The sequence below is a fragment of the Tasmannia lanceolata genome, unplaced genomic scaffold (assembly GCF_043159265.1).
Source record: "Tasmannia lanceolata isolate RefF3 unplaced genomic scaffold, GAP_Taslan_0.1 ptg000002l, whole genome shotgun sequence".
In the NCBI taxonomy this organism is placed as follows: Eukaryota; Viridiplantae; Streptophyta; class Magnoliopsida; order Canellales; family Winteraceae; genus Tasmannia; species Tasmannia lanceolata.
This window is the reverse complement of record NW_027518679.1, coordinates 49377592-49509800: the sequence shown is the minus strand read 5'-3', so window position 1 is coordinate 49509800 and position 132209 is coordinate 49377592. Positions and strand designations below refer to the sequence as shown.

At 40.4% G+C, this 132209-nt stretch overlaps 9 protein-coding genes across 11 annotated transcripts; 4 read left to right on the top strand and 5 right to left on the bottom strand.

Annotated features, from left to right (window-relative positions):
• Positions 1-19434: 19434 nt before the first annotated feature.
• On the bottom strand, positions 19435-27726 carry LOC143886386 (large ribosomal subunit protein eL24-like). The gene is made up of 5 exons (XM_077390339.1): positions 27644-27726; positions 20645-20720; positions 20402-20503; positions 20066-20214; positions 19435-19792 (listed from the first exon to the last, which is right to left on the bottom strand). Exons 1-5 carry the CDS (start codon positions 27652-27654, stop codon positions 19636-19638), a joined length of 495 nt encoding a protein of 164 aa, XP_077246454.1. The 5' UTR covers positions 27655-27726; the 3' UTR covers positions 19435-19635.
• Positions 27727-38033: 10307 nt separating this feature from the next.
• LOC143876782 (homeobox-leucine zipper protein ANTHOCYANINLESS 2-like) lies at positions 38034-44636 on the top strand. 2 transcript variants are annotated; one of them, XM_077378483.1, is made up of 9 exons: positions 38034-38648; positions 38793-38986; positions 39403-39520; positions 39629-40306; positions 40765-40866; positions 40985-41197; positions 42392-42566; positions 42661-43028; positions 43898-44636. In XM_077378483.1, the coding sequence occupies exons 1-9, from the start codon at positions 38505-38507 to the stop codon at positions 44273-44275; spliced, it is 2370 nt and encodes a 789-aa protein (XP_077234598.1). In that variant the 5' UTR covers positions 38034-38504; the 3' UTR covers positions 44276-44636. The 2 variants fall into 2 exon arrangements, with proteins under 2 accessions (XP_077234598.1, XP_077234591.1); XM_077378476.1 differs by having other exon boundaries at positions 38790-38986.
• Positions 44637-52045: 7409 nt separating this feature from the next.
• LOC143876771 (shaggy-related protein kinase epsilon-like) lies at positions 52046-65112 on the top strand. The gene is made up of 13 exons (XM_077378466.1): positions 52046-52237; positions 58368-58616; positions 58749-58841; positions 59348-59407; positions 59518-59790; positions 59930-60004; positions 60212-60268; positions 60351-60491; positions 61453-61503; positions 61593-61688; positions 61775-61858; positions 64290-64392; positions 64499-65112. Exons 1-13 carry the CDS (start codon positions 52178-52180, stop codon positions 64558-64560), a joined length of 1404 nt encoding a protein of 467 aa, XP_077234581.1. The 5' UTR covers positions 52046-52177; the 3' UTR covers positions 64561-65112.
• Positions 65113-67393: 2281 nt separating this feature from the next.
• LOC143876753 (Tetratricopeptide repeat (TPR)-like superfamily protein) lies at positions 67394-71680 on the bottom strand. 2 transcript variants are annotated; one of them, XM_077378452.1, is made up of 3 exons: positions 68744-71680; positions 68608-68659; positions 67394-68533 (listed from the first exon to the last, which is right to left on the bottom strand). In XM_077378452.1, the coding sequence occupies exon 1, from the start codon at positions 71299-71301 to the stop codon at positions 68857-68859; it is 2445 nt and encodes an 814-aa protein (XP_077234567.1). In that variant the 5' UTR covers positions 71302-71680; the 3' UTR covers positions 67394-68533; positions 68608-68659; positions 68744-68856. The 2 variants fall into 2 exon arrangements, with proteins under 2 accessions (XP_077234567.1, XP_077234573.1); XM_077378458.1 differs by having other exon boundaries at positions 67394-68515.
• A 13404-nt stretch (positions 71681-85084) lies between these two features.
• On the bottom strand, positions 85085-86425 carry LOC143886380 (CEN-like protein 1). The gene is made up of 4 exons (XM_077390329.1): positions 85924-86425; positions 85777-85838; positions 85616-85656; positions 85085-85477 (listed from the first exon to the last, which is right to left on the bottom strand). Exons 1-4 carry the CDS (start codon positions 86119-86121, stop codon positions 85260-85262), a joined length of 519 nt encoding a protein of 172 aa, XP_077246444.1. The 5' UTR covers positions 86122-86425; the 3' UTR covers positions 85085-85259.
• Positions 86426-92399: 5974 nt separating this feature from the next.
• Positions 92400-103674, top strand: LOC143876742 (E3 ubiquitin-protein ligase At4g11680-like). The gene is made up of 5 exons (XM_077378442.1): positions 92400-93327; positions 97958-98077; positions 98181-98313; positions 102117-102281; positions 103182-103674. Exons 1-5 carry the CDS (start codon positions 92780-92782, stop codon positions 103353-103355), a joined length of 1140 nt encoding a protein of 379 aa, XP_077234557.1. The 5' UTR covers positions 92400-92779; the 3' UTR covers positions 103356-103674.
• Positions 103675-111621: 7947 nt separating this feature from the next.
• On the bottom strand, positions 111622-112535 carry LOC143876722 (Sugar isomerase (SIS) family protein). Its single transcript, XM_077378419.1, has one exon. The coding sequence runs from the start codon at positions 112410-112412 to the stop codon at positions 111825-111827; it is 588 nt and encodes a 195-aa protein (XP_077234534.1). The 5' UTR covers positions 112413-112535; the 3' UTR covers positions 111622-111824.
• Positions 112536-113167: 632 nt separating this feature from the next.
• On the bottom strand, positions 113168-118145 carry LOC143876731 (Thioesterase superfamily protein). The gene is made up of 3 exons (XM_077378431.1): positions 117865-118145; positions 117598-117741; positions 113168-113424 (listed from the first exon to the last, which is right to left on the bottom strand). Exons 1-3 carry the CDS (start codon positions 118075-118077, stop codon positions 113281-113283), a joined length of 501 nt encoding a protein of 166 aa, XP_077234546.1. The 5' UTR covers positions 118078-118145; the 3' UTR covers positions 113168-113280.
• Positions 118146-120269: 2124 nt separating this feature from the next.
• On the top strand, positions 120270-128026 carry LOC143876713 (DNA-directed RNA polymerase II subunit 4-like). Its single transcript, XM_077378408.1, has 7 exons — positions 120270-120429; positions 123204-123302; positions 125779-125887; positions 126080-126157; positions 126264-126297; positions 126395-126463; positions 127771-128026. Exons 2-7 carry the CDS (start codon positions 123254-123256, stop codon positions 127846-127848), a joined length of 417 nt encoding a protein of 138 aa, XP_077234523.1. The 5' UTR covers positions 120270-120429; positions 123204-123253; the 3' UTR covers positions 127849-128026.
• The last annotated feature ends 4183 nt before the right edge of the window (positions 128027-132209 follow it).

The window sequence follows — 132209 nt, the reverse complement described above, 5'->3', positions numbered from 1 at the left end:
TAAGAGTCACTTGTGAGTTGAGACTTGAGAGAGATGAATGACAAAATACCAAAAATAAGAATGGTTTCAAATAAAAGACATATGGCTTATATTTACTAAAATACAACTGAAACAATATTTAGAGTTATAAAAACGTAGAAGGGTATTTTTGTAATATGGTATGATTTATGATTATACCACGGGCTTTTGTTAGTTGTCTAGATCAGATCAGAGAAAAAAAACTCAGATCCTACGGTAAGGATCATAAATATGTCCATTGATCCAAATAATGTGTCTAAATCCTGTCCGTTTAAGTTCGGATTTGTGGACTGTCTGGATCCATTAACACCCCTAAACTTAGGCAATAATTCAAAGTAGCACCTTCCATCAATACACAGGGGGCCAAATCAATTTGATTCGTGTTTGGATATGTTAGGCCTAAAATCGGTAACAGGTTATGGTAGGGCTGGGTGGTCCGGGCTAACGAGCCACGGCTGAATGGCTGGTTGAGTCCTGCGCTGCACAGAGTACAGACAAGAAAGAAAAGGGTCAGAGGACCAACCCGGAGTGATACTCCGGACGGGCGCTTCGACACTCAAGTCAGTATGAGCAGGAGTGTAGAGCAATGTCAGAGCAAAAAGCTTAGAGTTTTGGTTCTCAGATTTTCAGGGCCCTCACCTTAGCACAAGTGAAGGCTATTTATAGTGATTCTGAGCCACCTGTCTAGGACAGGTGGTAGTTTTGAGCCAGGTGGTGGCCTCTGTATGGACCAGGTTTCATACCTAAGGAGGGCAGATGGAGGTCCCTGATTGGTCCAGGTGTCACACCTAGTGGAGACAGGTGTTGGCCTTCCAACGGTCCTTGTGAGGGCCACGTGCCAGAAGCTAATTGGATGCTGAGTTCGGACCCCTCAGTGCTGAGTCCGGATTGCTGAGTCCGGATTCCCTCAGTGCTGAGTCCGGACCCTATCAGTCTAATTGGATGCTGAGTTCGGACCCCTCAGTGCTGAGTCCGGATTGCTGAGTCCGGATTCCCTCAGTGCTGAGTCCGGACCCTATCAGTTGCCCCCTGGTTCTTCAAGCCATGAAAGTGGCTAGAAGAAGCAAGGAGAAGGTAAAGACAGCGTCGGGCCGGCCTTAAGACCTCCAGGCAGCTAAGGCCGGGCTCAGACTCAGCTAGGAGAAATAGTGGCTGGACAGGAGACTCCTGGCGCCCTGGCCTGGCCTTGGCGCTTGGCCTGAAGGAGTACGGCCGGGCAGAAGGCATTCGACTATCCAGCACGGCTGAATTTTTGACCAGAGGCCTGGGCGGCCAGGGGTCCTGGACGTCCTTGGTTCAGGAAGTCATGTGGTCCTGCTCGGCTAAGGCTGTGAACGGCCAGCCGGGCAGGTCTTTGATGGTGAAACCTTTTGTCGCCTAGCGCTTTTGTCGCCTAGCGAACGCGCCATATCCTGTCCGGACAGCCGGACAGGTCTTTGTTTTTTGAATTATCCTGTCCGGACAGCCGGACAGGTCTTTGTCCTCTCGAATCATCCTGTCCGGACGGCCGGACAGGTCTTTTGTCGTCTTGAATCATCCTGTCCGGACAGCCGGACAGGTCTTTTGTCGTCTTGAATTATCCTGTCCGGACAGCCGGACAGGTCTTTGTCCTCTCGAATCATCCTGTCCGGACGGCCGGACAGGTCTTTTGTCGTCTTGAATCATCCTGTCCGGACAGCCGGACAGGTCTTTTGTTGTCTCGAATCATCCTGTCCGGACAGCCGGACAGGTCTTTTGTTGTCTTGAATCATCCTGTCCGGACAGCCGGACAGGTCTTTTGTCGTCTTGAATCATCCTGTCCGGACAGCCGGACAGGTCTTTTGTTGTCTCGAATCATCCTGTCCGGACAGCCGGACAGGTCTTTTGTCGTCTAGCGCTTTTGTCGTCTAGCGAACGCGCCATATCCAGTCCGGACAGCCGGACAGGTCTTTTGTCGTCTAGCGCTTTTGTCGTCTAGCGAACGCACCATATCCAGTCCGGACAGCCGGACAGGTCTTTTGTCGTCTAGCGCTTTTGTCGTCTAGCGAACGCGCCATATCCAGTCCGGACAGCCGGACAGGTCTTTTGTCGTCTAGCGCTTTTGTCGTCTAGCGAACGCGCCATATCCAGTCCGGACAGCCGGACAGGTCTTTTGTCGTCTAGCGCTTTGGGACCTGTGCCTTGTATTTAATGCAGGCGGCGCATTTAATGCGAGCGGCGCATTTAATGCGGAAGGCGACGTGGCGCACTCCGGCTGGCGGAAATGGGTCTTTTGTCGTCTTGAATCATCCTGTCCGGACAGCCGGACAGGTCTTTTGTTGTCTCGAATCATCCTGTCCGGACAGCCGGACAGGTCTTTTGTTGTCTTGAATCATCCTGTCCGGACAGCCGGACAGGTCTTTTGTCGTCTTGAATCATCCTGTCCGGACAGCCGGACAGGTCTTTTGTTGTCTCGAATCATCCTGTCCGGACAGCCGGACAGGTCTTTTGTCGTCTAGCGCTTTTGTCGTCTAGCGAACGCGCCATATCCAGTCCGGACAGCCGGACAGGTCTTTTGTCGTCTAGCGCTTTTGTCGTCTAGCGAACGCGCCATATCCAGTCCGGACAGCCGGACAGGTCTTTTGTCGTCTAGCGCTTTTGTCGTCTAGCGAACGCGCCATATCCAGTCCGGACAGCCGGACAGGTCTTTTGTCGTCTAGCGCTTTTGTCGTCTAGCGAACGCGCCATATCCAGTCCGGACAGCCGGACAGGTCTTTTGTCGTCTAGCGCTTTGGGACCTGTGCCTTGTATTTAATGCAGGCGGCGCATTTAATGCGAGCGGCGCATTTAATGCGAGCGGCGCATTTAATGCGGAAGGCGACGTGGCGCACTCCGGCTGGCGGAAATGGGCGGGATTTTTCCCGCTCTTCCCAGCTTCTCTATAAATACAGGAGTTTACTCTTCATTTCTTACTTTTCATCTTTTACTCTCCTCCTCTTCTGCTCGGCTGCTCAAGTTTTCTGCCCGCTTCGGATCAGTGAGCCCGGAGGTCCTCGTCCAATCACTCCAGTTCGGTAATCTTTTTTAGCTTTTAGCCTTTCTTTCTTTTTTTTTGCTTTTTATGTCTAGCACTAGTTCGGAGACGGACTCCAGTTCAAGGGAGTCCGGTTCGACCAGTACCGCATCGGGGTCCGAGGCATCAGAGAGAGCGGTTCCGGCCTCACCTATAGTGGAGGCCGGTGTTGAGGGCGAAGAGCTAGTGATCATAATAGACGAGGAGAGCGGTGAGGAAATGAGTGTGGACTTAGACACAATCCCGGCCTGTGGGGACGGACCGGACCGGGTAGAAACCAGCGACGATGATGAGGACGTCGAAGCGGCAGTCCCTCAATCGTCGCGCGTGCCAGTCGAGGTGATAGCGGAGGCACAGATGGAAGCCAACCCGCAGTATAACATCGGGGCCCTATACGAGGTGAACCATCTGTGGCCGAACAGGCTTCAGATCGTCAGGGACAAATACTGTATTCCTAGCCGGTACATTCTGAGGGCGGCTGTCGAAGGGGATCGGGCCAGCAACGATAGCGCAGACCTCTGCGTGTATGAGGAGGCCTTCCGGGCCGGGCTTAGGCTCCCCTTCCACCCCTTCTTTGCGGATGCACTGAATTACTACGGGCTGGCAGTTACACAGGTCGTCCCGAACTCTTGGAGGACACTGATCGGCTTCTTGTACCTTCTTGAAGTCCGGCTCCGTAGGAACCCCACCGTGCCCGTCTTCAGGATGTGTGCGCACCTGAAGAGGCATAAGGACGGCGGCTGGATCTACATTAGCCAGAGGCCCGAAATGAAAATGATCACTGGGATACCTTCTTCCATTCACACATGGAAGAACAGGTTCTTCTATGTAAAGGACACCGCGCCGGGCTCGCAGTGGCCGTTCTCATTACAATGGAGAACGCCAGACACTCGCCGCCTTAGTAAAAAACCAGCTCTCGAAGACTATGACCATATGACCTTCGCTCTGATCAAAGAAGAGCTCAAGCGAGGTCCAGTTCACTGCTCAGAGTTCGAAGAGGAGGCCGAGCTGGTCGCACTCGGGGTCAGCCGTGCGACGCCGGCACGTACGTAGACACTATAGGATAGCATTTATTTTTCTGAAGTATTTTTTAACTTTCATATTGCTGACTGCGCTCCGTTCTCTTTTGCAGAAATGGTGAAGCAGATGTCCCTTTTGGACAGAATCAAGCAGTCTTCGGGCGCGTCTCCGGCGCAGGAGCAGCCCCAACCAAAGGGCAAGAAGAGGAAGGTGCCGGAGTCGACCCCGCCGATGGTCGCGCTGGCTAAGCCTCTTAAAAGCAGCCGGGCGACGCATAAGCTTGCCCTATCTAGCCGGGCAGACACCGCGGGTCAGAGCTCCAAGTCCGGAGCGGCGACGGGGTCAAAGCACGGCGGGGCAGTACTGGGTATGCCGGCTACGGCAACGGTTGGAGGCGACAACGTCTTCCGCCCGAACTGGGCCGTGCAGAAAACGGACACCGGCCTGGGGGATACCCGGGTGGCCGCGGAGTTGATGTACAAGGGTGTCCTCGCCCGCGACCGGCTAGCAGTAGAAAAAGAGGTGCCGGAGACCTGCGAAGCGGCAATCAGCTCCGCCCTCTATCAACTCCAGGTGTACTCAAGGGATATGGCCAAGAAGCGATATCTCTTCTCTGAGACGATCACAAGGATCGAGTCCGAAAAGGCCCAGCTCCAGAAGGAGAACGGCGAGCTCAATGAAGCCGTCCAGATCAAAGAGGCCGAGCTCAACAGCTTACAGGACGAGCTGCAGAGGGTCAAAAACCAGGCCGTGCAGGATCTCCTGAGTGCGACTGAGAGGGCCGGAAGGAAGGAAAAGGCGGCCGTGGAGAAGGCCGTGAAGGAAACTGAGGAGAGGAAGGAGGCCCAGCACTTCGACTTAGGCCTCCAGGCCTACAGGGCGGGTTTCCTTCTCTGCTCCGAGCAGGTGAAGAAGATTCACCCCGACATCTCCTTAGACGGGCTAACCGTCCCGTATGCACCTCCAGAGGATGAGGAAGATGAGGAGGAAGACGAACCGGACTCCTCCCGGCCTATTGAGGTGGATGCGGGGGTGACTGTGGCCGCCGTCTCCTCGGCGGAGGGTGGCGAGCTCGCAGCCCTCACTCCCGAAGGGGTCGTCACCGAGGTGGTGGCCGACGAGGAGGCCTGAGCAGCAGCCTTCTTTCTTTTTTGTTTGCACAGTTGGTAACGCCTATTCTTTGTAAGCCAGCTCGGCGAAGAGAGCAATTTTGTAATGCAAATATGAATACTGAATACAAATACATTTTTTGTTAAACTGTCTGTACAGCATCCTTATTTTTTTGTACGCGTATTATTTCTGTGCTTCATCGAGAACCGTGCTGGGAATATTTGAAGTTGGTTTCCACCACGGGCATCCTGGCTGGAACTGATCTCCAAGCCACTAGGACGAGCCGGAGTGCACTACTGCTGCTCGTCCTAAGTCTGCGAGAGCCGAGCTGGAAGCTTGGTGCTCAAACACTTAGGAAATATTTGAAGGTGGTCTCCACTGCGGGCGTCCTGGCTGGAACTGATCTCCAAGCCGCTAGGATGAGCCGGAGTGCACCACTGCTGCTCGTCCTAAGTCTGCGAGAGCCGAGCTGGAAGCTTGGTGCTCAAACACTTAGGAAATATTTGAAGGTGGTCTCCACTGCGGGCGTCCTGGCTGGAACTGATCTCCAAGCCGCTAGGATGAGCCGGAGTGCACCACTGCTGCTCGTCCTAAGTCTGCGAGAGCCGAGCTGGAAGCTTGGTGCTCAAACACTTAGGAAATATTTGAAGGTGGTCTCCACTGCGGGCGTCCTGGCTGGAACTGATCTCCAAGCCGCTAGGATGAGCCGGAGTGCACCACTGCTGCTCGTCCTAAGTCTGCGAGAGCCGAGCTGGAAGCTTGGTGCTCAAACACTTAGGAAATATTTGAAGGTGGTCTCCACTGCGGGCGTCCTGGCTGGAACTGATCTCCAAGCCGCTAGGATGAGCCGGAGTGCACCACTGCTGCTCGTCCTAAGTCTGCGAGAGCCGAGCTGGAAGCTTGGTGCTCAAACACTTAGGAAATATTTGAAGGTGGTCTCCACTGCGGGCGTCCTGGCTGGAACTGATCTCCAAGCCGCTAGGATGAGCTGGAGTGCACCACTGCTGCTCGTCCTAAGTCTGCGAGAGCCGAGCTGGAAGCTTGGTGCTCAAACACTTAGGAAATATTTGAAGGTGGTCTCCACTGCGGGCGTCCTGGCTGGAACTGATCTCCAAGCCGCTAGGATGAGCCGGAGTGCACCACTGCTGCTATATACTGATGGCTAAATGAGTTACTCAAAGAGAGACAATTATTTGGGAAACTTATTTTATTCATTGCAGAATGTGGATGATTACAGCAGTTCTTTACAAGCCTATGAAGGCAAACAAAATTACTGATAGTAGATCCGAAGATTTCTAGAATTCCAAGCATGTGGCAGCATCTGTTCGTCGAGGGACTCTAACCGATAGCTTCCTGGGCGGATGACTTCCTTGACTCGGTATGGTCCTTCCCAGGTCGGAGAGAGCTTGCCCACGCTTCTTGGCTGGGAAACGGAGGCTTTCCTCAGGACTAGGTGGCCAGTGCGGAATTCTCTTGGTCGGATCTTGACATCATGATATCTGGATACTTTCTGCTTATAGGCCGCCGACCTGATCTGAGATTCCTCACGGACTTCTTCAAGCAAGTCAAGGTTGGCACGGAGTCCGTCCCCGTTGAGCTGCTCACTGAAATGGACGATCCTTGGGGAGGGGACGCCGATGTCAACCGGGATCACTGCTTCTGTTCCGAAGGAGAGATTAAAAGGCGACTCGCCTGTGGCCGTACGCGGAGTAGTCCGATACGCCCAGAGCACATGATACAGTTCGTCTGCCCAACGCCCGGCCTTGCCATCCAGTCTCTTCTTTATCCCCTGCAAGAGGGTCCTGTTCGTCACCTCTGTTTGCCCATTCGTCTGAGGATGTGCCACAGATGTGAACCTTTGCTCTATGTGCAGGTCAGAACAAAACTTTCGGAAATTCCTCGAGTCGAACTGCTTGCCATTGTCCGTTATGAGGACCCGGGGGATCCCGAACCTGCACACCACCGATTTCCAGAAGAAGTTCTGTACATTCTGCTCTGTGATCTTGGCCAGAGGCTCTGCTTCCACCCACTTGGTGAAATAATCAATGGCAACAACGACGAACTCACGGCCTCCTGAGGCCGGCGGAAAGGGGCCCAGAATATCCATCCCCCATACTGCGAAGGGAAGAGGACTGATGATCGGGGCCATCGGAACGGGTGGCTGGTGGACGGCTGGAGAGAACTTCTGGCACTTCTCACACTTTTTTACAAGGCTCAGCGCGTCCTTCCTCAGCGTAGGCCAGTACAGACCTCTCAGGAGGATTTTAATGGCCAGGGCCTTGCCCCCGAGGTGCTCTCCGCAGATTCCTTCATGAGTTTCCTGCAGGGCTAACAAGGCATCACTGGGGCGAAGACACTTTAGATACGGGAGGGTATACGACCTCTTGTATAGAGTCTCGCCATCCAGTGAAAACCTTGCTGCCCTCTGCGCGACCTTACGGGCCTCCTTTCTGTCTCCCGGGAGCTCTCCGCTGCGCAGATACCTGATTATCTCATCCATCCAGCACGGCTCCTCGTCAATCTGCATCACCACGACGGACTGGGCGTCGATACTGGACCTCTTCAGAAACTCCATGCGAATTTCTCTGAGGGCGGTGTAACCCGATGCCGCGAGCTTTGATAACACATCTGCCTTTACATTCTCTGCTCGGGGGATTCTGACGACCTCAAAGCTTTTGAACTGAACGGCCAGACTGCGAACCCTTCCCAAGTACTTGATCATCCGCTCTTCACGGGCTTCATATACTCCCTGGATCTGGCAGACGACCAGCTGCGAATCGCAGTACGCCTTTAGCCTCTGCGCACGGGTCTGCACAGCGAGATTCATCCCGGCTATGAGCGCTTCATATTCTGCTTCGTTGTTGGACGCACGGAAACCGAACCTCAGGGCATAGTTCAGGACGAAGCCCTCTGGTCCAGTGAGAACTAGTCCTGCACCACACCCTGTCTTGTTCGATGACCCGTCCACATAAACTTCCCAGATCGGCTCTTCATCAAAAACTGGGTGCGCGATGACGGACTCAGTCCCGGGGGGCGGTGATGCTTCGGGAACGGCTCGAGGCTCTGGCACGGCCAGCTCTGCTTCTGGAGATGGGACTGCTACTAGCCCGGGGTCTGGGTCCGGAACTGTGCACTCGGCTATGAAGTCAGCGAGAATCTGAGCTTTGATGGCCGGCCTGGGTAGGTACTTGATATCAAACTCACTGAGCTCCACGGCCCACTTGACAAGCCGGCCCGAAGTGTCTGGCCGGTGGAGGATCTGTCTGAGAGGCTGCCCTGTCAAGACCTTGATTGTGTGCGCCTGGAAGTACGGCCTTAGCTTCCGGGCCGCCATAATGAGGGCGCACACGAGCTTCTCTACTCGCTGGTATCTGGTCTCTGCATCATGGAGGACCTTGCTCACATAGTAGATCGGCTTTTGCTGGTTAGACTCTTCTTTGATCAGTACTGCTGCAACTGCCAAGGGTCCCGCTGAGAGGTATAGAATCAGCTCTTCTCCCGGCTCCGGCGTGGATAACAAGGGAGGGGAGGACAAGTACTGCTTCAGCTCCTCGAACGCTGCTTGACATTCCGGAGTCCAGGGCGCGGTTTTTATACCTTTGATTGCATTGAAGAACGGGAGGCATCTCTCGGCGGATTTTGAAATAAACCGCCCCAGAGCTGCCACCAGTCCGGTCAGTCGCTGTACTTCTCTGATAGTGCTGGGAGGAGTTAGCTCCATTACCGCCTTGATCTTCTCCGGGTTCGCCTCTATTCCTCTCTGGCTTACCATGAAGCCCAGGAACTTGCCTGCTCCGACGCCAAACGTACATTTGGTCGGATTAAGCTTCATGTTGTGTTCCCTCAAGACTTGGAAGGCCTCTTCGAGGTCGGAGACGTGGTTGGAAGCACTTCTACTCTTCACTAGCATATCATCAACGTAGACCTCCATGTTCCGGCCGATCTGATTTCTGAACAGCTTGTTGACGAGACGCTGGTAAGTGGCTCCCGCATTCTTCAGTCCGAAAGGCATCACCCGATAGCAATAAGTCCCCTGGTCGGTAACGAATGATGTCTTCGGGATGTCTGACTCGTACATTCTGATTTGATTGTATCCCGAGAAAGCATCCATGAAACTGAGCAGCTCGTGACCTGCTGTAGCGTCAATGAGCTGGTCTATTTTTGGAAGTGGGTAGCTGTCTTTTGGGCAGGCCTTGTTCAGGTCTGTGAAGTCTATACAGGTCCTCCACTTCCCGTTGGACTTTTTTACCATTACCACATTCGCGAGCCAGTCCGGATACTGGATCTCACGAATGAAATCGGCCTTCAAAAGCCTCTCCACCTCTTCTCTGATGGCTCTCCGTCTCTCCGGTGCAAAGTGTCTACGCTTCTGCTTCACGGGCTTGCAGGTCTGATCGACACCGAGCTCGTGGGTGCTAATCGACGGGTCAATGCCGGGCATGTCTGAAGGAGTCCAGGCAAAGACATCTGCATTGGCCCTGAGGAACTGAGCGAGATCCTGCTGCGCGGCCTCTGACAGGGCAGAGCCGATCTGGACAACCCTCTGTTCATCATCGATGTTCAATTGAATAGAGATGAGGTCCTCTGCGGGCTGGTTGACTGTGACCTGCGCTTCGTCTCTCAGATCGTACAGCTCGATTGGAAGAGACTCAGACGCATTCTTCCCTCTCAGTGCTGCCGCATAGCATTGTCTTGATTGGGGCTGATCCCCTCTGACTTCACCTACGCCTCCTGGCGTAATGAACTTCATCTTCTGGTGATAAGCGGAGGGAATCGCTCGGAGGAGGTTCTGGCCGGGGCGTCCTAGAATGGCGTTATAGGCCGACTTGGCCTTAACCACCAGGAAGGTCACCATTGCGAAGGACTGGCGGGGCGGCTCCCCGATCAGAACTGGAAGATCAATCTGCCCTTCGACCTTGACAACTTCTCCTGAGAACCCGAACAGATCTGAGTTGGCCGGCTTCAGACGGTCAGCTCCGATCATCATCTGTTCGAAGGCGTGGTAGTAGAGGATGTCGGCGGAGCTCCCGTTGTCGACCAAGATCTTCTTCATTTCCCAGTTCGCCACTAGCATTGTGACGACCAGGGCATCATCGTGCGGGAGGATCAGACCGTCCAGATCTGCCTCCGAAAAGGATATCTCATTTTCTGGCTCGGCCCTCTTGCTGCAGGCATGGACGGCGTTGACCTGCCGGGCATAGGTTCTGCGGGCCGATGAAGAGGTCCCTCCCGCGGTCGGCCCTCCTGAAATGGTACCAATGACACCATGAGGTTGGAGTTGAGGTTGAGGTACCTGAGGAGGGAGAACGGCCGGGGCTGGAGCCTGGATGCGGTCGCCCAGGGGTTGGGCGTCTCGAGGACTTCTGTCTCTGGGTCTCGGGTTGTCCTGGCGCTCCCTTCTATTGTCGTTATTTTTTAAGTACCTCCCGAGGTACCCTCTGCTTATCAGCTGCTCGATTTCCTCCTTGAGATGAATGCAGGCGTTGGTGTCGTGGCCGTGGCTCTTATGGAACCGGCAATACCTGGACATGTCTTGGGTGCCTGCCTCCGACGTCTGCTTCTTCGGCCACCGGATGAAGTCTTCTTTCCGGATGGCTGCCAAAATTTGAGCCCTAGACGCGGTGAGGGGCGTGTAGCGCTCCCTCGTCGGGGGGCTACTCTCCTTTCGAGGCCGGGGGGAGCTCCTTTCCTTCCGGGACGGACTGCTCTCCTTCCTCTGAGGTCTGTCATCCCTACGCTGCTTGGCGGGGTTCTTCTCCTCTGGTCTTCTCTTGCTGACGGAATCCAGGGCAGCGAGAGTCTCCTCGACGGAGATGTATTCTTCCGCCCCGGTCATCAGATCTGCCAAGGACTGCGGATTTCGCCGGGCGACTGCTCTTCGGAAGTCGGTGGACCGGGCTCCGGCCAGAAGAGCGTTCGTTGCCGCGGAGGGATCCAGGTTGGGTACCTGAAGGGCCTCCCTGTTGAACCGGCCAACGAACGCTTTTAAGGCCTCACCGTCTTCCTGCCTCAGGGCCATCAGTGAAGCCGTCGTCTTTCGAGGCCTTCTGCTGCTCATGAAATGCCGGGCCAAGTCGTCCCCGAAGTCGTCGAAATTGTCAACGGACTTGGGCTTGAGCCGTGAGTACCAATCTCTTGCGGCTCCGGTTAATGTGGTGGGGAGTGCCCTGCAAAGGAACCCGTCCGACGCCCCGTGGAGAAGCATCGTGGTCCTGAAGGTCTGCAGATGATCCACGGGATCGGTGGTCCCATCATACTGCGGGATCTGTGGCATCTTGAAGCCCAAAGGGACTGCCGCACCGAGTACCCGATCTGTGAAAGGGGGATTGCTACTAAAGATCCTTGAAGCAGGGCGGCCATGATCTCTAGCCAGCTCCTCGATTCTGTTATCGATCTTCTGGATTCTTAGCAACATCGGATCATCCCTCTGTTCGGCCAGACGGGCAGGTCTACTCCTTACGGCTGATGGGCTCCTTGCGGATCCGGACTGGCTGAGGGGACTCCTTCGCCGGTGCCGCGATCCCTCTCCGCGCATAGGGTCTCTCTTGCTGCCCCGCTTCTGCACGGAGGGAGATCGTGACCGGTGATGCTGTCGACGAGGCTCAGGACGCACGCTCCTGTCCCGCGACTGGTGGTCTCTTCGGGTGGAGTGACGAGTTTGGTCGCGGGGTGGAGACGCGCGTTCTCTGCGGGAGCTTTCTCCCCTCTGGACAGGTCGAGAAACCTCGACGGGGTGGTGCTGGAGTGCGGGAGCCGCATTCCTAAACTGCGCAACCACCGCGGTCATTTCCTGAAAGAGAGCCCTCATTTCCCTCGGGGTCGGGGTGGGATCTGAACGGTCCGAGTGGGGCGAAGTCCGCTCCACGGCCGCCCCGACCTCCACCTGTGAGGCCAGACGCTCACTTCGTCCTTCACAGGGGGCTGTAGCCCGGGTAGCCCGAGAAGTCGGAGGTGCTCGCTTGCCGGTCTGTCCTACCATTTTTATCTGGGTGAGATTTTCGAACAGCTTTTTGTTGCGGAGTCCCACGGATGGCGCCAAATCTGTTAGGCCTAAAATCGGTAACAGGTTATGGTAGGGCTGGGTGGTCCGGGCTAACGAGCCACGGCTGAATGGCTGGTTGAGTCCTGCGCTGCACAGAGTACAGACAAGAAAGAAAAGGGTCAGAGGACCAACCCGGAGTGATACTCCGGACGGGCGCTTCGACACTCAAGTCAGTATGAGCAGGAGTGTAGAGCAATGTCAGAGCAAAAAGCTTAGAGTTTTGGTTCTCAGATTTTCAGGGCCCTCACCTTAGCACAAGTGAAGGCTATTTATAGTGATTCTGAGCCACCTGTCTAGGACAGGTGGTAGTTTTGAGCCAGGTGGTGGCCTCTGTATGGACCAGGTTTCATACCTAAGGAGGGCAGATGGAGGTCCCTGATTGGTCCAGGTGTCACACCTAGTGGAGACAGGTGTTGGCCTTCCAACGGTCCTTGTGAGGGCCACGTGCCAGAAGCTAATTGGATGCTGAGTTCGGACCCCTCAGTGCTGAGTCCGGATTGCTGAGTCCGGATTCCCTCAGTGCTGAGTCCGGACCCTATCAGTCTAATTGGATGCTGAGTTCGGACCCCTCAGTGCTGAGTCCGGATTGCTGAGTCCGGATTCCCTCAGTGCTGAGTCCGGACCCTATCAGGATAAAACACTTAACGGAATTCTGTTCTGCAAGTAAAAGCGAAAGTGAAAATACCCAAAGGGAAATGTTATCAGGACTACAGTATTTTGATGAGGGCACTCCTCACTCTATTGAAAGTAGGGTATGGCCCGCATCATAGGATCATCCAAACCGTCCATTAGATGAGCCACAGCCTAAACAGGTTGTGCCTCAAAAATCATTTCCATAGGTTGATCCTAACCCTCCGATCTGAATGTTAGAGGGTCGATCCTAACCCTCTATAGATCGGAGCGTAGGATCAACCTATGGAAATAATTTTTGGGGTACAACCAGTTTAGAATGTGGCCCATCTAATGGACGGTTTGGATCATCTTATGGTGCGGGCCATTCCTTACTTTTAATAAAGTGAGCAGTGCCATCATCAAAATACAGTAGTGCTGATAACATTTCCCTAACCAAATCACCCCATTAAATTTTGAAAAACCGATCTAGAATATTCATTAGATTTTGAATGGGTGTTTTGTGAACAATTTTTTTTGGGTGATGACGTTTTCTTGCCTGGGCCATCTCTTTATATTCTAAAAAAGTAGTCATAAATACACTAATTATCTTTTGTTCTTTTGTGATTGTGGTTCTAGCATCTGTCCTCTCTGTGAGAAAAGAACCTGTCGGCCTTTGAATGGTCGGTTGAATCTATGAAAGGGAAGTTATGGATCTTGAGAATCGATTAAGAGTCCAAAATTAATTATTGGACCCAAATTTCCGTGTTTTGGATTTTTGAGAACTGATTGTGAGTCCGAAACTGATTATTTGACTCCAGATTAAACCTAAATTTGAGTCCAATAATTAGTTTGGACTCAAAATCCAAAACAAACACTGACTTAATCAGTTTTGGACACGCGCATGTGGGTACATGCTGGGTGTTACGAAGTGAAGACTCATTTGGAGTCTTCTATTTGTATTGCTTTCTAAGTAGATCTTACCGGGACGGTTGCAACTACGGTTGCAACATGGGTTGGGTTTTAACCGACCCGCATCGACCTAACCTGAAAACACCCATGGCTGGATTTAGACATCATGTGTCTTAGGTTGGGTCAGTTTTCACGTTAAAAAAACTCATCCATCAATTTTAAAGAATAAAAAACCCGGAACCCAAACCAACCCAACTCAGGCTTCATTACATAAGAAGTCTACTCCATTTATTTGTTTAAACTAAAAAGATAAACCCCAACAGTCTTTTCTTATCCAAGCATTGCCCCTCCACCTATCCTTTCTTCAATCTCCTTGGTTCATCCAAACTCCAGAGTAAAAACTATAAGGTGTATCAAAGATCTCTTCACATTTGCATCCACCCTCTTAACGTAGACCGCTCTAGGAAATCTTGGAGTCCAGTAGAATTACCAGATCCAAAGAGTTCATCGGGCGGTAAACGCGGGAAAGGCATTTCCAAAACTAAAAGCATTAGTTGAATTCTTATTTGCACATCATTCATGTCACACTTCTCAAAGTAAAATGAATACATGTAGAAAAATCGGACCGACCCAAGAAACTATCTCAAGCTGCAGGGTCATGTTTATGAATCTTGAGTTTTCCCATAAAAATTCGACCTGACCCAATCATTCCCAAAAATGATTCTTGGTAAAATCAGGCAATTGGTTTGGTTAGCTAAGTAGAATCTATTTGGACTCTAAAATAATTCTACATCCCATTAATATTTGTATTTTTGGTGGAATTTAGAATCTATTTGTGTCCAAATCCAATTTAGAGAACGCTACCCTACATGAGAAAATATCTCATGTCGGTTGTGTCGAACTTTCTTTCTTATGAGAAAATCCAAGATTCATAGAACATCTCAGCTTTTCTGCGTAGCAAATCCCTTTGCAAATACCCCATATTTTTTTTTCAAATGGAGCATTTTCATTCTGCCAAATAAGGGAACAAAGTACAAGCCGACAGTTAAAAAGATAAGCGCGTGGGTCATGTTGGGGTGGGGTTTGCGTGGAGCGATTGGCAACTAATCTCTAATTTTGTCACCTCTCACATCAGGAGGACCCATTTGGCACTTGGGGCTTCCTCTACTCTCTGAGAGAAGACAAATTGGAAGATGCTCACAGAAAAAGTCACTTTTACACTTGTGCCTAAGAAAACTATAGTGGGGCCCACTTCATACGATGATCCAAACCGTTCATTTGTTATGTCACGACATAAATAGGAAGTATCCTGTAAACCATCCTCATAGGATGATCCTAACCCTCCGACCTGTAAAGGGAATGCACATTATAGAACCTCTATAGATCCGAGAGGGTTAGGTTTCATCCTATGGGTATGATTTATGAAGCACAGCCTATTTTCGTTGTGGCCCGACAAATGAACGGTTTGGATCATCCATGAAGTGGGCCCCATCGTACTTTCTGAAAAACACTCGACTTCACAGGCGCGCAACATATAAAATCTTTATCGTGATTTTGTGATCAGATCTGTTGATCCAAATGAGAATCATCAGACGGCCAAATTCTGAGAAGACCCTGGTTGAATGATCTTAGGCCCATGATTTTATCGAGGCTAATAGGGTTTTGTCAAGGAAAGATAAGCCTTAGATTTTTGTAGTCCTTTATCTTATGCATGAGATGTTAGTTGGGCATTGAATCAATATCACTTGGGTTGCCTGATCACTTTTTAGAACAACAATGGTCATGATCTCACGCTCATGCTGTTAACTTACCAACTTCTCCGAAAGCTTAAGCTATTGGAGAAAGGTGTTATTTATCTTTTATACTTTGACACTCCCCCGCACGTTTGGCCCACTTGGCATACACGTGGCACATGTGGTCCCACTTTGGGCCAACTATCGCATGTGAATTTTTGCTATCCGGGAGGTTTGAACTCGAGACCTTTGGCTCTGATACCATGTTAACTTACCAACTTCTCCAAAAGCTTAAGCTATTGGAGAAAGGTGTTAATCTTTTATACTTTGATACATGCTCCCATATATTCTCTTGTAGAACTCACAAATTACTTTTATCATTATCGTAAAAGGGACTTTCAGCGTAGTTGATGCGACCCCATTTTTTCTGAGGCAACAAGACATTTTTTTCATTTCGAACCCTCTTCCTGGGTCTGAGATTGTCCCATGTTTCCAGGTTTTGGAAACATCCGGGTGTAAGAGGAGGGATTTCGAAAACCTGGATTTCTTACTTAAAATCCCGGATAATAGATTGTAAAATCCAGAATTTGACACCGCTTTCAAACGAAAACCTGGATTCTAAAATCCACGTATCCAATTTTTGGTACCTTACCTTTCTACACCGTTTTTGGGTTGTTGGCCGACAATGATTGCCTTTTCATGGTTGCCGACATTCATCGTAAGAAAAAACGGAGTGTTATTTGAACACTTGGCTGCGACAGTCAAGACCAAAACGAAGTCGTTGCGACCGACCAAGTAGAAAAGAAGAAAATGGAGAAGAGGAATGAAAATCGGAGAAATTACATATTGAAGGAGGAGGAATGAACACGTACTCTTTAATTTTCCTTAGTTAAAGAGAAAATTACCTACAGTAAATAGGGAGTTTTTTTTTTTTTGTGTGTGTGGGGGGGGGGGCGGGAATGATAGGATTGGAAGATGATCAATTCGCAACCCCTGTAGGATAATTCTCACCCCTAACAATGTGAATTGTCACAGATTATAATGCTTTTTGACAACAAATCATATTAAAAGTGGGGCGAATTATCCTACAGAGGGTGCGAATTTATCAGCGCCCATAGGATCTTATTAAAAAGAAAACATGTGCCGTCAGAGAACATAGACAACAAGGAGAAATTATATGATGCCCGACCGTGAGAATGTAAAAGGCGGGTAGAGACAAAACCTGCTGCCTTGGCTTTTTAACCAAGGAAAAGTCAGAAACAAGGCTTTCTCTTGGATTAAAAATCAAGGGAGAGATGATTTTCTCTCTCCGCCCTTTATAATCTCACGGTCCGGCATCATATAAGTTCTCGACAACAAGAAGCTACAAAAACAAAGAGAGCACAAATATGAGCATGGAGCTACCAGAAATTCAAAAAATCAAGGTGGTAGGAAGCCGAATATTTCTAACGATTCACCCATCACTAAGGGTGTCAATTTTGGCTCGGGCTCGGAGGCTCGCTCGAGCTCGGCTAGAAAAAAGCTCGGCTCGAATCCTTAACGAGCCGAGCCGAGCCGGCTCTCCAGGCTCGTTAAGCTTAACGAGCCGAGCCCAATTTGGGCCAAGCTCGGCTCGGCTCGTTAACGCTCGTTAAGAATTTAATATATTTAAATATATATATATATATATATATATATATATATATATATATATATATTATATTAATTTATGCATTAAAAGGGTTGTCCAGGGAGTGAAAGGGGGGGGGGGGGGGGCAAAATATGTCACTTCATTTTTGGAACCCCATTTGTTACTTGGACCACCCCCCATAGTGTAAAAAAAGTAGTCAAATTACACTAATAGGGCTGTCCAGGGAAGATGAGGGGTGTGAACATAATATAACCCGAGCTCGGTAAGGCTCGCGAGCCTGGCCGAGCCTGACCGAGCCGAGCTGAGCCCGAGCCTGGTTCGAGCCCGAGCCGAGCTTTTGAGCTTAACGAGCCGAGCCGAGCCTGGCCAAGTTCGGCTCGGCTCGGCTCGTTTACACCCCTACCCATCACCCATCACGAGCACGAGAGTCCGCTTATATATTAGCCAATCTCTGAACATGTTGGAAGCGCGCCGGATGACCCTCCACACAAACCAAAATCCCATCTATCAACTCTGACTATCTCCAAGGGTGAGAGTGTCTCCCATCCAACCATATGACAACGTTGACGGAGTCGCCTTCCACAGTAAGGATATGCAGATCTCTTGTGGTCATTAATCTGACGCTTCAAAGAATAGCCAGCACTTCTGCTCGTTATAATTTTTGACATCAATAGGACATGAGAAAACCCATTCTGTAAAGCCAATCTCTCCTCCGAGAAGGCCTCCAATGCCAGCCGGGCCAAGGTCACCCAAACTAGAGTCATCGCATTTAAGCTTCAACTAGGTCACCCAAACTAGAGTCATCGCATTTAAGCTTCAACTAATTGGGCTTAGGAGGAATCCGGGCATTATAACCTCTCCATCCTACTCATGCAAACCTCCCTCCAACAGTGCCATATATCGATTGCAGAGTACATCTTAAAGCAAAAGAGAATCATAGCCCAAGAGATGACTAAGGTTAAGATTTTCGAGAGTGAGGATGTGGAACTTTTGATTTTATTCTTTAAGGTTGCACGCATTCGTCGACCCAAAAAGTGCCCAGTAGGACCAGTTTCCAAAGAATCATACCCTTCGTAGGCCAGAGTACAAGAATGAAGATTCAAGGAGAGTGGACAAATGGGCAGGAAATACCTACGACATACCTGTAATGAAGAACTTTAACCCACATGAAGTTATAATACCTGTAATGAAGAAACCTATGATCCACAAAGTCACCAGCTTCCACACACACACAAGTCACAATGGTCAATGATGAGGATATGGCAGCAACAGAGACGGTTGATGGTTAACGATTTGGTCCAAGAACGTTGTCCACCCAAATGCGCACACTTAGTGGGGCTTGAAAGCTCCAAACTCTGGATAGCTAGGAAGGAGTAGGACAGGAAGCTACGTGGAGGATTAGATCCTGTAACAGGGGGTCTGTGGCTGACCGATATTGCACACCATCATTTAGCTATTGCAATTCTTTTCCTGATTTCTTGGTTTTAACCCTGCGACATAGAAGGAATCAGAAAGGAACATATAGAAATATTTTAAAGTGTATCAGCCGCCGACCGCTTTTAACAAACTAATGTCACTACTCTAGTTTGCAATGTATCGGGGTCTTAGTCTTAGCTACTCGCTTTCGAACGATCTTCCGCCGCCTCCTAATTGTTCCAGAGCAACTAGAAAGAGATTCTTTAACCAGAAAGAATTCAGTTCAGATGTAGGATAGCCGATTCGGCAGCTTTTTGTTCAATTTCTCGTGGAGTCAAATTCTCATCAGTTCGAGTCAAGGGGATAGCTCAGGTCCAACTGATCTCCGCGTCTGTATTGTAAATATGCAGTTACGAATAATCCGGACAAAACAACCTCTTTTCGTCCTATGAGCTTTAAGGTGTATGAAGTACCCTATTTGACTGTTGGAGCGGAGCGATAAGATAGAATGACTTAACTATGAAACAACTAGAGAAAGCCAAGATCCAAACCCTTATACCCACTCTTCCATTATAAGGTCCCAGGCCTTCTTTTTCTTTTTGGGTGGGACCGACTGCAAAATTGAGACCCAAATAAGTGGTGGTGGGAAACTTTTCTACCGAGTGTTTCTCAGCAACGTTCGAGAACAAGGTAAAAAGGATGGATCGGAGGCAAATTAACATAATGGAATACAATATGTTGCTCAACGGGCAGCATCAAAATAGCATGCATTTTAACTTCATCTAATGCTTCCATGGCCAGGCACAAAGACATGCAGTTTTCTAGTTCTACATCAAAATGCAGGCAACTTGCAACATAGTCCCTGTCAGCAGGTCCTAATACTTCCCATCTCCACAGAATATGAAAATGAGTATGCGTCTGGAAATGCCAATAACTTTTAGTAAATCACAATGAAGAAACACATGAAATGAAAAAAACACTGTTTGGTAATAATAGGACAGTGACAAAATATAGTCTGGTTAACAAAGCTAATCCTACAAAGCTTTTTAAAAGATGCAGTTCTGTTTTACTCATTCTATTCTCTGCAAAATAGGGAATTAAGAAAGGCTACCACTCAGCGCTTTCCACCGCCACCTCCAAGTTTGGGGCCTTTCGGTGCTGCGCCCTTCTGCATGCTACCCTTGGTCTGAGTCTTCTGTGACTTGGCCATTACCTCTGCTTTCTTTGCCTTCTTCTCGTCCCTTGTTTTCTTAATCCTCTCCTTAACTTCACTGCAAAACCAACATACCCAATAAATATGGAAGTAAAATATTCTCGAATTCAAACTAAAAAGAACCTGCAAATGAACCACTGAACCTTGCCCTTCTACACTAGGATCCAAAAAACCAAAATGACAATGGAACTTGTAAGATCCCACATCGGAAAGGGAGAGAGAGTTCATGAGCTATATATGTGAACTCCCCTTCTCTCACGCTCAGTGCGGCTGGAAAACAAGAACAGGGCGGGTAGAAAACCTAGAACTAGAGTAGGGGAGAAAAACATACCGAAGAGCAGCTTCCCTGGCGGCATCTCGGACTTCTGCTTTCTCTGTTCTCTTCTTCTGGATCACCTCTAAAGTAGCACCAACAATAGACCTAGAGTAAGGCTTCTTGGTAGCACGGCGCTTCTTTTTCACAGCTTCAGCATGCATATCCTAAAACCAGCATGGAAGACAAACACATACAACGATCAACCAAACCATAAAAGAATATTGTAAAAAAATACAAATACAGTAAATATATAAATTTAAATGGGTGGCAGTGGATCCAATGATCAACCAAACAAGGAAAAAATATCGAAAAGCCTTCATCTCCAAATAAAATCACAGAAAAGAAAGGCACCTTCTTATGCTGTTTCCTATACATAGCAGTCCAGGTAAGCTTTGATGGCTTCAGTCTGTTGTGGAAGTACCTCTTACATTTTGAGTTGGCAAACAGGAAGACCTAGAATGATCAAAAGACATGTGCACCGATGCAATGAGACATGATTAAAAAACAGGAGGGATAGATTTACAGAAGCGATAAGATAGATACATTCACAGGCACTTTGCCATAAAAAATAAAGAACGAACTATCACAAGTTACCTGAGAATCAGCACGCACAAATCTGATACCCTTACCAGGGTATATCTTGGCACCACTGAAGCGACAGAGTTCAGTCCTAAAAAGCCATTGATTAAGAAAATTTAGACCATTAAAAATGCAGGCACAAATAAATCTCTTCAGTATTGACTTAGAAGTAAAATTTAGGCAATTAAAAATTCAGGCATTTAAAATTTAGAAAATTAAAAAATAGGAACAGATATCTTTTCAGTATTGATTAAGAAAATTTTATGCAGCAGACACATTCTCATATGCATAATCAACTCAACTCAACTAAGCCTTTGTCCCAAACTAGTTGGGGTCGGCTAATGAATCCCTTAGAAAATTTTCATGAAGTAGGTGAAAGAGTCCACGCAGTTCAAACTGACTAAGCCTAATCCTGACACTAGTTGGGTTCGTCTACATTGGGCTGTTCATTATTCGGGTTTAACCGAAATAACCGACCGAACCGAATTCGTTCGGTTATTTCGGTTCGGTTGGAAGATCAATCGGTTCGGTTTCGGTTTTCATGGATGCCAAATTTCGGTTTTCAGTTTCGGTTATCTCAAAAAACAATTCGGTTAACCGAAATAATGATAAAAATCATTATTTTTTCAAAAAAAAGTGTGATACGGGCACTCCAAAGGATGATCAAAACCGTCCATTTGATTGATCACAACTTAATTAGGTTGTGCTTCAAAAATTATTTTGATTGGATGATCCTAGCCCTCCGATCGAAACCAAGATTTTGCATTTTTCCCTCTTTTTTTCCCACTATTCGGTTATTCGGTTTATTCGGTTATAACCGAATTTTTAATCGGTTCGGTCTCGGTTCGGTTTTGAAAATTTTCGGTTCGGTTTCGGTTACCGAAATTTGATAACCGAAATTATTTCGGTTATTTCGGTTCGGTTATAACCGAATAACCACCCCTACGTCTACATGGATCATTTTCTTCCATTCTCTCCTATCCAATGTCATGTTCTCTGTTATCCTCAACATTCGCTTATGCATGAATCTGTATATTTAGACCTTTAAAAATGCAGTCTACACAACAGGGAAAGACAAGGCGAGACACATCCATGGAGGCATGAGTGGATGAGCCGGAACACTGGCATGGACTTGAACAACTTTTTGATGTTTAAGGCTTTGAGAGATTGAATGGGGTACAACGTTCCAATAACCAAGAAAAATGTTTTCAACTGGTATAAGTGTTTCAATGAGCACGGTGGCAAGTCAACATTGTACACCACCTTTGTCTAAGTTTTTTTTTTTCCTTTCAAGGAGACACTTTCAGAAAAGAGTGACATGGGTTCGCACAGATAGCACACATATTTTATCAGTTAAATTTCTTTTATTGCTTCTAATCAAAAGCCTACCGCATATTCCAACAATGCATTTCTTCATCTCTTAGAATATAATAAGATTAAGCTGCACATAAGATGTAGTAGGGTTCTCGAATATGTGATGCAAAGTGCTTATTGAGACAATAGGTCAAGGGAGAGGCAGAGGCTCCCAGATCCTAAATATTATGTAGCGGTGATCAAACAGATAAAAGCAAGACGCCCTCAAACCTATTCTGCAACATCTTCTTCATTTTGAAGCAAAGGAAGTACCCCACAAGGCACTTTACCAAACCAAATCCTCCTCCCAGTTTCACTACCACTTGCAAATGATTCAATGTCGTCCTCTTTTACCTCCATTCCGTGAAATTGCCACCTTTGTGCTCCAACCAGGGTTTTAAATTTCAACCGAAATCCGAAATTTCAGACAGAATTTCAGATTTCAGTGAGAACCGAAACCGAAACCGAAACGTACCGAAATTCCCGAAATTTACCAAATTTCGTTTGAAATAATTTCGTCGAAATTGATATTAAAATAATAATATTTTATTGCATTAAAGTATTTCGAAAAAAATTACCGAAATTTCGGTAATTTCAATCATAATTTCGTCCTAAAAATCAGGAATTTCGTGCGCGTGTACCAATTTTGCCCGAAATTTCGGGATTTCAGCAGAAATTTCAGTTTCGGATAAGTTAGAAATTTTAGCCGAAACCGAAATTTAAAACCATGGCTCCAACTACCATACCCCCACTTCCAGCAACCATAATCTGGACATATAAGCCGTGCCAAGGGAAATAGTTACTGAAAATGTTTATCCAAAAACTAAGGGGCCGTTTGGATACGAGGATTTTAGAATATTGGATTTCCTCCAAATCATCTTTGGGAGACGAGAGAAGGAGACAAGCTGTCGTTTTCTATTTTCTCGCCCTTCTTTCCATCAGGAAGATAGCAGGAGATCATCCCATGTTTCTAGGTTTTAGAAATCTCAAGATGTGGAAGAGATTTCTAAAACCTGGATTTCTTAATTAAAATCCAAGATTCTCAAGAGAAGTGAAGCAGGCAGTCTCCTTCTTCTCTCATTACCCAACTACGATTTTGAGGTAATCCATGATTCTAAAATCCGCATATCCAAATGGCCCCTAACTGCTTTAGGAACAGATTCTAGGAGCAGCAAGGAACTAGAATCACTTGTGTTCAAGGAAATTCGAAAAGAATGAATAGCAGGTGCAAACATTTTTATCAGTTGAATTTTTGTTTCTCCTCAAAAGACGACAAAAAATTAGAAAAGTAGCTTTCTTCTTCGTTTGGAAGATAATAAGATTAAGTAGCACAAAAAATGTGGTAGGGTTCTAGGATGTGTTGCGATGAGCTTATTGAAAGACAAGAGCCTGGCGAGTAAGAGAGGGAGCACTGAAATCACTTAATCTGATCGTCCAACAGAAAAAAAAAGCAAGACACTTAAAATATTGGGGTACACGCTTCTCATTTTAAAACATGTGAAGACAATAAAGAAAATTTAAACATTAGAAGCCAAAATTACCAAGAGGTACATGTAGCAAATCAAAATCTCCTACAAGTTCTACTACGAATGATAGGGACAATTCTAGGGCCCATGTTTGAGTTTTAAGTGTCTTTTATGTGTCTATTAAGTCTTTTTAAGCATAGGCGTAGTAGACTTTTCCCATCAAAATCACTTAAATTCTCTGAGTTATGAGTATTTTAAAAAGGCCATGCACATGTATTACGATTTTTTTTTAACTTGTATGTAAGACTCCCTGCAGTGGCGGTAGCCTCATGCACTGGGCCGCCCTTTTTCTAACTTGTATGTATTACGAAAATTTTATAAGACAGCAGTGAGGCCAGCCATGTTGGACCACCACGAAACAGCATGTGCATAAGATGAGTAGCGGAGATGCGAATGCTTAGATGGATGTGCGGCCACACAACGTTAGATCGAATTAAAAATGAAGACATCCGTAAAAAGGTGGGGGTGGCACCAACTGAGGAGAAGATGAGAGAGCACCGTGTAAGATGGTTTGGGTATATCCAACATAGGCCTTTGGATGCTCCAGTGAGAAAAAGTGACTCGTGCCAAGTTGATGGAGTAAAAAGAGGTAGGGGCAAACCGAAAACAACTTGGGTAGAAACAATGAGGAAAGACTTAAGGGCTAGGAACATAACAGAGAACATGACCTTGGATAGGCTAGAATGGAAGAAAATGATCCATGTAGACAAACCCAACTAGTGTCAGGATTAGACTTAGTCAATTTGAGCCGGGTAGATCCTTTCACCTTCTTCATGATAATTTTCTAAAGGATTCATTAGCCTACCCCAACTAGTTTGGGACAAAGGCTCAGTTGAGTTGAGTTGAGTCTTCAAGTAATTATAGAGTAATTTAGTTCAAAAGTGTTAGGTTTTTTTAGGGTTTTAGAACCTTCTAGTTTTCCTTGTTTTCTTATATATGTAGCTACGGCCCACTTTTCTTTAATGGTATGCAATGATGGAATGAATAAAGATTTGACCTTCATTTTTTAATGGAAAAAGATTTGACCTTCATATCATATCATGTTAGTTTTCATTCCCTAACCTCTTAACTTTCTTCTTTTCTCTTCTCTCTCCTCTTTCTTCAGTCACTCCTTATCTTTTCCCTTCTTTTTCTCCTTTCCTTCTTAACCCTCTTTGTCTAGTAAAAAATCCGCACCCCGTCGCTTAGCTTCATAAACCGCATCCCTTTCTACTCCTATCTCCCTTTTTTCTTGATCTTGATCTCCTTCTTATTCTTTTTCTTGATCTCGACCTCCTTCATGATCTTGATTTTGATCGCCTTCTTGATATTATTTTTCTTGATCTTGATCTTCTATTCTTCTCTCTGTTTCTCTTAGCTATCATAGATTCACATCAACTGACCATCTAGACAAGATTCAACTCTGTCTGCTTTTACCTCTATTTAGATGGCACTGAGAACCTTATCCTCTACTACCATACACACTTCTATCAACTATAACTTTTTTTAAATAGTATCTAACTCTAACAACTATAATCTGGAGAGGATAAGTAGTGCTAAGAGCAATCATACTTTTTATTTTGAATGGTACCGAATCACTAATGAAGAAAAATAAAAGAACAACACTGACCAAGGGGTCAGCAAAAGGGCAGAAAAAAAACGACGCAAGGAATTCAAAAACAGAAACAAATACAAACACTCCTCTCACGGGGGAATAAAGCCGAAAATTTCTAACTCCCTTCTCGCCGGTCCTACTCTAGCCAATCTATCTGTGTCCGAATTGGCTGACCTTTTCACATGATGAAACGAAATTCCTGAATCTCCAATCCTCTCCAAGATCTCGGCGATCCAACTCGAAAATCTCCAAGGGTGATTGCTACTTCCTCCTAACCATCTAATAACATTACGGAAGTCGCCCTCCACTAACACCATTGCCATAGCCAAAGGATCAATCGACTTGATGCCCTCTAGGACAGCCCTAACTTTCGTTAGAGTCTGTAATCCCTAGAGGACCTGAAAAAGCCCATATAGTAACTCCCTCATTTCTAAGAAGGCCTCCTATCCAAGAAGGGCCGGGGTTTCCCAAGCTAGATCCATCAAAATTTAACTTGAGGAAGCCCGGGGGAGGAGGGGACCAATAGTACTTATTTGGGCCATTTTTTATGTACAAGAAAAAGTTTCCAAGCACCAACTATTATAGCTTTTGTGCTTATGTGAAACAAAAGAGGTGGCAACAGACGGAGTGCCAACTAACTTCTCTATCTAAGTCAACTGAGACTGGGTCAGCTGACTAATTTACTTAATCAGGCCTATCAGATTTCTGTGTTTGTGCTTAAAAAAAAAAAACTATATGCAAAGACACAGTGCCGCAACAATAAGTACATACATGTAGAAATAACAAAGCATCAAACACTAATAACAGCTGAGAATAACATCTTAGCTTATGAGCTAGCTTTACATATTTTATTAATTCATTATTAGAAGTTTAGTTAGCAGCACAAGCCAAAACTTAAGAGAGGAAAAACGAATGAATCTTGGAATATCTAGACACTGGAAAGAGTGAAAAAAAAAAACAATTTATACGAAGTTTTGAAATGGAGTTCAGTTTGAGTCTGCTCGTCCCAACCCTAAGACTCAGAAAAGTTGAAGTTGAAACCCCTGTATTCATATTCTCCTCAATTTTTTGTGTTAAAAATATATATATATATATATATGAGGAAAAGGATTGTACGCTCGACCGTACCTAAAGTTAGGTACGGTAGAGTGCCAAATCACATGGGTCCTACATTTTTGGTGAGCATCTAAACTATTCATTTGCAAGGCCCCATCATAGATAGGGTGCATACCAAAAATCAGCTCCATAGGATGATCCTAACCCATCCATTTGTGGAGGCCAAAATGGACAGACAGTGTTTGTCCACAAATCTGCCCATTTTGGCCTCTAGTTTTGGAGGGGTTAGGATGATTCAATGGTGCTGATTTTTGGTATGCACCCTATTTATGATGGGGCCTTGCAAATGAATGGTTTAGATGCCCACCAAAAATGGGGGACCCATGTGATTTGGCACTCTACCGTACCTAACTTTAGGTACGGTCGAGCGTACAATCTTATTCCTCTATATATATATATATATATATATATATATAAACTTAATTCTGGAGAGAAGAACTGTTACATCCAATTAAACACAATGACTTTTCCGTTGCCTTCTTCTTGAGATTTAAAAATAGAAAGTTTTACCAGAGAATCTTGCCCGTCCCAACCTAATACTCAGAAAAGTTGAACTGAACTTGAAAATGTTGTACCCAAGTTCTGATCAAGTTTTTTTTTTCTGTGAAAAATATGATTACAAAAAAAAAAAAAAAGCTTGATCCAGTCGAGAACACTTAGACCCAATAAAATCCAATGAGTGTTCAGTTTCCATCTTGAGTTTTAAAAATAGAAAGTTCTACCTGAAACTACAACCGAATCTATTGAGTCATTTGGGTCTCCCAGTGGAGATGAGGGTGAAGTGGATAAAAATCATGAAAAAAAAAAAAAAAGCGGAAACTAGTGGCTCCGGTAATGAGAAGTGGCAAAAAATCAAGAAACAAAAAACTCTACTCAAAATCTGAACGAGTTTTTTCTGATTTTTAGCCGCTTCTCATACTCCTCTCAATCATGCCCTCTCAAATCTCTCTCCTTCTCCACTGCCCTACCCCTCTCTCACCACTTGGATACACCGATTTATCATGAAAAACAATTCCTAGCAGCCAGATATGGCCTTAATTCAATAATTTTCCCTTGTTTTTTCAAAGAGTAGGATAGATCGAACCCACGACCTCACACCATGATTATAGAGAGAGAAAAAAAGATCCAGGATTTCAAGACATCACATACATAGAAAATGATACATCAAATTAAAGACAAACAAAGGCGTCCATATAAGTAATTACAAAAAAGTTTAGATCTCTTTTAATTACAGAAAAATAAACCCTAATTTAGCTAAGCATTTTCTAGATTTTCTTACAAACAACAAACATCCACCGTAACCCTAATCCAATGACAAATCTAATCAGTTTCTACATCTAATCTAAATCACAAAAAACGGAATGCATGAAGAATAATAAATTGAGAAATTAAAATGTAAAATTTCAGATAGGGGAAAAGACGTACTTGAGAACCATGGCTGCTGCTGTTCCTGCGTTTCCTTTACGAAAACCCTAACCCTATTATCCCAAGCCCTAACACCCACTGCCGATAGAAATATATAAATTTATAAGAGTGAAATGTCAGAGGAGTCCATCTACTTTTGCCAAAACTACCATAACACCCTTCCGCTTACGAGTTGGCACAAATTCGTCCTTGAATCGTCGTAAATAACGAAAATGCCATTGGTTCTGGAGGTATGCTGAATGTACGGTTGGGATCAATCCTGATGATCAGATTTTGGGTCTGCGGTGACATTGCGTGATCGAGACCGTTAATTTTGTACACATCAGATGGTAACCCATTTGTCCTATTGCCATACCGGACAGAGATCATATCCGTAAGATTAAGACCTACAAAATTCACCAGTTTTGATTTCCTTCGCGGAAGTCAAAATTAGGCTTGGTTGATCCAAGGGCTATGATCATCCAATCAAGGAACATAGGTCAGATAAACGATCCTGATCACGTCCACATCACTCGAGGATTGAACCCAGTCATACAATCACCATGCTGGTGGTCTGGCCCATCTGCAAGGTGTCTGGCCCACTATCTATCTGAGTCTGCCATGTGGATGTGATGAATCTGCTGATCCAACAGTTGCCAATCAAGTTTGGATTGCTATCATTGATTCCACCTTGATTGGATGATCTAGCACCTAATCCAATAAGCCTTTGTTTTTCTTAACGGGGGTTAATCATGTGGGATTTTCAAGACTGTAGAGCCACTGTAGGTAAGTCTAGCGGATTGTGAGTCACTCAGATAATGTCAGGACTCTTTAAGCAGGGATAGGGATTTTAGAGTGATGGTGGCTTTGAAGTCTTCAGTGGTTAAGAATAGGCACTGTAAAATCGTAAAAAAATTACACTCTAATTTTTCACTCCCTTTGTTCTATTTGGTTGCTTGTAGATGGCTGGGAATTAGGAACAGAAGAAGTCAAAGAGAGTTAGACAGGCATGGAAGATGAAGAGAAGATTAGGAGGAAGATTTGCGAGTAGTATTTGAATGCGTGAGCAGATTAATAGAAGATGTAGGGTGTCGTTATCAAACTATAGGGTCAAAGAGAAAGAAAGGAAAGAGACACACACACACACACAGAGAGAGAGAGAGAGAGAGAGAGAGATAATAAGATAAGAATCTTCTCCTAATTCCCCACACAAATTTCACCATTTGGGTGAAAAAATGGGAGAACATTATGGGAGGAACACATCTGTGCCACGTAGGCGCCACCAAGGATAAAAAGCAATAATAATGTCTAGAAGTTGTCTAGTGGTCAAAGGCCTAAATGACAACCAAACATGCTTTGGGGAGATCTTTGGAAGATCTCAAGCATTTTGAAACTCCTACAATCCCCCCAAAATGAGCAACCAAACAGAGCATTTATAGTGTCTTTGGCTACAAAAAAACATGCTTTTTTTAGGGTAAAATCAAAGTTAAAGGAGATATTTTCATTTACAATTCATTTGAATGGCTTGCGATCTATTTTTTTCGCCGTTTGACTTATCTCTCAAAATGAAAATTTAATTTTCTTTTCTTCTATTTCTATATAACATGTACATACAAATGGACCATAAATTTCTCTGAATAATTTAAAATTTCTTAAAAATTATGAAAATTTACACCTCTTTACTTTAGAAATTCTAAATAATTCAAAATTTCACCATTTTTAATTAAATGTAATTTTATTAAAATAAAATAGGATATAATGAGTAAATCGTCAACAAAGTGAAATATCAAAGCAAAAACCAGTTATTGTCCATGGCTAGTTGCAACAATACCAAAAGATGTATCTCTAAGTGACATATGGTATTGGAGGAGAGTTTGATCGACGAAATGTGGTCGCACACCGTCAGAAAACCGATTCAAAAGTGAATTTTGGATTAGTTTTCTGTCGGCCGACAAACCTTCTTTCGTCAGCCGAACACTCCACAAACACCACATTGTGTTGGCGATCGAAGATATTTCAGTTGTTGTTTGTCACAACGAGTCACGTCACCGCTGAAGACTTTAACAGTCATATCATTTGCTTGAATATTTTGGGCAGTGATAAATCGACTCTCTAATATCTTAAATCGACCCCATCTCTCTCTCTCTCACACACACATCATTGCCCTATATGTGGTCGATTTATCTGCCCAAAATTTAACCTTAAACAAAGTTATTTTAGTCATTTTCTCTTCTGTTTTTTTTCATTTTCAGAATGGGATCAATTTGAAAGCGTTTTCCTTTATTATTTGTAAATCTCATGATGAATTTAACATTATTGAAAATGGCATTGTAGTGAAAGCTAAAATTACATCTTAATCTATCATGCATGTAAAAGCCTATGTGGCTGTTCACTTATGCCAAATCGAGCCACAAAATGGCTATTTGTGAAAATGCCAAGGAAATCCCTGTTTAAAAATAAATTGCATTTGACGTGAATTCAAGGTAAATTGGGATACCTAATATTTGAAAATTTCACCAATACACACCCACATTTTTTTTTTTACTATGTCCCGCTTAACAATCTTAATCTACAAGAGACCGAAAAGTTGACCTCGAATTCAAGGTAAATTGGGATACCTAATATTTGAAAATTTCACCAATACACACCCACATTTTTTTTTACTATGTCCGGCTTAGTAATCTTAATCTACAAGAGACCGAAAAGTTTGTCACTTCCCATTACCTCAAGAGAGTAAAATCTCGAAATAAAGAAGGGCACACAAGGCCATTTACTCAGACAGAAATTCCGAAATTGGTAGTTGGGAGGAACTATTGAAATACAAACACTACCCCAGTTCCACCAATTGTGTGAAACTACCAATTACTCCAAAAGCTTAAGCTGTCGGAGAAGGCGTTATTTAATCTTTTATACTTCAACACTCCCCCTCACGTGTGGCCCCTCTTTCTTTGGGTTGGCCTACACATGGCACATGTGTCCCACTTTTGACTTTTGCCATTGCATGTGGATTTTGCTATCAAGGAGGTTTGGGTTAACCTAGGCATTTGCTCTAATACCATATGAAACTACCAATTACTCCAAAAGCTAAGGCGTTATTTAATCTTTTGTACTTTAACAAATTGGAACACACCAAAACATCCAATAGTGAATGAGGGCACGAGATGGGATCAACAACCTATTTATGGGAACAAATCGAATCAGCATAGCTCCACTCTCCATCAAGCACCTGGAAAGCGCTTACCAGAATGAAAAATCAAGGGGTGGGATTGCCCAGACAGATATAAAAACATTACATCAAGGTGATTTGGAGCCCGAGGCTTGACTGAAACAGTGGGTCCCCGCCAAGATAAACACAATTAGCTCCTTAAATAACCAATGAGGACTCTAGATATAAAGGGATTTGCTAGGGTCCATCGCAAAAGGCATTTCGCGGATGGGTTGTTGCATGTGAGAGCAGCCGCCACACATGCTCAATTTTCGACAGATTTTGTCTTCATTCACGAGGTGGCTGCTCTCACATGCAACATGCTATCCGCAAAATGCCTTCTGCGATGGACGCTAGCAAATCCCAGATATAAAATTGTGGTTGTTAGTGTTTTTCGGGGTTGGGCTTGTAGCTCAATGGTTGAGGCTTTGTTTCTCAACCTCGAGGTCGCAGGTTCGTTCCCAGCTCAGCTACCAAAAAATTGGCCAAAATGAATCAGAAAAGGGGAATGAGACCCACAAATGTCGGCTATAATCAAGCTACACACACGATCTATGAACTTCAGGCACGAAGATTAAAGACTAACCATCATAATTTTATATGGATGACTCCGAGGTTAATAAACTTAACATATGGTAACAGCTTTCTAAGTATCCAATTTTGATCGGAGACAGTTAATCAAAGAAGAATCAAGTATTGTCAAAGGCTTATATGCACAAACGATCAAGAAGTTGTGAAGCTTGCTCCAATTAGCCCAAACAGGCCACATGCATTGGTCTCGAGATGGTGGTCCTGATCAGCAAAACGGCCTTAAAAGCATCTTGACCGAAGATTGCAAACCACGAACAACCCCAATTTAGTCTATGATTTTTGCCCATAAGCAAAAAACGCACCTCAACCTTAATCAAAGCACTGCTAGAAAATCTCCCAAAAGACACTTAAATCACTACAACTCACTTACACTCTCCTCATTAATGGGAATGTGATGCTAGGGTCTTTCCTCTAGGATCACTCTTACATCTCCACTTACCTTATTGGTCCTAATACAACAGGAAGGACCAATCTAAGCCACTCTTTTTAATTTTTATTATGTTCTAGAGCTGGGATTGATCCTCCCAAAAGACAAAAATGCCCAAGCTTTTAACCAATAAGAGTAACCCCAAACAAGGAGACTTGCACCTAACAATATATTTAATAGCAATACCAAAAATCAGTTATAAGTTATTGAATATCAAAAGGTATCATTACAAAGACTTTAAATAACCTCAGGGCCAACCAAGAAACTTCACATTATTTATTTGGTTTTAAATAACCTTAAGGGCCACCCAACTTTCACATCATCAATAGCATAGGTCACATGCATTCAATAGCTAGAAAAAATTTACATTTACAAGATATCTAATAGCTGTAAGGAAATTGTCATTTGCAAGGTATTAATATGTAATGCGAAATTCACATTTATAAGGTTTTAAATAACTTTGGAGTCACTCAAATTTTTCCCATTATGTATTAGTATAGGGAACATTTTGTAATTTACTTGTAGTGGGTTCAAATTACGAAAAAAAATTAACCTCTAAATTACATTTTTTGCTACCATGTAAGGTTATATTGCATCCAATATAATTTTGTGAAAAGGATTCACTTCGGATTCGTATCCACCTATGTTTCAGTCATGTTTCAGTCATGATCGATCCATTCCAATCCCTTGTCACTTGTCGGTCTGATCATAATCAGAGTTTTCTTTGAATCCTACTTCTCGTGTCTCTGTCACGTTCCATTTCAAATTGGATCGTCAAAGTGTCCTAGTAGGTCCTACTTACACGACTAAAATTCTTAGAAGAAGGTGATGGCTAGGGGGAGGAGGAGGAGCCACATTGGGGTAGGGACGTAGGATCAATAGTTAGATAAGGAGAGAAGAAGGTGACTCGAGACTTGAGAGGGATGAATAATAGGAATAGTTAGAAAGATATATGTATATGACTTATTTTTACTAAAATACCCTTGCAATTATAAAAAAATAAAATAAAATCGGATCTAGGACTACCCAACAGACTTTTGTTAGATGTCTGGATCCGATCAGAAATAATTTTGAATCCTATGATTAGGATCCAAAAAGCGTCCATAGATCCTGGTAATGTGTCTGGATCGTGTTCTCATTTAAGTTTGGATTCGTATGGTCCATTGACACCCCTATTTATGAACTTGCTAACCTCCACTGCACATGTTTTAGGGTAGAAGCCCTATTTGATCCCATGCAACTCGCACACTACACATTATAATGCCTCCTAGTTATTTCTACCTTACATATAAGGCTTACCCCATGATTTTCATGGCCACAATGGCAATGAAAACAATGTTAGGATGATTCAGCTTTGGGATATGGGAAATCAAAGGCTGAGGACACCATGTGAATGCCTCATAACATTTCAAGGTGGGCCTCATCTCCATGTGATTCTTCCCTTTTGTCCGTATCTGAACAACCCATGACGTTGCAGTGAAATTTGGCATCCAAAGGCAATCTGGTTTCTTATTTTAAAAAGTAAAATATGGCCCATAGTGCATACTCTATAGTATTTTGTCACACTCACTCTCATTCCAAACTGTATTTATGTTGACTATTTATCACTACAGTCAACATAAACGTTGGCAATAAGACCATATATAGGAGATATTATATGGGGTCTTCACGTGCTTGCACTTATTTTTCAAAAGGTACGATGGGGCAATCCAAACCATTCATTTCTTGTTTCCTTGATTAAATAGGTCTGTGCTCCAAAAATTATCTCCACGGGTTGATCTTAACACTCCGATTTGAAAAGGTTTCTATAACAGGACCACTCTTCTTTCTCTTTTAGGCAGGCACATCTCCATCCCCACTATAAATACCCCACCCTCCACCACCCTAGCACCCATTAAAACCGCCTCTCAATTAATAAGTTCTAACAAGCATATGAAAATAAGAATTCGTGACAAGCACTCCTCAAATCTGCTACTTAAATAATCATACAATGAAAAAAACCTCTAAGATAACCATTTCGAAACTAATACGACCGACCCCCTTGGCATCAATATTTGTTGACTGCCTAATATCACATTTATTTTTAGCTTAGTCATAATGAAAATAAGAATATGTTACAAGTACTCCTCATGAGAACCACAGCACAAGAGGAAGGCGGGGTAAAGGGTGAAGGCGTGAGTGAAATTTTATTTAATACTAAGTGAAGCGCTAAGAGGTATTATTTATAGATGTAGGACTGCAAACTCAACTCAACTCAACTAAGCCTTTGTCCCAAACTAGTTGGGGTCGGCTACACTTGACCTTTATGGTGGATGACAGGTTGGGCTTATATTATTTCGAAATAAATTTTGTAGGTATTTTGTTGTTGATTGTACGCTCGCAAATTTAATTGTTGTAAGGATAACTTATTGTGATATTTTTCTTTTATGCATCGAACTATCAGCAATCATATGAATACTTTGGTTTGTTGGGCTATTTGCGAAGGGAGGGGGAGAGCAGGGAGAACTACTTCATCTGGTAATTCACTGGGAGAGACTTGACGAATAAATAGACTCAGCGATGTCGGTTTGCTCTTGGTTTATCAATTTTTAGCAAAGTGGAATGCGGCTGGACTCTTGCCTGTGTAGCCTCCCACAACCACGTTCAGGGCGAGTGGTTGTTGGCCAGTAACAAGCTCGAATGGACTTTGGCAACTTTACATAAGGCAAAGTTTGGTATTTTGGGGATGATAGTGGAAAAGTAAAAAAGATAAGTCACTAGTCAACTGTACATAACCATTAAGGTCGGGTTTTTGCAAGGATGCCCTTCACTTTAGCATTCCACACACATTGTTAGCGGAAAACATTTGTTGGAAAATGGGCTCTTTCTAAATGCAATTTTTAAGCTTGCGATCTAATACATGGGGGCATTTATCGTCACTACCTATTTTATTGTCGGTGATATATTTCTGCCCAACAAACTTTAATCTAATGGGCATCTAATTTTTAGAATAAGTAGTTTAGAGATGAATAGAACTATTAATAATCCTTTGAAAATGCACCCTTAGATTTTGAATTTGTACCTTTGTTTACTTATTTATATCATTTGCAAATAAATTGTTCCTATGTCTATAATTTACTCTTGAAACACTCTCATTTGGCTCCAATTTGATTACTCTAATTTGAATGTCTATGTTATTTATTGACATTGCCCGTCCACTATTAGATTACAAACATGAAACCTTACTTATTCCTTTGGTTATTCTGTTAGAAAAGTGAGCTTCTGATCTCGTCAAAGAAAATGGCAGCTCTATTCAGGCCACATGTTTTGAAGAATAAGAGAAACAACTTCAAGACTCACTAGGCCAATAACCAAACCTTGATATTTCTATAAAATTAACTCATGAAATACCCTTATTTCATGAGTTAATTTTCAAATAGATGGCATCATCTACATCTAGGGGTGCAACTTGCAACTCGGGTTGGGTTGAGGCCAACCCGAGCAACCATTTGGTCAACCTGAACCCGACCCGAGTTCCAACCCGACCCACCCGAGGAACCCTTTTTGCCCAACCCAACCCGAGCCAACCCGAGATTTTTAGCTCAAAAAGTTAAAAAAATTACTAAAAAAGTCGGGTTCACTCGGCTCAGGTTGCCCAAGCCCTCAACCCGATCCCGAACCCGAACTCAACCCAACCCGACTTTTTCCAGGGTTGAGCCCGCCCAAGTTGCACCCCTAGACTACATCAAACCTTTGGTCCATCAGACTCGCCTCCAGGGCCATATTTATTGAGTGGTAAGACTCCAGTTGGCACTGCTTCATATAGCAGCCGGAGATCATGCTATGATTGCTATCTAGTCATAGCATTAATTAAAAAATTCATCCATGAAAAAAGACATTTTAGTCATTTTATAAGGCTTACCGCTTACCTACTATACTACTATGTCGACAAATCTTTTCCCTTGTTGCTTATCTTCACCTAGAAACATAGAAAGTATGAAGGTATCGTGTTCTTACCTAAACCAAAAGCATAATTTTTTTATTTTTTTTTATGACGTAGGGTGTCCCCACCCCACCTTGTAGAGTGGGACTAATTCCCTCCGGATGCCCGCAATCACCCGTAAACCACGCGCATCGGGAAAGCCCAGGCGCATTCGAACTCTCGTCTCTGGGGAGCATACCCAAGACTTAATCCAAAGAGCCAAACCCGAACGGGTTACAAAAGCATAATATGTTCATATCATTTGTGTCATTCGTTTATTATCTTACAGGAGGAATGTTAAGTATATCACATGCATCCTGTATGATATGACCTTTGTATTCCTTGAGCTATGATTAGGAATTTGATTAGTTTAGGCAACTTAGTTGACAAGATAGAACTAGCTAGAATCATTCGCAACATCTGAGAATGTAAGCACAAAGGACGATACTGGGTCTGGGTCCCTCATGGATCATCTCATCAGGCTTCAGAATTGAATTGATGATTCTAACCACTATATCTGCTTCCTTCAACTAAATGATCCGGGCCGAAAAAAAAAAAAAACTTTCAATATCACCATTGGTTGTTTGTGGATCGTGGATCAGATCATTATAATCGTCCGACGACATATATGTTACACAATGATCAATCCATGAACGGATTAAGCCTCTAGCTCAATGGTCAAGGCTTTGCGCTCTGACCCAGAGGCCGGGGTTCAATCCCAGATTGTCTACAAAAGAAAAAGATCAGTCCATGGGGGACCTACCCTATAGACGGTTCATATTAAGTGTCCCCTAACCCGTGTTTTTGTAAAATTTGAAACCCTAATTTTAACCTTTTTGCTTCCCAAAATATCCCCATCAATTTTCTTTCTTAGCAAGTAAACTCACCATTTATTCTTCAAATAAATACCTTCACCCATCACAAGACAACTTCCTCCCCTTCTCCTCTACCCCTTCCCTTCCCGAGTGTTTAAACTCTTCAAACTATTAGAAAGATTAGGATAGTGATTCTGCATGCCAATTTAGGAAAAGACTTCAATAATAGGGGTGGAAAAAGAAAAGGAAAATGAACACAGTTGTCTATACGTTGCACAAAATTACAAATACATCCCTGGATGTTTCAAAATAGCAAAATGTATTTATTAATCACGAGGTTGACACCGAAACCTTAGATGGCGCCTCTCTCTCTCTCTCTCTCTCTCAAATTCAGTAATTGGGAAATGATATATTCGCCCCTCTTTCTTGCTTGGGCCACCCCTTTGTAGTGTAAAAGCTGAGTCATGATTTAAATACACAACCCAAAAAAAAAAAATGATTTAAATACACTAAATGGGGCTGGCCCGGGGAAATAAAGGGGGTGACTTCATCACTTCCCTCTGTAACTTTGCATGGAATAGGCCGATTTTTTCAGAGTCTCAAATCTTCATTTCCAGACTGTACAAAGGACAGCTATATACGGCAACTTTTTCCCCTGAAAATTTGTCAGGAAATTTCTTGTTTGCACCTCTCGAAGAGAAATAGCCGATATTATTCAACGAGAAACTGCCGAGATGGAGATTTTAACCGTGGCCAAGCAAACGAGATTAACTATATCTTCTTGAAAAATCCTCGTCGCTAAAAAAGAAAATGAAAAGAAACGCCAAACTCGAGACATTTATTGATATTATAAGGGTAGAATAGTCATTTCCTCCGAGCACAGTTTCAAATCCCTTTCGCCGGTGATAACTGAAAACGGAAATTAAAAAAAAAAGAGTATAAAGCAAAACCCAAACCAATTTTGAGCCCCGTAACGGACGCCATGAGAGGTGATTGAGTTGACCGGGAGAGGTGACCGGGAAACGCCGTATCTCCGGTAAAACTGTTTCTGACAGAAGAGAAGTAAATAAATAAAAAGGGTGGAAAAGGGAAAAAGAGGGGGTTGGGTTTTATTTTCTCGTCGGAGATTTTTCGTGCCATTGACTAACGAGCTTTCGTCTTTCAAGTCTTCGTAAGTCAGCAATTTTTTCTTTCTTTCCTTATTTTCTTTGATTTTTGAAATCTTTTTTTTTTTCTCTGGTAAAAACAAAAGGAGGAAGAAGTCACTTGGTCAACCGAGGCCCATTTTTCTTTGTTTTTATGTAGTTGTAAGGCTTCGAAAGAGTCCACACATGAGTTTATCTTCACCTTTTCTATCTGCCATTTTTAAGCCTTCTTCTTTTTCTCCCTATGGAAGAAAGGTAGAGGTATTATTGTCTTGGGCTTTGGGTTTTTTTGGTTGTGTTAGAGAGAGAGAGGTGTTGAGTAGTATTCTGGGTTTTTGCTTGCCTTTTTTTCTCTTTCTTTCACTCTAGAGAGAAAGAGAGTGAGTTGGAGGCATTTATTTATTTACAATTTGGGTTTATCCTTTTGCTTTCTCTCCATTTCTGTCATTTTCTTTCTACTTTTCCTCCTTCGCTTTTAGGGTTTCGTTCCAGCTCCTGTTTCTTCACTTTCTTTCTGTTTTTTTTCTCTTTTTCTGCTGTTTTTTATGTTGGTTTTTTTTTTTTTTCGGTGAATTGAAATTATGTTGCATGGTTAGAAGGGTTGAGATTTGGAGAAGATGACTTTCAAAATTTTGTTTTACAGATGGCTTTTGAGATGAGAGAGAAGAAGGAAAGAAACTAAGAGATCCGAGAGAGGTCTATACAAGAAAAAATATCTTAATAAAAGTAGGATTTTTGATGAGTTTGGGGGGTTTTCTAGACAGCAGTTCTGGTCCTAGGGTTGTGGCCAACATGCCAGTGGGTGCAATCTCTCAGCCACGATTAGTCGGACCCAACCTCTCTAAGCCCATGTTCAGCTCTCCAGCTCTCTCTCTAGCCCTTGTACTCTCTCTCTCTCTCTCTCTCTCTCTCTCTCTCTCTCTCTCTCTCTCTCTCTCTCTCATTTTTGTTCTTTTTTTGGTTTTGTGTTTGAGCTAAGTTGAGAAGTGGGTTTCTGTTTTTTTCACTTTCTATTTGGTGCAGCAGGCTGGCATAGAAGGACAAGGCAAGATGGCTTCGATTGGGGGAGATTTTGATACGCCTGGTGGGAGGAGTAAGGATGAGGAGTATGAGAGCAGATCAGGAAGCGACGGCGGATCTGGTGATGATCAAGAAGATAATCCACCAAGGAAAAAGAGATATCATCGACACACACCTCAGCAAATCCAAGAGCTTGAATCGTAAGATTCCGAATCCTCTTCTAATCATCATTTATATTTATTTGTTTTCTTTGATGAAGATAACAATTTTATTAAATAATAATGGATTACATGTGCACTTCAGGGGTAAGGATTGCCCCATATGAAACAATTTGCTAGAAGCTCTTGGCTAAGCAATCAGCCAAATTATTTTAACTTTCAAGGAATAAGAGAAAACTAGTAGACTCCAAACAGACACATATCTTTTATTTCATCCGTAAGATTAGCAACTCTCAATTGCCCGTCACTAGTCCTTTTAGCCCACAAGATAATGTTAGAGGTGTCAATCCTTGGTGAATTGTGCGAACCTCAGCTTCTATAGAGTCTGTGTCACACGCTCATTTCTTCTTTCAATCTTACTTCTTAAATGAGATTAATTTGTTTTTTTTCGGTTTCAGTCTCTTTAAGGAATGCCCTCATCCGGACGAAAAGCAAAGGAATGAATTGAGTAAGAGACTTTGCTTGGAGAGCAGGCAAGTCAAGTTTTGGTTTCAGAATCGGCGTACCCAGATGAAGGTAAATTCATTTCACAATTTCTATTGTGGGTTTATGTTTCTTTACTGTCATTTGGTAATTAAGATCTATTTGGGAAGTATGGAACTCAAAATTCTTCTCGTTTAACAGACCCAGCTCGAACGACATGAGAACTCAATCCTTAGACAAGAGAACGATAAGCTCAGAGCAGAAAACATGACAATTAGGGATGCTATGAGGAACCCAATTTGTAGCAGTTGTGAGGGGATGGCTATTCTTGGCGAGGTTTCTCTGGAAGAGCAACATCTAAGAATAGAGAATGCTCATCTGAAAGAGGAGCTAGATCGAGTTTCCGCCCTCGCTGGAAATTTTTTTCGTAGGCCAGTCTCTTCCATTGCCAATTCCATCCCTCCCCATATGCCGAACTCTTCATTGGAGCTCGCAGTTGGTAGCAATGTATTTGGCAATTTAAGTACCACATTGCCCTTGGCAACTGATTTTGGAGGTGTGGTTTCGAGCGCATTGCCTGTAGTCCCAACTGCGAGGCCAACAGGTGTGATGGGGCTGGAGAGATCAATTGAAAGAACGATGTTTTTGGAGCTTGCATTGGCGGCCATGGATGAACTGGTTAAGATGGTGCAGACCGATGAGCCTCTTTGGCTTCCAAGCTTGGAAGGGGGAAAGGAAACATTGAACTATGAAGAGTATCTGCGTGTGTTTCCTCGATGTATTGGAGCAAAACCAGTAGGGTTTGTGGCTGAGGCGACGAGGGAGGTGGGAATGGTCATAATCAACAGCTTGGCTCTGGTGGAAACCCTGATGGATTCAGTAAGATATATCCACCCCTCATACAGCTGTTTTTCTCTGATTTTTCTGGGTTCTGAAACACTTTAATGTTAATGTAGTATTGTTTTGCTGTTTTCTGGACTGCTAAATGACTTTCTAATTCAAAAATAAAAGCATTAGGGTATTTAGTGTCCTAATTGCAATCATATTTAGCATAGCAAAATGCTTCGTAGTTATGTGCAAAGAATTTTCGGAGAAATCTCTGAATGTGTTGTTTACGGAGAACTGTTAATCTCGGATTTGAAATGTAGCCTATATTTTGGGCCTTGTATCTTCTTCTTTTGCAAGCCATTTTGGTGAAATTTAATGTCTATTGGCTAGTGTGACAACTCGGGCTTCATTCTTTGTGTGTTTGGCATGAAGAGAACAAATTTTCTTCTCTTGAATGTCATCTTCTCCCTTCTCCTAATTGGTTTCATTCTAACACTTGTTTATTCCAGAATCGATGGGCGGAAATGTTTCCTTGTATGATTGCGAGAACCTCCACTACAGATGTAATATCCAGTGGCATGGGAGGGACAAGAAATGGCGCACTCGAGCTTGTAAGTTTTCCTTTCTGCACTTTACATCTTAAACTGCAGTGTGAGTTGTTCTAGGCAGGCATTGATTCAGAGAATTCGTTACAGATTGAAGGTCTAACTAAACCTTTTGCATGTACAGATGAATGCAGAATTGCAGGTTCTCTCGCCGCTGGTTCCCGTCCGGGAAGTCAACTTCCTAAGGTTTTGCAAGCAGCACGGCGACGGAGTTTGGGCAGTTGTCGATGTCTCAATTGACAGTATTAGAGGAAACCCAACTGGAACAGCATATTTGAACTGTAGGAGGCTTCCTTCTGGTTGTGTAGTGCAAGATATGCCCAATGGGTACTCAAAAGTAAGCTTCTCATTGCAACTCTTTGAACAATGTAGTTCTTTTTTATTCAGGTACATCTAATCTATGTTCTTTTCTCAAATGGGTACAAATGAATAAGCATCTTGGAGCTTTGTTACATATTTATTGTGTATCTCAGCCTCTCACCCAAGTCAATATTTTTTGGGTTCAGCTCACTTGAGCTCATGCTTTCAAGAATTCTGCTGGGCAATCAATTTTAGTATGAGGAACAGATTTCGTATCTGGGGTAGTTCCAAAGCTAATTAACTGTCAAATCTCTTTAAAAATATAGACCTGATCTCCCAAGTCAAAGATTTTTGGGGGTTTAGTTCACTTGAGCTCTCATGCTTTCAAGAACTTTGCTGGGGAACAGATTTCTGTATCTGGGGTCTCTCATAAACAATTTGACTCTCAAACCTCTCCAAAAATCAAGACCTTCTGCCAGTGTTTTATTATGCCTTGGATGTTTCTTATGCTTAATACATATAATCCCTTCTCGACGTCAATGCCGCAGCTTCTTACTGTCTGTCTATATTCAGTTAGTCTTGTTTAGTACACATTGTAAATCGAGTCAGTGTTCAGTTTTTTAATTCATGGAAGTCTCTACTCCTGTTTTTCTGTAGTTCAAACACATTAATTTGATTACTTTTTGTGTAGTCTTTGTTATCTACTGATTATAATATCCTCCACAATTAGTTTACTTCCTAAAAGTTCTTATCTATGATTCTTTCTTCATTTCCTCTTTATAATTATTTACTTATTTAGTCTTCACTGAAATCGAGCGTAGAAAACTATTCATGATCTGGATACAGCCTTACCTCCTGGATATTATTAGGCTATTGATATTGGCACTGCACATATTTTCATAACTGCATTAACTCACCCTCGTCTTTTATTATTTAACCCATTGTCATGGTTGTAACAATCCCCCCCCCCCCCAAAAAAAAACAAACACAAACACAAAAGCCAATTAAAAGAGTAAAGACAAAGTGAGTTAGTGCAGTTATAAAAACATGTCAGTGCCAATATCAGTAGCCTATTATTATTCTCTTTCTTTCTCTCTCTTCAAGCGACGTTAGGAGACTTGGGAGGCAATGCAATTAATTATTATTTCGAGACTAAAAGGAAACGTTGACCGTTGAGGCGCACGTTAGACTAATGATGAGGGTGAATATTAACGTGTTACTGTGGGCGCAGGTTACGTGGGTGGAACACGCTGAGTACGCCGAGTGCGCAGTACACCAACTCTACCGACACCTCCTCAACTCCGGGATGGCTTTCGGCGCCCAAAGATGGATCGCCACTCTCCAAAGGCAGTGTGAATGCCTCGCAATCCTCATGTCTTCCACCGTCCCCACCAGAGACCCCACCCGTAAGAAAACAATATCAGCCGTTCAATTTCATAAAACTTAATCCAACGATCATGATACACTGATAGGTTTTATTTTTTATTTTTTTTGTTACAGCTATAACGCCTAGTGGTAGACGTAGCATGCTGAAACTGGCACAACGTATGACGGGGAATTTTTGTGCGGGGGTGTGTGCGTCTACGGTGCACAAGTGGAATAAACTGTGTGCGGGTAATGTGGACGAGGATGTTCGGGTGATGACCAGGAAGAGTGTGGATGAGCCAGGCGAGCCACCTGGGGTTGTGCTGAGTGCTGCCACGTCTGTCTGGCTCCCGGTCTCCCCACAGCGGCTCTTTGATTTTCTTAGGGATGAGAGGCTACGTAGCGAGTGGGATATACTTTCTAATGGTGGGCCCATGCAGGAGATGGCCCACATTGCTAAAGGACGGGACCATGGCAATTGCGTTTCTTTGCTCAGAGCTAGTGTAAGTACTGCTAAATATTTCTTCTTTATTTCAATTTGTAGGAACCCTACTTTGCCATCTTTTTGTCAAACTCTATCTTTTTCTCCTGTTTCATGTATGACTTTCACAAAAAGATGTTCATGGCTCTTTGCTGGTGAGGGAGAAAATTTCCCAGGCGGTCTATTTTTGTCACTAATATTTGCACTACCAAGCTTTAATATTTGCACAAAATCAGCTTGTCTTTTCTGTCTCAATTGGTTTCTGAGGTCTTTCTGTCAACTATGATAACCTTTGACAGCTTTTTAGATAATTAAAGACGAGATGTGTTTGTGCAATTGTTAAAACTTGGCAGTGCCAATATCAATATCCATTTTATATGGTGTAAACCTTGCATAGTCTAGTATTTATGAAGGTACTGTGCGGCTTACACAGTATGGTGAAAGCCTTGTATCGTCTAGTATTTTACAAAAGTACTGTCCGGGTTACGCAATAGGATGATCCAGACCGTCCATTTGATGGACACATTTCTTTATGATGATTCCAACTCTCCGATCTATATAGAAAAGCTGCAATTTGATGGAACCTCCAAAGATAAGATCCGAGGGTTGAGCTTTTTTCTGGCAAAACTACATTATTACCCACCAAGTGGACGGTTTGGATCCTCCTGTCGTATAAGCTCGTACGGTACTTACTAGACTATACCGGCTTTATAAATGGAAGTAAGGCTGAATGGGGAGGCCTTTCTGAGTTTGATTATGACGTCAGCGCAGGGTTTTACAGTTCGAGGATTTGCTGTTCTGGTTTTTAGCTTCTATGTATTTTCTTAACTTATTACAAGCTCCATATTGAGGATATCATTTCTCATGTAAATTTTCTGCCTAATGGTGCAGGCCATGAACGCAAACCAGAGCAGCATGCTAATTCTACAAGAGACCTGCATAGACGCGTCCGGATCCCTCGTAGTCTACGCCCCAGTCGATATCCCAGCCATGCACGTCGTCATGAACGGCGGAGATTCCGCCTACGTGGCACTCCTCCCATCGGGCTTCGCCATAGTGCCCGATGGGCCCGGATCCCGTGCCGGGTCCCACACCACTACAACAAACGGATCCCCCAGAGTCGGTGGGTCCCTCCTCACCGTCGCGTTCCAAATTCTGGTCAACAGCCTGCCGACAGCTAAACTCACGGTTGAGTCCGTTGAAACAGTCAACAACCTCATTTCATGCACTGTTCAGAAGATCAAGGCCGCACTTCACTGCGAAAGCTGAAGCTACACTAAAAAGAAGAATAGTAAGAGTGTTGGGTTTTTTTTGCAATGGGGTTGAGTCAAGAACGAACCGCGCGTAGAATCCTTGCTAGGTGGTAAGGAGAAAGTCGTGTGTTTACTCTCTCTTTCTCTGGGGTTTTCTTCAACTTTTTCTTAGCACTGAGCAAGGGTGGTGGTTCGGGTATTGACTCGTCGACTCAGCGAGATTATTCCAAGAAAAATCTAGACTCTTTAATATAGTATAAACACTATGATTAATTTAAAGTTGGTAGAAGTTGCGGATGTTTCCATTGTTTTTTATAGACTGTGATTGATATTCTGTCTCTTTAATCCAGTTATTCAATCTCTATACATGATGTTTATCGGGTCTTCTCCTTTTCTGTTAAAAAGGGAAATGAGCACAACCCCATATTTTATGATTGCGCAAACCCTGATTGTATTTTCTATCTGCTCTATCTTTAATAAAAGACAAGTTGAGTTAGTGCAAATATAAAAATATGTTTGTGCAGATAGCACGGGTACTGATTTAGTATCGGTTGTGGCGTTGGAAGGGGTTTCAGGCATTAAATGCTGTCGCTGTTGTGATGCAGAGCGTATTTAATGCGAGTGTGGCCTTTGTCCTTTATATGGCCTTTTTTTTACTGCCACGTTATTAGTATCTACACCCACGTTATGCATGTACCTTTTAGAGGTTCAGATCTAGGTTCGTTTAAATATAAAAAGTAGAGAAAGAGAAATGATGATGGAAGAGTAGGTTCGTATAAATGTAGAAAGTAAGGAAAGGGTAATGATAATGGAAGAAGGAAGGTAGAACGGCGGTCGTTGTGCGTGTATTTTATGTTAGGCCCGCCGATTTTGCAGAATCTCATTTCGTGTGGTTTTCAGGCTTTTTGAAAACGGGACGTTTCACATGCGTGAGGTGTTTCGTTGCAAAACCCTAATACCCTTTGTTTATTTTTATTTTTTTTGCATTTTTTTCATCTTCTTTTTTAACTTGGTTTTACGAAGGAATAACTTTGAAGCTCCCATGTTACGAATTTGATATAATCGCCCTCTTCTCCTCCCTGGGCCACCCCACTCTGGTGTGTTTCTGACTCCTCTTTTTGCCGGCTTAGTGCTTTCTGTACTTCTTATGAGTTTATCACTAAACCTACTCGTAATAAAAACATCAGAGCGATAATATGTGTCCAGTGTACCAAATTTCAGGAGTCCTATTATCAGTTGTCACCATCGTCAACATGTTCAAGGTCAGTCCATACTATCTGTACCAAAGGATAATTTATCATTATTCAAGGGTCCAATTATTGGTTGTACCTATCGTCAACATGTGCCATCTAGGTCTAAGTATAATTCACCACCATGGGTGTGATGCCAAAGTGTGGCGCCAGTTCAAAAGATGTTCTATTATTACAGAGTGGAAGAACATTGAAAGTGGTTTAGTGTTAATTTTGAAATGTTTCTGGGTATCTTCTTTGTTGAGCTTTTGTGATCGGCTGTTAATAACTTGTTGGGAGTTATAACAGCTAATTTAAAAGAAGGCCAGGTGCAAACATCGGCTTGGCCCTCGGACAATAATGGGGTTTATGAGTTTCTTAACTCATTATCCTCTTCTGTTTTCGTATAAATGATTACTCAGACAGCTTAAGCTTTTGGAGTAGTTGGCAAATGTCTTAGGCCCTGTTCGTTTTAGAATTTGACAACCGATCATGAGCCCCACACCTATTATTGGACTCAACTTTACGTTTAGTTTTGAGTCCAATAATATGTTTGGGGCTCACTCGCAATCTGTTGTCGTAAACGAACATGGCCTTAGCTTCCCACCTTGACTGGCATCCAATTATTGCAAGAAGAGTCAATTCAACAGATTCAATTACGTAAGTGTGACATGCATGGCTTTAAGCTACCTTTGAAATGTTGTAGTGCTAGGCCTTAATTTGGATTATGCCGATATATTTAAATTGCATTGTATTATAGTAAAGGTAATTAACTAAAATTATTTAAATGTTACATTTAATAGGTATAGCCGTACAGGGAAATTTGCATTAGTAAGAGTTTATAGCCACTTCAGTTTTTATACGGTGTCCCCGCATATGCATGCAAGTACAGTAAAAAAAAATACACATTGTTGGCCATGACTTAGGTTGGTCGTGCCCTTAAACTCATCTTCATTGGATGAACTTACCCTTTGATTCGTAGATGTTTTTATTTCCATACCCTCCGTTTTTAAACCTCTACAAAAGGGACGGCTAGGATCATCCTATTGGTATGATTCTTGGTGCACAATTTATCAAAGTCTAGCCCGGTCATACAGCAATTTTTATCCATTATAGCAAGCTCAAGGTGTCAAACGGGCACGCACGGCATGAGAAAACTCGGCCCACGGGCCAGGCACAGAACAGCAAGGCACAAATAGATCATGGCCGTGCCGGCAGCACGGCACGAGTAAGCTAGGGGTTAGGCACCGTACGGCCCACGGCCCATGGCCCACTTGAGTCGTTCTGTGCCGGCCCACTTTTTCCACCTTTTCCAGTTCTTCCTTGGGACAGCCCCTTCAAGCGTAAATGAGTCATGCAACCGTACCATGCTGTGCCGCCGCAACCTGCCGTGCCATGCCACCTACTGTGGCAATTCGTGCCAGGCCGGGCGTGCCGCGGGCTGGCATGGCATGTTTGACACCTTGGTAGCAAAGCTATCCACAGCGTGGCAAATATCTATTTAGTGAGTTTTTATATGGTGGGTGGCTGTATAGTCCAGTATTTTTCAAAAAGTACAATGGAGCAACCTTACCGTTACGCCAACGCTCGGCCTCTAGTGGTCTGTACAGTACTTTTGAAAAATACTGGATGTAGGACCACACAACATGTAAAATCTTGTACCTTTGCTCTATTTTGTAATTGGTTCTCCCAGCAGAAATCTTTTTTTAATGAGGACACAGCTGGGTGTAAACATCTAAATTAGTTTTTTATGTTATCTCAATAACACTAAATTAAAAAGAAAAATCCAAACCTTCAATCTTACCTTTTTTTGGGGGCAAACAACTAACTAAGCCCTATATAAATTGTCCATTTGCAAGCCATTGACAAGATAAGTTCTATCATTTGATGAATGGGATTTTGGGGTGCTATCTATACAACAAAACCTAGCAAATGAAGGCTCCTTATTACGCTATTGCCATGCGGATGGGCTTGTTGATAGAGTGGTTGAGATGTCCCAATAAGTATAATTTTTTGGTCATGTCGGTCCAGATCATGCTAATCATGTGGTTGATTTCATTGACCATCCATTTTTAAGAAGATAATCAGCTCGTCGGAACATCTAATCTAATTGATTTTATGGTCGGGATGTGTCCTTGATAGGGCCCACCAAAAAACTATCCTAATCGGGCTGTTGGGATAATCAATAAGTAAGATTTTATGATGAAATTGCTTAATGATAAGCCCTACCAAATGATGGATCTTCATCACATTAATGTAATGTGGGCCACACTGTTGCTCTCTTAATCACTGTCCATTTGCAAGAGTTCATTGAACGGTCGGATCAAATGATAAGTTCAAATTTATTATTATATGTCATCCCCACAATAGTGCCTCAGGAACGAACGGTCGAGATCACACTGATGTCATACGGCTTGGCCCACTATTCATTTCTTCATAACTGCCCATTCGCAAGCTGCTGATCAGATAATTAAGATAAGCTAATAAATTAATAATACATATGCTTTTATGCTTTCGTAGCTTGTTTACGCTGAGGCCTTGTTAGTTTTGGATTTTTAGAATTGATTGTATGTTCAAATGTGATTGTGGGGCTCAAAAGTAAATGCAATTTTAAGTCGACTCAAAATCAATTCTAAATGTCCAAAACAAACGGGGCCGGATGATTTTGAGGAGGTTTAATTAAGAAGAAAAATGCTAAAAATGCAATCACTATTACCATCATTCTGCCAATCGCTACTGGCCCCACATGTGTTGTGTGAACTTAATTGGATACATTGATCCAACAGTTGAACACAAGTCCAAGCCATGGCCAAAAGCTCCTTCGATTTGAAACTTGGCCCAAACGAGTGTGTGCGACAAATCAAGAGTGTAGTGAAATAAATGAAGAAAACAAGAGAGCAAGAGACAGAGATACAAGTGATTCACATGGTCGGCACCTGGCTAACTTCATGGGTAATCCAGCAAGTAGAAATTCACTATTAATAATAGAAAATTACGAACAAGGGTTAAAACCCTTACCTCTCAAGCAATGGTGAAAACCCCATCAGCACCTCTTCTTGCAACCCAAGCAAAAAACTCAACTCCCTCTTACAATGTTTTCACAACCCAAAATCATCATAAAAGAACCCAACAACCTTGGATCATAGCCCTATAATGAGAAGAAGAAGAAACCCTATGAGAGAGAACACCCCTTTTATTGTAGAGAAAAAGCAATTAACCTCACTATTGAGAATAAATCCACTATTAAAGATAAAACCCTCTTTAGTCAGTTATAATAAACACATTCCAAGAATGCCCGTTCTCAAGAATATTAACCCAAGTGATTTATATCACTCATCCATAAAAACCTCTTATGAGGAAACAAAAAAAGTTGTTTCCCACCTAAACGAAGCAACAAATCGTTTTATCGGGAATCTCCTCTATCATCGCTAACCATCTCCTCTCGATACACGCATCTCATCTCTCGCCAACCCACCGACCAGATCAACTGTCAAATTGTCGGCCACAGACCATCAGTTATCTCTCTCTCTCTCTCTCTCTCTCTCTCTCTCTCTCTCTCTCTCTCATCGCCCTTACAACAGAACGGGAGGCCATGTGAAGTAAAAATCAGACTACAAGGGTATTGGTGGGATGAGCTCAATCACAGGTTTGGCAAATAAAAAAGGAATAAATCACAATCTATATTCGATTCAAATGGGATAAAACTGGGGTGTGAGTAGCTGTCACCCCTATCTCATATGATGCACTGGGATAAAAATGGGTTCAAATATACTATATGTGTTGGGGTTCCACGTGAAAGCAAAGATCCCACGACGAAAAAAGTGAATGTATGTGAAGAGGCTTATAAGGACTTTGGCACCCTCCACTTTCCGTTTGGATGCAGATAGTTCCTTGTAGATTAGTGGTATAAGTTGTCAATAGGGAGGAGACAAACATTTATAGTGTTTGATCTACCTAGGGTTTACCTAGTAGAATAGCGATAAGTAGTGTTTGGTTGCCAATCCACTAAAAGTAATGGGAAGGGGTGTCATTACCAATATATATATATATATATAGAGAGAGAGAGAGAGAGAGAGCAAATTTATACTCGAGGATTTTTTTTCTTTTTTGAGGATGGCACGAAAGGTATAAAAAGGGAACATGGGTGCCACGTCACTAGACAAGCATTAATTAGCTTTGAATCTTCTAGTAATATGTAAGAATTGTGTAACTAAATTGGCCACCGAGCACCATTAAAGTTGCCAAAAAAACATTTTTCTACTTGGGTTGGGACATCCTTGAGGTTGCCAAGCATGTGATAATGAAACAGAGCTTTAACGGCTAGCTTTAAAAAGGATGAGTTGTACCTGAGTCCCATCAATATTCTTTGTTACTTCATGTGAGAAAGAATGTGATGCCATGGCTAGGGTCAACTCGAGGAAGGATATTAGCATAAGTCAAAATTAGTGAGGTAGGGGGCTCCTCTATAGTCACCAATCGCTTTATGTGGGGTCTATGATTCGGGTTTACTCACGGGATATTACCCCAAGTCTAGATTAGTGATGCAGTGGGCTCCTTTGTAGTCACCATACAAGAAGCCCCTTGATCATGCCAATTTGCACCTCCCCCTCCTACTCAATCAATCGCGGTATCACTTGGCTCTGGGCTCCAATGATTGTGGATCATACTCAAACAAAACCGGAACAACATATGAAACTGACGGTGAACAATGAAGTCCTCACCTCATGAAGAAAAGGAAATTGAAACTGGAATCAAATGGAGATAGGGGTCATTGATTAATAGTTTCAGACATGAGATATGCTAAACTCAAGGGCACTCCTTGTAAAAATCAGCAGAAAGGGCACCCCATTGGCTGCACATTACCATAGTGCATTTAATACTCTTTGACTTGCAGCCCATATAAATGCAATACTTTGGCGCTTTGTAGTCGATGGGGGTGTCTTTGAGCCGATTTTTTCAAGGGTGCCCCTGAATTTAGCATTCCTCTGGGGACATTTGTTCAATTTTGAGACTAACAGGAATGGGTTGGATTTTCCGTGGTCTAGTGAAAACAATTTCGCTTACCAAAAACTAGGGGTGCAGCTCGGGACGAGCGGTTCGGGTTTTCCAAAACCCTACCCTACTCGAGAATTATCTCGGGTCGGGTCTGGTCTGGTCTAATCTTTTACTGGAAAACTCGAGATTCGTAAACCCGACCCTACCCAAGATCGTTTCTCGGGTCGGGCCGGGTTTTCATTTTTTAGCTTGGGAGTGACTAATTTAAAGATTGTAGAAAAAAGAAAAAGCAAATCTTCCCACCAAAAATCTCTACATTTATGTCATCAAGTGTACAGATATAAGATAGACACTTTATTTTCACATAAGAGACATAATCACCTCAATGAAAACAATTGTATCAATATATTGGTAAATAGTTTTCCATGTTATCCAAGAGAAATTTAAGAAAGTCACAGTACAATCATATGAGTCAGGTCGGGATTCAGGTTTCGGGTTTTTTTTCTTTAAACCCTACCCTACCTAAGATTGAGTCCAGTTTTGGACCCTACTCAAGACCCATGATTTCTAAACCCGACCCATGTTATTTTCGGGTTGGGTCGAAAAAAACATGTGATTGGGTCGAAAAAAACATGTGATGGGCTAATATTCTTTGTTCTGATCCCACAAAAAGTAGTTCCAGGGGGGCTCTTTGGATGTAAGGGATTTTTCTTCCATGTAAAATGAACTTTCCAGTGTTTGGCAATCTCATTTTTCCATGGATTTTTTCCAAAATAAAATAATTTCCTTATTTTTCAAGATAAAGCAAACTTACTCGACTATGAAATTTCATTTTTCCATGGAAATATTTTTTTTCTCTAAAAACTTATGTTCAATGGAAAATATTATTTACTATAATTTTCTAAGAGTGAATTTTTGACCTTACCATACTCTGTTTGATGATTTTCAAGTGACCCACCAATTCAATGGCTCAGATCACTACATAAGTGTCACGTGTACGGTCGGATCAAAAAAGGGCAAAGAAAGCCGATATCATCATTAGCACTGCTCTTAAAATAAACATGTTCAAGAAAAGAGAGACCAATTCCAACGCTCCTAAATCCTTATCCACCCAAAATTAACCTCAAAACAAACTCACCAAGACAGGATTTACTAGGGTCAATCGCAAAAGGCTTTTCGCGGCTGGTCTGTCGCATGTCAGACCAGCCACCTCGTAAATGAAGACAACAGCTTTTGTCTCCATTAACAAGGTGGCTGGTCTAACATGCGACAGACCATCCACAAAATTCATTATGCGATGGACACTAGCAATTCCTAACCAAAGACAGATCGCGGATATTCCGCTTCTGTTCAAATTTCGGCATTCCATTATCGCAATTCACCCCTAAATTGAGGGTATTTTCGTAAGTCCACCCGACACCACGGTCAAAGTAGGCCCTACAAATACCGTGCGATGACTCACAATGAATAAATCAACGGCTGAGCGTCTCCTTTTGACTGACATACGGACAGGATTGGAATGATTGAGGTACCAACAAACGAAAGCAAAGAAAAGATGGGTAGTCGTAGCTTTCCATTTGAGAGAAGAGTGCGGAGGAAGAAGAAGAAGAAGAAGGGTTTTTTCTCTCTCTCATTTTCCCCTCTTCTCTTCCTTCTACACACAAGGAGAAATATTAGGGTTTTCAGGAAGAACAATGCATGTGATGCGGCGTCTCAAGAGCATTGCTTCTGGTCGTTCCTCCGTTTCAGATCCCGTGAGTTTTTTAATCTTCTCGTCCATGCGATTGATTTTTCTTATTGAGATTGTGTAATGTGATGGAGTTTTTATTTAATCAGTTTCTAGGGTTTGGATTTTTCTTCTTATCTCTTTAGCGTGTTCTCCTTATTTATGGCATCGATTTGTAATGTTTTTTTTTTTTTTTTTTTGATTTAATAGGTTTTTAGGGTTTGGATTTTTTTTTGTTTTCTTTGAATGATGATCTGACGATTCTTCTTGTATTTGAGATAGATTTCATATATTGAATTGTCTATTTATCCATTTTTATTGGTGTATTGTTTTGTGTTGGAATGTGATTGATTTTGGATTGCAAGAATTTTCTGGAAAAGTTTGGAAATGAAATTATTTCTAAAATTTCCTACTTTGTTTTTTTTTTTTTCACTTGAAAGGCGATAACTTGTACCAATCCTATTCAAATTGGGATCTTCAATTTATGATAATATCCCTCAAAATTAACCATAATCATATCGGTTTCTTCTAAAATCTTGGGAAGAAATTTTTTTTTTTTAGTATAAAAAATTTCTGTTAGAAATGTTTATTCTTGCAATCAAAAGAGGTCCTCTAGGGTTTTGTCATTTGGAATTTGATAATGACATGCAGCCTTCATAGTCACTTTCAGGAATATATTGTTTACTTTTCTTCGGGAAATTCCTTTTCATTCACCTAGGTTTGATCACCATATTTAAGACATTTTTGTGAATTATATCAATTTTATTAATCTCTCATCAATTTAGAAATTGATAATGACAAGCGGCCATCAATGTTGCTTTCAGGGATATTTTATTTGAAATTCTTTGTGGACTTTTTTTTTATCTAGCCATAAACGGCGTCCAGGTTTAGGATTTCATTTGGTTTTAATTGTGGCTCCGTCTTTCACTGCAATATGCCTGGTTACTAATTGGAATACTAATAAATATGTATGGTTTAAAGAGGTTTTTATTTTTGTTGATTTAAGTGTGGAGTTGTTTCAGAAAATGTAGATTTGATCTAATGTTTTACGGTTAGAATCTGATGGAGTGACATTGTTAATAATAGGGGTGAAACTCGGGTCGGGCTTCCAAAACCCTATCCTACCCAACAATTATCTTGGGTCGGGTCGGGTGTAATTTTTGGAAAACCTGAGATTTGTAAACCCGACCCTACCCAAGATAGTTTCTCGGGGCAGGTTGGGGTGGGCCGGGTTTTCCTTTTTTAGCATAGGATCTAATTTTAAATATTGTAGAAGGAAAACAACAAATTTTACACAAAAAATCTCTAAATTTATGTCATCATGTGCATAAATTTAAGGAGGACACTATTTTCACATAACAGACATGATCACCTCAATGAAAACAATTGTATCAATATGTTGGAAAATAATTTCCTACATTATTCAAGGGATATTTAAGAAAGTCACAGTACACCCATATGAGTCGGGTTGGGTTTCGGGTATTTTTTCTTTAAGCCTAGCCCTACCCAAGATTGAGTTGGGTTTTCCAGTTTAAAACCCGACCCTACCCAAGACCATGATTTCTAAACCTTACCCATGTTATTTTCAGGTCGGGTCGGGTTTTAGTTGCAGCCCTAGTTAATAATTACTAACTTGCAGAACATAGGTGCTTGAAAGAAAGCAGCTAGCAATTTTTAATTTTTTTATTGTCGATAACAAAGATGATGTGATTTTTATAGAATACAATGTTTTTTGAATGATACAGAAAATGTAGATGCTATAGAAAATCAAACAAAAAATGCAGAACTTATTAAAAAATATGTAGAGTTTAATCAAGTAGAATACAATGTTATAGAATTTGAATATATTATAGGGACATTCGATTCTTATCCAATCTATTATTTGTTATTGCATAGAGGTACTTGTGCACAGAGACAAATGAAGAATGTATATATTTTTAATGACTAATTTATTAAAAAAGGGGCAAAGTCCATCAACTGACATGGTGCGAGACAAGCCAAACATAGAGAAGAAAAACAACAACAAAAAATCAACGGGGAAGATAATCTTAGGTCTGTAGCACTGATCTAGCCACCCTTGAACGAGCAAAATGATCGGCTTCATCATCAGCAAAATGCCAAACATGCTGAAAGTTCCCTTCAACCCTGTCCATCGCCTCCTCAATGGCATTAACAAATCTTCAAGGGCAGTGTACCCCCCATTCATCCAACGAATAACGTTGAGTCACCTTTAACTATAATAAAATCAAGTATGTCTTGGTCCGCGATCCGCTTTTTAGACAACAAAACTTGAACCTCCATCTCGTTAGAATATGTTGTGCATATGTTTTGTACTCGGGCAGTGATAGAGCACCCTGATGAATTAATGCGTGTGATGCACATGCGGGTTGAGCTGTGCGATCAGCTCGCTATGGTTGCAGAGGGCGGCAACGCTTCGGAAGGGAAATTCAATTTTCGATTTTGCTCTAACGGGTATTTCGGTAATTTCTTGATGTAGTGGCATTAATATATAAACCGTGTACTTTTGTTATGGGTTGTGTGGTTTTGTGAGTTTTCTTGGCTGAGAAGAAAGGAGAGTTTTGTAACCCTAAACCGAACCTTAAACTGAAATAGTAAAACTCTTCTCCTGTGGAAGCATGGTTTTAAATTTCGGCCGAAATATTTCGGTTTTGGCACAAACCGAAACGAAATTTGCATGAAGTCGTTTCTTTACAAGTTTTCGCCGAAATTTTACCGAAATTCCAAATTTTGGGCGGAATGTCTGAAATTTCATTTTTGAACTTTTTTACAAAATTTCCACCGAAATAGCTGAAATTTCAACCGAAATTGATACCGAAATTTTAAACATTTCGGTCGAAATTAAAAAAATAAGCGAAATCATAATCATATTTTTACATGATTTCAGCCGAAATTTCAGCTCGAAGTGGTGGCCGAAAATGACACCAAAACCGAAATTTAAAACCTTGCGCGGAAGTAGGCACACTGTTGGACCATGTAAATCTTGTGTTCTTGCTTTCTATAATTGTGTTTGTTTCATCTCTTATTGACATTTGCTGCATATCATGTTTGATCCTATTTGGAGAGATTAGAGATCTCTCGGCTTTCTACTCTCAACACTACGGAGAATGACCCTCAATGCTAGTAGAGCCTATGTTCTCCAAACTCGAACCATCATAGTTCAACTTAAAGAACCCATGCGGAGTGGGGGATCACCTAGGGGAAGATTTATCAAGCCTACTCGATGGGATCTCATCCTAGAAGTCCTGAAAAGATGAATCCGAAAGGCTCTGAAATTTAGGCATCCAAAGGAAGATATCCTAGACCCTACTTGGCCCAAACAGCATCCTAACTCCTAGATATTGACATCCTTTGCCATCACATGGCATCACTGATTTTTTATACCTTACCTTGCTAGATGATCATGATGGATATAGGAGAAACATTGTTGTTTTTAATTTACTTAACAAAGACAGGCTGTTCTAAAGAATTGCGAGAACCTCTATTGTGAATCCATGACAGCCAAGAGAACGACAGAGAAAGGATAACCAAGATTCTGAGCAGTCAATTTGGGGGGGGGGGGGGGTTTGGAGGGAGGGGGTTATAGGAGTAGAAAATGGGAGTGATTTACCCAATCAGGAAGGGTGAAGAAGAAAATGGGAAAAAGAAGAGAAAATACAGATGAGACTAGAGAGAAAGAGATATGGGAAGAAAGAGGGGAGATGGTTAAAATGATGTAAGAAGTGAGAAGAATATGGGGGCATCGGCGTATAATCCCAACCAAAAGGGGATGAGAGAGGAAGGGGGGGGGGGGGGGGGGAAGGTGGCGGTGATGAAAGAAGCATAAGAGTTTATGGGTAAAAATTGACTTAATATGAAGCATCATACTTCAAAAAATGCATCACATCCGCACAAGAGACAGAGATAGAAAAACTTCAAATCTTTATTCGTTCCATCATTGAGTAGCATAAAAAAAAAGTGCCCAAGGCTACATATATAAAAGAAAAGAAAGAGAACTAGAAATTTCTAAAACCATAAGGGTTTGTTTGGATGTCGGGAAAGGATCAGAAGGTAAAAGAAATGACCTGTCTGATGGGGAAGAGGAAGGAATGGGAACCTGCTACTTTTCGATTTGAGAGGCTATTTGGTTTTCATTGGAAAAGGAAAAAGAGCACAACCCATCGAAAATCTCTGGTTCTCGGTGATGTTTCCGTTGGACTAGCGGTGATGTTTTCAAAGGTGAGGTTGGCATAGTGACTAACTGATGTGGTGGGCGAGAGGGTTTGGGGGAGAGGATTTTAGAAGAGAGAGATGGAGAGTATTTCAGGAAGAGGTTTTCGGGGACAGAGTTGGAGAGAGAGAGGAGGCGATTTTTGCCCCCTGTTGCTTTCTCCGCTCTAGGATGTTGACGAGAAGGAGGGGCTGTTTGTAAATTGGCCAGCAACCAACCAACACCGATTAAATTGCGATTGCTGCAACCTGCCATCTTTGTCACCCTCATCGCCATTGACCAGAACTGGATTTTGTCAAATCTGATCCAATCTTGTTTGTAAAGCTGATGACGACTAAAACAAGAAGACAACTGACGATATTTGGGTGGGATTTCTGGGTCAATGTAGGGTTTGATGAAGCTTGATTCTGAGGCGACGATGCTGCATCTGGTTCTTTCATTCTGTGGGAAATCAACCATCATATAGCTTTGTTTCGCATCTTGTTCTGTGGGGACGAGTGCTAGGCAAATCGTTGGGTTTGTTAAATGGTGTTTTTGGTTGGCTATGGTCCTGATACCTGGGTCTTGAGGGGATCTTGGCCTCCTCTGAAGTCCAGCGAGAGAGAGAGAGAGAGAGAGAGAGAGAGAGAGAGAGAGAGAGAGAGAGAGAGAGAGAGAGAGAGATTTTCCTCCTAAACCTGCCCGATTTAGGCGGAAAATGTTGGATTTCGCTTTAGGTGCCAATTTAGTTGATAAGTGTTCGACAATAAGAATGCCAAAATTGAAATTTTGCTTTCCCTACCAGAATGACCTTCAACGATGTGACTGGAAAAGGCTGGTTCTTTCCGCATACTTTATTACTTTCAGCCTTGTTGTGCATCCAAACGGGCCAAAAAAAAAATCTAACACTTTTGGACTAAAATATCATCTAAAGACTTAAAGACTATGTCCCCACTCAATATTTTCGTAATACACGTGTGAGGCTTTTTTAAGAAGCCACGACACGAAGAAATGATTTTGATGGGAAAAGACTCTACTACCCCCTATGTCTTAAAAATGACTTAAATAACAGTCTAAAAACTAAATTAAACTCTTTTTACAGTAATGATGTGCCCCATATTCTTAACTCTTTGATTTTCCATGGTGGCCCATCTTCTCAACTCCTTGATTCTCCATAGCATCTTGGATGGTCTCCCATCAACCTCTGATGAGGATCGGAGTAATTTTTAAGCCAATTCATAATAATAAAGAATATCATTCAATCTATATTTTTTTGCTTCTTAAGGTCCTGAAGAACTTGATGCCATCCGAAGTTTTTTTTTTTTTTTTGCATATAAAGGATATCATTCAATCTATATTCTTAACCATTAACACCACCAAAAAAAGAGAGAAAAAAAAACTGGATTCATCATGGATGTTTTTTCAATTCGGCCATTTTTTTCTCCTCTATAATTTTTGCACAGCCCTGTCCAGTTATGAATTAATAAGTTGTAACCTATTCCTTTAAACCAATTCCAGCTTTAAATATCCTTTGACTATTTTGAGTTAATTAATTCATTTACACTTTGTCTTCTTGACAATATTCTTGCATTTTATTCTTTTCACATCAGCCGTTGGACCAACATTTCCAGAAATTTGCAATACCAATGAAAGTAACATTTTTTTTCAAGTGAAATTAGCCAAGTTCGTTTGGAAAGAAAAAAAAAAACCTAGCCAAACTAAATCAAGCAAAACAAAAAAGAATTATAGTGAATAGTACTATGGTTTATGCTGTTTTCTTGGTTAGCTTTTTGCCTGAAGTTTCCTGTCTGTTTAGTGTACTTGTGTCCTTTTTTCATTTGAAAATACTTTAAGCTCATTTCATGGCTCTTTTTTTTTGTGTGCAATGAGCTCATTTTTAAACTCTTTTTATTTTTTTTAATTACAAAAAGCTGTCTATATGTTGTATCAGGGTGGGGGTTCTGGTACCAAAAGGGTGAAGGTCGACGAAGAAGTAGAAGGAAAGGTTGGCACAGAACCCCATTTGGGTGGTGACACAACCATGGGTCTAGAACATCAAATGGCCTCTACTTCATTGGAAACTGATGCAAGCACCTCCAATATGGATTCTATTGCTAAAAAGACTGATCTTGATCAGCTTCCAAAGGAATTGCATGAAATGAAAATAAGAGACGATAAACCTGATAGCCCAGATGATAAGGTAAAATAATATTTGTTCATGTGTTATTCAAATATTTTCTTGACTTGTATGTAAGGTTCTTTTGAGGTCAGTACCTATCTATCACATTTATCTCTTACAATGTTATATGATTCATCAAACTGGATCGTGCAGGATTTAGAAGCCACCGTTGTGAATGGCAACGGAACAGAGGCAGGTCAGATAATTGCAACAACAATAGGCGGTCGAAATGGTCAGCCTAAGCAGGTGCCTGATTTTGAGATCAAGTTGTTGAGATGACTTTCATTTGGGTTTTCTTGCTTCTGTTCTCATAGCTCTTTTAGTGCATAAATCTTCTTTACATAATTGAATGCTTAATGGTTTGTATGAAATGTATGCCAGCCATCAAATACTTGGATTGTATAAATTGGGATTTTCTTATTCTACATCATGTCCTATGTTGGGTTTCTGTTATGTATGACCAGAAATTATAACATGGCATGATAGTCGATTCTCACCTTTATAATCTCTTTTGCTCTAGGAAGCTTCACATTGAAGCTATGATGGATTTAAGTCATTAAATACTTACTCAGGATGCATTATGTTTTGTCCATTCTATATTCCAGGATGCCTTTCATACTTGCTATTGGTCTATTTGCTCAATTTTTCTGCCATGTTAGTCTCTTGTTGCAACTCTCTTGTTGAACTTAATCATAGAAAAATATTTTTCTAATGGCGCAGCAAACTCAATTTGTTTGTTAAATGGATGACAGACAATCTCGTACATGGCTGAACGGGTGGTTGGCACTGGTTCATTTGGTGTTGTTTTTCAGGTATATACAACATTAATCTTTCTGCCTCCTAGTGGAAGTTGAAGCCTATTATATTTCACTGTATTTAGTTAGCTATGTTGCTGCAACATTTGGTAATTTGTTTGATGCAGGCAAAGTGCCTGGAATCGGGGGAAGCAGTTGCCATAAAGAAGGTGTTGCAGGATAAGAGATATAAAAACAGGGAACTCCAAATTATGCGCTTACTTGACCACCCTAATGTAGTTCACTTAAAGCATTGTTTCTTTTCAACCACTGAGAAAGATGAACTGTACCTTAACCTTGTGTTGGAGTATATCTCGGAGACGGTTTACCGAGTCTCAAAGCACTATAGCCGGATGAACCAACACATGCCCCTTATCTATGTGCAACTGTATGCCTACCAGGTCAGTTGCAGTGGCACAGTTCTAAGGCCAGATTTTCTTTTTCTTTTTCTTTTTGCATGGACTGGATTCTTAAGAATGGTATACGTTCTGTTTGGACTTCCGCTTTAATCTGACCCAGCTTCCTTTTTTTTTTGGTTAGATCTGCCGTGCACTTGCTTACATTCACAGTGTTATCGGTGTTTGTCACCGTGACATTAAACCACAGAATTTGTTGGTAAGAAATTTTTGCATGCTGATTCTCCTTTGGGTGCTATTACGAGTAATTTGTTTATTAATCTTATCGAGTGATTGGATGCTAAAAATCCTGAATTCATATTTATGTTTTTTTATGGAATATTATTTTTCATATTTTTGTTGTGAATATAATGCTGAACCCTGTTATTAATGCAGTTCTAGTTTGAAAATTAATGTATTTTTGCAGGTCAATCCACATACTCATCAGCTAAAACTCTGTGATTTTGGAAGTGCCAAAATGTTGGTATGTATTATCTATTTATCTCATTGCATGAAATATGCTTGTATGATTTGGTAAAATTTGACATGTATCTACCTGATTGCAGGTTCCTGGTGAACCTAATATATCATACATTTGTTCACGGTATTATAGAGCTCCTGAACTGATCTTTGGAGCTACAGAATACACAACAGCAATTGATATGTGGTCTGTTGGTTGTGTGTTGGCTGAACTTCTTCTAGGACGGGTAGGTATGCCAGTACAAGTTATTGTTTATTGTTGGATTTGACTGACTATGAATTTGTCTTGAAACAATTTTTTCGCCTAATCTTATTAATATTTTATAATTATACCATTTAATCTTTAGATAATGGCTACCATTGCACCAAGAACAAATTTCTCTAGAGGGCTATTATGCTGTATGTTGACTGTAATCTTGTACTATGCATTATGACTTATGTGGAATCTGTTTGGGCCGAGGTTCAAAAACTCAAATTTTGCCCTCATTTAATGTGTGCCTCATTTTGAGTAAGGAGTATTGGAAGAATACTTTAAAAAAAGAAGAAGAAAAAAAGACATCAAAGAAACTCTAGCAACACCTAAAAAATACCAATTCAGAGTTTAAGCCGGATAATTCATCTGCTTCTGAGATCATTGCCATAGTTGTTAGGTTGCATACATGGGAACCCTCTTAATTTGATGGCCATTGGGGCCGTGGAGGCCCTCGAGGGTCATCTTGGTGAAATTTTTAATCAGTGCGTGTCATGTATTGGTGACATATCCATAGAAAATTATGTTGTGTACTGTGCTTCCTCATTCCTGGATATTGAAGTAATGATCGAGGATAATTCTGTCAGCTTCATTCTTTCTATTATCTTTCGGCAACATATAATTTCTGCAGCTGTAGCCGTTTTTTTTGTTGCCTTACAATTTCTTTAACTGAATGTTGAAGTAGGCTTTATTGCAACAAATTATAAACCTTAATTTCAAAATATATTCCAGACAAATTTAACCACTCTTATTGTTATTTAGTTGGCACAGTTTCTATTTTTTATTTTACTATCCAACATTTCAGTAGTACTGGCATCATCATAAGTTACTTGTTTCTTCTACTTCTCAATGGAGGTGGACATTTACATTTTAGAAAAAAAATGGAAGTGGACATTTGAAGTAACTTATTATGTTTAGCTGGGTCTCATATTCTACAGCCTCTGTTTCCTGGAGAAAATGGTGTTGACCAACTGGTGGAAATCATCAAGGTATAATGTCAGTTGGCTGATATCATGTACTTCTACCCACACTTCATTCCATATTTGATGTTTTTGAGTCAATTTTGTTGTTATATCAGGTATTAGGGACCCCAACCAGAGAAGAAATCAAGTGCATGAATTCAAATTACACAGAATTCAAATTTCCTCACATCAAAGCTCATCCATGGCACAAGGTCTGTGAATAGTTGTCTTAATATTCATGATATAGAACTATTGATCTCATGGTCAATTCGTTGCTTTATTGAATTTAATTTTGCAGGTTTTTCACAAGCGGACGCCTCCTGAGGCAGTTGATCTTGTATCTAGGCTGCTCCAATATTCGCCAAATATACGTTGCACTGCTGTAAGTTTCATTATCAACTCAATGGAAGTTCATTTTTTGCTTAGTCTTGCTTGTTGGTAATGCCAGTTCTTTATCTTTGTAACCTGCTGTTCATTATTTGATTGACATTTGCTTGGACATGGCTTACTGTAGGTAGTTTTGGGGTAATGAAATATACCCGTTACCTAATTGCGAACCCACTGTCAGTGTGGTTTTATTCGTAATCCCGTGGCCTATATATACCTTTGGATTGTCTTCGAGTGACCGTTGTTTGACATATGATGTTTCTTTTATGTGTGCGTGTGTGCGTGTCATCTTTCCTGATGGGCACTTGTTCCTCATCCATCCTTACTTACAAAATTCAATATCCACATTTAGTCCTCGCACCCAGTAAACTCATTAAATACACCTGCCAGACTATTAATTTCCTCTGGGCAAGTCATTCATTTCGAAGGTCTTTTCGCATCTACACCTGCGAGACTATTAATTTCCTTTGGGCAAGTCATTCCTTATCAAGATCTTTTCGCGTCTTCCCAAGAGAGAATCCACCTGCTGCCATCATATCAAATCAACAAAGACGTACAGAAGGCTCCTTCCGTTACGGGGATGGTTATGACACCGCTAGAATCAACGCTAATAACAGTTATATGCAACACTTTCCACTTCCCAGAATTAACGTTGATATTCCTTTCACCAATAAGGCTAATCACTCCATTACCGAACACATCACGATAATTTCGGTCCCCGAGACCAAAAGTTTGAGTAGAAAAACATCTTTTCCCCAAGCAATTCCATTTGGCATATCCTAAATGGTGTGGGGCACCTCATCCATATGAGATGCCAGCCTTTCGTAGCGGGATGGCCCTACCAAAGCTGTCGTTCTTTATCAAGGGTACCTCCTCTCGTTCTGAAATCGGGTCAAGGGAAGGACCCACATTTTTATTTAAAGAATTCTTGGAAAGGAACCCACCCTGGAACCCCGTGGCTACCCCTCTAGGCCTGAATTCTCTTACGTATCCAGCTTTAGCGTTGCACCTTACCGAAAAAGATTTGGGAGTCCCATATCTGATGTTTCTCCAATTTTTCCTTGCATTCACAAATCTTCCTTTCCTAGACCAGGAGTGAAAACGACTGACACGACTAGAGGGACGCATGTGATGGAACCGTTCAACTTTGACCCTTTAGAGAAATCCGTATCACGGGCAAGGGCTGACGCTTCTGACACAGTAAAAGATTTGAAATTTGAATTTGATGGGATAGGCCCAGAGGGTTCAACGGATCCCCAAGCCCGGTTTTTCGGCGAGATAGTAGACTGTAGTTTCGATGCCAACGCAAGCTTTTTCTGAGTCAGAGAGTCATGATTCAGAGGGCCAAGGGCCGGAGGAGGAGGGGGCCTACTGAGGTGAGAGTGTGGAGCTAGAGGTTCCACATCAGGAACCAACAAACGCCTGTGGCTCTGAGATTCAATACCAATTGTATAACATTGACCAGCGATTTGAATTTGAATCGAGGGCGGGGGAAGTTTCCACCAAGGGGCGAGAATTTTGGCAGACACAAATGCCATACTTTGATTATGACTCCCTTCCATATTTACTTCTAACACTCGACCAAAAAGGTTACCTACAGCTTCAACTGTTGATGTGCCCATACATGAAGGGCGATGCCATAGAAACTAAACCAAACTTCCTCTAAGCCCGGGATGAAGTCTTTATTCCAAGAAAAGAGAGAATGCAGTTGATCATCCCACATCTCATTACCTTTGTCCAGAATTAACTTCAGCTTCCTCCGCCGATTCAAAGATAAATAATACTTCATCTTTTGATAAAATACATGGATATTCCAGCAACGGGAAGTTCCAAATTCTCTTAGCCCACTCCAGAGATCTTGAATAGTCCCATAGATATCCTTTCTTTTCCCGATTAAGCAACTTTTAAGTGAGTTTAACCTTGATACTACCTCCTTTCCTGAGATAGATATGGCCGGGATGTCTCTCCCAGGAGTTACAGAGACCACCTCGGAATCGGGCCATCGGTCACCTTCATTACCATTCCAATCTCCGGGTTCTTTTTCTCGCCTAGGAGTGAGATTCCGTCCTTTCTGTCCGTACGACATCTTTGGCAGCTGACTCGCCATCTAAAATTAAGATATTTACAGGAAGGACAATTCCAATTAGTTCTTTTTTTCTACTCACCTCCAAGATTGTCGAGAATTGACTCCATTCACGGGAGCCCGGTTGTGTTGTTTAACCCAACGACAAGATCGCCTCCATTTAAAGTTCCAATAAGCACAGATATCGCAGCACCAATCCTCCAAGTCTCTTTGGTGTTTTGGAATATCGTCTGTGTTTTGGAATCTGCTAACAATTCCTACTGTCCGATTCGGTATCAATTGATACTGATAATAAAGAATTATCATAATGAAATCTTGCTGTCTGGGTTTTTTTTTTTTGCAGTTGGAGGCCTGTGCTCATCCCTTATTTGATGAGTTGAGAGACCCTAACACACGCCTTCCCAACGGTCGCTCCCTTCCTCCGCTATTCGACTTCAAGCCTCAAGGTAAAAAGATTACCCTTCTTCCTCTATTTTATGTTGGCACTTCTTTTGGTTGTTTTTTCTGCCTTTGATAAAACCTCAATCCTCCTCTCATTCTAAACTTCTGTAGAGCTAGATGGTGCCTCTCCTGAGCTGCTTCAACGTCTCATTCCCGAGCACATGAAGAAATAAATTTATAAGGTGTAGGTATAATTTGGTGGTTTTAGATTTTTGGATGCAAATAGCCTTATTACTCTTTCTAGCTTGTTGGCCCAAGTGTGCATCCCAGTAGCTACTGGCCTCTTGGCCTAGAGATTGGCACAGCGGCGAGTTAGGCTGGAGATGAATGATTTATAGTCGGCAGCAAGGGTCTGTGTTGGGTTCTTTTTGGATAGATTTCCAGGCGGATTATGCGCTACATAACATGGTTTGTTGAAAATATATTGTATTCTCAAAACACAATGGTGCGAACTGGTTAGGTTCCTCTATTTTGATGTATTATCATACCAACTTTGGGAGGTAAATTGTTCCACTTCTGTGTCTTAACTGGTCCATTATGGTTAATTAGTTTCACGTGACTCGAACCCAATTCTCTATTAAGCTATTGTAATCTAAACTCCAGTGTTTATCAGTGTAGAGATAGAGATGATGGAGAATCGAGAAATGAAATCCTTGAATTGCCATATTAATCTCTGTGTACTGAACTTTCTGTATTTTCCAAATGCAACAGGTTGTTTGTTTTCATATGCTGCTATGGTTTTTGTAATGTTATCTTTTTAATAACCACTCAGGAGTTTCCCTCCATAACCTAAACTGCAACAGACATTTACTTACATGCGGCACAATGCCTGGTGCATGGCTGTCTTCCTCAAGGATATCCCATCTGTAAGAAAAATGCCTATAAAAATCAGTTGTTTACCTTTTCTTGATATTACCCTGAGAAAGGTGTGAGGGATAAGGGGCCAGGATCATACGATCAAGGTGGGGCCAAAGGAAATGGGAGGACTGATGGTTGCTGGATGGATCAACATTGACGGGCCTGATCACATTCAAGTGTCACACATGGACCCAAAAAAGTGGCTAGTCTTTTTAGCAATTTTCACACAGTACGGTGTAAAACAGTATTTATCATCTTCAGATGATAAGGGTCGGAAGAACGCTACTAATAAGCCACATACGCCAATCCTTCAGCCCTCCCAGTGCTTGGATCCGAGTAATAAGCCATATTCCATGAAATTTCTTTTCATGGATGAGGGAAGATCTCTTCTTAAAATACAGTGCTTTGGGTAATAAAGGATATAAGAAAATGATGAGGGAAGATTCTTAATAAAATTGTTCCTTGTGATGCAATGTAGCTTTCCTTGATTAATAAAATTGTTCACCTAGAATTCAAAAGGAATATAGGATCCCAGCCTAAGCACTTCAAGAAGCGCCCTAACTCTACTTCAGTAGAGATTTTTTTTTTTTTTTTTTGGAAAGTTGAAAGTGTATTACTCCAGAAAGAAAAGATTTTACAATCACATATACCAGCCAGACCTGGAGTGCATTGAGCTGCTATCAAAATTGAGCAAGCTCTTTCTAATTGATCACAATATAACCAAGCAGGATACCCTAGTCTTTTCTTGTGACAGCTGAATTGGTGATTGTAGAGAACTTGCAAAAATCACCACCTTTGCCATAGAGATCAGAAATCGTTAGATAAACTGTTCCTGGTATGGGCTACCCTGCTTTGATAATTTTGTCTTGAATAAACCCCTGGGATTGGCTACCCGGCTTGTATAGTATACCTTACTCATTGGGGCTGTTCTTCACTGGAATCGAGGATAGCAAGCTTATTCAAGGATTAAAGAAACCACTCCTTGAGCTTACTATCACCATGGAGAACAGCATCATTATTTCTTTCACTCCAAACGCAACCCACATGGTTGCAAGAGGAGTAGTTTTCTAAGAATCTTCCCTTCGTCCCCAACATACTTGAGGATATCATTCCAGACACCAGGATGCAATCTTAGAGCGTGTTTGGCGTTTGAAACACCGTTTTGCGGCCAAACAGCCGTTTGGGAGTGTTTGGGTGCGCAGCCACCGTTTGAAACGCCATTTGAAATACCGTTTTGAACCCTCAAACGGCATTTTGCAAACGGATGGGGGAGGTCCGTTTGCAAAACGCCGTTTTGAACAGAGTTTTTGGGCTGTGGGTTTTTACGTGTTTGCTCTCACCAAAACCCATTTTTACATATATGCGTGCGACTTTATGCGTTACGTCAAATACAAAAAAAGTGGGGGTATTAACATCATTCTTGAGGACACAAATTTGTTAAATTGTTAAGATTTAATTCAAAACAATGGGGCTGCTGATATCATTATATGATCTCTTAATTTTGATTTTTTAAAGACAAAAGAATTAAAAGAAACCCTAGTTTATTACTTTCTTCATCTACTTTGCAAAGTTGCAAACCCACTCGTCTGCCTCACTACCTCAGCGCCTCCACTCATCCGTCAAATCCGGCCGTTAAGAAGAAGAAGGAGAAGAACCCCAAAGGTATAGCCATTTTTTGTTTTTTGTTTTGGCAATGATGTTTAATTTTAGTAGTGTTTGAATGAGATCCTAATGACCTTTTAATATTGGGCCTAATGAGAGAGTAGTTGAGTTACATTGAGGCCAACCAAAAAATGTCCTTTTTGGTCATTTTATCACTAAAACTCCGTTTTGGGGCATTTGCAACCAAACACACAATACCTCCGTTTGCCGTTTAAAATGCCGTTTTGATCTGGCGAACCAAACATGAAAACGCCGTTTGGCAAAATGCCGTTTTGAACCGAAACACCATTTTGCAAAACGGCGTTTTAAACGCTATTTCAAACGGTACGCCAAACACACCCTTACTGTGAATGAATATATGATTAGTCTTCAGCCTTCCTATGAAGAATACACATATTGGCAGTCAATGCATGCTGTAATTGGAGCATCCTAAGGGGAAGGAGAGAGTCACTACCTGGTACAAGCGATAGGAAGAAGCCCAAAGAGTGCCAAACACAATTTCCATCATCATCCTCTAAGGGGAGAAATACAGATGCAGCCAAGAACAATCAGTGAAGTCCAAAAACATTCCATCATTATCCATTAAGTTTCGCTAAAATTTTGCTCCAAATAAGTCCTCTCAACCACCCACTTATACAATACTAACCTCACTCATGTTGACAAGCAGGTAAAGACTTGGATGCCTAGCAAAACAAAGCATCATCACCCCAAATTATCCTCCCAGTAACCAATCTTCTCCCCTAGTTCCACACACAATCGTCCAATCCGCTAAAATTTCGCTCCCAATAAGTCCTCTCAACGACCCACTTATACAATACTAACCTCACTTATGTTGACAAGTAGGTAAAGACTTGGATGCCTAGCAAAACAAAGCATCATCATCCCAAATTATCCTCCCAGTACCCAATCCACTCCCCTCGTTCCACTCACAATCGTCCAGTCCAACATCCTTTCTTCCAATATTACCATCTCATTCATATTTAGTCCCAGTCACATCACACAAAGGTGCCTCTTTATCTTCTCAAAATATATAGTCATTTCCCTAAAAGACATATTCCCAATGCCCAAGGACCTATTTCTTCCTTGGTTTAAAAGTATGTTCCTAATTATAAGCTATTTCATTCTTTTAGCTTCATCTCTACATTCCAAAAGGAATATGTCTACAGCTTTTCAACTCTTCCGGGGACTCTGCTCATACTCTTGAACAGATGAGTAATTCAGAAGGTTAGCAAGCATGCTTTTATGGGACACAACGGCCGACTCCCCAGAGCCGACTCCTTTTCACCTTGTCTGAGTTCTTGCCAGAGTCCGCATTTTTCCATACCAAGTCAATCAAAACTCATTTCACTCTCCTGAGATAAGACTGTCATCTGAGTACTCGATTGTGCTGCGCCGAGTTGACTAGGATTTGTTTTGGCCCCCGTCTGCGTTTTGAAACACTAGAAGGGAGTAAAATGGACACGAAAAGATATGGAGTTCACAACTAGTAGCAAGGAAATTCATTGATGTGGTACTTAAGCCACATCAACTCCAGTCTGGGCCCCAACAGACTTGTCTATGCTATTTTGCATCTGTATCATCACCACTCCAGTTTGGGTCGCGTTTGATCTGTTCATCTCGGGTTTCCTGCATCCAACTCCGCTTTCAATAGGAAAATGTGTATAAAACTACACAAATAGAAGGGTAACAATATCATGTACCTAAACTGCAGGCTTGTTTGTTTTTCTAGCCATGGGAGCAGCAGGCTTTGATCTACACAAAAGATAGTTTACTGTCATAAATAATAAAAGATGAAACAAAGGCCGAAATGAAGTAACAGTTTTGACTATCAAGTACCTCATCTTTGCACCAGTAGGTAGCCCATTTAAGAATATCTGGCCTCAGTTCTTTCTCATACCAGTGTCTTAAACTGCTAAATGACTCCAAGAATTAAGAGAAATGAAAACATTCTACCAATAATCTCTGCAAGAACACATTCCGTCTCTGAAGTGATGGAAGCAATTCGCATCCCTCAAAACTATATGTCGTTGGACGACTTTCGAGATGAACTTTATAGCAGTGTGGCAGTCGCCACAGATGCGGAGGTTCTTCACAATCCGTACAGGCGCCCCATGTGGCACACTAAGAAGCCCAAATGCAACAGCCAACTTCTCACTGTGATAAGCAAGACCAAGCTCCTTACCCTCTTCATCAACATCGTGAAGCGCAAAATTCATGTCCGGCACATACCCAATTTCCTTAATCAAAATCATAACCTCATCAACCTTGGAGTATATCTCAGCCATTCTTGGGTGGCTCCTATCTTCAACCATAAAGGTGTGCACCATGCCATTGACCTCTATCCAACTACACCCTGGCTCTTTACTTACCCCTTTAACCTTCATTAACTTTCGTATTTTCGCTGCCTCATCCCATATACCAGCTGCAGAGTAGATATTTGCCATGAGAACATAAGGCACTGAATTTTCAGGTTCCAATTCAAATAGGCTCTGTGCGGCCCTTTTACCAAGCTCTAAGTTCCGATGGACTCGACATGCACCAAGCAATGCTTTCCAAACTGTTGCGTCTGGCTTTACAGTCATTTGGTTTAGTAACACCTCCGCCTCATTAATCTTTCCAGCTCGTCCTAGAAGATCAATCATACACGCATAATGCTCGGGTCCCGGGCTAATACCATGAACCTTATACATGGACTCGAAATAGCAACGACCCTCCTCCACAAGACCGGCATGGCTACAAGCAAATAACAAGCCGATAAAAGTAATAAAATCAGGTCTAGTGCCACTCTCAAGCATTTGCTCGTAAAGTCGCAGAGAATCCTTTCCCTTTCCATTCTGAGCATGACCCACAATCAAAGCAGTCCAAGAAACAACATCTCGAACGGCCATCGAATCAAAGACCTGATGAGCATCCTCTATGCACCCACATTTTGCGTACATTGTCACAAGCGAATTGTCTATCGATAGAGATGATCGGAAGCCACACTTGGTAAAATTCACGTGAACTTGTCGCCCGAATTCCAAAACTGTTAATCCGGCACAGGCACTCAAAGCACTGGCAATGACAAATTCGTCCGATTCAATACCTGCAATTCTCATCTGGCAGAACAACTTGAGTGCTTCTTCATGGAATCCACGGTGAGCATAACCAGTGATCAGTGAAGTCCATGACACCACATCCCGCTCCGACATCTTGTCAAATACACCTAACGAGCATTCTAAACTCCCCACCTTTGCATACATGTCAACAAGTGCATTGCTCACGTGTTTATATGCCTCGAAACCAGATTTCACAATCAAGCAATGAACAGATTTCCCATTTTTTACATCCATAACAGATGCTAATGAATTCAGAACTGGTGGGTATGTGTAATCATCGATCTTCATATCCTTCACATACATTTTCTTGAACAAGGAGAGAGCTGATTTTTCAAACCCCTGCCTCACATACCCAACTATCAAACTGTTCCAAGAAACCACATCTTGAACTTCCATACCCTCCAACACCCCCCTAGCACTGCTCAATTCTCCACATTTTGCGTACATATCAATCAACGCACTTTCAACAAACACATTAACACCAAAACCACTCCGAATTATGCTACCGTGCACCTGCATACCAAATTCAAGTGCAGAAACTATGCCACAAGCTGTCAAAACACTTGGGAATGTGAATTGGTTACACCCCACACCCTCCCTTCGCATAGCCCGAAAACATTCTATTGCTCTAAGCCCATCACCATTCTGGGAGTAACCCGTAACCATTGCCGTCCACAAGACGTGATTATTTCTCTCAGGCATTCTATCAAACAGATACTTAGCTTCCCAAATTCTCTTGCACTTGGCGTACATGTCAATTAGACCTGTCACCACATAGACATTAGAATCAAACCGAGTTTTTACGACGTGGGCGTGGATCTCTTGGCCTCTTTGAAGCGCAGAAAAGGTCGAACATGCACGCAACACACTCCCCAATGTGTATTGGTTTGGTTTCAGTCCTTCAAATTGCATTCTCCAAAACAATTCAAGGACTTCAGTTCCACGCCCGTGGCGAGAATACCCCGAAATGAGCGAAGACCAAGTAATTGATATTCGATTCGGAGTCTCTTCGAATAGTTGTTGGGCTTCGGTTAGTCGACCTGATTTGGAATAGGCGGAAATCATCGTGTTCCAGCTGAAATCGTCTCTGTGAGACATTTCGTCGAACAGTTGGCGTGCGTCGTCAACTTTGCCGGATTTAGACAATCTATCTAGAAGAAGATTCGAGGAATAAATGGAAGGAGTTTGGCCAGTTGAACGCACAAGAGCGTGGACATGTTTTGGGGTTTCTATGTTGTTGCGTTGGAGACATGACTTAAGGGAAGGGTGCAGAGGACTTGAACTCAATTTGTTCATAGTCCTTTCACAGAGAAGATCAGTGTATACAACTGAAATTTGGTGTGCATCAGAATATTATGATGATGGATACTTGGTACTTAAATGGGCTTTATGGGCTTTTATAGTCTTGACGAATACTGTGGTGTAAGAAAGCATCTTTGCGTAGGTCATGGGCTGGGCGAATATCTATTAGCCCACCAAATGGGGGGCTAGAAAAGGCCATATTTGGGCTTTTTAGTTGAATGTTTTTACTTCTACATACAAAATTGTATTATTTTGCATCGTAAATTGACCTTTTTTTTAAAATCATACATTGGTATAGAGATCGGATAAAAAGGATAAAATTAACCACTCTTTGAGGCTCCCATTGGCAGAGAAGATGGGACCCAATAATGTCCTCTTGCAGACCTATTCAAAACATTACTGAGCACAGATAAGGATATATGATAACCTAATTCGAATTGGATCCACCTATGTTTGTGTCACGGTCCATTTGAATCCTAACTCGGTTGGGTCTTGAATTCAATCCGGTTGGGTCCGAAAAATATGTACCCAAAAGCGGCCTGTTTATTGGGCAATGGTGGCATACTGGCATCCCGTTATTTAAGTGAGTTCGCCCCCGGTCTGGATAAGCTTGTTTTGACCTGCTTTGTATAAGAGGTTTTAAGGCTTATTTTCATTTTCAAGTTTTTTTTTAAGAGGGTTGAGAACTCAGAAAGGAAAGAAGGGTGTACAAGGGTGGTTTGGTGAGAGATACCGATTTTCTCTTATAATCTCTAGTGGATTTTCTCGTTGCCTCTACCGTGGATGTACGCGTAAAACCATATAAATCTTTGTGTCCTCGTGTATTTGCTTTTGTTTGCCTATTTCATTTTGCTTTGCTATTGAAATTGCATGTTGCTACTAAGGGTTTTTTCACAACAAGTTCTATGAAGAATCAAGAGTTCATCAGAGTGTCTTAGATCCTACTTTTGTTTTACACTATTAAAATTTTGTGCAAAGAATTTTTAGTGTGTGCTTTTAGCAACGATTCCGCGAGCAGAATCATACAACTATGAAAGGTAACGAAGTGGTGTCCATGTTTGACTAGCGAACCAAGTTTAGGGTTGAGAGAGAGAGAGAGAGTTCGAATGAGATTTTTAAGTCTTATTATGTTCTAGACCAAAAAATGCCCTTAATGTTGTTAGAGTATTAGGGTTTAAGCCAGGATGCTTAAAGCATTACACCCAAGGTATCTAGTTTGGAATACCAAGTTTGTTGCCTCCAGCCCCTATATATAGAGATACACTAGGGTTATAAGAGGTTAATGGGCTCCAGCCCAAATGGGCCCACTACACCTGATCCATTACCTATTGGGCTTATATTAGAACATACATGGGTTATATTATATACCCAACAATCTCCTCCTATGTTCTACATATAGCACAATCCAATAGATAGATAATGTGATGTCCAAACAAAATTATTGAATCATCCATATCACCATATCAATAAAGATTTGTAATCCAACTGAAAACAAAATTACTTTAAAGAATAACCAAGAGTTTTAGAAATAATCTAAACTCAAACATAAGCAGTTTCATATGTAGGTGAACTATTTAATCAACGAAAAAGAAAATAATAGTTCCCACTGCGCTATAAGGATTCACTCATCAAGTAAGTCATCCTCATCAAGATCCAAATTGAGGCAATCTCCTCCATTTTCGCCAATTCCTGTAAATTATCAAATATGTATTTCATTAAAAAATGAATCCAATCATTTGTGTATTTTACTAAAAGTATCTAGTTCTACCAGAAGAACTTAGTATAATTTCATAATGGCTGAAAAATAAATATTAATATCAATAAGCATCAATGTCAAGTTTCAATTAAGAACAAGACCTAAATAGTTTCTTTTACAAAGAACCATTCCATGTTTCCAGTTGGAATGTTACAGGCATCATATCCAAATTGAGTTAAGTTGTATCATCAAGTTTGGAATGAAACAACCTTTCCCAAGAAGGACATGTCATCAAATGTGGAATGACATAAAGATAACTGTAAACATCATTGAAACATATGAAGTGCTTATCTTGGCCAAGATAGGGAGATTCGAAAAAATTCAAAATAATAGGAATGTAGGTTAAGACACGTCTACACAGTCTTTAACCCCATCTCCCCCACAGTTTTGAATATTCGATCTTTGTTCAGTCCCTTCGTAAGAGCGTCGGCCATATTATCCTTCGATCGCACATCAACCAAAGTGATAATACCTTGTTCTAGAAGATAATTCAGCGTGGCATGTTTCAGCCTGACATGTCTCCTCTTACCATTAAAGAGTGAGTTTTTCACAATCGTAATTGTAGCTTGATTATCACAGAACAAACTTAAAGAGTTAATCTTTAAATGGGTCAATGGAATGTCCAGGATCAGATCTCTTATCCACTCTGCTTCATCTCCTGTAGAAGCTAAAGCATAAAGTTCCGATTCCATAGATGACAGAGCAATACAAGTCTGTCTCTTTGACTTCCATGCAACAGCGGCTCCACCCAGTGTAAAAACATAACCACTGGTAGATTTACTGTCTCCTAATTCTGAGCCCCATGATGCATCAGAATACCCTTCCAGGATAGGAGGATGGCCAGTATAACATAGAGCATATCCTTGAGTACCCTTAAGGTATCTCATCAGCCTCAGAAGGGCATCCCAGTGCTCATGGCCAGGATTACTAGTGAAACGACTCAGCATGCCAACTGTAAATGCTATGTCTGGTCTAGTGCAACTCATAGCATACATGAGACTACCAATCAGTTTAGAATAATCTAACTGATTCACACTGTCTCCTCCATTAGAGATCAGCTTCTTGGTATAATCAAATGGTGTCTTAATCGGTTTACACTCACTGTATCCCCATGTAGAAAGTAGTTTTTCAATATAATGGGCTTGGCTAAGAGTAATCCCTTGCCTTTCAAAACTTACTTTCATACCAAGAATGGTGTCAACCACACCAAGATCTTTCATGTCGAATTCTTGAGCCAAAGTGGTTTTCACGTCACTCACTACAGAGAGATCGAAACCAAGAATCAACATATCGTCTACATACAAACAAATAATCGCAACCTTATTCGACACAGAACGATAGTAAAGGCATTTATCTGAGTAACTGGTCTGAAAACCAAAGCTCTTTACTACCTTGTCAAATTTTTGATGCCACAATTTAGGTGCTTGTTTAAGACCATACAAAGATTTGTGTAACTTACAAACTCTGTTCTCGAAACCTTCCATGACAAACCCTTCAGGTTGGTTCATGTAGATTTCCTCTGTGAGGTCTCCATTAAGGAAAGCCGTTTTTACATCCATTTGATGCACAACATACTTCTCAATAGAAGCCAAAGCAAGAAGAATTCTTATCGTTGCCAAATGACAGACCGGTGAGTAAACATCAAAGTAGTCTATCCCACTGACTTGAGTATAGCCCTTAGCTACTAAATGTGCTTTATACCGAGCTGTGGATCCGTCAGGATTAAGTTTCTTCTTCAAAATCCACTTACAGCCCACAGTCTTAGCCCATTTTGGCAAATCGACTAGCTGCCAAGTTTGATTTTGTAACATCATCAATGGCTTCTGCCCACAACAAAGAGTCCCTAGATCTCATCGCTTCCTTATAGGTTGATGGATCATTCTCTACATGGTAGGTCACAAAGTCCTCACCAAAGTTCTTGGGTACTCTATCTCTTGTAGAAACTCTTAAAGGTTCTGATGTAGAAATCAGTGTAGGACAGGTGTCAGAAGTATTCTGTTCAAACTCTACATGCGATTCTGTAACCATCTCAGTATCGCCAGGTAGGTTCAAACCATGATCTCTGAGGAATTTATTCTCAAAGAATACTGCATCTCTAGATTCTATAACCAAATTGGTAGATAGATCCAAAAACCGATCAGCAGCACTATCTTCTGCACCACCTAGATAAACACAAGTGTTGGTTCTAGGTCCTACCTTAGGTCTCCTAGGGTCTTGTATCCGCACATAAGCAATACAGCCCCAAGTCTTAAGAGTGTCATATCTACAAGGATGGTTATGCCATAACTCATAAGGAGTAGAGGGCAACTTAGAATGTGGTACTCTATTCAGGATGTGATTTGCAGTTAAAGCTGCTTCTCCCCAATAGCTAGTAGGCATGCCAGCTGTCAATAACATAGAGTTTAACATTTCAGTTAACGTCCGGTTCTTACGTTCAGCTATGCCATTAGATTGAGGTGAGTAAGGAGCAGTAGTTTCAAGTATTATGCCCTGAGAGGCACAGAATTCCTTGAACTCTGTCAAAGTGTATTCTTCTCCTCTATCACTCCTAAATCGCTTAATTTTCAAGTTCAATTGATTTTCAACACGATTCTTGAAAATTTTAAATTTATCAAAAGCTTCATCTTTCGATTTTAGGAGATAAATATGACAATATCGAGAAAAATCGTCTATAAAAGTGATTAAATACTTCCGACCACCTCTAGTAGTGAAACTTTTAAAGTCACAGAGGTCAGAATGTATTAATTCAAGAAGTTGTGTGCTCCTAGAAACCGAACGAAAAGGTTTTCTAGTGATCTTGGTTTGGGCACACACTTCACATTTGTCAAATCTAATCGATGTATCTAAATGTATATTATAAGTTTTAGCAAGTTTGACCATTTTCCTATAGTTCACATGTCCCAATCTAGTGTGTAACAACTTAGGATCAATCAAAGTGGAACTAACCTGACTAACGGTTTCATTTGCTAAACTCAGTCTATACATACCATCGATTAAGAAAGCACAGCCAAAATAATAAGAGTTAACAGTTAAAGTTACTCTACCACCCAAAAAGGAAGAACACATGCCAGCATTGTCCAAGAGACTAATAGAAATTAAATTCTTTTGAATAGCAGGAACTACTTTAACATTTTTTAAAGTTAGTATTTTACCTGAAGAAAGGACCAGGTTCGCAGTTCCAGTGTGAGTCACTGTTGCCTCAGCTCCACTAGCCACTGTAATGGTCTCTTTCACGCCAACAGCATCAGTAAGTAGTTTCTTCGAGTTGCAAACATGGCAGGTGGCTTCTGTATCTAACCACCAGTCTGAAGAAGTACTGGCCTTACCATTGCCTAACATGGCAATAAAAGTCTTAGGCGCAGCACTGCCCACCATCATATGAGCTTCCTTTTGTGGTGTGTAAGATTTAGCCTTTTTTGGTTGTTTACACTCTACAGCAAAGTGACCCCATTTCCCACAGTTGTGGCACTTGCCCTTCTTTTTCTGAAAGATAGTCTTTTTGGCCTCCAACTTGGGATGTTCACTTTTAGGTGACTTGGATTTTCGAGGAAATTTCTTGGGATATATTACCGCGTTAGCAGCAGATTGTTGCTGTCTAACAATCTCCAAGTTATTCCTAGCTCGATTCTCATCTTCGATTCGAATGAATCGTTTGAGATCATCCAGTCCCACTTGCACCTTTTTTCGATACATCTCGGTTTTGAAAGAGTGCCATGCAGATGGTAACTTGTATATAATTGCACCCACAAGAAATGAATCACAGACAACTATTATTTCATTATTCAGCTTAGATCTCAAATTTTCTAGATCAGTAACTTGAGGAGTGATTTCCTTGTCTTCTTGAAACTTGAAATCCATGAATTTGTCCACAAGATGGGTCTTGGACAATTCCTCCTCCTTCTTGAATTGAGCATCTAAGTTGTCCCATATTGCTTTAGCAGTGTTAAATTTACTATAGGTTTCTGCAAGACGATCTGAAAGACAATTCAACAAGTAGTCTTTGCAGAAATCCTCATCTCTAAGCCATTGAGATTCATCAACGTCTTCATCCGTCTCAGCAAAGGTACTCAAAACAGTGTAAAAACAATTCATATATTTTAGACTGAATTGAGTCTTTCGCTTCCATGAGTTAAACTCAGATCCACCAAAGGATTGAAGTTTGACCATCTCGAAAGGCATACCATTCTTTTCCATTGTAGTATTTATATGAAATAAAACCTGGAAAGTGTGCACCTGATTTGGAGAGAATTCAACCGATGCGAATGTGTCCACTAGGTGCTGCTCCAAGTGAAATCCCAACCCAGAAAAGGGTTTCGGCCTCCACGGTTTCACCCAAATCCGAAAAACACAAGGTTTCGGCCACCAGGAGTTTTTGCAAACAATGAGGTTTTCCACAAAAAAATTTTGTTCGATACTTTCCGACAACCCCAAACGAGAAGAGGGTTTGGCCAAATTGCAGGTGAAGGATTCAAAGAGTCAACCAAGGTGGAAGAGAGGCACCACCGTGATGTGGGTTTCCTTGTGGAAAAAAAAACAATTCTCACGAGATAAAGAGGAAAACGTCCTCTTTAGAAGGGATGATCTGTACTTTTGATGAAGAACCACCACCGAATAAAATTCCTTCTCTGGTTCTCTTATTTGAACCCAATATAGAGAGAGGGCTTCAACTGGGCTGCAACCGTTGGATTAAACTCACAAGTGAAAGATTGAATTGCTTTTTGTAGATGAGAGCAACCCACTAATTTCCCTCTAAGACACATCTGCGACAGGAAGAGAGAAATAGAGATTTGGGCAAAACAAGATTTGGGTTTTTGATTTCCTTTCTTGAAAACAGGGGTTGATTACAAGAACAAAATCAGTTTCTAACACCCTTGTTTATTATTTGAGTAGAAGAAACCCAGAGTGGAAGAAACCCATCACGCCCAAGAATTCTCTCGAGCGAGAGAGACGTTCAATTTTACCAAGAGATCACGCCCAAATCAATTTAGACCAAAAGATCCAGAATAATTTTAGAGAGGGACACACGCCTCTGTGTGAATCCGATCAAGAGAAATTAGGGCGTCGGTATTATCTAATTGCCGACGGCAAGAGAGACGATGATCCAAGAAAAAAAAAAACAGCAAGAGAGACGGCTAGGGTTTTTGATGCTTTAAGATTGTTAGAGTATTAGGGTTTAAGCCAGGATGCTTAAAGCATTACACCCAAGGTATCTAGTTTGGAATACCAAGTTTGTTGCCTCCAGCCCCTATATATAGAGATACACTAGGGTTATAAGAGGTTAATGGGCTCCAGCCCAAATGGGCCCACTACACCTGATCCATTACCTATTGGGCTTATATTAGAACATACATGGGTTATATTATATACCCAACAAATGTTTCACCACTAAGTAAAAGAAAAATAAAGGTCTGCCGGGTGCACGAGGCTCCCGCCATTGCAGGGTCAAGAGAGGGCTAGATGTACGCAACCTTACCCCTGCTTTGAAGAGAGATAGGAAGTTTCCATGACTAGAACCCGTGACCCACCGGGTCACAATGGAGCAACAGAACTCGTGACCACCACGTCATGTTTCACCTGTAAGTGAAAAATCAAGAGAAATATTTTTGTACCATCTCAAAATATATTTGGATATATGGAACAATCCGATGGACTTTTTTTACCGTCATCTGATCAAATAACGGTTGTGTTTATGTCCCACATGAGACACTATCATACCCATATCATCTGTCTACGTAACACTCTATTAGAGTCGGAACCAAAGATCTATTAGACCGTCTAAGTCGGTTGGCATGCCTAAATCTAGAGGTTAAAGTTGAGTAGTGGCACTCTCGAATGAAAACCAAGCCTAAACTTTCAAACCCAAGTTATATCTCAGATCATTTTGATCTCTTTGATATCTGTCGGATTCTCCCTAGTCATATCCTTTGATCATTTTGAGTTGTGGGTTTTTGCTCCATGGCCTTCTGAGGGAGCCTTTCTTTGTTGTCACCCTTTGGCTGATGTTGATTGAAAGAAATATGAGTTTTTAAAGGTGTATGAAAAGATGCGTGAAATTTTCTTTTGTCTAGTAGGCATTGAACATTTTTAGCTACCTTCGGGAATTACGATTACCTCCTTCCACACTTCTTGAGAGGAGACTAGACTAAGCAGTTTTTTCAAAGTGAGCCCTCGTCCAAGATGGGTCCCACCTTGAAGATGAAATTCAATAGTTCAAGTATTAGCAACCCGAGCCCGCCCCACATGAATGGGCTTTTGAGGAATGTAGATATAGAGGTGATTTATGCCATTTCCGGTCCTATCGATGTGAAGGGTTCTAACAAGACAGAGGTTCAGCTTCTACATGGGACGGTTTTTAGATTAGTCTCTGCTAGATTATGTTATCATTGAGGGATACTCAACATGGCTAAGGTTAGAGATGGGGTCAGCTACCCCTGGAGATTCGTGGATACATGGAGTAGATAGTGGACATATTAGAGGTTCACGATCTTGATCACCTTGCTCTTGAAAGTGTGTAAGATTTGAATGGTATTCTCACATTGTTTTTTTTTTTTTTTTTCTATATTTTTTGGCTTTCGTATCTCTCGTTTGACCATCTCAGTCATTGGGCTCTTGCTCCCTTTTTTTAATAATTATTTTTTTATAATATTAAAAAAAGGGAGGAATGTCATTTTCAAAATAAGGAAGTATTCACCTACACCAATCTTAAGTTCATGCTATTTTGGGAAACTTTACCGGATCGAGCATTTAGGGTCTGTTCAGTTGCGCCTTAGAAACGGAAACGGAAAGGAAAGGAGGCTTATTTTCCACGGAAAAGCACAAAAACGTACGTTTTGTTGGCTGGGAACAGAAAGCACCCGGAAGGCAGGAGTCTGACGTGGAATCCGACTTATCGTGTGTGTCAACCCACTTTCCCCAGCTCAGAATCCGACCCATAGACTCCGATTCGAGTTATTTTCCTTGATTCACGTCTATCGGAAAAAACGAGTCGCGTCTTGTGAGCGACAAGAGAACCCTTTTCGACTCCTCTCGCTCTACAATCTCGAGGCTTCCACTCTTCCTCCTTCCCCAACAGGTACGCCTCCTCCCTTTCTTCCTTTCCCCTCTTTTTTGTATTTTTTTTTCGGTTTTCCATTGTAGGAGATGCCTGGTTTGGCATGGATCTTTGTTTTTGTTTGGCCTGGTGCTTGGATCTATGTATTTTTGGGGCTTGGTTCTATGTTTTTTTGGGTTTTTCTTTTTCTCTGGTTTTTTTTAAAAGATTTTTAAAGTGTGATTCTAAACCTAAAACTAGGGTTTGTTCAGATCTGATTTTTATGGTTTGTGTTGTGATTTGATTTTAGGGTCCCTGGTGGGATTTTTTTTAGTATCTTTGTTTTAGATGTCTGTTGTTAACCTAAAACTAGGGTTTTTAATGTGTTGTTAACCTAAAACTAGGGTTTTTAATGTGTTGTTAACCTAAAACTAGGGTTTGGGTGCTTGGAATATTTGTTGAAATCTTGGAATGTCTTCTTTTTCTGGAGATCTTGGGGTATTAAATGACTGGTTTGCATTGGAGATCTTGGAGTACTTTGATTCATCTTGAATAGGGTCTGGATTTTTAGGTTATTTCATCTTGCATGTCTTTTTTCCATCTTGCTGTGTTTTGTGGTGTGGATTTTGGGTATTAAATGGCTGGTTATTTCGTTTGATTTGGATTTTGGATTCATGATTTTGGGTATTAAATCTGGTTTGGGTTTGGGATTATTCTGGTTTGGGTTTCAGATTAATCTGGTTTGGTTTGGGTTCGGATTTACCTCCTAATCTGGTTTGGGTTTGAGATTTATTTGAGTTTTTGGTTTGGGTTTGGGTTGGGATTAATCTGGTTTGCTTTCCTTTGTTTTGCAGGTAGTGACCCTCTCATTTGATTTTCATTTTCAAGAACTGTTCCATAATTTCCAAAGTAATCAACACTCACAGTAGTTATTTTTCTATTTAGGTAAATGTGCTTGTGTTGTTTGGATGTGCTTGGATGGATGGTTTATGGAGGGGTTGTTTATGGAGGGGTTCTTTTCCATTTTCTGGCAACTAAATGCACATTCCTGCTGTTTCTTTATTGTTTTTTTTCAGTTTCCTGGCAACTGAATGCGCACTCCTACTGCTTTCTTAGCAGTTTCTTTTCCTTTCCAATTCCTTCTGCCACGTCATTTCCTTTTCTTTTCCGTTTCCTTCGCGCAACTGAACAGACCCTTACCTTATAATTTGGTCGGACCGAGTTAAATCAAACTGAAATAATATTTTAGAAAGAGCTTAACCCAACCCGATCCATTTTCATCCCTAGATGCTAGATGAGATGCAACATTAGGAGAGTTCTCATAACAACAATGCTAGCTATAGCCCACCATGCTGACATTAGCATAAATAAGAAGGATTATCTTGTGAAGCCCATCGTCATATGGAGATACCATGTGTTGGGGGTTCCACGCAAAAGCAAGATCCCACAAAAAAAAAAAAAAGGATGTGTTGGGCTTATAAGGGAATGGGCACACTCCTCCCCTTAATGGCTGGCTAGCTTTTAGGGGTGAGTTCTACCAGGGTCCCTAACACCACGTCTCAAAAATATCCGGGAGGGCGTCAGCCTCCTGGATGTCATTGTCCATTTTTTTGATAGAAGAGAGGAGGGGGTGGTTTCAACGGATTGATGTAATTTCGATAAATGGATGCATGTATTTCACCGGAAGTGTTATGTACACCCTTTATTGAAATACAATTTTTAATCACTCAGGAAATTACTCAGGAAACTTTTGTCCATGAAATATTTCAGTGGATGACTATTGATCAGTAAAGATCCACAAAAGTCAACTTTTATTATATTTTTAATCATCTTAATATTTGCACAGTGAACTAGGAACGTACGTTCAGAGTTCAATCATACTGTTTGCTATCCTTTGATCTGATGGATAGGATTATAGTCTCCTAGGGCCCTACCGGATGAAAGGCTCATATCACCTTGGGTGTGAGATTCACTATTTAGGTAGGAAGATTTTCAGAATAGGAAAATCATCCTTTCCTTTCAAAATTTTGAAAAGAAAAGGGAGCCCTTAACCTTCATTTCCAACAGTCTTGATTCTTGAAGAGTTCAGAGACAACACAAGTACCCGTGCAGTCTCTCGTTCACGCGTTTCAGTATTATCCGGAAAACTGTGAGAAAAAAACAAGGACAGGCATATTAAGTCTCCTTTTCAAAGCAAGCACATGCATGGCATATAAAACCAAACTCCAATTTCCAATCACAAAACACAGCTCCTGGGGCCCGCTCCAATTTCCTTTCAAACACATCATGGCATATAAACCAAGCAACAACCAAAAAAAAAAAACACCAAGCACCGATGGACGTGATATTTGCTCCCCTTTTAGTGTAAAAAGAATTAAATCTTTTTACACTACTAGGGGTGCAACTTGGGTGAGGTTTTACCGGACCTGCATCGACTCAACCTGAAAATAACATAGGTCGGGCTTAGAAATCATGGGCCTTGGGTAGGCTCGGGGTTTTAGTTTGAAAAATCTGGCTCAATCTTAGGTAGGGTCGGGTTTAAAGAAAAAAACCCAAAACCCAAAACCCGAAACCCGACCTGACTTATATAGGTGTACTATGACTTTCTTAAATATCTCTTGAGTAACATTGCAAATTATTTTCAATATATTGGTATAATTGTTTTCATTAAGGTGATCATGTTTGTTTATGTTGAAATATAGTTTCCTTCTTAAATTTATACACTTGATTACATAAATTTAGAGATTTTTGGTGTGAACATTTTTTTTTCTGCAACCTTTAAATTTCTCTTACTCTAATCAATGGATCTCTCACATTCTTCTGGTAAGACCCTTGGAAAGGGAAGAGCCAAAAAATCAAGAGCTGGACAGAGAAGCCATGGGGAATTATGTTTGTTTTATGAAAAATTTTACGTTACTTTTCAATATTCATTGTTTGCTTGTAATGATTATCATTGTTGTTTGAAAATTTATTAATTATTAGGCATCTTTAATTTTATTTAAAGGTGTGTTGTTTTTCAACATGGATTGAGGATATTTAAACCACCATTGAGCACTTTTTTTTCACTAATCTCTTGCCTGTATGGTGGTTTGAATATGAGATTGAGTTTTTTTTTTTTTCAATAATGAAAATTGCTTTATTATTAGTGAATTCTTCTTAGATTGTTTTAGCGATACCATGTTGCATAATATTCTCACTGGTCACTACTAGTGTCATAGACAAACTGCTAGATTCCATTTGCAAAATGTGATTGATTATTTACTTAAAATCATTCAAAATCAGTAGTCTCATTTCCTCGTAGAAGTTATCTCAATGTATCAAAAAATAGGATTGTAACAATCACATATCGAGAATGTGAAAAAACCCAACCCAACCTAAGTAACTATCTCGGGTAGGGCCAGATTAATGAATCTTAGGTTTTCTCAAGAAAAACCCAACTCGGCCCGACCCAAATTAGTTTCTCGGGTAGGGTAGGGTAGGGTATTGGAAAACCCGACCCGCCCGAACCGAGTTGCAGCCCTATACACTACCAGGTGGGTGGCCTGTGCTAAAAAAGGGGGCAAATGTACCACGAGGTGGTATATTCGGCCGCTAGAAGTTCTCAGCTGCCCCCTCTCTGGACTTCTCTTTTCTCTACCCCTTTTAGATTTGTGTTCCCCTTTTTCTACCCCTTTTAGTTTTATAATCGGGTTTTGCTAAGGACACTAGTTAAGAAGCATTTAAATGCTCTTCGAAACATCATTTTACACATATTTTGAGACTTTTGCATATGTTTTGAGATTATTTGGGGAGGAAGAATTTCACTTGCCTTAGGAAAACTGAAGACTTCACAATACTGATTTCCTTCCATTAGAACCATGTATGTATGTGTAATTTTCATGACTCCACCTATGGTTGAATATTTGCAACCTCTGGAGTCCAACAAACCTATCAACTCTCAATTCTTTTGCATCTTTGGTGCATACGCTATGCGAACAAAAATACATACTACTCTATCAAGCATTCTGATCTTCACAGTATCAAATCTCATGACGTCATGCATAAGTCAATCCTTCACCTAAGGACGCAAACCCTAACTCTCATTGTTTCACCAAAAAAAAAATGTTTTTTTTCAAAAAACCTCTTTTTTGAAATATTTTATCTCACATGCGCTTTATTTGGCTAGTTAAGGTGGGTGATTGCTTACTTGGCTGTTTAGCTCATTTCATTTACTTAATTTCAAATGACCAGTCAGACCAGTCTGGTTAAATATTTGCCCTAAAATGTTTAAAGTTGAGAAGATATGCCTATCAAACAATGGTGGTGTAAGTGCGAGTTTCTTGATACCACGTGTTACAAACATAATGTCCCAGTGCAAATGGACCGAATTCCTTCCCTTATTTCACAGTTATACACCTTATACTTTAATTTAATTTATTTCAAACTAGACGAAATATTTCCTTTATATTTTTAAGCATGGAAGTACAACCGGATTAAAGAATGGTAGAAAGATTAGTGAATAAATTCCCAAGAGAAACTCCTTTGATTGGAAGGAGCCCCCCTCTTTCCAGATTAGATTATTATGCGCTTAAAGAGAGCATGAGAAGTTGACACGTCAAGGTTCTTTCTAAAGTAGGGTTATGTTGGTCCGTACGATCAGATGCAAAATGAATGTCATGGCTGTCTTCAATAGTGCAAAGTCAAAAAACCAAAACACAAGAACCCTAACCCTAATTCAAAGTCCTTTATATAGAAACAGTTGCGTGCACAAAATACAAACAAATAAAACCCTAGAAATAAATAGGGCAATGCTTGTGTACAAGAACTACTATCATGGTTACGGTTTTCTTCTTCAATCCAAAGAGGAACACGAAGATTTTCTATTGAAAGTTTCTTAGGCCCCGTTCGTTTAAGATTATGAAAACCGATTTTGAGTGACAAACCTATTATTGGTCTCAAAATTATGTTTCAACCTGTATCCAACAACTAGTTTAATCAGCACGCACAATCAGTTGTCATAATCCTAGTCTTATTATTTATAATAGAATTTCCAACACTAGAAAATTAGTTTTCATGGCCATTTTAGAAACAGTTGCCTACCTAAAATACAAACATATAAAACCCTAGAAAAAAAATACATTGCAATGCTTATGTGTAAGAACTACAATTTTCTTCCTTTCTATCTTGTTATCTTCTTCTGGCAGCTGTTTCTCTTTGTGCATTGAAATAAACTGCTGCTACGGGCAGTCCCAAACCATTCTCCTCGGAGAATTTTCTGGTGTTGAAGTGCTCTCTTGATGCGGGTGCGCGGACTGTTTGTCTTCTTTTCTGCTTGAAGAGACTGAAAACAAACCTATGGATGCCAATAATCGGCTTTGGAATCTCGTAGGTGAACAGTTCTTTACCTGCCAAATGAAACCCACGTTTGAAAAGTTGTTTTTAGTATTTCTTCAGTAAGTAGATGACTTAAATCTAATGATTATTGGGTTCTTTAATTGAGTAAAAAGAGAACAAGTTTCATGATTATTGGTGTAGAAAATGACCAAAAGAAGCATCTGTAGTGCCAGGAATGTCCGTAACGATCCTGAAATGTCACAATGAAAATTATGTTGGTTTTTATTTTCTAAACAAGCACATAAACAGGATATATTTAAGGAAAGAGGGGAGTGGAAGAAAAGATTGGGGTTTGAGTAAGGCCATTAACCAGTGGAGATGTTCTCTTAAATAGGGATCACTAGGGCTTGGAGCATCTGGGTCTGTCATGATCTACAAATGAGAGGAAAGAAAAAGGTTAGTGGTTAAAAAAAAGGATGTAAAAAAGTGAAAATGGTGCAACTCTAATGATACTTACTAGTGTAAAAACAGTCCTCATGTCGTCCCCACCGACTTCGACTCGAGGTTTTACTGTAATGGCTGATGGCATGAGTTCATGGCCATTAGAAACTTGCTTGTTGTTGTATGTAACCTTAAGGTTCACACTAGGGGTGAAAACATCCAATACATCTCCTACTACTCTGCCTAAAACAAGTGGTTCAATAAGTCTCGACATGGCTGAGAGAGAGAGAGAGAGAGAGAGAGAGAGAGAGAGAGAGAGAGAGAGAGAGAGAGACTTTTTGGGTCTTCTCTTGGCTAGGTTATGACCAAGTTAAGGAGCAAATCATTTTTCTTCTCTTGTGTTCTATGAAAGAGGCCAAAGGCTTTACATTTATGGAAGAAAATGATGTTTCTAATCCTAATAAGACAAAACTCGTAATCTAGCGTGACATAGAGAGAGTGAGAGAGACAAGACTCCTAAACCACTAATTCTAATAATACCGAAATACCAATCCAAATTTGTGTTAGAGAGAGTAAGAGAGAGATAAGACTTACAGTTGGCCAAGCATCTCATAAAAATCTTGAGAAGCCAATGTAATGGTGCTGAATATAGTTGGAGAATGAAAGTCTATATATATGCAGAAAATGCTGAGAGCTTGACTTGGAAGCTAACAGATTCGAAATTCGGCAACATGAAGGGATCTCCATTTGAGGAAAGGACATATGAAAATTTGCCTTCACATGGAGAGAGAGAGAGAGAGAGAGAGAGAGAGAGAGACCCTTTTCCAAAGCATGGGATTTCTGATAGAGAGAGAGAGAGACCCTTTTCCAAAGCATGGGATTTCTGATAGCTTAGGAGTAGAATTCCTTGTCATGTCTGTGCTTGGGACAGTGGAGAATCCTCCCTTTTTTTTCTTAATTATAATATCACTCTTATTGGATACCCAGCTTTTAAGGTGCTGTTCCCATTAGACATATCTAAACATAAACATCTTATCAACAACCTCGTTACTCTTAATAAAGTCCCACGTTTACTTATCGAAAAAAATGACAAAAAAGAACAAAGCCTTTGCAATGTAAGTTTTATTAGAGGATGTTTAGTCGATCATTCTCAATGCTTAATTTCAAAGAGGCATTTCCTGATTTGATTGGTGGCTCGGCAAAAGGAACCTCACGTTGATTTTCTGGACCTTTCTATTGGGAAACTTTCTCAGTGTTGGTAAAGAATAAGCCTTTCTCAGCCGGACACGTCTTGGAAAGTATATTTATGAGAACAAAGCTTATATTCTTTTCTCTTTCTTTTCCTTGACAACGAAGAGCTAGCTTGTATCAATATTCAAAGCAGAGGATCCGTGGACGGACGGGGTGAAATTTTGTTTCCAATTTACAAGTATGGTGATTGTAAAAGTGATGGTCACTAACTCAATGATGAACATCAACCCTAATAGTACTTACATATTTAAGCAACAAATATGGAAATTAGATAAAGATAAGCATTATCTTAATCTAACCTAAGTTGTCTATTTTATCCCAACTCTCATTTAGCAAAATCCAACAGTGAAATCTCAAACTAATCTAACAGTGAGATCTCATTTACACCAACATGCCACCAAAGATGTAGGTAGAATTCGTTGATTTTTTTTTTTGAAATGGCAATAATTATATAAAGCAAATTTAGGAGGCCGAGATGGACCACCCATATCTATAATAGGAAGCAAGAAAGAAACAGAAACGAAGAAAAAACAAAATACAGAGAAAACCCCTTTTCAGGGAGGAAGGTGGTCGAACCACATAATAGAACCACCGGAGACACCACGCTTAGCTAACGCATCCGCCTTATCATTTGCCGATCTTCTAACATGTTGAAAGCCGATAGCGGACCCCGCAGTTAAGTCCTCAATCTCATCAAAAATGGAAAGAAATCTCCACGGAGGAGCCACCCCACCTTTCAGCCAACGAATCACATTTAACGAATCTCCTTCAACAATTGTCTGATCCATCAACATTCTATCAATATTCAAAATGCCAAAATGTGCCGCCCTCACTTCCGCATCTGAGGAATCATACACACCAATAGAGCGGTAGTATGCCCACATAACATCCCCCTTATCATTGTGACAAACCCCTCCCACTCCTGCCGGACTCGGATTGCCGGAACTCGCACCATCGAAATTAACCTTATACATGTTTTGAGCAGGGGGCTTCCACCTATGCAAAATAAGATCTCTGCGCTCAACACTAAAGCACACCTCCCGCCAACCTTCCCAAAGATCAAAAGCCGATACAAACCGGAAGGATGTGAGGCATCTCACCCAAGATATAACCAAGGTGATGATCTTCAAATAAATCCAATGAGGATTCATGGCTTTCCCCTCAAAGACTCTAGAGTTCCTCTTCTTCCATATAGACCACCACGTAGAATTCGTTGATTCATGCACACCGTCGAAGGTTGATCTATTGATGAGCATCTAATGATTGTAACAGATAATGATGCCGATAATTTTGAAGAAGGTGTTGCTTGAAGATGAGTAGCAAAGGGGCTTTACAAAAGACAATGGGTTGATCAATATACTATTGTCTCAATGTGCAATATTAGCCACGATCATGGGTCACTTTGGGATACCGATCCTCGTAGAAATGAGTCACTGTAAAGTAGTGCCCTAATAGGGAAAGAATGAGCTTTGATGAGCAAGCCATCATGATTTTATGTATCAATCCTCATTGAAGCAGGGTACTCATTGAGTAAGCATCTCAAGAGAACCGTGGCACCTCAATTGAATAGAGCTACTATTTCAGGTATGCAGCTCAAATGAAACACCTCAACGATAATAGACCAATGAAAAGGTTAAGGTTTGAAAAATAAGGAAAAAAATATAGACAGAAACAACAAAAAACAAGGAGATCGACAACTAGGTCAAAGAGTAATGTCTTCACCATTGAGCTAGAGGCTCAATCCAGAATTGTTTTTTTTTATTTTTTATGAGGATGTCAAATAGGGGGAGAGGAGTATTTTGTGCAAAACAAGGCCAATTGGTGTATGTATCAAAATGATGGGATTCCGAAATGCAAAGGAGAAAATCTGAGAAAATAGAATGAATGGGGATTACAATATCAATTTTAAGGATATGGTGTGTCGCTAAAGATAGAAGGTGTGTTCTAAGTAAAACAGGGGTATGCTATTTTGACCCATCTTCTTAATATATATCGTCTTTTGCAAAAAATGACCTTGGAGAACTACCCCAATCCTCCCCACCACCACCCCCCCCCCCCCCCCCCCCCCCCCTCCTTTTCTATTTATTTAGGTACTAACCCATTTCTTTTTGCAAGAAAGAAAAGTAAGGCAGAAGCGATCTATCTAGAGAGAGAAAATGTTGACGCTCGCCAGGGTCTGTAATGATAAAGATGACATCCGATCTTCGAATCATCCTCTCAATGATGCCAACTACAACAACTAGTCACTCTGATACCAACTTTTGCGCGGTGGAAAGTGCGGAAAAAGCGGATCATTGTCTCGCCTACGAAAAAAGAAGAGAGATCATGTCTTTCCCTCAAAGAAAATCCTTGAATCCACAAGGAAATAAGAGAAAAACTGAATTTTATTCCATCCAAAAATCTGATTTTTTTACATACACCTATTTTGGAGGAATGATAGAATGAAGGGCAACCTTGCAAAAAACAGTTCCAAGGGCGACCATATTGGTTGATTTATGCAAAGTCAACATGCTTTCCACTTTTTTAAGTGTATATATTCCACTTTCTTAGGCGCTGCACTTTGCATAAATCAACCAACAGGGGCGCCCTTGGAGCTGATTTTTGCAAGGGCTCCCTTCATTCTATCATTGCTCCCTATTTTGCTATTTTATTACTTAAAAAAAATATTTCTATGCTTTTGCTTGGAGTAGTAGCAAACAAAAGACATAGCGATACGCTCAACAACATAGTCTAAATCTAATAAATTACCTTAAAATATAAAAAACTTATTTCTTTTAGCTGAAGTAAATATAAAACAAATACTAAAATAGAAGTAAACACAAATACATGAACAAAATATTGTGCACCATCTTATTCTTGAGGTCATACAAATTCATAGGACTTGATTCGCTCCGATATGACCAATATGGTTACATATTGTCTATATGGCCAATAAATATCATTCTGTCCTTCAACAAATTAGACATTTCCCCAAAATTTTCACCATTGATGCTTATATATTGAGGGGACAAGATCTTTTTTCTATGAAGGGAGAATCTTGTACACTCATGCCAAAAAGATCAACAAGCTAGATTACCACACTTGTGTGCAACATTTATACTGCATTTGGATTGCCGGAATTAGGAATCAGAATTGGCATCGTATTCTGATTCCTATTCTAATTCCCCTAGAACCAATATTTAAATTAATGTAAAATTTAAATTTAAATTAAAGAATTTCAAATAAAATTTCATTATGTTTACATCCATTTTTGGGCATTATCGGTCATAAGAGAGTGAATTACCAGATAATGACTCGTTTAGACAGAGTCAAAGAAGTTACATTCCAAGCTAGCATGCGGTGAAAGATGAGTAAACACCATCTGAAAATAAGGAAGACATGCAAGTAGCAGAGCCTATGATTAAACAGTTTGCTCATATCTACACCCATTCGTAAGACCAATCAGTCAAGTGGGACCGAGTTGTTGAATGATTACCCAGTTGGATTGGGTCAAAGAAGTGGCGCATCAGCTACCACAAAGAGGTAAGGTGGGTGACAACCACTTGGAAGAAAAGAGGACCTGCAAATAATGGAGCCTAAAGTAGGTAGTTATAGAAGAGTTCCCTCTATGAGATCGTGGGGTAATGAGGAGCGATTACCCAAATAAAGCTATATAAATAGGTGTTTGTCTCCATGGAAGTGGGCCCAGAACTAAACAATAAAATGTTTTAGCATTTTATTTTTTTATCTTTCTAGCATTGTACCTCTTACTTTTCGTAGCTGTAGCTCTTCGGATTAAGGAAGAAATGAATTCATCTTCCTAGGCATGCCTTTCTCTTTAATTCAACTATCCCTCACACTAGCATTACACTCTTCCTATTCTATTGGTTAGTTAGATCAAACAAGTCTCTCGGCCCTGAAAGTCGTTTGCATTTTGTATGCATCGGTGGCGTCGTTTGCATTCGACATTTTAATTGCGAGTTGTTCACGTTCTGCGCGTGTCGACATGTCGTTCATATTTTTTCTGTGTGTTGACTTCCCCACATTTGGCGTCACATCTGGAAGAAGTTTAGCTCCCCTCTTCTTCTCAATTGCCTGAAATCCAATCCCAGGAGACAAAAACATTTCGATTGTTGACCCTCGAATTTAGTTTTCGATTTCTTGCCTCCAAGAAGTTGGCACACCCGCTCATACCCCACCCCCATACTCTCTCTCTCTCTCGCGCGCGCGCGCACGCACACACCATCGGTGCACTGATCGACCGCGCCATAGTATTTCAGACCGAACACATTCCTATCGGGGCAAAATCAGAATACCACCTCTTAAGGCAGGAAGCAGATTCCGACATTTCCCATTTTTCCGTCCCCTGATGCCATTTTTTTTTCTAATCAAATTCTGGGATTGGTGGAATCAGAATAGGATGCTGATTGATTCCATCGTTTGAATCTCTCAATCCAAACACAGTCTTTTTGTGTAACAAAGAGAGTGAGAAAAGAATATAGACTTGAATCCTCTTCCAGAAGCAGCATGTGATCGGCACGCACTTGAAACCTTCACTTAAAATACACATGCAGACTTAAAATAGAGAAAGAAACAAACTTCCATATTTGTATACACTGACAAAAATCTTTCTATATGAGGCAAGCCTGCACGGTTTTAAAAATACCACGGGCCTAGCACATGACTCGCTTCACTACCTTAAATATTATAATAAATAGATTGGTTTGGGCAATCGTGCAATAAAATTGGGTTCTCATACCGTGGATGCACCTAGAAAAAATATGAGCGGGCAAAAATACTAGTGGGGGCCACTTTCTCAATGGTTATTTTTTAGGCCTTCTATGGGTGGGCCCAAGGTTTAAAATTTTGGTTTCGGAATTTTGATAATTTCGGTCCAAATTTCGGTGAAATATTAAAAAAACATATTTTTTGGGTCAAATTTTGGAAAAACTGAAATTTCGGCCGAAATAAATAACCGTTTTTGTTTGATGCATTTCGGTGTCGGTCTCCACCAAAATCCGAAATTTCCGATTTCGGTCGAAATTTAAAACCATGGGTGGACCGTGGTGCAAAATATGGGTCGTTAAATGGGCAGGCAGAAAACAATGAAGCAAAGAACTACATTACAAGTAAAATTAGAGGTTAGAATCGTATGATGAGCCTGGATTTTGGTTCATTGAACAAGTGAACTACTTGAAGTCATAAGGGATTGAGCCTCTACCAGTCTCTATGTCAATGGTCAGAGGTAGGAGGTTCAATCGCAGCTTACCTACCAAAAATGTGGTCATATTTCATAAATACACAATAGGGGTGGATCGGGGAAGAAAAGGGGGCGAACACCCCGAAAGTCGTACCTAACGAAAGCCTGTGAATACCAAAAGTCAAAATTCCTCTGAGAAATCGATAAAATGTCTTATTTTGATCGAACGGTTACGATTACCTTTCTGGTGTAAAATCGTATGTTATCAATCCAAAAAGGGCAATTCCATATTTCCCATCCAATTCCTCCTTCAAACTTTCAGTTAAGAGTTTGCAATCTTCGACAATTAGGGTTTTTGACTCAATTAGGGTTAGGGTTTCGTTTCCTCTTTCAAAGGGCTTGCAATCTTCGTTAATTAGGGTTTGTGATGGCTCTACTTGGATCCAATCCAAGAAATTTCAAACTCAATTAGGGTTAGGGTTTTCATTTCCGTGAATTTCAAATGGAAGCAACCACCCGTTCAAATTCACCTCCCGATGATATCGTGGATTCAACTCCATTGCTCGGAAATTCGGCTCCGAATCGAGACGATGATTGGAGCCGTCGATCTGGCCGGAGACCTTCCTTACGAGGTGCGGCTCGGCTGCTCCGGCGGGCGAGCAGCCGGAGGATGATGAGGGAGCCGTCGATGCGGGTGAGAGAGACGGCCGCAGAGCAATTGGAAGAAAGGCAGAGCGATTGGGCTTATTCCAGACCAGTAGTTATTCTGGATATTATATGGAATTTGGCGTTTGTTTTTGTGGCGATTACTATTCTGGTTTTGAGTAAGGATGAATCTCCATCCATGCCCTTGAGGCTGTGGATTGTGGGGTATGCTGTTCAATGTGTATTGCACATGGTTTGTGTTTGTATTGAGTATAGAAGGCGGCAACGGGATCAGAACTTGACGGAGGAGCGGAGTGGTGGGAGTTCGGGGTTGAGTACTCTGCGGGAGGGGGATGAAGATGAAGGGTATAGTGCTGAGCAGAGTGAGGTTGAGGAGAGGACTAGGTATGGTAATTTAAAGATTTGTTAGTTAAAATGCCAATCTGTTTGTTTGACAAAAATTCTGTTTCTTTTTTATTTTTGTAAAGTTTAATCTTCATTTACTGGATTGTCACTTTTAGATATGTATAGTTGGTAATCTAATGTTTGTTAATGAAAATGCCAATCTGTTCATTTGATGAGGAGAGGACCAATTATGGTAATCTAGTGCTTGTTAGTGAAAATGCCAATCTGTTGGTTTGATGAAAATTCTTTTTTCTTTTCTTTTGTTTTATAAAATTTAATCTTCATTTACTGGATTGTAAACTTTTAGAAAATGTCAAACTGTTCATATGATGGTAATCTAATGCTTGTTAGTGAAAATTCTTTTTCTTTTATTTTTATAAAATTTAATCTTCATTTACTGGATTTTGAACTTTTAGATATGTAATGTTGCTAATCTCATAGTTTGAAAACTCCCTTGCTTCATTGTAGACTCCCCTGAGTCGACTCCATTTTACCTTGGCCGCATTCTTGTCAGAGTCCGCATTTTTCCCTACAAAGTCAATCAGAACTCCTTTGACTCTCCGGAGTTATGACCTCATCAACCGATTACTCGACTGCGTTGTGCCGAGTCGACTAGGACTTGCTTTGGCCGCATTTTGACCTGTAATCTAATGCTTGTTGTTGAAAATGCCAATATGATTATTTGTTGAAAATCCGTTTCTTTTTTTTTCATATAATCTTCATTTACTGGATTGCAATATTTCGAGGAATGGGAGAATCTTGTGGGGTGGTTATTTAATTAATGAAAACTAGATGGGAGGATTGGAAGGGTATTATATTGCTTTTAGAGATGGTTTTGAGAGATCGCGTTTCTGCTTAGGTCTATGAAGCTCGTCAAATGGTTTTACTCGGCAAAGTTTATGTTAATTCAAACCTCATTCTTTCCTGGATTTTGGTTTCAGCTTTGACTTTATAATTTATTTTTTCACTTATTTGATTATGATTATTGGATCAAGTAGCTTCATGTTCCACTATCCATATTTAAACATCTGTAACGGGTTATGTTAAGGATTTCCAGTATCTATTGGAGAAATAGATGCACACTGTGAAGTCGGCCATGGAGATTTCTATTTCGTAGGCTACTAGAGTTCTTTGGTTATACCATGGTTTTAAATTTCCACCGAAATGACATGAAACGACCGAAATATTTTTGTTTCCATTCCCACTGAAACAAAAGCCGAAACGATCGAAATCCAGAAGTCAGAAACCAAAATCGTAAGTATAATAGTCGTATACTATATTAGCATGTATTACATAATTATATTTATATGAATTGTATGCAAAATGTGTATATGAATTGTATGCAAAATGTGGTGTACGTATTATGTATAAATATTTATATGAATTACATGTGAAATTTGGAATTGTGCTAAATTGTCAAACATGTGCAACAGTGCATGTCACTAGGTGTTTGATGTTTTTAAACCATTATGGGCAGTTGTCTTGCTCATGTCATAGTTTCTAATTGTAAATTTGTGTTTATTCTATCATTTCTTGAAGTTTATTCTTTAACTTCTATTGTTTGCATATGTTTCTTCGATTCTATAATTCCTGCCAAAATTTCCGCCGAAACCGAAATGTTTTCGTTTCCGTAGCGAACAAAATCGAAATCAAAACTAAAATTTACAACCTTGGGTTATACCTCTGTACTTTGTCTGAAACATGGTATTCTTGCTACGGAGGTTACAATTCTGGATACTATAGAGGGTACACGTTCCTCCTTATCAACTTAAGGATGCGATGCGTACGTGTTTAGCAAACCTAACATCCAACAGTTTATCCTGCTTTTTTTTAATGGAAGTCAGCACAAAAAATACACACTTTAGTGCATTCCTCCCCATAGTTAGACATTTTTCTAAATAAAGGTACCTTTAACTAAAAAAAAAAGAAGAAAGAGAAATGAATTTTTAAAAGATCCTTATCGGATCTAATGATGCAATGGCTACATGTTTAGCATCCTAACATCCAAGAGTTTAGTATGCTTGGTTTTTTATGGAAGTCATCACAAAAATACACATTTTTGCGCATTATTCCTCCATACTAGACACTTGTTTTTGAATAAAGGTAACTTTAACTAATAAGAACAGTTAGAGAAACAAATTTTAAAATGATACATCCCGGGGCAACATCTGCCCATAATACAATTCCGCCTTTCCCACCCCCACTTTTGCTATCTTGTCAGCTTGCTCATTTGCGCTCCTAGGCATAGGACAACATCCTCCACGGATCCTCTCATTCTTTCAATTATTTCATTGCCTCCACTGGCCACCTCAATCTTCTCTTAACCAAGATATTACATTAGATGAATCAACCTGAACCACTAATCTTCCTCCAAATTCTGATATAAAGAATTTTATACCTGTTAGTAGTGCTCTAGTTTCTTCTTCTCTTGACTGTACGACTGATGGGTCCTGAATAGGTTAGAACTTAGAATGATGCATATTGTATCTCTAAAAACTTCCATGTGTCTAATCTTTTCTCAACTCTATCTACTATTGGGTTCCACTCTCTTAGTTGTTAGTAGTGCTCTAGTTTCTTCTTCTCTTGAGTATACGACTGATGGGTCCTGAATAGGTTAGAATGATGCATATTGTATCTCTAAAAACTTCCATATGTCTAATCTTTTCTCAACTCCATCTACTATTGGGTTCCACTCTCTTAGTTGGTCTTCGTGCTCCTAAGAGGAGCCCTGAATAAGATTTTATCTCCTTCCATATTTGTACCATCTCATCCTCTTGACACTAGGGGTGCAACTCAGGTTGATTTTGGGGAATTCAGGTTGAGCTTTTACCTTGAAATCAGGTCCGATTCAGGTTGATTCCAATTCATATTTTAGCAAAAGCTCAACCCGACCCGACCCAAGTTGCACCCCTACTTGACACACCCTATCTCTTTGAGCGTCACCCTCTGCTTCTCCCCTTCCCTCTTCCTAGTCCTTGCCAATGGCTTCTGATTTCCTTAATTATTTGATTTCCTTGCTTGTAGGGATCCAAAGTTTTCTTCTTCCATTCCTTTATCTTCTTCTTCATTATTTGCAATTTATCCCTAATATGAATCATTTTAGGGTTTTTTCTTTTAAATTCCCCACAGCAGTGAGTGACAGACAAGATGGGCTTTAGGGTTTTGACTTGGTGGATCGATTCTAGGATTTTTTCTCCTTTTAGGGTTTTAAGGTTGGGCTGTCATCCCCACAAACCCTAGGTTATTTTAAACCTTACAAATGAACATCTCTCTCTCTCTCTCTCTCTCTCTCTCTCTCTCTCTCTCTCTCAATACTTTATATAACAAAAACTGTTATATCTATAACCTTATAAATGTAAATTTTCTTTAGATATTAAATGCCTCACACAGCAAGTAGTAAAATTAAGGGGATGTATGTGTGCGTGCGCTATATAATCAGAGAACTTAGGTGGCCCCCCAAGGTAATGTAAAACCATAAACATGTGGAATTTCTTTTGATTATGCAATACCTCAGTATACATTTAAATTTCTCTATAGCTATTATATATACCTTAACACTGGGGCTTGCATGTAAACTGTGACTGGGATCATGTAGGTCACTTTAGGGGAGGATCCACCAAATCAATGGTCTTGATCACACATGTATGCTAGGTGGAAATCCAAAGTTTTTTTTTTCAATGGTAGGTGGAATCCAAAGTTGATCAATACGATTATATCTTGATAATGATCGCTTGGTTAGTGAACTCATAAATGTAAGCTCTAAATTCTCTCTTTTTTTGAAATGGTAGCAAGATATATTAAATAAAGAACCGAGATGGTCCTCAAAGATTACAAAGGGGAAAATTTACAAAAGAACAACTAAATCATGGCGGTAAGAAATCAAACCACTCCAAGCCTACTCTACTAACACCCGATCTAGCTAAATTATCAGCTTCACCATTAGCAGATCTCCTAACATGTAAGCTCTAAATTCTTAATGATGATTGTTTGCTCATAGTGAGGGAGGGTCGTGTTTGTGTTATATTGTAAACCCTTCAATACATCATTATTATTCTTCCTCTTTCATCTCTAACAACTTTATTCCACAAGTAACCACCATTGTGGGGCTATTCCAAGCATTGTTCAAAATGGTCCACGTCTATGGTGAAGGATCCTTTATGTTCTGATTTGTCCCTAGTTATTTCCATCATTATTTTCTTCGACACATTGTCTATAACTAGAGGGAAATAGTTTTTTTTTGTGTGTGTATGAACTTACAGATAGAAATGAAACAAATACGTTCATTTATGCATGATTTATGCAATTTCTGAATCTAGAAAGACCTATAAATGTGCTGAGTGCTTGAAGTTAAAACAATACTATGACTGGCTCAAATCTTCAATTTTCTGCAAACACTCATGCATTGAATTTATTTGCTCATGTATGTGACTTATCTACTAAATAACAAATAACAAATCATTTTCCTTGTGAATTGAACTCACTGTGTTTTTGTTCTCAAGTTATCTGCACCTTATCATTGATATTACTTAAATAGCTATTATAGTCTTCTATACTTGGTAATATCTTATGATATCTGGGGCATCAAAACCATTTCTATCTTTTTACCTTTGTTCTTCTCTCTTTGTGTCAGTGTTGCGAAGCATCTTGAGTCTGCAAATACAATGGTTTCGTTTGTATGGTGGATCATTGGATTTTATTGGGTATCTGCCGGAGGCCAAACTTTGGCCCATGATGCGCCTCAGCTTTATTGGTTTGTGCAGCCTTCTCCTGTTATTTTCAGATCTTTTTTGCATCTTTTATTTTATTTTATTTTTAATTTCTTGACTTATTACTTGCATGATATTGTATTGCAGGCTGTGTATAATTTTTCTGGCATTTGATGTGATCTTTGTTGTATTCTGTGTTGCCCTGGCATGTGTCATTGGTATTGCCGTTTGCTGCTGTCTGCCCTGTATTATTGCAATTTTATATGCTGTGGCAGATCAGGTATTTGTATCTCACCTTGATGATTGCTTGCTGCTTTTTATATTATCTTAATTTTCTTTGAAATTTACATTTTTGCGACAATCGACATTTGGTAATATTGAAAAATTGTGTGGTTCAAAAAGGTCATAATGAACAAACATTTTGTTTCACTTGGAAATGAACATACATAATATATACAATATGTGTGTGTGTAGAGAGAGAGAGAGAGAGAGAGAGAGAGAGAGAGAGTAGTCATGACTTGATCTTTCAAAAAAGAATTAATCATGACTCACACTGTACACATGGCACACTTTTTGGCGACAGGTACTGTTGATTTGTTGATCGACTAATGGGTCCAGTTTTGATGTCGAATGGAGATCCCATTTGCAAGATTATGGCATGCCAAGAATCAATGGCTTAAAAATATCTTAAAGGACATCTTTTTTATCACCCTCAATCAAGGGTCTAGGATCATCTGATGAAGGTATGACAAGATGCAATAGGGTAGACTTGTAATGGTCGACAAATTTCAAATACAAATAAGTGTACAGTGGAAGTGGGTTCATGCGGTACAATGGACATTTTCCTTAATCAAGAGGATACTCGTTCATAATGAATTTCACGCACACGCACACGCACACACGAGTTTTTATATGGTGAACGCGCATACATGTGAGTGTAGCAAAATAAAAATAAAAATACTAGGTCCCACATATTTAGGTGATCTAAAACCATTCATTTGTTGGACCTGGACATAGATAGCACCGAAATCTTCTCCATAGTATGATCCTAGCCCTCTGACCTATATATTCCAAAATCTTGCATTGTACGCTGGATTTATGATGAATTTTCAATTTCAGGAATACTTATTTTATCGAGTTTAATTCCCGTATGGGACAGGTGGCCTCAAGCATGCTTTATCTCAAGTTTGCCTCTGTCAGCAACCTCTCTCTCTCTCTCTCTCTCTCTCTCTCATCCTTGCAAACCGTCGAGGTTATGGTCAAATACTATGACTAGAAACTTGGGCAGCTTATTACTTATACTGCAAAAACCTAGACTAATACCATTAAAACATCAAGGACTGATGAAATGCAATGGGATATATAGATTTCTACTGAAACCAGAAGCAGTCGACTGAAACATGCAAGAAACCTGCATTTCTTCTCAACGTCATCTATTATCAAACAAATACTACAATAAACCCAAATTTCATCTAAATCCTCCATGATCACCTGAATAATGTAGAAAGCTAGGGTTCCTGTAAAAGGGAATGTAAAGATCAGCTAATCGATGCAGAAAGAGAGATTGTAGCTAAAAAAAACCTTAGGCAGAAAAATACAAAAGAGCACAATATGCTCTATATATATATATATATATATATATATATATATATATATATATATATATATGAGTTAAGTGAAGCTACACATACGTGTAGCTAACTTAGCTACACCGACGGCTTAAACTACAGTGGGCCCACATTGTTTGGGTGATCCGAACCATTCATTTGATAGGCCCTCACATTGATAGGGTGTGCTAAAAAAATCAGCTCTATTGGATCATCCCAACCCTTCAAACTGTGGAGGCAAAAATGGACCGATTTGTGAAGGTTTTTACACGTCCATTTTTGCCTCCACAAATTGTAGGGTTAGGATGATCCTATGGAGCTGATTTTTTGGTCACACCCTATCTATGTGAGGGCCCATCAAATGACTGGCTTGCATCACCTAAACAATGTGGGGCCCACTGTATTTTAAGCCGTCGGTGTAGCTAAGTTAGCTACATGTATGTGTAGCTACACTTTTCTCTCTCTCTCTCTCTCTCTCTCTCTCTCTCTCTCTCTCTATATATATATATATATATATATATATATATATATATATATTGTGAAGGTTTTTACACGTTCATTTTTGCCTCCACAAATCGTAGGGTTGGGATGATCCTATGGAGCTGATTTTTGGTGGACACCCTATCTATGTGAGGGCCAATCAAATGAATTCTTTGGATCACCAAAATAATGTGGGCCCATTGTATTTTAAGCCGGTGGTGTAGCTTCATTTTCCTCTCTCTCTCTCTCTCTCTCTCTCTCTCTCTATATATATATATATATATATATATATATATATATATATATTATTTTATTTTTTTTGAAAAAACACAAGTGTCATCTTCCCAAACTACACATCCTTTCTCACAGAACCTGTTTGCACCTAAGAACTTTACTGAGCATAAGTTTTGGACCTAAATACCTTCACCCCTGATCCACAAATCCTCAAGATTATTATACTACAAACTAAGCTTGAATTCTCCAACTCCACCGACCCACATACTGCAACCTTCTTTTCTTCCATGATCTTCGTCTTCTCACCTATTTTGAGGGCTTGCTCAAATTTGAACTACTTCCCCATGCATACTCCCCCATTTCTATTTCGATGGCAACATCAGATGCTTTTGGATTATAGTTGCATATCGACTTCTTGTTTTTTTATTTTTGAATGGTGGAAGTTTCATCTTCTGCTCCCACAACAAAGACTTCTTTTGATCATCTTCTTTAATGAAGTCTCGGATTCAATCAATTAAGACCTCTTTTTTTAAATGGTCGCTCTACCAAGACCCTTTTCTCAGCCATCATTGAGATGAGTTGAAGGAGATTGTAGGTGGTTTTCCATGGTCGTTGAGCGTTTTGAGGGAGTAGGAGAGGGCAGTGAGAGGTGACCGGCTGGGGTGTTATATTGCCACCTCAGCTAATTGCTCCCACAAAACAACAAGGGAAGTTGTGGGGTTAGTGGATAATGGGTGTGGAAATATATTTCCCATATTATATGTCCCATGTCAGAGCAGCCACAGAGGCTCACTTTTCAGCAGATTTTGTCATCATTCATGAGGTGGCTGCTCTGACATGCGACAGACCATCTGCGAAATGCCTTTTACGATGGACGCTAGCAAATCCCATATATAATATTGTTTTTTGTAAAGAAAGATGGGGAAAATGCAACTCGCTTAAACAAAAGGGTAGAGGGAAATGGGCCTACAGAAGAAAAACGAATTGTCAATCTTATAGCAAAAAAAATGAAAAGAACACATGCAGAGAATGAAAGAGAGTATGGTTACCCTTCTCACATGATTTCAATGTTTCTCTTCTCATGATCATAACTTGCAAGAGCGAGGAGAGGGAGGGTTCTCACTAGTCACACTTTAGAAAAATGAAAAGTGTATTAGGTTTTTCTTTTCTTTTCTTTTTTTCTGAAAGGTAAGTCTATTAGGTTTCTCACTTCCATAAATTTTACAAATTTGAATCTTCTCAAAGTTGCATAAATGTAAAATGCTGAAACGACCCCCAAGTAAAGCTACTTAATGGCGCCTTAAAAAGAAACTTGTTAAATAAAAAAAAGTAACGAGAGGGAGGCTTCTTACAAGTCACAATATAGAAAAATGAAAAGTCTATTAGGTTTCTCACTTTCCTTGAATTTTACAAATTTGAATCTTCTAAAATTCCTTAATTGTAAATGCTGAAACTACGCTCAAGTAAAGCTACTTAATGGCAACTTAAAAAGAAACTTGTTAAATAAAATAATATCCCTTAGTTTCAGTCATTTCCTCATTTCATGTAAATGGTTTTATGAATCTGTATCTGGTTTATTTTAACTAGGAAACATATTTCTATGTGATGGCGAACGGTGTTTCCTGGCAACTAAATTTTTCCATTGCTATTCTTGTTAGCTTCAATAATCAGGGATGGATTACATATACCTCTACAGTCTTGTACAAATGTAATCAAATTATCAAAAGCTTTGCATTTGCATAAACCTTCTTTCTGTACGCAGGAAGGAGCGTCCGATGATGACATTCGTCAGCTTGCAAAATATAAATTCCGAAAGATTGGAGATTTTGAGAAACTTAATGGCGAGAAAGCTGGACCCTTTGGAGGAATAATCACCGAATGCAATACTGAAACACCCATTGAACGTGTTCTTTCTGCAGAGGATGCTGTAAGTTATCGTCACCTTTAAATTCGTAAATGTCTTATTTTAGCACTTCAAAACTTCTAACGTAGTAATGAGAGCCCATATTGCTTTTCATCCCTGCTTTGAGCAATGCTATACTTGTTACGGCAAATCCTACATGTGATACTTATTACGGCAAATCCAACAAGAACAAAGGTGAAAGCAAGTGCTTGTTTGGCAGCCAGGAATTTTTTTTTTGCCATGATAAATTAGTCTCCAAGTGGTGAGAGAGGGGTAGTGCAGGTGGGAGAAGGATAGAGATTTGAGAGAGCACGATTGAGATGAGGGTGAGAAGTGGCTAAAGATCAAGGTGAGTTTTTTTGTTTCCTAATTTTTAGCCACCTCACCACTTGGAACCATGGTTTTAAATTTCGGTTTCGGTACCGGTTTCGGACCTCACCGAAATTTTGGCTGAAATTTCGAAATTTCGGCCCAAAATCTGTCAAAAATTTTAAAATAATATTTTACTTAATACAAAATTTCAGCCGAAATTACTGAAATTTTGGGAAATTAATAAAAAATCAAGATTTTTGGTCGAATTTCCTAAAATTTTGGACTAAATTTTTGAAAAAACGAAATTTCGACTGAAATAAGGTCCTGTTTTGGGTATTTCCGTATTTGTGATTTCGGTGTCGGTCGAACCAAAATTCTGGGTTTCGGTCAAAATTTAAAATCATGCTTGGAACACTAGTTTCCTGATTTTTTGCCGCTCAATCTGCCCTATACCCTTCTCGCACCACTTGGAGACACTAGTTTATCATGAAAAAAAATTCATGGTAGCTGGAGACACTAATTTGTCATGAAAAAAAAATTCATGGTAGCCTAACATGCCCTAAAAGTACGAGTTATCAAATCATCTGAACCCAAAACTTGTGATACTTGTAGGAGTGTTGCATCTGCCTTTCAGCTTATGATGATGGAGTCGAGCTGCGGGAGCTTCCTTGCGCGCATCATTTCCACTGTTCCTGCATAGACAAGTGGTTGTTCATCAATGCTACATGTCCCCTCTGTAAGTATAATATCATAAAGAGTTCCCGCAATGGTAGGGAAGATCCATAGCTCGGGTTCCTCTTGTTTGCACTCACCGGATCTTTAGACCCTCCGATTGGATTGCGAGTGATGTATATGTCACTTATAGACTGTTTCTGCGAAAGTGTGAGTGAATACAGGTATGCCTTTGTAGGAGTGTATATACTATACTAGCACATGTTAAGCTTTGTATAAATGCTCATACATAAATCTGTTGCAAAGGGGAATAAGCAAAATTAATTGTTTTGCCCGAAGCTGTCTTACTGTATCAAGAAAGAATTTGAGAGGAATAACCCCCTGTTGTTCTCAGTAATTCCAGTTACATGTTTCTATGCTTTGCATGGATTAATTCCTGTGATATTGGTGAGATTGTTTACTTTTAGAAATGGCATTGTGAAATTAGGAGGGAATAATATTGAAGAATTAGGCTCTTTCTTGGCAGTCACTTTTGGTGGAGTAATCCGGGTACGTTGGTTCAACTGCAGTGAAGCTAAACTGTTGATTTTTGTAGGCCATAATTTTACGGATGTGATGCCTGTTTGTTATGGGACCGGGATTGTGTGGGGTGGCCTCATGGTGGTCCATGATATGCCAAACGTTGAGGAAGCTAAACTGTTGATTTTTATAGGGCTTGATCTTATAGATGTGATGTCTGTTAGTTATGGGACCAGGATTGCGTTGGGCTGTCTCATGGTAGTCCATGATATCTAAAGTCTTGACTGTACACACATTTAAACTCATTCCTGTTGACCCTACTATAGAAAACATCTCAAATAGGATCAAATACGATGTTAAGCAAAAGGTGAAGAAAAGATGTGAGAAAAGTAATCACACAAAGTAAGAACTTCAGCAGTGTGCCTGAGGAGTTTTCCTATTTTACAAAATTCTTCTTCTGGACCAAGAAAATTCAACAACAACCATAAGAAAAACTAGGGCTGCAACTCGAGCTGGGTTTTACCCGACCCGAAAATAACCTGGGTTGGGTTCAGGTTTCATGGGTTTCGGGTCGAGCCGGGTTGAGCATTCAAAAGCCCGCATGAATCTCGGGCCCGACCCGACCCGAGTTTCATAAGTTATAGATGTACATTTTTTTCTATTGTTAGTTAAAAGTGAAAACCCGCGCACCCACTGTTATTGTATGTGAGTGTAATTTCTGCTTCTATGAGTTGAGTTGATTAAAGTGTTTGATTCAGCATTGTTTGATTGCGATTACAACATTGTTTGATTACAGCATTGTTTGATTCAAGTGTAATGTGAGTGTAATTACATCATTGTTTAATTCAAGTGTACTGTGAGTGTAATTTCTACTTCTATGAGTTGAGTTGCCTTGCCAAACAAGAATTTTCCTTAAAAAATTGCGTCAACGTGAAAAAACCAGACCCGACCCGAGATTTATCATGGGTAGGGCCGGGTTTGGGAATCGTGGGTTATCCGAAAAAAAACCCGACCCGACCCGACCCGAGATATTTCTCGGGTAGGGTAGGGTTGGGTTCTCCAAAACCCGACCCGCCCGACCCGAGTTGCAGCCCTAAGAAAAACCTCACCATCACCTGTCAACCTAATATTTGGCTTATATTATCAATGCTATTACATCAAGAAAATTATCGAAATACTCTTCAGCCCAAAATTAAAAATTCAAATTTTCTTGTGGCATGTTGCCCTTAATCCCAACAGTGCCACAATGTCCCTTGCACTTCCAGCAAGCTGTTCGCACGGAGTCACCTTATGAGGCCTTACAAAGTCACCTTATGACGCCTTACAAAATCTCATGTGAGTTGAAAAATTGACCGCTAGGATTGATCCTGTTATTTACCGTGAGTTTTAGATTTAATTGTTGTAATAACTAAAATGGGTTAGAATCGTCCAATGTGGTTGGATTTTAATTAGGAAAGTACGGAATGCAGTCAGAAATTTGACCAAACTATGGTTTAGACATACTTTTGAATCGAACTTCTAAACACACATGTTGTACAACTTATAGGGAGGGGTAAAAGACAATTTTACCCTGCACATCTTATTTGTGACATGGGAGGTATCTCTACAAAAGCACAGTATCTTACTTTTTCTCTCAACCCGACCCGACCGGAGTTGAAAACGGTGGATTTAACATTCCTCCTTTTTATTTTCCACTATAAGGAAATATAAGCAACCAATGTCCCTTCAAGATTAGTGAAACTTGCATTAGTATTTCCACACCTTCATATTTGGGAAGTGATATATTCACCCTGTTTTTTTTTACTTGGGACAGCCCGCTGCAGTGTATCTAGGACTGAAGAGAGGCTGATGTACTTCACATGGGGAATGATTCAATAGACCTGATTGCCACGTACACTGCAGCTGGCTGTCCAATGTAAAGAAAAGGGGCGAATTTATCATTTCCCATATATTTTCCTGTACCATTTTTCATACATATACAAAATTCAAAAAATAGTTCTACAAATTTTTTTTTTTTTTTGGAATGAGTTTTGTTTCGCTAAAGGTGACCCTGGAGCTTGGAATTAAAAAAGGAAACAAGGATGAGAGAGATAAAGCCGAAGTAGGGCTGGCAATTAAACCCGCCAAGACGGGGCGGGGATTCCCCAATTTAAGCGGGGATGGGGATTCCTCTTGCCCCGTAATCCTTGTACAAAATTGAATTTTTCGTTATTAATTTTGGGTTTGCTGCTTTTAATTTGCGTAGCCACACTTATCATAGAACAAATTACGTTTGGTATTCCTAAATTTTCCCTAATATATTTCTCAAATGTATTTTAGTGGAATTTTTCAATAAACAAACCCATTAAGTGTGTTTACCAGTAGCGTGAGGGGCGGGGATGGGAATTTTTCGTGAGGTATGATGAGGATTCTCATTAATATTTTTTGTCATTTGGGTGACGACTTTGGTAGTGGTAAATACTAAATAGTTAGAAAATTCACCTGTAATGGATGGAGAGGTCAGGGACTCCAGTCTAATTGTTGTCAGGTTTTAGTTCTGCCTCAATTGATTTATGTAGTTATGTAAAATAGAAGGAAAAAAATTGATAATGACACAACCTTCTTGTAGCATTTTTTATGTCTTATTAAAGAATGTAAAACAAGGTGAGCTTGCAAGCATCGCCCCCATTATCAAAGCATGGTCACGGGGTATCATTAGACAAACATATAAATGGCTTTTCTTAAGCAGAACACCCAAATTAGGCTTCATGGATCAAGCCTGTCATGATCATTTAACAGAAATGAGCTGGAAGTAAGAAATCTAAGGCCTTAGTAATATTTAAAATCTACAAGAATGATGTAGAAAATCAGTTATATAGAAAGCTTATGGTACTCAGAATTGATAGGGTGGGGATTATAATTCCAGAGATTTTAACAAATATTTTTAGTAAAATAGAATTTAGTGACAATCCACCATACCTTTTACACTGCAACAGAATGATGTCGCTGAAATGAGAAATAAAATGCTACATTGTGCTTAAGCCTAAAAAAATGTACTTCAATCCCGTACTCAAAAACGTCTTGAGATGTAGAATTGTAATCCCACACAAATACCTCTAATGGTATACATGAAATTATCTAAGAGTCAATGTCTGTGAAAAAGACAGGAAAGACTCAATGTTTCGTATGTTTAAGCAATTGTCAGCTTCATGTATGCGATGTTATAAAGTAGGCTAGATTTGACCATAGTTGCTGGAAACTCCTTGGGTGGGTGGGAAACCCGTTTCCCCTAAAACGCGTTTCTCGTGGGTGGAAAACTCGTTTCCCCTAAAACGTGGGAAACACATTTCGGAAACGTTTCCGAAATATGATTAAAAAACTGGAGAAATGTTTCCGAAATGCATAGGAGCATATGAGAAACTTATGTAAATCATGTGTGAAACGAACGATAAAAGTATGCAACACTCGTAGAAAACGCATGTGAAACGTGTAGGAAACATATGTGGAACTTACGAAAATCATTTTGGAAAAAACACATCAAAAATCGTGGAATAGATATTAAAAGAGAAAACAATAGCATATATTATAAGAAAAATAAAAATAAGAAAGATTCAAATAGAAATTTGAAATTAAAAAAATTTAAATCTACAAAACCACATATTTCGTGTTTTCATTGTGATTCATGTGTGTTTTTTCTATCGTTTCTCAAACGTTTCTAATGTGTTTCCTAAGACGTTTCTCGTACGATTTTCTATTGTTTTCTCGTTTCTCGTTTCCCCTAATATTTTTTCAAGCGTTTCACGTTTCGTTTCCTGAATTCGTTTCCCAGCCTGGTAACTATGGATTTGACGTACCTGGTGAGCCTAATAAGTAGATAGCAAAGTAATCACTAGGAAACAGTGAAAAGAATAATGAAATACGCTAGGAACTAAGCACCTCAAATTATGTTTTCAAGGAGAAAAGCTTGAAGTTCAAGGTTAAAATTTAATATTATGCAGATTTTGCATGTGACAAAGACCAAACAAAACAAATATCCTGTAGGGAATTAAATGAAAAACAAAACAAATTCACTGGACTAATGCTACCAAGTGAGAGATGCTACATCATGGCCTATTCGTTGGAAAATGGGGAGGTACTATGGAAAATGGGGATTTGACGTACCTTGGTGGTGTATGTACTTTTTTGACGGGCGATACATCGAATTTTGATTTGACATTAACAGATTCAACAATGTTAGGACACAGCCACAACTTGTCCACGCTTTTGAACATCCTTTCGTAGGCTTTAACTCTTGCTACACAGTGGCATTCTATTTTGACTCATTGAGGGTTTCTCTTATGTTGCTAACTTCTCTTTATACTAAAGTAGCAGGATTTCATATATGTGAGTCCTATAAATCTTATTTTAAAACATTTCAATGAGAGTTTGAGGAATTAGTTTCTGAAGGATGATCATATATCCAGGAATATCCCAAAGAAACACAGTTTTAGCCAACAATTTTTTTATAAGGGGCTGATTTTGTGATAATTTGTTTCCTTGGTGTTTTGGTGGGCTACTTGCATCAAGCAGCTGATTCCTTTCATATCTTTGTATGATCTTCTCGTTTTAATATTTAATATGCACACATACTGTGTTACTATAATTTTTGGTTTATATGTATATAAAATCAGAAATCTGATTTTCGTCTTTCCGGATTTTGTCCGTAGTTGATTTTCTGCACAAACATGGTGATTTCCAGCTTGATGTGTTATCTTGGCCTCATAACAGGATTGCATCTGTAACCCTTTTGCTAAGAAATTTATGGTTAAATTCTGGTCTGAGAATTATACAACAGGTGGCTGGAATCAATGGTTTTTTTTTTTCAAAGGTAACCTTTTATTCAAACATAAAGGGAAATCCATAGGGTTGGGCCTGTAGCTCAATGGTTGAGGCTTTGTTTCTCAACCATGAGGTCGCAGGTTCGATCCCAGATTACCAAAAAAAGGGGGAAATACAGCAGAAACATGGGGCAAGGAGAAACAGAAAAACGAGTCATATATATCAATCCTGAATTCTACATTCGCTCCCCCTATAGGGTAAACTCCACAATATCCACTTCCCCCCTTTCCACTCCCTCCTTAGGTAATTTATCTGCCATATTGTTTGCTGATCGCAACAAATGCTGAAATTTGGGATTAATTGGCCGTGTTAGGTCTCTAATTTCGGGGATGATCCCTGCTAGCTTCCAAGGCCCATTTGCTTTATTTGATGCCCACGCCAGGACATTTGACGAATCACCCTCAATGATCAGGGGACCTCTCCCCTCCTTTATGCACCATTTTAGCCCCAAAGTAAAGCTCTAGCATCAGCTTCGTTTGCATCAGACCTACCTATAGGCCCTGAAAAAGTCATCAACTGCCTTCCATTTGAGTCTCGTAAGATGCTAGTGCCTACTTGCCCTAGATCTCCCTTTGCGCTGCAGTCAATGTTTAATTTTAACCAACCTGTACGTGGCGGATTTCATCTTGGAACAGCTTCTCTTTTCCCCGTTCTTTTGGACACTATCGTCTTCCATTTCCTTAGAATATCTCTCTTCACTCTCTCTCTCTCTCTCTCTCTCTCTCTCTCTCTCTCTCTCTCTCTCTCTCTCTCTCTCTCTCTCTCTCTCCATTATGCCAAATGAGAGCATCAGGTACCGGCTTTCACATCGTAGGCTCTGCCCGAGGTGGCTGTGTGTTAGGCCTGGAACCTGTTGATGCATTTTCTTTTCATGTTCAAAAGAGTCTCTGATTCTACTTGCAGATGAGTGTGCTAGACGAGCTTGGGGATCCCTGTAAAAAGTGTTGGTTTTGGGGAGGGATTAGATGACCTTCAACCATTTCATGCAGAGACCTTTGTGGATGCCAATACGCGATTTTCTCATGACCCCTTAAGATTGTGATTCCCATCACCATATCCCCAAATATTGTTGTGTACAGTTAGATATCTAGGAAAATGGATTCTCGTCACCTCATTCATTTTGCCAGTGAAGGTGGCAAAAGAAATTGAGAAGCTACAAAGACACTTGTTGTCGGAGGGTGGAGAAGACACCCAAAAGTTGAGGCACCCCATGAACTGGATGAAGGTTTGCCAATTGAAGAAGTACGGTCGGATAGGAATCAGCAACCTAAGAATGAGAAACAAAGCATTCCTAGGGAAGTGACTTTAGAGATATGGATAGGAGAAAGAAGTTCTATGATATATAATTATTGGGGACCGAAAAGTATGGTAGGAGTTGGGAGGATTGGGAGTGTAGGACCCTTCTGTAGGTAAATGTTGGGGTGGATGCATTGGTTAGATTGTTTGTTTGTTTTTTTATTTTTTATTTTTCCGTGTGTGCGTGTGTGTGTGAGCGTGTGCGTGGAGGGAGAAGGGGAGGGGCAAGATTATGGGTAGATATATGGTTAGGGGAGTCCCGATTGTACCACCTAGTTCTTCTAGTGACTGATAGAGGGGCAAGAGTGTGTGATTACTCAGAGAGGAGGGGGGATAGGGGTCATGATTGATTCATTAAGCTTAGAATAAACCTAAATGATAGTGACATAGAAAATTTTTCCTCCGTTCTTGGCCTCCTCGCTTCCTCCTATTGTTTGTCTAGAATGCTCAATCATAGAGTATGGTCCCCTATCTGCAAGGCTTGTTTCCCATCCACTCTTCTTTTTTTCACAGGTTGGTCGACGTGGAGAGGCGACACTCACTTCTCCAAGCTTTGTAAGACTATCACTCCCCTCAGGGTAACAACATTTGCTTGGATGGTGGCAAAAAGAAGAATCAACACTTGTTACCATTTAAGGAAATGAAAAGTCCATCCTTCTAGCAGGTGCTTTCTATGCAAGAATGAAGAGTCCTTGAACCATCTAATAGTACATTGCTTTTTTGCAAACCGAATTTGGAAGGCTATATGCAAAAGCTTTGGAATGTCATAGGTCCTTCAAATATTGATCAAGCAGGTCATTCTTTAATGGGTTGGCAGACATTTTGGCAAAGTTGGACAAATCATATGGAGATTAGTGCCATATGCTTCGATTTACCACGTATGGAAGGAGAGAAACAACTGCATATTTAAGGAAAAGAAACGGAGGTTTGAGCAGTTAGAAATAAAAATAGACCTCATTCACTAGGGAAGGAATGATAAGAATTTCGCCGCCTACAGCATGGGGGATTTCCTTAAAAATTGGACAGAGATTATTAGAGAAAAACCTTTGAAGAGAACTATGGCTCGAGGGTAGCAGCCCCTCAACTCCACCCCCACCTCCTGGTGAAGTTTAATTTTGACGGTAGCTCCAAAGGTAACCCTCGTAGGGCAGGAATCAGAGGTATATTTTTGCGATCATAATGGGGACGCTTTATTCACTTTCTCGGGCCCGGCAGGGGAATGTGATTTGAATGAGGTGGAAGTGAGTTCCATTTAAAAAATGAGGTGGAAGTGAGAGCTGTCCTTTGGGTACGTTAACTCCACGAGCAACCTTTTGATCATTGGAGGCTCCTCTAATGCTATAGTGTGGGCTAGTATAGTAGTAAAGGAATCGTAGCCTGGAAATCAGCGGACAAAATGGGTCCTCATTTTTGTGAACCCACCCTAAGTTTCAGCACAATATAACTGTTACTTTTTTGAAAAAAAAAATAAAAAATGCCCCATCCGGTTTGTTCTTTACTTTCTTTTGTAAGTTTGTTTTTCTTGTACAGTTCATACACCTCAATCCTGAAATACTGCTTTTATCTAAGATTTGAGGGTGATGGACAGATAGCAACAATCTTGTGGATTTGATCAATATATCAGTTACTAAGTTATTTAAGTTTGTGATGGGAAATTGGCAACTGTCTTATGCATGCTCTAAAGAATAGTAACAGCAGACCCAAAAAATGGAAAAAAGAAAAAGAAAAAGGTAGAGCAGTGTCAAATAGTGATGTTACATTTATCTTGTGGATCAATTTACAAAATCATCACTACCATACCAGACCAAATCTCAAGTAAAAGAGGGCACCAAATCGCTAGAAGAAAAAGGATATATAACATACCTTCACATAGACAAGAGAAATAGCAGAATAAGGGGTTTCTCTAGTAGTCTACTCTAGATTGGTATGGCGGGAAGTAACAGCCTGTGGAGTCTGACCCAAAACCTCAGCCAACCTAAAAACAACCATCTCAAACAAAACAAACATCGCCCCTTCATAAACACTCCCCATCGGAAGCAACATACACGAATTCTCCTCCACCCCTTCTTCATCCTCATCCGCCATAGTCTGTGCCATTAACAACGCAACCGCACTAGCATAGCGAGAAGCCGACCCCGACGGCTTAGCAGTGATAAGCAGAACTCGAGCTCCGACCGACCTTGCAACACCGCAAATGGCGTCGACGGTGGGGAAACCACCAGGTCCGGCGGAGGCGATGAGGAGGTCGGAAGAGGAGATAGGAGGAGTTGTGACGTCTCCTACACAGTGGGCTGAAAGACCCAGATGGGTTAATCTCATACACAGGGCTTTCAGCATTAGTCCTTCTCGCCCTACTCCGTGAACGAACACCCGACCCTTCCGCCCTGCCACGCCCGATATTTCGTCCACTGTTACGTCTAGGGCTACTGTTTGTCTATCGAATACGGATTGGATCTTTGAACATATGTGGGATGCCAGTTCTGACATCGATGCCACCATTTTTCCCCCCTTCTTCAGCTTCTTCCTTCTCTGTTGTCACTCTTTACTTCTCCTTATCCTATCTCTCCCTCTACCTTAGACTTCTTCTAATAAGCTAGCCGTCTGGATACAAGGATTTTTAAATCCAGGATTGTAAACTCCTGGATTTTATAGGCTAAAAACACTTTATAAGCTAAAGCCTGGATGGTACATTTTTAGGATTGTAAAATTCATGTTTTAGATTGTAAAATCCAGCTTTTTACAATTTCAGATAATAAAATCTATACATTTTGAAACTTTTGTAGACCTACCACTATGCTCGAGCAGGCAGAGATCAGATGTCTAGTGGCCACTGTTTTGGTGAGTCAACACCAAACACCACAGAGTAGAGGGTCATTGAGCCCAACCGAGTTCATAAGCTAAGGATTGAGCCTCTGTTTTCCCGTTTTATCACATTCAAATTAACTTTTTGCTATTTAGAAGCATCCAAAGTCTTCATCAAGTCACCAACTTTCTTGACCTCCACTGGACAGGCACCAGCGCCAATGTACATGAGCTTATGACATTGTGAAGACTAGTGTTTTTGGTAAATAGTAATAAACCAAAAACCTTGGATTGACAACTTCTTGTACATGTTCCAATTTTCCATCTGTTGGGTCAATTGTTTTCTAAATGGCCTCCCTATGCATTTGGATCTTGCATTACAGCCAAATATTTCCTCATTATTTGCTAAGCTCCTACATGAGCTATGTTTTCCTCCTTCATTGATAATCTGATAATTCGAAGTAGAGTCATTTTTATTAGCTGACAATAATGGATTTACAGTACAAAATCATAACACCCAGAGGGAATCCTAAACACTAGGATACGAAATCATTGTCACCGAGTTTCATAAATTTGAAACTGGCATATTATAAAAGGTGGCTTGAGCAGTGTAAATCAGCTGTCTAGTTTCTTTGTTCCTGAATTCCACTGATGATACTACCACTCTCCTTCCATGCCTTATTACCTCCGCATTAACTTCAACTTCCATCTGCAAAGTAAATCACTCCCCATATCAAATAATATACTGCAAATGGAATTTCAGCATAGTTCTAGCATGGTGAAAGCTACTGTTCATTGTGGCATTCCTTAACACAGAAAAGTATTACAGCTGCATCCACCATTACATTTTTTCTATTTTAGGCCATGTTTTGCTGCCATGAAATTTTTTCCCATGGAATTTTAGTTTATCAAGTGGCAAGAGAGGGAGAGGGAGGGTGGGAGAGAAGGTGAAAAACAAGGAAAAGAAAAAACTCTGATCAAAATACAATTTATTTTTTCCCTACTCTTTAGCCATTTTTTAAAAGAAAATTTCTAACCAAAATACAAAATATTTTTTTCCCTACTTTTTAGCCATTTTTTACTACCTTTCAAGGCTCTGTTTGGGTTGCAGAAAAACACAAGTTTTTATTAGGAATTTTTTTGTCACCAAAATTTGGGGAGAAATGATATAGCTATGGCTTATCTAGAGGGATATCATTACAAATTGAAGGTCCCTATAAACAAATTGATCTGTTGTGGGTCAAATTACTTTTTTCATCTGTAATCAAACCATGAAATTTTGGAAAAAAAGTTTTTATTTTCCAAACTTTGCTAGAAAATTCATGCAATCCAAACAAGGCCTTATTAAAGACACTATATTTCTGTCTACTTTACATTATTTTTTAATTCATATAATCATGACCCATATGTGTAAATTTTTTATCTGTGTAAATACCTTATATATGTGAATTTTAAGTGTATTTAATTAGAAGTCTGGGATGAGGTGATGTAGCTTATCCAGAAGTGGTGATGGTGATGTTAAAACATGTTATAGTCAACTAGCAAAACGCCGAACACTAGCACCAGAATTGAAGACTGGTTTACCAATTTCTGGATAAGGCAGATAGTGAACTAATCTGAAATATGGAAGTGAAATTCTCTAGATAAGAAGTCCTTTTTTAATTTTTATCACTGAAACTAGGAATTAAGTCCCAGCTGAAAGCTTGTAATAACCACTGACAGCTAGGATTGTCAAAAACTCCAGATTAATATCTCTCTCGGTTGGGAGTTGTCTTTGTCATAACTGACCCGGAGATCCTTCATTGTCTGTATCTGGAACTCAAAACCCTTCAGTACTCTGATGACTAAGATGCCTAAACAACTATTAAAATCCAACTATATTGGCTGATCTGTTGCAACTACCATATCTCTGTTATTCTTAGATTGTGATATTTGTGAAATTCCAAATCTGGAATTGTTGAAAGTTGTTATGAACCAGAAGGGAGCAAACTCATGAAGTCAGTTGTGGTGTAAGCAAAATCACCAATGAAAAAAGTTCTAACTTCTATTTTGTTATGGCACGATAAGTAGTGAAAGCTTGGAATTCTGTTACATGCAACTTGTTAAGATATGTGAGATCCTGCCGTTGGATTAAGTGGTGGATGAGGTAGGTAGGATAGATTAGATAAGTAGTTTAGATTAGGTTTATCTTTTTTCCTAATCCTTATCTTTATCTCCTTTTCTTATGTTTTTTTATCTGTAATTGCTTATTTAAGCAATCTTTACTGTGAATGAAAATACATCTTGAAATTAGTGAAAGTCCTAATTTTACATAGTATCAGAGCACCCAACTTGGGCATGACCACAATACAAGTGACTACGTTCTCCGGCGGAGGCCAATCTGGCCATCCACCGTCCGCCCGGCAATCATAGATCCTACCACTGCAAATCCAAATCCCTCTTCTTGTTGTTCTCTTGTGTCCATTTCTCATGGGAAAACCACCCAAGAATCACATCACAACTCGTGAAGAATTGGGTTCCACTCATCAGGCAACATCTGTTTGGATTTCCGCCAAGGGGCTTGTCATCCTAGCATCCACGGCGAGGGAGGAGCAGGCGCATCCAGCAGGGACTTCGTGGTACCGATCTACATCTTGCTTGCGTGATAAAAAAGGGAAATCTATATAATCCGATCGATTGCGTAAGGCCCACGGTAGCAATGGAACTGGGGAAAGTATACAGAATTCTTTTTTGTTATATTAGTAAATGAATCAGTCTTTCAACGGAGGTAAATCTTTGCCGGTATTCTCTACCTATCCACCTGTGTCGGTTTTGGGTACAAGTACCCTTTTGTTGAAGGTCGTTCGAGCTTCTCCAGGACTATTTCTTAGATTCATGGACCAAATTCAATTCAGTGGGATCTTTCACTCACATTTTTCCCACCAAAAACATTTTATGAAACTCTTTGACCCCCGAATTTGGAGTAAGTACTTATCACTTCTTGGGTCGTAATTGCTATCTTATTAGGTTCAGCCACTATAGCTGTTCGGAACCCACAAACCATTCCAACTAACAGTCAGAATTTCTTCGAATATGTACTTGAATTCGCCGGATAAGCTGTTTCCTTGTCCTCGTCCAATCCCCATTGCCGCTCGGAAGACATTCCTTCCATGGCTTTTTCTCCATCTTGCTGAATATCCACAAGCACTTTGTATGTTGGAATGAGCGTTTAAGATGAAAGGTGAAGCCCAAGCTCATTTCAGAGCTACGAATCCAAAGGTGGGGCTGGCGGTAGAAAGGAAAAAAGATTCTTCTAGTACACTTTGGGTATTTACAACATTTTTTGTATATCTCTTGTATATTTATCTAGATTTGTGTGTGTGTGTGTGTGTGTTTATCTGCCATTTTTGGATGATGGCAAATCCATGAATTACTATCGACAACCTATTATTAAGAGAATTGAGAAGTTGTTCGGTCTGAAAATGCTCCAGCGCGGTGAGTCAGTGCAACCGTGTGTGTGGAGTGGAGTGGAGTGGAGCGGGTGTGAGTGTGAGTGATTGATGCGTGGGCGTACCAGCCTCTTCCAAGGCAAGAAATCGGAAACACAATTTGAAGGGTTCAATGACCGAAACGTTTCCATCATTGGGATTCAATTTCAGGCGATTGAGAAGAAGAGGTGAATGACGCTTCTTCGTTGGGCTCCATTGCCTTTACATAGATGAAAAGGACTTTTTCAATACAGTCGCGATGCCAATGTGGGGATGTCGACACACACTGAATGCCAAAGACAAGTCGACACATGCAGGACGTGGACGACTAACGATTGGTCAGAAAACGTCGATGCGCGCAGAAAGCAAAAGACTCTCATGGTCGACAGACCGTTCGGTTCGAGCTAAACGACACAAGGGAAACACCAATGCGGGGGATAATCAAATTAAAGAGAAAGACTCACCTGGGAAGATGAATTCATTGTTTCCTTAATCCAGATAAAAGTTTTATCTACATCTATGGAAAAATAAAAGGTACAGTGGCGAAAAGTAATAAAGATAAAATGCTAAAACATGTTGTGATTTGGAAATTGGAACCATTCCCAAAAAAAAAATGTTGGGATATGGTTCTAGGACCTCTTCCTTGAGACGGACGTCTCGTTATATAGCTTTATTCAGATTACCGCTCCTCATTACCCCACGTTCTCTTGGAGGGAAATTATTGGTAACCGCCCATGCTATGCTCCCTTATTTGCACGTACTCCATTCTTCCAGGTAGTTATTATCCACCTGCCCTCGATGGGCAACTGTAGTGCCACTTCTTTGACTCAGTCCACCCGGATAGTAACTTGTTAACTTGGTCCCACTTGACCAATTGGGCTTAGAGATAAGTATAATTTGGAGGGAACTTCAAACAACTATCCAATCCCTCTAGGTTTCGTTTCTTGCATGTTCATCCACTTTTTTCGCCAAATACCAACGTGGCATGTAATTCCATTGACTAGGTCCAAACGAGTCGCCATTTGATAATTCGGTCTTTCATAACCAACCATACCGAAAAACGGGTGTAAACAGAAGTTAACTATTAAATCTAAAAATACATATTGGAATAGAAATACATCTTAAATGAAGTTATTTTGTTTGATTAATTATATTTTCAAAGAATTTGTAGACAAAATTGTTCCTTAGATTTTTAGTTTCTAATTTTAAATGGTTGTTTTTAACCTCTAGTAAGTTTTTAAATGGCTCCCGGGGTTTTCCCCTCCGTGGGCCACACATGTTTTCACAAAAATAGTACAGTAAGTAAAGAATAGATCCAGCCCATGTCTGATTTACGATTATGGAATGTCAAAGATAGAGGAAGGGGGGTGCATCTATCAATAAAGAGGCGTGTGAATATCAAAGAAAAGACTCACATTAAGCTTGGCCGCTGAAAGATAAGATACAGCCGATTCCCCAAGAAAAAACTCTTTATCTCCGGCAACGCTTCTCACAGAAGCCAGCGCCACCACTTCCGCCACCGATGCCACTACCCCTCCGTGCAACGTACTATAAAAATTCTGCACGAAAAACAAATGATATCACCACCCAAATACTGAAAGACCAAATTTAAAACCCCCCCTGTTTTGATATTCGCACCCTGATTGAAGATAAAGATGGAAGAAGAAGAGAATCAGACTTGCCGTGAGCTGGGGTTTGACGGTGAAAACGCAGGTGACGTGGCCGCGATCGATGTGATTGACCTTGAGAATGTTTCGAATCAGATCGTTCAAAGCATATTTTTTCGTGAAAGATTCTGGAAGATTCTCGGGGATTCCAGTCCTCTTAAAGAATTCCTTTGTTGCTGAAAGCCATGGCTCATCGTCCGAATAATTGTTGATCGAGGGTTTCGCCATAACTTTGGAAAAACAGAAAAGGGTTTAAAATAGGGCTAAAATGTCCCATTTCTCAGAAATATAATGGGAAGTGATATATTTACACCCCCTTTTCTTCCTTGGTCCAGCCACATGATCCCGTGACTACAAGGGGGTGGACAGTGAAGAAAAAGGGGTGAATACATCCAATAAAATTTATGGGCCTTCGTTTTCTAGCGAGACCAAGCAAAAAGAGAATCATTAATCTTCGCCGACGCACGCTAATCTCGTCTCTCCAATCAAATGGAAGCATGCAATGTAAAACAGCGGACACACGCTACTGTTATTTGTTAAAAAGCTACTGCAATTCCCTAGTGCGATGATAAATTCGCACCCCTCTTATGTGGCAAACATTAACCCTTTCTAACGTCAATTCGTGTTAAAGGGGTGCAAATTATCCTACACAGGGTGCGAATTTATCATTGCCCTTCCTTAAGGCCCCGTTTAGATGCTTGTAGCTTAGTGGTATAACTAGTGAATAGGGAGGAGACAAATATTAATAATGTTTACCTAGGATTTACCTGGTAGAATAGTGATAAGTAGTGTTTGGTTGCCAACATAGTAAAAATAGTGGGAGGGTGTGTCATTACAATATACAGCAAGAGGAGAAAATAAGAGAAAAAGCAAATTCTTGTCTAGTAATCTCTCTGGACTGTGGGCTAAATTGGCTACCAAACACAGTAAAAGTTACCAAAAAAGCATTTTCTACTTGAGACATACTTGAGGATGCCAAGCATGTGGCAACCAAACAGAGCCTCCCTACCCAAGTTGAGTTTGTACATGGTAGTGCAAATGTTAGTACGCCAAAATATCACTGCTTTCCTTCTTTTCTCTCTCTAGTGGGCAGTGGTGGGGATTTTCCCTTCATAACAATATTATCAGATCCCTAAAATGAATCTATTTGGTAAGAAGTACGTACCAAAAGCCACAAACTCATATTTAGGGGTGCAGCTGGGTCCGCGATGGGTTGAAGCCAACCCTTTGCCTCCACCCCCGGTCTACCATAAACCTCAATCCTAACCCGAACCTCCTAACCCGAACCAACTTGAGCCTCAAATTAAGAGTATCAACCTTAACCCAATCCTCTGATTTCCCAATCGTGCTAGATTGGGGGTGGGGAAAAATTGAGTCTTGGTTGGCCTTGGACCAAAAAAAACAAAAACAAAAAAAAATAAAAAAAAATCAAAACCTTAAGAATTTGAAATGGCAATGAAATCATGAAAAAACTAGTCGGGTCGGTTCGGTTGCCCAAGGCCTCAACCCTAAGCCAACCCAAAATTAAATCGAGTTGCCTTTTTCGAACCCTAACCCAGCGCAACCCAACCCAAAATTAAATAAGGTTAGCTTTTCATTAACCCTAACCTAGTCAATCCCGAGCCGATGTTCCATTTTGTTTGTACAAACACTCAACATTCATTGGAATTTCAAATGCCAATGAATGCTAATTCCTTGTTTGGTTACTAATATTATATTCAAATTCCACCCGACTTTCCAACATGTTTCATATATCATTATTGCTTTTTTTTTCATACATGACGCTCATGTGTCACTAATATTTTATTTCTCATCTTCCAACCAAATTCTGCTGAAATGGTAGAATTTTGTTAAAAGAATTGTGGAAAAGGTTTTGTCTTTTCTCTCTCTTTACTCTTCATATTGGTAATGACGCCCCTACTCTTTCCAGTACTCTCCGAGAGGACTGCCACACAAGACACAACCAAACAATACTTATCACTATGGTTTTAAATTTCAACTGAAATCCGAAGTTTCAGGTTTCAGTCAGGACCGACACCGAAACATCACTTACCCAAAATTAGGGGTGCAACTCAGGTCGGGCCTCAACCCGAATTTTAGCTGGATTTCGGCTAAAATTTTGAAATTTCGGTCGATTTCAGTGGGGTTCGAAACTGGTACAAAAACCGAAATTTTAAACCATGCATATCACTATTCCACTGTTCTCCGAGTGGTGATTTCACACATCTTCTATGCTCGTTTCCTCCCTTTTGACTTCCTATTCCAAAACTCCCCGACCCACCCTGGGTCGGGTTTGGGTTAAGCCAGCCCAGGTTTCACCCCTACACATGTTAAATCAGGGCCGTCTGGATGAATTGGATCTGCTTTCCGTGAATTCATTTTCCACGGAATACGCATTTTATACCTCTTCAGATACGTTATTTTCCGTATAATAGAAAATCAAATCGGACTATTGAATCCGGTCCAAATTATTTCCATTCTTTAACTCACGCTCGAACGTCTCTCACAAATCCCTTTCTCTCTCACGCTTTACGCCAACCCTGCTCTCTCCCCCTTCACAGATCCGACTACCTCTCAAAGGTACGCTTCAATCTTCATTGCATGCTACGATGACTTCTTATTCTTTTTTCTTCTTTTGCTTTCCTTCAAGATCGACTATTGTTATAGTTTCCGATTATCTCTTTCAGCGTTTTTGTGTTAAACAGGTTAGGGTTTTTGCTATTTTGGTCTTTTAACTTGGATAAAAAAACTGTCTCATCTGATTTTTTCTCCTTGGATGATTTAAGGTATTTAATCTTGATGGGGGTTTTTCTATTTTGTTTCTGAATTTATTCTCACAATTTTTATAGAGTCGTTTATGTGGCAAACTGAGCAAAAACAGAGAACTAAACCCTCATGAAATCAAAGCTTCTTTCTCAATGTTAGTTCCAATGGAGTGAGCTTCTTCATCGTGAAAGCTCTGATCCAGTCCATTTATGTGGCCATGTATGAATTGCGAGGAACTATTTCTGATGGTTTAACTTTTGAACTTAATAATAATTTAACAAAAAAGACTAAAATAATTTTTCATATCGTTATATTACCACTGTTTTCTTTTCTTCCCTTCATGATATTTTATTTATCGATATCTTGTGTCTTTGTCCTTCATTTTGGAAAATGAATCCGACTATGAAATCACACAGATCCGTACTCAGCTCAACTCAATTCAACAAAGCCTTTGTCCCAAACTAGTTGGGGTCGGCTAAATGAATCCTTTAGAGACATTTCATGAAGAAGATGAAAGGAATCTACCTGGCTCTAATCCTGGATCTAGTTGGGTTCTTCTATGTGGATCATTTTCTTCCATTCTATCCTATCCAAGGTCATGTTCTCTGTTATGATATCGAAAATCACACACATCCATAATGATATGAAAAAGGGTCATGTCTTTTTCTTGGGGTTGGTGGCCGAAATCCATTATGATTCGGCGGAAATGGGAAATGTTGGAAGGGGGTTTGTTTAAATGGCACAATGATTATCATATTGTGATTGGAAAAACGGATGAAATTAGATTTCATTTGGGCACCTTACACAACGAATCCAACTGATGTACTAACGAAATTCAAACATGATCATTTGTATTCAGATGGTTTGGTCATGGGTTTATGGTTGTGGCATATGCTGCATTTTATCAATGCTTTGGATTATGGGCTATTGTTAAGGTCAGTGAGGTCAGTTGTGTCATTATTGCCGATGCCAAATTGATAAATTCGATGTTGAGTACAGATGAAATGGCGTGTGATGCTTATGATGGAGAGCTAAATGAGAGAGCTCTTGCGTCAATCTATGGAGCCTTTGTTGTAGCTAGATGACTTGGAATAAATAATAACATAATATGGGTAAGCATTCGAATCTTCTGTAGCATTATACCAAAAGAAGAAAAGAGAAACCAACTCAAATGCTTCTTTAACAAAAAACAATAACTTCAATGAGAAAGTGGGCCTGAGAGGGAGGGAGGGAGGGAGGGAGATCATCAGAAATGAGAGTTGATTTCTCCGAGGACGAACTCTTGATGGATTCTTTTAGTCTCTGGAGAAGATTTCTTTGAGCGAAATGCTGTGTTGGATGAAACACTAGGAGATTCCTTCAACAATCTCTCTAGAGATTTAGACCAAGACTTGGGGGACTAGAATGGAACGTGTGAGGAGATCAACTGTTCGAGGGTTAGAAGTTCTGGTGAGGAAAGCAACCGCCTGGGGGTTTAGCATTTCTCTTACTGAAAAACAAAGCCTACTTTGGGGATCACATAAAAAGGAATGACTTAGTTACAGATCACGCCTAACTTCCTGTGGTCTGAGTCAGTAGAAAGGATGAGATTTCATTTGGTCAAGAGGGAAGATGTTTGCATACCAAAGATTACTGGGGCATCGATCTACACAACCTTAAATGCATGAACAACACACTTTTGGGAAAATGGTTATGGAGATTATGATCGGGGACTATCCAAGCTGCCATGGAGAATCAAGAAGTTAAGATGATATGGATATCGTTACTGTTAAAAAAGTTTTATTTAGTTTTTAGAGTGTTATTTAAGTTTTTTAAAGTCATAGGGAGCCATAGAGTTTTTTCCCATCAAAATCACTAAAGTTCTCTGAGTGATGAGTGTTTTAAATCGGCACCACAAATGTATTAGAAAATTCTGTCATTGAGAGTATTTTAGTCCAAAAGTGATGGGTTTTAGATATTTCTAATTCTCTTATATAGGCACTTTTCTTTTACAGATGAATGGAATTGAAATTAGTTTTTACTGCTCTCTTGCAAATCATGGGTGTAAAGTCTACTTTCCCAAGGTGTGATGCCTAGGATTCGCTTGGTGCGATGCCCGGGTTCGCTAGTGGGATTCTAGCACAACCTTCTACATTAGGGTGTGAATCCTTGAAAACCCTATGGTGTGATGCCTTAGAAGCCTGGAGTGATTCCAGGTTAGTGCTTTCTTTCTTTTCCGAGCCTTCTTTCTCTTCAATCTTTTCCTATCTTTCTTCTTTCTCTTCCAAGCTGCCATCCTGCAGCCTTAACCCCATTAAACCAAACAGTCCACCTACTCCCTTCCGGGCCCCACAAAATGATTGATATGGGTTACCAAAAGTTGGGCCTACATGTACAATTATTGGTTTGATTTAGCACAGGCTTAGGATTTTATATTTTTTCACATAAAATTCATCTATCTCTCTTATGAAAATCGTAGACTCAAGGCAGAGGCTTCTTATAGAAACTGTTTTCATGATTGTCAAAAATCCCTAGGTTATCTAAAAGTTTAAACCAATTACTTATGCCTGAAATTATGTGAATTATGTTTTTTTTTTTCATTTTTACAGAGTTAGTTGTCAATAGCGGGTCTCGGAATTTCTCTCCTTATACACTCAAGATGTCTGGAGAAGAGGAAGAGAATGCAGCAGAGCTAAAGATTGGCAAAGGTCAGTGAGATTTCTTTCATTTGTTTGATGCTTGCATGTTAGTATTTTATTTCTGTTTTATATGTCAGTTCTCTTATAACTTTAGCACAAATCTGATTCCCCTAGCATGACTGTTGTAAAATTCTTAGTAAGTACGAATGTATTCATAGTGTACGTATCATATGCTCGAGGTAATGTATTAATTATTAAAGGCATATTCCTGTCCCGCTAGCGATGTGATTCAAATGAAGCGGAGGCACAAGTACTAATTTTTTGACTTGGCATCAATGCATGGTAAACTCTTGATTGAAGGCGATTATTCTAATGTGATCTCACGCGCACAAAAAGCTTCACTTGGTCTCTGGAACATAGCAGAAATTATAATGGAAATTCTGAATTTTGTGGTAAGATGAAACCATAATACCAGCACAAGTATGGATCGACAAGGGAGATGGCGGACAGGTTAGACAAGAAAGGATCGAGGGCGAAGGACCAATAGTAGGCGAAGCAATTACACTCTAGTGGATCAGGTTCTGTCACGTAGGACAGCCACGGGAACAAACTTAGCTAAGTTGTGGGTCAAATATCAGGTGGGAAGGATAGTGGACTAATGTTAGGCGGGCTGTAAACAATGTTAAGGGACTGGAGGCGAATAAGGACCGTTATGTCAGGTATATATTGGTTATAGATCTGGAAAGATCTGATAATGTAGGTGATTATAACAGATCTAGAGTAAATCTGGGATGTAGGTGATGATTTGAAGGTCTGGGATCAAGTTTCAAAGTTAAGACAGGTCACGGTATGATTGTAATAGACTGATGCGGGTTTAGGATGAGAGGAAATTAACGGAAAGGACTTACTAGTTACTGTGCCTGCAACAATTTTGCGTAAGGACTGGTCGTGGGATACTGTAGTCTGTAGTTGTGGTAGGTATGGAAGAGGGTTTCTGGGACAGGTTCAACAAGGGTTGATGTAAGGAGGGTTTCTGGAATGGGAACCTGAATAGGTTCACGACTTTAACAGGGTTGTGGGATACGTGGGCTGACCAGTGTAGGGGTGAAGAAAAAAAGGGTAGCAGCAAGTAAAAAGAAATGTAAGTGGAATCTGAGGGGGGAGAAGGCAGGTATCGGTGTTGGATTAGGATAGAAAGAAAAATGGTTTGGGAGGGATTTCTGGGCGGTTAATGGTAGGACTGAGATTTCTAGGCGGTTAATGGAGGTCGAGTGTAGGGAAGGTGGAGGGTGAAAAGGGGCTTCTGGGTTGTGAGGGGTGTCAGTTCAGGGAGAGAGATCAGAAGGCTGAGATGAGAGAAAGGCGTTAAGAGAGGGCTGGTTATCGTGTGGTGGGAGGGGGTGTGGGGGTGTGGAGAGGGGCAGGTTTGCGGGAAAAGAGAGAAAAAAACGTGAAAGAGATACCCTTTTTGGGTCTTCTGGCTAGGTCATGACCAAATTTGGGAGGAAATCTTCTTTCTATCTCGTGTTCTTCGAACGTGTTCTTCAAAAGAGGCCAAACGCTTTACATTTAGTAGAAAAAATAATGTTTTTAATCCTAATAAGACTTTAAACTCCTAATCTAACATGACAATATCCTAATAAGACTTTAAACTCCTAATCTTACATGACAATGGTTAAACCATTAAATCTAATAAGACTCAAATACCAATGAAACACAAAGTAGAACTCCTAATTACAACTTAACTACAAGTTCCTACAAATTAGAGCTCCTAATCACAACTAAATAGATAGTGGGTCTATGGACAGTTAAGTGGCTTGAGTGTTTAGAATACATGATCCAATTTTCATAATGAAACCCAAATGTACTATAATGCTCCCCCTAATTTGATATTGGCACCCCTTCTTCAAATAAGCACTCCTCCACTTTCATCCTCATGTCAAACACATGCTATCTTTATGGAATTTGATCCTCCAACGCCTTTAGACATCCTTTGGTAGGTCTTGAGCACCTTTTGATTCCTATCATTCTGTGACCAGGGTTAAATTTTGGAGTTATTTCTAGGTTTTTTTTTTTTTGGAATTGCCGTTTTTCAGCAGGGACAACTTGTCGCTTGATCTGCTTTGTAATTTATCATTTTATCTGTCAAAAGAATTGTACACCCACATCACTTCGCTTTTTAGATAATGAAGAAGCTAAGGTTGCTTGGCTGTGTAAGAAAGCACTGCTAAATGCCTAATAAGGTCACTTGGGCATGTAAAAAGAGGAAACATTAGAGTGTCCATCACAGGCAACACACTCTATTAAACTAGGTTTTTTAGAATTGGGGAAATGATTTTCATCCACATTCACTCTGTGATGGCGGATAAGAAGTGTTGTTGCCCAATGAAATGAAAATTCAGCTGTTATTGTAAGACTTTCCCTTTTGTTTTCCTTATTCTTAGTGGCAGAGAGCTTAGTTTGGTTTTGGCAGGACTTTGCCAACTTCTATCACATTGCCGTAGAACCTCTTTTTTAAATTTATAACATGGACTTTGTTTTTCAGAGTTTGAGAAGGCCAAGTGTTTGATGAATTGTGAAGTTGCGCTAATTCTTGATCGGAAATATGAGCAGCTTCAGCAGATGTCTGATGATCCTATGAATCAAATTTCTCAGTGAGTATTATTAAACACATCCATTCTTCCAGTCATGTCTTCTATTTGTAATAAACTGTATTTTATAAGTAACTGTAGTTCATTGCATAGATTTTCTCAATAAGTGATACATAAATTTTATGTGGCATTGAGACCGGACTCTGCCTTCCGTAATAATTAGGGAATTTGGTTATGTTTCTTTTCTCCTTTCAGAGTTTTTGAGAAGTCATTGCAGTATGTAAAACGCTTTAGCCGTTACAAGAATCCAGATGCTGTAAGGCAAGTTCGAGAGTATCCTTTTAATTTCCAGAACGGGATGCCTCATTTTCTTTGTCGTTTTAGTAATTTCTTTCATTCGTACAAGATCATGCTTGCTATCCTTAATGGCAGTATTCAGAATCCTTAGTCGAAACCAGTTAGCCGAATTTGAGGTAATTTATATGGAAATTTTTTCAAGAAACTCAAACGCAATATCTTTCTTGAACAAAAACTATATGAAATTAATTTACTTATTTTTTGGCTTTGCAGCTTTGTGTTCTAGGCAACCTTTGTCCTGAAACTGTGGAGGAAGCTATAGCTATGGTCCCATCTCTCAAGGTAAATTCTCACACACAGACCTTGCCCTGCTTATGTGACCCACAACATATCTGTTTCTTTTCTTGCCACAAGGTGCATCTATACTAGAATCTTGGCTCCCTCAGCGACATAGCATGACACAACATACTTTACTACCTGGATTCGTAAGTTTTGTACCATATCAAAGCTTTTCCCAGACACACACGTGCATGGGTAACGTAGATGCTTGAATGCGTTATGGTTCAGTATTAAGGAAGTGAGGTTTGGATGGGATTAATATGGAAATTAGGGCTGGGTATCAATGAATTGGGAATGGTTCAAGGTGGCTGGAAAACTGGAAAGATTTAGGGCTTCATAAAATATGGGATTAGGGTTTGGGGTCATAAGTATGGGTACTTTGACAATCCAACCTTGTAAAAGATTGACTAAGTACAAAGAGAGAAGAAGAAAGGATACAAAAACAGAAAGCTAATCAAGGAGGAAGTCAAATGTCTCCAAGCTAACGCGAGCTACTCTAGAGCGGGCTTCGTTCTGCCGCCCTATTAGCTGAATGCCTAACATGCTGGAAGGCCACATGGAACCCCTTCAGTCTGATCCTGTGTCTCCTGAATAAAGTCCACAAACCTCCAGGAGTAGGGACTTTTCCAGTCTAGCTACCTGATAACATTTATGGAGTTTCCCTTCCACTATCAGCCCCCTGTAAAAACATAAGCTCAAAGCATTTATGAATCAAAATCGGAATGGCACCAAATAGAAAGTTCATGCAGCTATAGGGCAGACTCCTTAATTCCTGTAAATAGTACATGGTGGCACTTACCTTTGCCATGTCACCCTGCAGCTTTGCATGCCTTTTATTTTCTCGAGGGGTGAGTTATACACTATGTTGCATCGATGCGGGTAAGTGTCGGAATCCAACACGGATATCGAGTATCCGATTCGGCAAACTACGAAAAGAAAGATTCGTGTATTTACTAGAATGTTTCTTAAATTTTAATTATAATAAGTAATATATTAAAAATTTAATAGGTTAAGTAAACATAATATTTTATTTCTATACAAAAAACTTACTATTAAGTATTAAGATAGATAAAACTCAAAACATGCCTTCATTGTAAAGTTGTAGTAGAATAAAAGAGACCTTGAAGTGTTGCCGTAAATCCCGAAGTATTGGAATCCCAGACATGTCCGACATGAGTACTTCACCCACTTAAAAGAATTCATATAACATAGGTTATACACACGCCAGACATGCCATGATATGTGTTCTTATCATTTTTCCTTTGAATTGTTTTTCCATTTCTCATATATTGAGCCTGTCTGTTTTATAGGTGAAAGAACGCGCTCACGATGATGATGCGATCGAGAAAATGTTACACGATCTTTCTCTTATCAAGAAATTTGAATAGGGTGAGGGAGTGACTACATGATTTAAGGGGTGCATCAGTTGGAAATTGTGAACCATCTATCCTTACATTTTATTTTTTATCTTGAGAATTTTATATACACCCACATGTAATGATATATTTAACAATGTACAATGATTTATACTTTAATAGAAACTAGCAAAAATGCATGTGCGTTGCCCGAGGGACCCAAATATCAGTTCAAATAGTGCAACATGAAGTAGCAATCTAATATTGGACTGGATTAAAAGGAACAACTGCGTAGGATCTATTGATATATGATAGGGAAAACAGTATTACTTTATCCAACTATCACTTCAAATAGTGTAAAATGAGGTGGTAATCTAATATTGTACTAAAATTTCAAAATGGCTTAATTGGAGCTTTGTGTTTGTCATGCGTGCAATCAATTTTCCGTCAGAATAATCACAAATTAAGTTCTATAAGGCTCGTTTGGATGGCGAAAGGTTTGTTTTTAGCATGAAGTGGCCCACATAATGTGATTATTGAACTTCATAAAAGCAATTCAAGCAGAATGCAAATATAATCCAAAGGAATTCTCAGATCATACATTGCATATTTCAGACTAAGAATATAACAAACAATGCTTTAGGAAATGAAAAAAAAAAAAAAAAAACAGATTTTCAATCAATCAAAATAGGAATAAAAGTAGCTAAGCATTCATCTATATAATTAGATGGACATTTACTCTGGATGGTCAGCCAAAACCTAAATCCATCCATGAAAGCCAACAAAAAGAGAACACTATATCCAGAGATACCCAGAAAAGAAAAAAAAAATCATACGTTACGGGCATATCCATGATTGCTCACAATCCTTGAATCTTGAAATGATGTCCCTCGAATAGTGATCTGACATATGATTGTTGAAAAAACTCTCATTGAATCATATAAAATAAATCTGGAGAAGGATAAAACTCAAAAAAACTCATAAGAACATCAGCAAGATATTTGGAGGAATTACATATAGAAAACTCAAAGTGCCCTGAAGCATGGTCAAAATATAACTTTTAGAGTAAATAAGCAATATTTTGAAAGAGAAAATGAAAGTTGATTTTTAAAAAGGAAAAAAAACTATAATACATGAAAAATAGAGCGAAGTGGTGGTGAAAGTAAATAGGCTAAATATATCAGTAATTCCTCTCAAAAGCTCTAAACATTTGTCAATCAAACATAATATTGTATTAAAAATAATAATTGCCTTAATCCTTAAAAGGCATCCTCTTAAGAAAGTGATATGGAACACACCCCATAGCCTATATACCCCATACCCTAAAGGTAAAAGAAAAATTATTAATACATGAACATTGATAAAGAAGAGCTAAATCAACGAAGTTTTTGTAATAGCACTACTCACCATATTTTGATGATCGCACTCCTCACTTTATTAAAATGTACGGTATGGTCCATACCATAGGATGATCTATATCGTCCATTAGATGGGCCACTGCCTACATAGGTGGTGCCCCAAAAATAATTTTCATAGGTTGATCCGAACCCTCCGATCTATAGAGGGTTATAGGTTGATCCAAACCGTCCATGTGATGGAACACAACATCAATCGGCTGTGGCCATAAAATCATTATCATTTCCATAGGTTGATCCTAGCCCTCCAATCGATAGAGGTTTCCATAATTGTTGTTCCGCTTAAGGTGCCCGAAATCTGTCAATATTTTGCAAGTGTCCTGAATGAGTATGAGTAATATCAAGTAGTTCCTTAGTCATTGTCATAAATGTCTTTACATCTTCTTGGTACTTTTTTTCCGTAATTGTCATAGACATGTACCCGTGTCGGTACTTTTCGTATGTAGATTACGATTTTACCCTAAAGAAAGTTGGTAATATCATAACGTCTTATGCAAGAGAATAAGCATAATACACTTGGGATATATATGGAATTTTTGCCAAAGGGTGGAAGAAAATAACCCAAGATTTTGCCTTTATATATGTAGATGTAGATTACGATTTTACCCTAGAAAAAGTAGGTAATATCATAACGTCTTATTGAAGAGAATAGGCATAATACAACCGGGATATAGACGGAATTTTTGGCAAAGGGTGGAACACATTAACCCATCATTTTTCCTTTATATAGTAGTTAGAAGTTAGATTACACCATGAATGACAATGGTGGCATTTGTGAGTTCTAAGTTGGGCTATGATTTAACAGTTGCCATTATCAAAGCAAGCTGGTGCGGATATGATTTCCCTAATATAATTTTTTGTGAATAATATATTCTAAAGGGCTTCATTGGTTGCACTATAAAATCGATTTGCCAGCCTTAAAAAGCCACCTCTTGTTTTCAATTTTCCTAAAGACTACCTACTGTTAGCAAATATATCTCATAGGACTACCTCCTTGGATAGGTCCGGCTTCTCTGTTTTCAATTTTCCTAGAGACTGCCTACTATTTGCAAATATATGTCAATCCATGTTTTAGAAATCTTTGTAAGAGAGACCTCGTCTTCTTAAAATATAGCTTGGTAGATTATAAAAATCACCTTAATTTTACAATCCAGGATTGTAAAATCCACCAATCCAAATGGCCCTTAAATCTCTTCCCACTCCTTCTCTACCCCCAAACCTAACACCCACTTACTCGAAGCTCTTTCATGAGAAAGATTAATTAAATGAATAAGGCAAAATCTGCTGAAAAGTGAGCCTGTATGGCTGTTCTCTAATGCAAAAGTTACTTCATTATTGAGAATCAACAATTATTGCCAGGAAATGTCTAGGCAATTTTGCAAAAGCCATTTCACGGCTCACTTTTGCATGAGAGAAGAGAACACTCACCTCGGATAAATTAAATGAATATGACAAAATATGCTACAAGGTGGCTGTTATCTCTTGCAAAAGAGAGCCGCGAAAGGGCTTTTTGCAAAATTGCCTAGACAATCCCTTATTGCTAATAATTGAAATTCCAAAGAGACGAAATTATAACATAAGTTACTCTACTTTCACAATGATTGGGTAAATACTTCACCACTGATATTATCAATGTGAATTCTAGGTGCTGATTGTGACGATAAGAATGGTTCGGTGTCATGAGTCTGATGATTTTTCTGTAGTTAATCAGGGTTCTTTGTACTTAATCAAGGATTGTACTTCGCTTGTACTGCACCTGTACTAATTAAAACAATTCTTAATTACCATTACCATCACAATATATTCTTGGCTTGTTTACTTAAGCAGGGAAGCTTGGTCGCTCTATATTCTGGGATTTGATATCCGGAGGAAGGGAACAACAGGCAAAATGGAATCCTGATTCCTGAAAATCCTGAGATTGCTTGTGGTCTGTACTCTTTTTCACTTGTTTTCTTCTGTAGTTTTACTAAGCTCTGATTTTTTTTTTTCTAAGAATTTTCAGTTGTTGCCTGCATATTTTCATTAGCACTTGTGCAATTCTCATTAGGTTCTCTTTTGGAAAATCCTAAATATTATTTGCATGTAATCTTATATCCAAATAAGGGAATGTCTAAGCAATTTCGCAGCCCCTCCTTTTCAAAGGACACACGCCACCTCATAACCGAATTTGTCTTATTACTATAATTCATATGAGGTGGCATTTCTGTCTTAAAAAAGAGGGGCTACAGAATTGCTTGCAAAATTGCCTAAACAATTCCTCCAAATAAAGGGTAGAAATAATTTTATATCTATTTTAGCTAGAGGCTTCAAAATCGCTTTAATGACCTTTTTACAAATAAGATTTTATTTACAAATAATGGTTAGAAAAATCTGGGTTTGTTAAGAAGAATGTAGGGGGGCCTCAAAAGATGGTCGAATGGAGCCAATACTTTCTAGGGATCCAGTTAATTAAAAAAGCTGTTTAAGCCTTGCCTTTTCTCACATCTTGAAGACTTGAAGAGAGAATTTCATAGTTGTTCCCCCTTTGTTTGGATAGATGGAATTGATATCACCACCCCTGTGTTTTAAGAATGACACTTCATTTTACATTTCTCTAATTACCTGCTAAAGACATACTTCTCGAAAAGCTATCAATAGCTGATTAGAGAAATGTTTGATAAAGTGGGTAGTGCCCTTATCAACACGCACCTTGTTAAGTGTTGTCAACAGCCTTCATGTATCCGGTCTTCCATTTGTTAGTATCAAATAGAAAGGAATGACATAGGTGGAGTGCCTAAATTCATGAGTGAAGCCTCCAATGTGGAACAATACCCTCTAAAATACGTAAGTGGGACGATGTTTTCCTTACAAATATAAAATATGTAGCCTTGTTTTTCAACTCTCAATCCTTCTCATGCTTAGCTTAATAGCTTTCCAAATCCCATTTTGTCAAAGTCCAAAACATTATAACTAACAAGCAGTAGAGTGATGACATTACTC

Excerpts from the sequence above, each read along its gene's own strand:
- LOC143876753 (XM_077378452.1), bottom strand. The coding sequence starts at position 71,301 with ATGAACAAATTGAGTTCAAGTCCTCTGCACCCTTCCCTTAAGTCATGT.
- LOC143876782 (XM_077378476.1), top strand. The coding sequence starts at position 38,505 with ATGAGTTTGGGGGGTTTTCTAGACAGCAGTTCTGGTCCTAGGGTTGTG. Across the intron at positions 38,987-39,402 it reads CAAATCCAAGAGCTTGAATC|TCTCTTTAAGGAATGCCCTC; the intron begins GTAAGATTCCGA and ends TTTCGGTTTCAG. Across the intron at positions 41,198-42,391 it reads TGCCCAATGGGTACTCAAAA|GTTACGTGGGTGGAACACGC; the intron begins GTAAGCTTCTCA and ends CTGTGGGCGCAG.
- LOC143886380 (XM_077390329.1), bottom strand. The coding sequence starts at position 86,121 with ATGTCGAGACTTATTGAACCACTTGTTTTAGGCAGAGTAGTAGGAGAT. Across the intron at positions 85,839-85,923 it reads TGAGGACTGTTTTTACACTA|ATCATGACAGACCCAGATGC; the intron begins GTAAGTATCATT and ends TCTCATTTGTAG. Across the intron at positions 85,478-85,615 it reads CACTACAGATGCTTCTTTTG|GTAAAGAACTGTTCACCTAC; the intron begins GTCATTTTCTAC and ends TTCATTTGGCAG.
- LOC143876713 (XM_077378408.1), top strand. The coding sequence starts at position 123,254 with ATGTCTGGAGAAGAGGAAGAGAATGCAGCAGAGCTAAAGATTGGCAAA. Across the intron at positions 125,888-126,079 it reads CCTATGAATCAAATTTCTCA|AGTTTTTGAGAAGTCATTGC; the intron begins GTGAGTATTATT and ends TTCTCCTTTCAG. Across the intron at positions 126,298-126,394 it reads ACCAGTTAGCCGAATTTGAG|CTTTGTGTTCTAGGCAACCT; the intron begins GTAATTTATATG and ends TTGGCTTTGCAG.
- LOC143886386 (XM_077390339.1), bottom strand. Across the intron at positions 20,215-20,401 it reads ATAGGAAACAGCATAAGAAG|GATATGCATGCTGAAGCTGT; the intron begins GTGCCTTTCTTT and ends TGCTGGTTTTAG. Across the intron at positions 19,793-20,065 it reads GCCAGGGAAGCTGCTCTTCG|TGAAGTTAAGGAGAGGATTA; the intron begins GTATGTTTTTCT and ends TTGGTTTTGCAG.
- LOC143876731 (XM_077378431.1), bottom strand. The coding sequence starts at position 118,077 with ATGGCGAAACCCTCGATCAACAATTATTCGGACGATGAGCCATGGCTT. Across the intron at positions 117,742-117,864 it reads CCGTCAAACCCCAGCTCACG|AATTTTTATAGTACGTTGCA; the intron begins GCAAGTCTGATT and ends TTTTTCGTGCAG. Across the intron at positions 113,425-117,597 it reads TTTCAGCGGCCAAGCTTAAT|ATGGAAGTTGAAGTTAATGC; the intron begins GTGAGTCTTTTC and ends TTTACTTTGCAG.
- LOC143876742 (XM_077378442.1), top strand. The coding sequence starts at position 92,780 with ATGGAAGCAACCACCCGTTCAAATTCACCTCCCGATGATATCGTGGAT. Across the intron at positions 93,328-97,957 it reads GAGGTTGAGGAGAGGACTAG|TGTTGCGAAGCATCTTGAGT; the intron begins GTATGGTAATTT and ends TCTTTGTGTCAG. Across the intron at positions 98,314-102,116 it reads TATATGCTGTGGCAGATCAG|GAAGGAGCGTCCGATGATGA; the intron begins GTATTTGTATCT and ends TTCTGTACGCAG.
- LOC143876722 (XM_077378419.1), bottom strand. The coding sequence starts at position 112,412 with ATGGTGGCATCGATGTCAGAACTGGCATCCCACATATGTTCAAAGATC.
- LOC143876771 (XM_077378466.1), top strand. The coding sequence starts at position 52,178 with ATGCATGTGATGCGGCGTCTCAAGAGCATTGCTTCTGGTCGTTCCTCC. Across the intron at positions 58,842-59,347 it reads GAAATGGTCAGCCTAAGCAG|ACAATCTCGTACATGGCTGA; the intron begins GTGCCTGATTTT and ends AATGGATGACAG. Across the intron at positions 61,504-61,592 it reads AACTGGTGGAAATCATCAAG|GTATTAGGGACCCCAACCAG; the intron begins GTATAATGTCAG and ends TTGTTATATCAG.